At 44.7% G+C, this 128,708-nt stretch overlaps 5 protein-coding genes across 6 annotated transcripts; 3 read left to right on the top strand and 2 right to left on the bottom strand.

The window, feature by feature from the left end:
• Positions 1-33,313: 33,313 nt before the first annotated feature.
• On the top strand, positions 33,314-42,653 carry LOC118517325. The gene has a single exon (XM_036063305.1). It carries the CDS (start codon positions 35,565-35,567, stop codon positions 38,214-38,216), a length of 2,652 nt encoding a protein of 883 aa, XP_035919198.1. The 5' UTR covers positions 33,314-35,564; the 3' UTR covers positions 38,217-42,653.
• A 15,459-nt stretch (positions 42,654-58,112) lies between these two features.
• LOC118517321 (ventral anterior homeobox 1-like) lies at positions 58,113-62,056 on the top strand. Its single transcript, XM_036063301.1, has 2 exons — positions 58,113-58,759; positions 61,095-62,056. Exons 1-2 carry the CDS (start codon positions 58,276-58,278, stop codon positions 62,054-62,056), a joined length of 1,446 nt encoding a protein of 481 aa, XP_035919194.1. The 5' UTR covers positions 58,113-58,275.
• A 1,997-nt stretch (positions 62,057-64,053) lies between these two features.
• LOC118517333 (alpha-1,3-mannosyl-glycoprotein 2-beta-N-acetylglucosaminyltransferase-like) lies at positions 64,054-68,137 on the bottom strand. The gene is made up of 5 exons (XM_036063316.1): positions 66,506-68,137; positions 66,331-66,435; positions 66,169-66,259; positions 65,919-66,089; positions 64,054-65,844 (listed from the first exon to the last, which is right to left on the bottom strand). Exons 1-5 carry the CDS (start codon positions 67,525-67,527, stop codon positions 65,731-65,733), a joined length of 1,503 nt encoding a protein of 500 aa, XP_035919209.1. The 5' UTR covers positions 67,528-68,137; the 3' UTR covers positions 64,054-65,730.
• A 289-nt stretch (positions 68,138-68,426) lies between these two features.
• LOC118517334 (PR domain zinc finger protein 5-like) lies at positions 68,427-69,920 on the bottom strand. Its single transcript, XM_036063317.1, has 4 exons — positions 69,247-69,920; positions 69,007-69,180; positions 68,746-68,944; positions 68,427-68,685 (listed from the first exon to the last, which is right to left on the bottom strand). The coding sequence occupies exons 1-4, from the start codon at positions 69,876-69,878 to the stop codon at positions 68,524-68,526; spliced, it is 1,167 nt and encodes a 388-aa protein (XP_035919210.1). The 5' UTR covers positions 69,879-69,920; the 3' UTR covers positions 68,427-68,523.
• A 4,848-nt stretch (positions 69,921-74,768) lies between these two features.
• Positions 74,769-127,780, top strand: LOC118517332. Of its 2 annotated transcripts, none has more exons than XM_036063315.1 (7): positions 74,769-74,889; positions 76,012-76,536; positions 123,945-124,159; positions 124,242-124,399; positions 125,571-125,801; positions 125,909-126,195; positions 126,268-127,780. In XM_036063315.1, the coding sequence occupies exons 2-7, from the start codon at positions 76,464-76,466 to the stop codon at positions 126,591-126,593; spliced, it is 1,290 nt and encodes a 429-aa protein (XP_035919208.1). In that variant the 5' UTR covers positions 74,769-74,889; positions 76,012-76,463; the 3' UTR covers positions 126,594-127,780. The 2 variants fall into 2 exon arrangements, with proteins under 2 accessions (XP_035919208.1, XP_035919207.1); XM_036063314.1 differs by having other exon boundaries at positions 74,820-74,974.
• Positions 127,781-128,708: the final 928 nt, after the last annotated feature.

Below are 128,708 nucleotides of genomic sequence, written 5' to 3'. Positions count from 1 at the left end.
CTCTAAAACATAAAGAGGTCTAGTAATAACATAACATAAAGAGGTCTAGTAAGAAGTAATTAGTAAATCATTATTAATCAAAGACGATAAGTCAAAATTTTCTAGCCCTTTCCACGGGTCAAAATATGTTGCAAAACTGTCAATTATTTTATTCCAATCTACTAGCTAAAAGATAGTAAAAGCATGTGAAGATGATACTACACTTAAAAGAGCTTCACTACAAACCATTGCGCTGGGATGAGGCTGTAAAAGAGAAACCTGCCAATAAAAGGGTGTCATTGCGAATAAAAAAACACAAGGGTCTGTAAATATGAGTTGCACACCCTACGAATGCATGCTATTTGCCAAATAAAATAATGGCATCCCTATCTACTTTATGATCCCGTATGCTACCTTTCGTTCGACGGGTGCATCATGCAATGCACAAACTTTCCTTCGCTGCAACATCACTGCAATTGCGCAAGTACTAGTGTTCACAACACACACACACACACACACACACAACACCATTACCGTTCCACGGGCCATCATCATCAGCAGCATAGGGGATTGTTTACGTGCGTCAGCAACAGCCAAACGGTGTGATAAATGTAGGATAAATCCATCATCCGTTTGATGCCGATGATCATTCACGGCGTCACTTGGTTGCTTGGGCGCTTGGTTCTTGGCGCAGGTTGGCGCACGTTGCATAACACAGCAAGTAGCGAAAGTTAAACATAACACCGAACATTAGGGCGACCCGTCCTCCTCTCAAGCGCCACGTCCGCAAGCGACGAACCGTTTCCTGCGATTCGTCGTGTAGTTCGTTGTGGTTTTTTTTTCCTGCCTTCCATACATTCGGTGTGCTATTTTGTACACAACTTTCTTCCTTTCCTTAATTTTACCGCCAATTCCAGCCGGTCGAAGCAAAACACGCATCAATTCGGTCCATTCATTCACCGACAGCCCTGCACCCTTCCTTCTGATCACCGCGCACCGTACACTTTGCGATATTGCCGAGTGTTTTAACTAACAAATCACCGGAACAGAACGAGAAAATCCGAAACCGAAGCGAAGCGCGAAATGGTTCATTACTGGCCCCCTGGCCATTACTCTCATGCTTTGGTGCTGTAAAACGGGGTGTCGCTTTGCTTTTCCATCGTGAGCTGAAACAGTCGTTAGGTCTGTACGTGTAGTATGCGGGGGAAAAGAATGGCCAAACAGTTGATCCTCAGTGAAATTGGTCGTGAAAATGAGAGGAAAGAGCGGCATTAAGCTAGACTTAACGGCAAGCAGAGGGGGGTTGTAGTTCGGCTTAAGTTTTTTCCCGTATTACGTTGGGCTTAAGTCGAGCTACAATAGTCAAGCACCACTTTCTTCGCCGTCTGCACGGTTCGGAAGCTTTTGCATAAAGCCACTGCAACAAAGAGAGAACAGCGGGGGAAAAAAAGCAAAATGGTTCGCTCGTCCAACATCGCCCAAAAACCCCCAAAGCCACCGCTTCATGTGGGAATGCAAAATAATAAAACGTAGCACCATTTCAATAAAGGGCCGCCGAACTACGGACCGCAACCCGTCACTATGGGGGAGTGAAATGAAAACGAAACCGGTCCCGGTACGGACTTTTCACTTGTTACGCGTGGATGGGCTATGTTTTCGCGTGCTTCCGATTTTTTCGGTTTCAGGTGTGGTATGTTTGCAGTTTTCGGCGTCGACACAAAAGCATAGAAAGGGTGGCCAGCCTGGCCGCAAGAAAAACACATGTACATGCATGCTTTCGTTCGCTCGTTCGTGCAGACACCGGCACCAGCATGCGTCTTGAGTTCCCATGAAAATGCGATAGGGGTGGAGAAAAACACAATTAACGATCGCGGTAATTATTTGATCGGCGCTGCAATTTATTGGTGGTGAGTTTTGCCACGTTTTCTAATTATTGCAAACTTTAATACAGTTACACGTATGGCAAATAATTGCACCGTATTGTGTGGGCAAACATTGATAAGGAGAAATTTGTGGATAAAGAACAGTATGTGAAGTTAATTTTAATAATTGTTTACTACAACTTTCTACGTACAATGAAGTACGTACGTATGATGTGGAATCAAAAGTATAAAAGTATTCATAAATGCCTAAGCTTTGAAGCTAACAAATATTGTTAAGCATATTATAATCTTATCTTGAAGTCTCTTAACATTGATGCAAGAAGACGTTTTGTTTTGGTTTGGTTGATTTTTAACGCATTTTTAGCACAAGTACCAGGTGATAAACAAAAGAAGTTATGATAATTTTACACTATCATATTTATCATAGAATAAAGTTTTTTCGTGCAATCAAAACTACATTGATCAGTAGTGTGATAAATTTATTGATAAACTCGATTTATCTCAACATCGATTATATGGATGGAGTGAAGTGTTTTTATTTCGCTTCGGTTTTCTATTGTCGGAAGAATTTTGGTTCAATTGACTGTTTTTTTTTTTTAATTTTCTGTAATATTTTAGGGGGTGGTCCAATGACTGAGGCGACAGCGGCGCAGGACCGGGGTTCAAATCTCATCCGGACCGCCTCCCCGCACGCAGAGCTTGACTACCTTGCCAAGGATAAAATCAAATCATAGAAAGCCAGAAATGGCAGGTCGAGACCTTTCGAGGTTGTTGTGCCACCGAAGAAGATGTAATATTTTATGTTATTTTTCTTGTTGTTTTAGTTTTTTGCTTTAGAAGTTTTCATTCTCTCATGACTTAGAAATGGACTTTGTGGTTAGGTGTAGTAATTTTTTTCTATTATATTGCAAGTTTATAGAATGGTGCTCCGTTTTAAATTTTAAATTTATCAAGATGGAAGCTTTAATTTTACGTACAACTTTTATTTTTAACTTGGCATTGGCTTTTCTTCAGTCTATGATTTTGTCTGTTATTGTTTACTGTGTTTACTGATTTTTTTATATTTTATACCTTCCACTTTCATCTAATCACGATTTTTATGAAAATTTCGTGGGTTTGTGGATTTTTTTAAAGTTTTTGAAAAAGATTAAGTATACTAATATTTTTAAAATTCATTTAGGAAATGTTTTATTTTCGTGCTAAGTTTTCTTTTGTTCGAATTTTGTCCCCTAGGTTCGCAATTGACAATCGACTTATCTTCCTTCTATTTTTATCTCACCCGTACAAACTTCAATCGATCAAAAAACCAAATATCAATAATTGCGATCGTACAATTGTTACCGCCACCGGTAGCCCACCGACAAATGGGCATATTGCACGTGGCTCGGTCGGCTACCTCGGTTGTCTCGGTAACGGTAGATTTGACCATGAAGCTGGACAATCACACCAATCGACTCCTCGCCAGACACTGGCACAGTCTGTACGCCAATGCGTTCGAGTTCCGTCTGGCGCTGGAAGGTACCGGAGAGTACCCCAGATATGTATATCCCCACCAAGGGGTTGGCACCATGGATGACGCCGAAGAAAATGAGGTGGAAAAACGGCCCGTCAAGATTTGCATCTCGTGCGAGTGGCGACGCTTTCGGCTTCAAGTTCAGGTGGCTTGAAACGAAATTCAATGTCAGCGATCTCCGTGAGGCCACCGCTAACGCCAGCAGGCATGCCGCACACGCCACACACTCATGTGTGAGTTTCCAGACCCATCCACCGGCCGTGCACGTACCGTACCGTAGTTTCACAGTTAGTTTGCACGGGTTTCAGATTGCATTCCGTGTCGGTAGTGCCGTGAGATTTGTGCGGGCCACACACACACACACACGGCACGATCACTTCCTGATCGGAGCGCAAAAACAACGTACCGGGTCGTGCAATTGCAACGGTAATTATAATAAATCCACATGTGTGTAAACGTTCGTTGTCATGCTTCAAGATCGGTGGAACGTTGGTGGTTTCACCTGATCTAGTGGATCAAGATCAAGCACGAGTAGAGTAGAACAGTGACTAGTTTATTTATTTTTAAAAACATAAAGGAGCATGAGTATTTTATAAATATAAAATATATAATTAAAATATAAAAAAATGCTAACGATCTATAAAGAGATGTTAAGTAGCATTTTCAAATTCAAATCTAATCTCCCTTGAGCATCTCGCTGTATGCAGTAGCTGTTTGAAGTAACGCCACACAATCCACGCGATCCGTATCTGTTTACAAAACGGCACGCGACGCCCAGTTAGCGGAGGTGCATTGAACGGTCATGGTTGACTGGTGGTGGGCTGAATAAGGGATAAGGTTAGATCGCTAAGCAGGAAGTGATTAGAAGCCCTGCCTACCACGAAAGCGTCAGCGCGGCAACCAGGAAGAGTGTGGATTAAGATCAGCTTAGTACTATTATCCAGGCTTTTGTTTCTAGAACTTTGTACAGAGACATCAACAAACCAGGACGCTGCTGATATGTGGACGAATAAAAATTGGATGTCGAACAAAAATATTCGTAGAAATGCTCATACAAATTTTCAATGAAATTACCTTTTCCCCAACTTCATAAGGTCCCCGGGAGAAAAAAAAAAAACATCAAAAATTTGTCCAATTCGTTGTAAACCATTAAGCAGTGAGTGTATACAAAACCTTTCGATCAATAACAATCGGTCGAGGCTCTAAGTCTCTCCTACTCGAATCAAAACGGTGTAAGCCCGTTCGGTAAGGGTTTCGAGGCAATTAGTTTTCCTTGCCTGCCCAGTTCCGTAAACATCGTTTCATTCATTCGCCTTACTGGTGGTGGTGAAGCGTGCGGCACGCGTCTCCGAGTGACACCGGGTATGCAATCGTCATGAAATCTAGCCTTGTGCGCGATCGCGAGCCCTTGCCCTTTTTGCCGGACAGGTCAATCAACCGGATGGGTTGATGAAGGTTTTGTTTGGGGTTTGGGGCTTGCAAAGCGCGCTCGTCACCCGCGTCGCCAAAGCCATCGAACCTTCTGTCCTTCGACTAACGGATCAAAAAACTGTTTTGTTGACAATGTTTTGGAGTTTTAAAAGGGCTTGCTTGATGGTGATGATAATGATGATGATGATGGTGATGAGGAAACAATCAAGGGATATTAGTAGACGATTGGAAGCGATTTGAATACTAATTTTGCTGGGTGGATTTCGATACGGATTTTTGATATTTTGTTCGGGTTTTTCAGTTTCTAAATTCATAGGGTAGGTTTTTGAGGATAAATAAAATAAATTTCATATTGTAATACAAGCTTTTCCGGAATTTTGCTCTATATGCATTACATATTTAAACCGTGAGCAATATAGAACATCTTGAAGTATTTGTTTTGAGTTTAAATAAACATTTTTGGGAAAAGCTTCAACAAATTATAACAATTGCAGCATTTAATATATCAATATTCGATGGAAAAAATCGATTAAATGTTTATTAACCTTTAAAATAAACCTCGGAACCACAGTGCTAAAGTTTGATACAATTGTCTGCATGGGAAATCTAATTTATATTTCCACAACAACAAATAACAGTGAGGAAATGCCTTTTTTTGTTAATGTCAGTGCCTTCATGACGCTCAAATGAAACATAAAAATAAATAAGGAACTACTCTTCTAAAAAAGGTATTTAAAATGTTCCTCCTTGGTATGTTACATCCTCTTTCCATATAAAAAAATTCAAGGCAAGCCTTTAGCTCAATGCCAAATAAATTATTTTTTTATTTGAAGACAAAAGACGAAGTTAAAATTTTGTTATTGTAAAGAAATCATTTAAAAATTAATCCAAATCAAACACAGCATCAAGTAATGTATACTTATTATAGAAAGATTAAGTATTATTAGTTATTTTTAAGCATTCGTTAAGTACTAAATGTAAGCACAGCTAGATGAGATCGAGCTTTTGATGTGAACTTGTTGGTTTTAATTTGGTTTTTTTTCTCACACATATGTTACATATGGCCACCCAGGCAAAAGACCAAGAATCGTAGTGCAAAGCTCAGCTTAATAAATAGTCACGACAATTACTGTACTGCTTGCTCCAGTCCATCACACATTATTCATAACATACATCGCGCATTAGTACACTACAAGCACCACAGGTAAAAAAAATCCTCGTGCCTAATTCCCGACACATGTTTGAGCATAAAAATATAACCTTTCAGTGGTGAAAATATCCCTCCCGAGCCCTGCGAAAAGTGGCACGTAACACAACTGAAGGATTTGCTGTTAATGCGAAGGAGAAAAGAATAATTCAAAAGAATGTATTTTTATGTTCTGTTGCTCTGCAGCGTGTCAACCGCTGCACCGCGACTCATCGCGAAGAAAGCAAAAAGCATTGGAAAATGTTTACGGGTTCGTTTTCACGCAGCAAGCTTATCCAACGCCAGCAGGCAGTGTCCGGTCAATGTCCATTTATGGTCAACGCGAGCAAAACTGCAAGAAATCACCTGACCAAACGCAACACTGCTAACGACCGGGACGGGCCCTCTCGCGCCCGATGATGTGGTGCCGATCGATCACGGTTCGGAGTCCCTAATCCGCACCGTCGTGGCAGCTCTTGTGCAACAGCGCACCGGCCAAAGGAGCTCCCTAATAGGCATGAGCTGGCAGTTGGCGGCGTGTGCCATCGGTTGTTCCGATTGGTTCAGGCCCGCGGTCAGGCCACTCGGGATGGGAAGCCATAGTAGAAGGCGACTACGCCCGTACGGCTACGATTTTATTTGTTACACTTCGCCCTGAAACGGTTTATTTTTGCATAATGTCATCCAAGGGTGCCATAGGGATGTGGACGGAGAACAATACAGTGGAGAGGAGGGGAGAAGTATTTGGATGACCCACCAAACGTAGCCAAACAAGGTACTGTACCAATAATACTGGTGTGGGACGTAGAGAAGGAACAGGAGGAAGAAAGCAGCACAGCTTTGATCGTTACCGAAAACAGAACGACGAGTGCGTACTTACAGTGATTTATCGATCGGTTGCGTTGGACCGTTGGCTGATGCAATGGTTTTCCCTGGTTGTGCAAATATTGTCTTGTTTTCTGGCATTTTCAAATGGTAGCTTCATTTTTACCACTGGAACCCGAAAAGATTAACGAATGACTTGTTTATTTGAGTAAATATTGGGTTCAAGTAGCAAAGTACGTCTGTCTCACTCTATCACTAATAAAATTTTGATGCGTAAAGATTTAACTGTTTTGCTATTTTTACGCAACACATTTCAATTGTGGCTAGAACCAGAAGCCAAGAGATTGTAGCACTTCGAAATAACTTGAGACCTAAACTATCTGAAAAATGGACGGGGATAAACCAGCCTAGTCAGTTATTAAGCTTCATTTGTCTCTTTCGTATCGAGAGAGAAGTTAATTAGAAATAGAACTAATCTGTAATGTTGGTACACCACTCAGACACTTAATTGATCTAATTAATCCTGAGGTGTGGATAATTATGTGATACAGGGAATCAAGGCAATCCTTGCTCCAGCTGCTCTGTATACAGGATGAGAGGCAAGCTAAAATGCAGTACGGCATCGATTTGTCTCATTGTAAGAAGAGATAGTTGGACGCTATTAGTGAGGACTACTGGAGGAAAAAATTTCTTCGAGGGGAACATAGACAACATTTTTATTCCTTCCATCTCTTTATTGACTTTAAGGTCGCATTGGAAAGCGAAGGTTAAAACCATGCAATTTAGTTAGCTCTTTTGGAATCCTGAAGCAGGACTGTTAGAATAGTATTGACGAAAATTACCTGTCAATTGAAGGAGGATTGAAAACTCTCAGGATCCTACACTATGCCATAAGGGTCCTACGCCAGGTGCTTCAAAGAGCCATCCAAAACTCCAAGAAGAATTTCAAAATTTAGGATTTTTTTCTTTAAGTCAATCCAGATCCTATGCATAAGCTGCATCATTGATGACATAGAGATCAGTGATTAATAGCTCTCTTACGTAGCAGATGCTTAATAAGGAGTGTTCAGTAACGTTGCTAACCAGTAGATAGTCAAACATGCGACAGCTTCAGGAAATTTCGCCACTTTCACAACAGACTCTGTTAGGACTGTAGAGAACATTTAGAGTCCCAGTTCTCTTAAACGTCTTTGAGTTAAATCGAAAACTAACGAAAACATCTTATCGCCAGCCGACACCAGACGACTTCTACAATTGGCATTGAATCCGTCTGTCTGAAAGGTCCATAGATCCGTAGGGGACGGTCTAGGTGAGAAGATTTCTGCAGCAGTAAAAAATTGCACAATAAGTAATGATAAGTAATTGCCAGGTGCAGTACAATCAGTTAATTTGGTTAATAAAAAAAACTTTAGTAAAACAAATATCACAAAAAAGACAAGCCCGAACCCGAACGCAATTTAATCACACAATTCCTAAACACGATCCCAAAGATAGCTCCTCACTCATCAGCTTGTCCAAGTTAAACGCGTACCGCTGATAAAAACAACCGCTTGTTGTGCTCGCACCGAGCATAACCTCGAACCATATCAGCTTTACTGTCAACAACCGCCAGCCATCCTTCCAACCCTGCCTGCCCCACAAATCTGGCCACACAAACAAAAATCAAGAGCATGTTTTGAAAACGGCGTGCATCGAAGCTCATGAAACTCCCATTAGTAATGCAGATGACAGTTGCACCGAAAATGAAGCGTTAAATTAAACCCCTTATCGGCGAAGGAAAGAAACCTCGATTAAATCGATAACCACCACCACCACCACCACCAGGCTTTTAGCTCGTTGGAAACTGAATTTAACAGCAATCGAAAAGAATGAATAATATCAAAAGAAAAATCGAGCTTATTGAAAGAAAAGTAGAAAAGCGCAGTGATTGCGATCGTAAAGTGGACGGTGAAACCAAAAAAAAAAAATAAAATGAAATAACAAAAACACCATCCCGTTTCCCGAGAAAGAGGCCACCCGAACGCAGTCAGTCAGTCAGTCAGCGGTTTGCTGGCTGGTGGTTGCTTACGGTGTGCAACCATCCGGAAGAAGCGAACCTTTCCCCAGGTTCAGTCAGCTGAGAGAAAATAAGTCAAACTTTCCTAACACACTCGTGACCGATCACTCGAGAAGCTTTGGGAGCTTCACCAAACCTACGGCAGATGGAAACCCCGGCCCGTTGGGTGTGTGAGTGCCGTGCGACTTAGCCCGAAATCGCGTGGCTAGATCGTGAAAAGTCAGCTGAGCGAAAAACAACGCTCGCACCACGCCATCCCATCACCCCCGTCGGCCAACGGTTGTCAAAGTTCCAGCAAACGGTGAGGTCAATGGCACCAACGATGGTGGTACCACCGGCAGTAGCTATAAAAATCCCCACCGTGGAAATACCGTGGTTTGGCAGTGGAAAATTGTATCTCGCCTAGCTCAAAGCGCTAGGTTGTTTTATTTCTTACACTCTACCTTTGAGTTGATCTTGCTTTGCGATGCTCAGTTTTACGTTAGTTACTTCATTGTTTTCATTTAACGCTCGCCAGTGCCTTACGATGCGATTCGCGTTAATATCAATTAGGCCAATTTTCTGTGCGGAATTTCCCGGGTTTGTTTTTTGGGCATGAACGGAAAAAATCTCTCGGCTGCAACGTTGCATCAACGTTCAACTGTGTGCGACATACATTGGAGCAGTGCAGATCGCCAAAAAGTAAAGCATTTACCCAGATCAACGCTGGCAATTTGGTTGGTGTAAGCATCGGGCACTCACTGCAACTTGAGCAATATGGCCCGTTCGACGTTAAAAGTTGGCCCACACGGGCACGATCGCGTGGAAGATGCGGTGGTGCAGCTACGGAAAGAAGAAATTGTTTGCCGTAATTGGAAGAAAAGGCGGAAAATGGGATACTGAGCACGGCGCAATGATCACAGGGAAAGAGCAATATTAATAAGACTTGTACTACCGGTAGAGCACCGTAAACCTGTGGTACGATGAACGATAACATTCATCAGCCAGAAATGAGTGCGCTTGGAATGGAAAATCACGTGAACAAGCAGGAATGAGCTGTAATGAACAGGAAATGGTTGAGGGGTCTCTCAGTTTTCATTGTTGTAGGCGACATAATTTATAACAGCAAATATAAAATGAAACTTTAGCTAAAGTTTGATCTGTTATCCAGAAATTGCTCATTAAAAATAATTACAGGGCTATTTTACCAAAGTCACTTGAATTCTCGGGCACTTAAATCCACACAGCAGGACCGGGTTTCAAATCCCATTCAGACCGCCTCCCCGTACGCAGGACTTGACGATCCAGCTGCGGATAAAACCAAAGTCACAATAAGCCAGAAATAGCAGTCCTCTCAAGGTTGTAGAGCAAAAGAAGAAGTAAATCAACAACTTATACTTGATTTCAAAAATATAATTTGTTGAAGAAATGCAAAATACTGTTAATAATATGAGGCTTGTCACGTGTTCACGAAATTGTCTGGTAGAGACTCGATAATCAATTCTGAAGTGTGCCCACTAAATAAGTTGAACATGCCCGACAAATCACTGGCACTACTAATTTTTACTTACACAAAGAGGGGTTGTTTATTGTAACGATTATTTGAAGACCTGATATTCCTGGTCTCCTGGACATCAATATCCAATTACTTTAACGGACGCAGGAAATCATTTTATGGATAGGAATATCTGATGACTCTCATGACGAGTTCATCTCATTGTATTCCTTACCAGCTATATTTATAGCTATACATCCCAATCGTTCAAACTTAAATTAAAGAAGATTTTATTATTCTCCAAGCTACAGATATATTGGAATTAGCCATATGTCCACAGATATCCTCTTAAGTAGCTGCACTATATCTTGGTTCTCAATTTTGCTCTTATGAGTTCCAATCTTCATATGTGTTCTCCTGTGCTCTTCTTAGCTTACCTGTCAAATTTATTCCGACACGTCATCGGACTATAATGGTTCTCATATATCCTCTGCTTTAGAGTTTTAAAACGAACAATCAATTCTTTATTACATGAGTTGCAATTTAATATCTCTTTCCCTTTTTTTTATTTCGTCTAGCTTCCTTATCCTAACCTTATCAATCCATCCAGATTCCTTATCCTGATCCTAAACCTTTTGTTCAGATTTTCTCGCCTTAATTGCTCTTGATACTTACTTACTTATCATGCGAAACAACCGCTCTAAGGCCATCATTCAATCTCAATTAGGGCCACCACGCCTTCTCTGTCTATGTGGACGGTCTTAACCACACTTGAAACCATAGCACACCAGTCTAATCCGCTACACATTGGTCAGATTACTATGCAACTCGTAGGCTCATCATTGTAACGGCAACTCCTTTATCCATCCACTCATACGGGGCCAAAAATCCTTCTGAGCATCTTCCACTTGAACGCGACTCAGAGGGTTTCTGAGGCGTTTGTGGGTATTAGAATTTTCCTCAGTATGATCGGTTGGCGATCAGCACCCTTTTGCGTAACTTACCACCAATGTTGGTGCAGCTTTTTAATAGCTTAAGTTAGGCAAGGATATTTTTTGTAACTTAGGATATGAGATCCCTGGTTAAGCTGAGGCCACGCACAGGTAAATTACATGACAGGAAATGGAATAAAGAAACAATATCGGCAGGAGTTGAAGTTTTTTTGATAGAAATGCACAATCCATTGCTAATACATCTCTGTGCTGTTTACATAGATCAGAATAACTATAGACTCTACGATCAGTTTCCAGGGACAATCCACGAATAGTTCTTCCTGAGGTCTAGTTAAAAATTGTATACTGACAGTCCAAATAATCAGCAATTAAACACCTGTAGAACAAGCGTTTTCCCAATCCCAAAACATCCCTCTGCATCAATTTTCCTTTCGAAACAATATCCTAAACTAATCGCTAGAATCCGTTCCAAATTCCCATCTAGCATCGATTCGACGTCCGTAAACAACTCGTCTCAAAAAAGGTTGAAACTTTCCTTCCCTCCCCGCGGTAAACAACTCCATCACACGCTTCACATACTACCACGCAAAACCAGCAAGAAAACAGCTTCATCCGTTTCTTTTTTTGTTGTGTTTTTGGCATGAAAACTTGTTTACCCGATCGGGGCAAGGAACCTGACAAGAGTCTTTCCCTTTTAACAAAGGATGCAGCAAATCACCAAACCATCCGGCAAGGTGAGTCACGTTTTGCCGAAACTTCACCTGGAGTACCAAAAAATAATGAAACGCTTCATAACATAAAAAAATCTTAGCGCCATGGTCAAACGCTTCAACGCATCGATGTACTACAAACCGGCTGAAGATGTACTTCCTGCTGCGACGCAGAACTTCGATGGGGGAGATGATTCGCCCTCGGGCGAAGCGAAAACAAAAAACCGTTTCAATCGCACAACCAAAAACACTCTACAAAAAACCAAACGCTCCCCAAGTTCGAATGTATTTTGGCATCAGTTCGGGGGATACCTTTTCCGTAAACAGCTGATTACGCGTGTACCGGACCATGGGACCCGGCCACGTGGAGATTCCGTGGGGGCGCATAACATTGTAAACAAAAACAACCCCCCCGGCTCTTCGCCAACCGGGCGGTTTGTTTCGATCCGCCCGGCTAGATCCGGTGCCGGATGGAACCGGTTTCATTGTTGAGGTTTGTGCGTGTGAAAACTGACTGAGCAGGGTTCTAATGTGTGTCAGTCTATTTTTACGTTCCCGTACAGGCTGATACGATTACACCTCAGGGGGAGATAAGATTTGATGCGACAAACGATTATTGGGCGAGTTGTTCACGCAAACATATAGACAACAGTACAGCAAAATGAGTGTAGGACTTCATCAGGGTTTTATATTAAAGATGCACATATCCTAAGAAGAGTCATTTAAGTCACTAATGGGCAATGTCTCAAAGTTAAAGTTCCATTAAACAAGTTTTCTGTGCTATTTCTATGCAAAACTGTGTCCACAATCGTCAAGGTCGAATCCCCACTTCCAAAACCTACCACATGTGCTATATTTGTAAGTCCCAAATCGGATGTTTACTTTGGTCGATCCCCTCGTTGATCTCACCGATGGTTTGAAGGTGCTAAGTTCCTCTCCGATCCATTCGCGTGCATCTTAGCCGAAGATTGTCGCTTGGGATTTTCTTTAACAAAAAAAAAACAATCTTCCAAGAGGACTTGAGGACCGTTTTGGAACACAAACCGTGCTTGTTGTTTCGTCACGATCCATCACCATGCACGGTCGTGAATGTCGAGGACATCGGATGGAGGGACAGTCACTGGTCACTGGTTTGCGATTGATTGATTTGCATTCGGTCCGGTGTACGTTCTAATCATTCCAATTATGATGTATGTCATGTTTTGAAGACCTTGTAGAGATGGTATACATTACTGTGGTGCGTGATATAGTTTTTAGATTGTTCTATGCATATGGCCCTCTAGGGTAGGCATTAGGGAAGGTGTGAAATCTAATAATATTTTATCACGTGTGTCGTTCTTAACTACGCCTCGGCCAACCTTTGCGAGGAAGAATATCGGCCATAGACCTGCATTAAGCGCATGGCCATAAAAGGAAAGCAAAATAAACCAGTACAGTGCAGTACTCGAACGTCTGTGCTATATACCCCAAGCGTGGCACCTCGAACACACCCAAACGATTCCGTCCACTATCGGCTTAGTTGGTGGCACGATGCACACATGAACGCTTATGTCACCCCACGTCACCACGTGAGTGACCCTGGCCAAGGTTCCCCGTACCGTCTAATCGATCGCAGCGCAGGCGCTGTGTAGCAGCAGGGTTGCAACCTCCCGATCTGTCCATACACCCCGTATGCCCCCTAGCCTTGCCACATGCTTCTCCCATTCGGTGGCTTATCAAAACGGCTAAATGCTTGTATTTTTCCAGTTTTATCAACCAAATAATGGCCTCCATCAGGGAATCAAGCTTTACGGGGTTTTATCAACATGCTGGTGCTAAACGGCCTGTTCGACCTTCGAAAGTCGGAAGTGGATTTCTGTGTGAAGGGATCAGAACGGGTGTTTTCAATTTACATCATCCATCCATACTCACGCGTTTTTATGGCGTTACGATCGCCTAAAGATCGCAACATTGGAGCGCTCTAAAGCAGGACTCGCCCTTGTCCTCTTCGAGCGACACAAAGAAGATGTCGCCTTATTGTCCTTTCTCTTGGAAATACAACGTGGGACGCCTGGAGAATGGGAAATTTACAACCTTCCCCAGCAATTCACAATGGCATATAAACACACTCGATCGCACACACCTACTGGCGCCTCGCTGCTGGCGTTTGACACCTTAGAGAAAGACCTTAGCGCGAAAAGACCTGCTGTCGGCAAGTGTGTAGCGTTTGTGCGCCTTTTGATTTACGATGGGCAATAAAATGAGTCACCACTACCAGAACCAACCACAGCCTCTGTTACTCCCCAGTGCGCGAGAATGATAGTGAACGTTTAAAACACACACCGTTAAAGGGGTGGACCAGAGATGTACGACGAGCCGGTTGCCATTGGAGAACTATGTCAAGGGATGCATCGTGCAGGACGACATCCCTTTCTTTGCCGGCACGGGAGACACTAGGAGTAAATCATGGAAAAGTAGGGAAAGGACACGATCGTGTTGATCCGGCGTGATGAAGGATTATAACTACCATCGAAAGGTTACAGGCAACACGTGCTCAGGGATTGACCATGACATTGACCGAGTGCCGATTGGATCGGAAATGGAAATGCGGGAAAACCCACGCCGTTACACGCGACCCGCACGCTGGCCAACACCTGTCAGAAATAATTAGTGTCGGCTTTGTGCGCTGTCAGAATTGCATTAGAACTGCAATGGTGGGCTAGAACGCTTTTTGTGGTGAAAAGCCTGAAATGCAGTATTCTCTACGAAGGCCTATGAGACATCATCTACCAAAATCTAAGTCATCATTCAATCCTCATAAAGCCTATATTTCCTCAACTTCAACATCACTTGCCACCTGAGCCTAACGCGGCGTACCAAACCGTCCATCCATCTTCTGACACCCGGTTTGCCTACTTCCTGCTTCCATCGAGCGCTTGAAGACTCGCTCTCCGCCGCGGAAGTTCAAGGACAAACAATGCGAATGAACGATTTATGCTAAAAAATACCGCCGTCCCTCGTTTTTCCATCACCACCATTACGAATGGTCAGCTGGAGGACGACTTCCAGTTGGGGTACCCCCCAATCTCCCCAATTACCACGCAACACCGTTACCGTTGCGGACGTTAAACTCGTCACGCTGGAAACTTATCGGTTTGGCGTGTCTAGGCCCCAGTAGGGTGTGTTTAGAAGCGCTCGCCAGTCGCGGCCTGCTAGGGTATTGTCTCGCGCGAGTCACACGCGCTCGCTGGTCACTTCCGCACCGAACCGATTGCATGACAGAATCGCATCTTGCGCGATTCCAGCCGGTCGCTCTCGCTGTCTCTCTCTCGGTAACCTTCTCCTCCTCTGGACATCATCTATCGCTCCTATCGTGGTCGTGGTTGCAGTGCTACGGCTAACGTAGGAGTCGTCGATCGCCTATCTGACGCTGAAACTGACCAGTTTTGCTAAGCTCCCTTGCTCGCTTACCTTGAACTTCTAGACGGTGAGACGGTGAGCTTGCGGTGACGGGATGAGGTTATGCGCCGCTCTGTTTTGGATTTAGAATTTCTGGCAACTTCCACGTACTGTGCCGTTCACATCTGTTTGTTGGCGATTGATAAAGGGGACGATACATTCTGTAACATGTGTTCTTTAATTTTGATGATCGTTGATTTGAAGCTGAGCTTGAATGAGTGATTACTGAATCTTGAACGCGACTTAAACAGGGGATTCATGCTCAGTAAAAAAAATGTAATGTAATAGAGGAAACTAAGTCTCAAACTATCAAGTCACAGTGCTGAACACAAAGTCCCTTTCAAATCTGTCCTGCCAGAGATCGTTTTCAAATGAGCGCCGTGTACAGGAAGCCACTTCCCATCCTTATCGTGGCAAGGACACGCCGTACTCACATGCACATACATCAAATATGGCACAAGGTTGGACCACCCTAATTGAGCTCCGCAGGCCAAATCTTCACATCGTTTGCCATACTACAACAAAAAAAACCCTCACTTTGCGTAAGACCTCCCAGCTCGGGTGCCGCTCACTTGCGCATACAGTGTTGCGGAAAGCGAAGCTCAAGCTGAAGAGCAAGTGCAAGTGCAAGGTGCTTCAAAATTATTTATTTATGTCACTAATGCTGTCATCAAATGGCAATTACCGTCACCTACCTACCGCGTGCCCGGAATCGTCGCGCTCAGTGACTCCGCGTGGTGGTGATGATCGACGATGCTGCATCTCATTTGTTTTGTGCAACCCGGAATGCATCGAAGTGGGCCAACGCCAAACAAAAAAACGCGACCGCACTACTACGAGCGGAACTAAACCGCCAAGGAATCAAGTTGGTAAATATTTACTTACGCGCTTTACTACCAGCAATCAGGCAAATGTAGCTAACCGCGTGCTAACCTCATATACGATCCGTTTTCCCACCGTCTTTCGTCGCCTAAATCTTGGCACGATATGTAAATAAATCATCATTCCCAGCTCGCGTTGGTCGGATCGGATGCAGCCGATGGTGGCGTTGGCGGTGACGACAGCGCGGCCACAATCGATTTGCAAACTAATTCGAGCGTGAACGATAAATGATGCTGCACCGAGCGAAGGTTTGCAGCGATCGATGAGGATCCGGTGCTTGATGACGAGACCACCCCCGGAGCAGAACTTAACATGGGACATTGCTCACTAGATGATCCCTCACATGTGCATCGTTTGACAGCTGTCACTTGAGCGTTTCGAGGGGATCGGTAGTAGTAGCAGTAGTAGTACATACAGAAGACGGTCGTGCAGCACAAAGAGAGGAGCCAACATGTGAGAGGTAGTGGTCTCGATCCACAGCTGCTTGTAATAGTACTACACGATCATTTGTTGCTCCCTTTTTGGTTGCCTGCACAAATCGCGATGACCTCGCGGATCTCATCCGCTCGCAGTCGTATGAGTGATACGCATTTGTGCACTTGGATTGTTCTCGTCAGCTATAAATAAACACTTTCAACGCGCTTTTCTTTGGCCGTCGCTTGTTGGAGAGTTCTCGTTCCTTTCTCTTTACACCTCACACTTCCTTGAAGGACTCGAATGCGGTCAAGTGTACCGGCATGTGGTTGTCGCCAACTCCCATCCCCACCCCCCCCCCCCCCCCCGCGTAGACGACATAATGAATACGTCAAATACGAGCGCCCTTACGCAGCCGCATGTTTCTTACCCATCGGAGATAAAGTAGAAAAAAACTGCACACGCAATTTGTGCGCCGGCCGCAAATTCCGGCTGTCCTCGAGCCGTGGCAATGGATGGATTAATTCACCATCGAATAGTCAGTCACAGCGAGCAGTCATCGGCGAGAATGTGAACCGCTTGAGCCTCCCTTGGCTTCTTTCCCGGGCTCACCACTACCGCTCAGCACCATTACCGATGACGTTTGACATTGGCCCACCTAAAGGTGCTTTTCCTGGAGGTGTCCCCACGCACGGTGGCGCAAGAACAACAACGACGTTCCTAGAATACCGAGCTTAGAATTCTTTCCCCCCCCCAGTGCCTGACAGATAGATACCGGAAGTTTGTGGCCGTAGTCCTTCCTGGGGGCCGACTCCAAAATCGGGGTCAGCCGATTAGGAGGCAACACGCGGCCGGCGCACTCACTATCGGAAGTGATGGTTTGACAGCTGGTTGGGCCACCACCACGAAGTCGCACGTGACCGCCTGTTCACCGTACGCACGGTGGGTTCGAGTTTCGAGTTTGTACACCTCTCCTTTACCACCGCCTCCTGGCACCGGTCGGCCCCCTTGATTGATGAAACGTTTGCGCTTGAACTTGGCACATGCGTGCGTGACTGGCATGCGAGCCTAATGGTGGTTAGACGCGCAAACGCTCAAGCGTTAACCTTTATGCCGGTGGTAACAGGTTGCGCTGATTGGAGGAGAGCAAAACAAAACAAAACAAAAACAGTTCCCGCCGTTCTACCCCAGTCTAGCTCAAAATGACAACAAGTTGTAGGATGTAGTTTGAGTAGCAAACGCAAAAAGAGTGCTCACCGAATTTAAATGCTAATGCTGATGCTCCGTTAAACGAATGTTTGGTGAGGAAGGAGTTGGCGACCGGTATGGGAGATTTTATCGCTCCATAAAAAGTGTGCCAACTACAGGCTGAGCTAATCCTGAAGGCTTTTCCGTGTGTGTTTCTTTTTCCGTATGTGTAGTACGTCTGACATAACGTTGCAGTCAGCAGACGGATGTATCTCATCGATGGATCGATTAGGTTGCAATTAAGTGTATCAGACATCACAGTACCAGGGATGACAGTTCGGAGGTTGTGGCTTTGACTTTCCTTCTATCCGTCGGTAGATTACGCCATCGGGCTTAGGGCCCTTAGGGCTTAGCACTTGGGTGTTGGGTAAACAAGATTGATATATAATCTTTCGCACCCTTGGAGGAGTTACTTCCTGACGATTGAGGACAGATGTGTCACACAGCAAGCGATGGTGCTGTCAAGGTGATCTGTATAATATTGATTTTGTTTATACATTTTTACATAAATCGTTGTATTTTTAATCTTAATTGCATTTGATTTTAGAACGTAATTCTTCTCGCCTTAAACTCTAAATTCTTAGTAATGCGATCGCTCCCTTCCTATCGCCGTCAGCCAGAAGTTAGCAAGATCAAATGTCAAGGATAGTATCAGCGTAAAATACAATCTACAAAACATTACGCGCTGGAAAAGGTCGTCCGGTCAGGTGAAGCCGAATTTAAATGAACGACTTGCGGTAAGATACTACAGGCAAGCAAAAAGTGGTCTTCAAGTTCTGGAAGCTACATGGCTAGTCTAGTAGATTCCTTTCGCTTTTTTCCCCGGCGACATCTGATTCGAAGCTAACCAGCAAGTGCATTCCTGATGAGCATTTTTCCGTTTTTTTTACTCGATAAATTCCACCAACAAGACCTAAACATTGTCAGCCTCATTTCCCTTAATCACCGACAGTGTCGGTCATCATGAGACCGGGTTGGGTTCATGATCATCAACGGCTTCGGTGTTTGCAAACGTGTGCGTACTATTAATTTCGTTCACGTTACCTTCCCTGCCAGCTTCGTGACCAGAAAACCTTTAATCGAACCGGACGGATGGGTCCGTAGGAAAGGCGTGTACCTGAGCAGAGCTTCGAGGATTGTGCCTCTAGAGGTTCGTACCGGCCCTTGGGGTTGCTTACGACCTGATCACTCTGGCATCCGGACGGTGGTGCTCCTAGACGTCCTCCCGTTGCTTACCACGGACGGATACTACAAAACGGGGCGCTCTATAAGGAGTTATCGAAGGTCAGTGTGTCAATTCACTTGACTGGTATCCGTGTCCGTTGTGGTCACAGTTTCGTTCGCCGCGCTGTTCCAACTCGTTTTATTCTATGCTTCACCGTCGGTGGTGGTGCAACACGTACAGGTCGTCTGATCCTGAAACTCCCGCGGGAAATGTACGACAAAGTACAAATTGGAAGCGATCGTTTCGAGGACGATCAGCATCAATACCTGTTTTGTTGGTTGCAAAGTCTGTCTTGTATTTCTTCCAGTACAACAGAACAAGAGAACAAGTTTGAAGAACTATGTCTGAAGATCCACTAATGTTCCACCTCTGTGGCAAACCACCAAGTAACAGCAACGCACTCCAAAGATCGGATCGTATATTCACTCTTGCTGCGTGTTGTTCCCCATGACACACGCACGGCCCTATAGTCCGTACGATCCTCCCTTCCAGTTTCAGACTAACCGACTACGCCGCTGTGACACTGAAAGCAATCACTTCACCCAGTTGACCCTGGAAAGTTCAGTGAGCCTTTTCGGTAGGAACTGTAGCCGACGGACGGCTGCGAGTTGGGCTGTTTTATTGGGCACTGGGTTTTGCAAGGAAAACAATGTTTTTGCTGCGGCAAACTATGACCTTCTACCGCTGTGAGCGCTTTGGATTTTGGGTCTATAGATCACTTTTCAGGAAGGAAGAGATTGAGATGAAGATGAACAAAGTGCCACTAAGGTAAATGATGTGCATACGCTTACAGAATCGCCGTTAAAACACCTGTTTTTCGAGGTGCGTACGGGTCAGGTTAAGAGGATCGTTTTCATGAAACCACTCATTAGGCCTCATACGCTAACCGGCAATTCTGCCACCAAACCGATCAATTGCTTCCGTTCAGCTGCTGGTCCGTATGTGGCAATTTGCGATTTGTAGGTGCAAATTTCCGCATCTAACAACAGTATGAGCAGTGTGAATCGGTTAGGAGCTCACGAGTCACACGTGCTGTTGACTTTAAGAGATTTGGGAAACGTGTGCGATGTTTGTCACTGCCCGAAAATCGAGAAAAACAATCATATGATTGAGATGTATTGATCTCTTTTCGATTTGTAGGCAAGAAATAAAGCTTAAAAGTGTAGTAAAATAGTTGTTTGGTATTAATTTGTTCACTTGACCAGACTTGATATTCAAGAACTGGGGGTAAGAAGAAGTACTGTAAACATACTATTAAACTTACAATAATCTTTATTGTCCTCCTATTGTTTTCAGGATTTAAATCCTCAAGTTAAATGAGTGGTTTTTAAGATAAATTTTAGGACCCCAAGTATGTTAGGTCCTTAAGGTCTTCCAGGTCCTCCAAACTACTATCCGAACATATGATGTAATATATCCTCGAACTGTCAGATTGTCATCGTCCGGTATGCAATACCACCAACCGAGCAGTTCGATATTTGTCTCTAAACTACCAGATTACGTGTGAAAAGTCTCAACAAATAGAGCACCCGTTCTACGCATTCGCCCACCGTTTCATCCCCCCACACCCCGACCACTAACGGGGGTGTTGATGAAGCATGGAATCGAACATGCTCCCTAACCGTATTGGCGGCAGGGCATGGTATTAAGGGACGACAGCTACGCGCAACAACGGATAAATTATGGACAAAACGAAACAATATCAGGTCGGTGTCGTACACCGAAAGCCGGTACACCCAACACTGGGCCAAGTTACCATGGTCCGGTTGACTTTGACCTTATGTTTGGCAGAAAGTGAATGGTTTCGATTGGGACTGATTTGTTATTGTGCGCTTGTATGTCTCTCTCTCTCTCTCTCTCTCTCTCTCTCTCTCTCTCTGTTTGTCGTGCGAACGTTTTTGCGGTACATTATGCCGTGAAATGGGGCACGTGATTATTGGGCTGCTGTTTGTTGTATAGGACATGTCAAATCAATTTCTAGGCCACACGGGTGAATTGTTGTTGAGTTATTTTTATTATTCAGAAAGGATTAAATTAAATACAGGAAGAATAACAAAAATTGTTAATTTCCTATAGCTGTCCAATGTTCTAAAAATACGTTAATTACACCTAATTTTTGCATAAGCCACAGCCACTCACCGTTAAACATTGCGTCATCCGCGTGTTTGAATTGTCAATGCTAAACGGTGACAACTGCCGTTAAATTGGATGAAAATCTATACCTTCGTGTCGACTAAGGTTGTCAGGAAACAGAATTCGATACCATTTCATTCCGCTTTTCGAACTAACCCCCGGTATCACTTACATTTACTGCCACCCCTACTGGGGGGGACCTTACATTACTTCCTTCGACATAGGTATTACTCGCTATCATCCGAAGGACACTGAACAAAAAACAGCAAAACACTTACAAGCGGCTCACATTAGCGCTGGACGAAAAATAATGTACTGCGTGTGCGTCATCGTTTTGCGTGGTATCTTGGTCTGCGCTGGCGCTGTTGCATCATCGGTTGAGCATTACTTTACCTTCATTAGCTAATTTAGTTATGGGAAAAAACAAGAATGCAGAGCCCTTCGATAGCCCGTTTTGCTCCCGTTGAATGACCTACCGTTTTGCCACATGACGGAACTGAGGAAAAGTTTTGTTGCATAAACAGTCATAATTGGGAAGGGGAAACCCCGTTTGGCGAACTATTTATTCGCAATGTTTTGTTTTTGAAGGGATCACGCAGTTCAAAATAAAATATTTCAGAACGAAGGTTTCAACACGTTCATGGCCCTTTTGAGTGCCTTATTTTATTTTTATTCATCAAGAAGTGTTTGACCTTATTTCCAATTATTTATTTACTGGGTTAAATCCCGTGGTGATAAGATAAAACCATTCGCAGCTCTGCTGTCAATCGATGCAGATATTGCGCTAAATCCAAAAGTGGCAGGAATACGGTAAACTTAGCAGATCACTTTTCCAAGTTTTTTAGAGTACTATCAATCTTTTTAAATATTTTATTTTAAGTTTTTTTATTTGGTTGCTTTAAGAACAAGGTTGCTTTAAGGAACAGACTAAGTATCATAACAATAAAAACAATTTTAAAGAGGTGAATGAGATCTTAGATAGACCCAAAGGCTCTATAGATAAACGGTGAAAACCTTAAATTGTTAAAATAGTAGTAAAAGAAATCCAAAAAATAAATTCGAAAACCAAGAACATATAAATTATAATAAACACGTTTCAGGCACATGAAAAGAGCTGATAAAAAAAATATAGAAATAAAACTAAAGTAACTTGAATCAGAAACATTATCCTATGACTAGTCAAAAGTGATAGTAAAGACTCTCTACATTAGAATCTGCTACAGTAGAATGTACTCTCTTTTTATATTTTTTTATAAAACCTGCTTCTTAAATAAAATCATACCCAGCATCTAATTCGGCTATTCAATCGTATAGTCATTTTAACTATCATCCTAACAACTACAATAACAGGAAAGATCCTGACTACTAATTAGAGTGCCAAACAGCGGCGAGTCGAGATATTTGGAGGCCCCGAGCGGAATGGCAGTTGAAGCCCCTCAAATTTGGATATTGGAGGGAAACAACAGGAATCCCGTCGCCGACAAGGCCCCTCTTACCGACGAGGCACCGCGCAGACGCTCCTTGCGCTCCTGGGTTGATCCGCCACTGATGTCAGATCCTGAGAGAAACAGAAAGAACTATCTAATGTGATACATAAAAATTAATATTAATATTCAAAAGGAATATCCTTTACCAACGAAAACTTCTTTTAAATTGTATGAAAAACAACAATTAAAAACTACAAAAAATCAAGAATCATTTGAAGTAAAAAATCAATATTATGGATTATCAATTGAGTTTTATAATATATTCTCTGCTAAACAATACGGTGCAAGCCGTCATACTTAAATTATAAATAAATATCTTCTTCTACATCTTGCTTGGCCTTAGGATGACTCTTAGGGTCATGCCTGCCATTTTTGGCTTAATAGATTTATTGATATCACACAGTTGAATAGGCAGACCTTACTACAGGGAAGCGGTCCTGATGGGATTTGAAGCTCAGTCCTGCCGTGTGAAGACAGGTACCGCTGTCACATTTATTACCGGGCCGCCCTACATATCTTTCATGTCAATTTATGTAATTATAAATAATATAACTATAATTTATAGAATTATTTAATAACATGAGTTTATATTCATTTTATTCAATTACAATCAAATTTAATAAAAAGGTCAGTCATGCTGTTCCCATAACTCCACCAATTCCTTCCTATTTTTCTCACACGATCGTTTCAAGATTTCATTGAATCACCAATTGCAAATCCGTCATCAATCGGCAAACCCACATACCCACAGACCTACTGTCGAGCCCGGACCCAGACAGCCCCTCGTGACCAATGTCACCGGCACGACTACTAAACCCTGCTTCTACCGTTTAAGGAAGTACATCGCGCGAGTCGTTTAGCATGCGTTAGATCCTCTCGCCGCAACGTATGATTTAAGGCGCTCCGTCCGGTTGGTACGAGACGTACGGCGAGCTGACAAGCTGAGGCGCACAAAATGATGCGCCTGAGTGAGGGTTGCGCACTTTGTTGTTAACTTCACACTGCTCTCGGTGATCGATCGCTGTACTAGTAGCGTGAAGCTGCCCGGAGCGGAGCAGACCTGGACGAGGCGCCATACTGGGAGAAACCCCTTGCAGGGGCACGAATGTTGTTAATTTATGTAATCGACGTCGCGACCTTTTCCTTCACTTCCTTAGAGCTCCACAAAAGGTGGCCGTACCGCTTAACTTCCGGTAGTTCGGGTTTTTGGATACAAAACGTTTGGCCGTTACCAAACACTGATCCGGATCCCTTCTGGCTGCTGATGAACAGGGAAATATTTAAATTAACTGCGGTTAGGAGGTTTTTTTCTTTGTTGTTGGAGCTTGATTTGTAGGTCACATGAGTCATTTTTCTTGTCCCAAAACACCTGCTGTTAATTAGCTTCGGCGAGCATATGCGTTTTTTTGAACGTGTTGTTGGCGTTTGCTTTTCTGTTCTTTACTAAAGATTGTTTTTCATTTCATCGTGAGCAAAACGGACACTTGCTGGCAGCATAATTTCATGGCTGCCAATACCGATCCGATCGATCCGATTGCTCTGCCCATTCACTATCGCACGCCTCGGATCTGGGCTGCTGGGTGCCAAAAGGAACTTCAAAGTATCTCGAGTGAAGCTTGCTTCGCAAAAAAAAGCCAGCCAGCTTAGACGCAAAAGCCAGCGAGCGCAGAAGGGAACGGAATATTCGAATGTTGCCTTTCGGAACCCCTTCGGGCAAGGTTAACGACCAGCGGTCGAAACGGTTTACCCCGGGAAGGTCTATCAACACTGAGAAGCCCATTTTCGGAAGCCAGAAACCTTTCGCTACCAGCCCACAGCACGCACACCGAACTCGTTGGCCCTCGAAAGATCGGACGAGCTTGAAGGGGTGCAAAAATTGAACGGAAATGATCGCTCTCTTCCTTCGGGTGATAACAATACGCGCCGAGGATGAAGCTTCCTCTAGCCCAATACCATCACAATCACTTTGTTCATCTGCTAGAAAACGCGACGACTGTCCCCGCGGGCAAAATTGCGCGGCGTCTGGCCTTTTCGGACGCGCGTTGGAACGGGCGGGTTCGCGTCGGGTGCAATAAAACGGAATCTCGGCTCGTATGCAAATCTCATTGCCACCGTACTGACGGTGCAAAATGTCTTGGTCATGGTCGTCTGTTTTATTGTGGGAAATGCACCACGGACACGGGCGACATTATTACAATAATACTACATCCGCTTAATTGGCGGCGCACTGCTACTTCATCCAGCTAATGGAGGTTTAGCGGCAATAAAATGCTTTTGTGCAGGCAAAGTCATATAAGCAACAATATGTATCAGGCCTTTCTTTAGGGAAATAAGGAAAATAAGGCCTTGATTACGAGTTGGACAAAGTGGAGCAAATTTTACGCTATAAAATGAGTCACGATCGAGTTTAAAGCAACGAAAGCGAGGAATTTCCCTCGTTTCAATAAGTCGCTTTTGGAAGAGACGCTTGACAGTCATGTGACAACACTAGCACTTCAAGCGAGTGGCCAAAATTTAGATGCAATAATAGTTTAGACGTCTGAAAAACTGAGAATACTTCTAGAATTCGTCCTCGAAATTGAATGGAAAGATGAAAAAATCTATGAGACCAAAAATCTTTCGGTTCAATGAACATTGTACTAGAGAAACAAGAGTTACTTCTCAATTAAATACTACAAACAACTGCCAACAAATGGTCTGCCCATCTTCCATCCATCAACAGTTCAACAGCGCATACCCCCGGCATTCAATTATCCACCGTCGAATCATCCCAAAAATGGTGACCGGAGCGACGAAACGTTGCGGCTCGTCTTATCGTGGGCAAGAAATCAAACACTGCACAACTCAATTACCCAAGCGAGCGGGCGAGGTCTCGTGAATAGCACGCTTCTGACATCCCGTGTCTCGAGTGGGTGCCTCACACCCGTCCAGCACCGTGAGATCACATATCACTTTCCTTATTTGCATGTGAGCCGGGACCAACCTCCGCTTGGGCGGAGGTGACTTGGCCCACCGTAACCCCGTGTCAGACCTACTGACTCGCTTTTGTTGACTCGCTTGTCTAGAAGTGTTGTTGTAACACCCGCTCAAGATCATGACAGTTTAAGATCTGCTTTGAACTTGGAACTCAAAATTCGAAGGTCTGCCTGCACAACACGTCAGACGCCAAGTCATCGTATCCAAGTGAATCCAGACGCGAACTTCTCCCCTGCCGAAGGGATCAAGTATCAACCCTCATGAAGTTATGATCAGAAGCAGCGCCGGTTGACATCATTGGCGGGTAAAATAATCACCTCCGAGTTGGCAGTAGTAGCAGCCAGCGATACACGTCGTGTGGGGTAATGTGAGAACAGTGACCAACGGGTTCGCCGGGATAGCCGGGCATCGGTTCAAGGCTTTGCCCGGCAGAGTGGATGACGATGACGGACGGAGAATGAACCCGAACCCGCTCGTCCGTGGACAAAACGCGCTGAACAGGCTGGCTGCACGGTGCGGCAAAGTCCAATTTCTTCTTCCATCGCACAGTCGAACGATCGCCGTTGCACCACCGGTCGGTGGCTCTGCGCCTGAGAGCACCCGGGAGCACCAAAGAAAAGCAATTAAGCCACGTTTTGCGAGCCAGCGAGAAACCGGCAAATTCACGCCAACCACATGGTTTTGCCGATACCGGGCTGGTATCGCCGGCTCGAAGGTTTGGCCTATCCCTATATACTTTGTGGTCATGCATCGCCGACCAAGTGGGCGATCAACTGCACCGGGTGGTGGGTTTTTTGTTTTCTTTTCCACCCGCCAGCGTTTCACGTTAGACGAGCGCGAGGTGAGTTTTGGACAGCGTTCAATGTAGTGCAGGCGAACGTTTGATTCGTAGAGGAAAGAAGCAGCTATGATGATGATGATGATGATCATGATGCGAGAAAAGCTGGGGAAGAGTTTTCGTTTCGGAGATTCCGATGTGCAATTTATCGTTGGGTTTAATTACATTTCGTTTTGGGTTTCTGATTTCTTGAGGCTTGCTTTACCTGTCCGCTTGTTTTCTTTTCTAATTAGCTGAGGTTTGTTCTGATTCGTGAGCTGGTCTTCTAATAGTTTTGATACAGTTTTAGGCAAGGCAATTAGTATTTTTGGAATTCATTCTTTTAATGTTTCGCTGAAGTTAGTAGGGTCGAAGAAGAAGAATTCCACGAGAAACTCCAATCTGGACATATGTCAGTTTCATACCGATATCCCATGAACTCCTTTTCACCCTTGAAACATATATTTACTCGCCAAAATTCGCGACTCATTTTGGATGATGCTTTCCGTTGGAAAATCCCAACAAAAAGTACAGATCACCAAAACTCCCCATCAAAACCAGCATCCACCTCCCAAACCGGCAATCGTATTAAATCCGCAATCGCGCAACACAGATCGCACGGCTGTTCAATGACACGCCAAAAATCATTGACCTTCTAACACTCGACAATATCATGCGCTAAGCGCGAAGTTGAAAAAAAAAACCTTCCGAGGGCAGCTCTACCAGTTTAAGCCAAACACACCTTTCTAAATCGCAAATCTCTTCAACTATTCCTAGCACCAGCTACCGCTACTCAAACCACAACTTCAATCGGTTCGTTTAAAAGAACCCGCGATTCGTCATAAATCTTATGCTGACAATTCGGTGTGCCTTCTGTGTGGAGCTGGCTCAAGCATTATATGCGGCCCTTTCAAAACCTCATTGTACTCGCTTTCTGGGTGATCTGCGGCGGGATTCTTCACGTGCAAACACTGTAAGCCGGGGTCGTCCGGATTGTCACTTCAAGGCCCCTTTTTTCCGGAGATGATTCCTTTCGAACGGATTTCCATGTACCGATGCACTAAGCTACGGATTACTAGCGTCCAGATGTCACACGACGAGCGAAATAAATGTAAAAGACACCAAGCGTTCAAACGTTACTGGCGATCGCGTGTTTAATCTCCTAACACAGGCCCGTTTGAATTGCCTTGACCTCGGCTGTGGATTTACGTCCGAATTTGAGGATCCCCCAAAAAAAGCCAGAGTACTACTGACCCCCATTCGCCATTTGGCAAAACGGCAAAAACCACCCTTCCCTTCGGGACGGTTTGACGGATCGAGACCGAATGGGAGGCCCTCCACATAACGCTCGAACGCTGTTGCTGATGAAGACACTCATCTTTCGGAAATAATCAAACACACACACACGGAGAAAAAAAAATCCCCAACACAGTTCCATGTTGCCATGATGGGTCATACTATTGGCCTTTCTTTCACTCCGAGCGTTATCTCTCTCCCCCTCTCTATGCTCCGTTGGGGTGGTTGGGGCAGCTCGCACTGGGTGATCGTGCGCACGCTTGATGTTCTGTGCGTTTGGTTGTTGCTTTTATTTTATTTGGCCACCACCGCTGACCATGAGGATCAATGACATCGGGTTTGAGAGCCGCCCGGCTCGGACGCGCTGGGCGAATGTTTACATTTTTTGAACGATGTTTTATTTATATTACTTTTTTTGTTGTTGTTGCTGCTCCTTCCTGTCCTATCAGCAAGATCATTTGCATAACCCGGTGGAGGAGGAAAAGCGAGGCAAGATGCGTGCGCTGAGCCGCCAAGTACACATGTTTTGGCAAATGTGAGTTATTAAGCTTATTTGGTTAAGGTTTTGTGAGACAATATTTTACTTCTTAACTTTTTCTTTTTTGTTAATCAGTATTAGTTATATAAGTTATAGATTAACAATTTTACTTCTATTTTTTTAGTTGTTACGTTTTTCTTTACAAGCTTTTTCAGATTATATTAAAATTTTAAAATACTTTTTACTTCTTTATTTTACTAAACTTTATGAAACTATTATTATTATTATTATTTTACTAATATTAAACTTTCATTTGTGTATTCATTTTATTTTTCTAGATTGTTTTATTTGCTTTTATATTTTGTTTTATTTTTCCTTTACTCATGTTTACTCTAATATTAAACAGTTTTTGTTGTTTCATGTTTACTGCTTTTTTATATTTTCAAATCTTTTAAACCCAATCAAATGAACATCTTTTTAAATTTTTTTTTAACTTCTATTACAAATTTCAAATACTTATTATTTTTTTTTTTTACTTTACTTGGCTTACTTTACTTATTTCTATAAATGCTGTTTTCAATCAACTTTTATCAATCTTTTCATATTTATTTGAATTCTATTTTATTTTTATTTCACTTTAACTATTTTAATTTTAATCAGTAACTATTAAGTAAAGATATTAATCATCAGTTTTCAAAATCACTTTATATATTTTTAGTATTTTCATTTTCGTGAAATCAATACAATCTTTTTTCTTTAATTTTGCAGTAGTTAATTAATTTAATTATTTTCTTAACGTGTCTATTGCACTTTTACTGTCTTTTTTTTCTTTAAAATGTCATACTTTAAATTGCGCTCGTTACGTTACAACCACATATACACCCCTACGCTATTAACACATAATTTATTCTCCACATGGCCAACGTGTGCCTTTCTTTTTTAAGACCTCTGGGCTGCGTTGGGCTGATGATAAGAAATCACGACAGCTGTATTAATGTATCCCATTAATGTCAGCTTCCTTTCTGTCCGTGGCCGTGTCTTCCTGCAACATCCGCACATCCCTTCTCTATCTCTCTTCCGTCGTGAAGGTCGGCGCAGGCAGTTAACCTTGAAATTTTCAACCGTTTCACCCTCTCGGAAGAAGCAATTATGCTGCGGGTACACCCTCCAACACTTTCGTTGGTGAATGTGAGCTTGCGATCTGGTAAATAGCACAGAAAGGAGTTTATGTTTTCTTTTCCTCTTTTAATCAAGAACGGAAAGTTGTAGCCGATGCGAATCTGACCCTGAATCACAACCCTTGAAATCGACCATTGTACCCATAACAAGAGGTTTGGAATGGGAGTTCGACTAGAAGATGGCAGTGTAAGAACGCAACGAAGCAGTTGCGGAAGAGTTTTTCCTTCGTCGGCAGGTCTTACAAAACCATAACGACGGTAGAACAGCAAACTGGAGCTTTCGTTTCCGTGCCAGCACCTTGCACCACGTTCTCGCCCGCGGTTACGCTATGCTCGATGCTCACCCGGCTTATGCTGTCGTATGTAACGTCGTGTTGCGCCGGGGAACGGTGCACCGGTTGCCATAAAAGGGAACTGGTGCGGAAATAGCATTGCATCATGGCTTCGATTTTGAAGGCGAAACTGATTACCACCCAACGCAGCCTGCACTGGTGTGCCCTATGTATTCCCGAACCGGTCCCGACTTCCCTTTACTAAGAGCTTCGCATTTACTTACGCCGTCTTTCTTTCTGGTCGGCTTTTGTCTGTTTCTGTGGTGATCTCGCCGCTTAATGCTTCCCTAGCGAAGGAGTGAAACAGTGTGCAGGGCGCCTTACTTCAACAACACAGCTCCAGAGCTCCTATCAGCTTTTCGCTGGGGAACAAAACAAAAGATCATATCCCTTGCAGGGCGGGGAATGGGTCCGGCGGAATGGGGGGGGGGGAACCGGGAATCATATGTACATAATCTCTTCCACGCCTAGCTGATCACCTTGACTGGACCCTCTCTCGCGCGCCGTACTCTTGAACTCTCGTGCTATGGGGCGATCTCCGGGTTCCAGTAGCATTCAAAGTCGATGCGAAGCCCTTGTGCCCGGCAAGGTTCGTGCTGTGTGACTTACTGGCCAACCGCGTAGGATGCATGTTAGGATTGAAAACAACTAAATTATCCATCCCAAAAACGAGAAGGTGGGCTAAAAGTGTGCTTCAATCAGCGAAACAGCTTAATCCGAAGCAGAGGTATAAACACTAAAACACGAGAAGCCCCAAATTGGGCCCAAGCTGTAAAGGATAGCTCTAAATCATAGCAGAGCACAATTCACAACGAGGTGTTAATATGCCATAAACTACAAATACGGTGCATATATGAGTTAGCAGCTTTGGAAAGAGTTGCTGCAGTCCGGATTTAATGATTTTGAATTTTAGGTAATGCGCCCAGTGAGGTTTCTATTTGACAAGTGTTTTCAAACAAAACATTTCTCCATATCTCCCATATTTTTATGATAAACATTCTTAAGAAGTGGCTGGCTTATGATGTTCTTATGTAGTCTTCTGATTTCAACTGCCATATCCGTGTGTTCTAATAGACTTCAGGGTCTTCACATGTTCACATGAGATGTTCTGCAGCTTTGTGCTTCAAGATACGCCCAACGGGATGTTTTTTGGACAGCTAGCGGAATTCATTTTTCACTCAAGTCTTCTTCTTCTTTCTTGGTCTTACGATCTCTTCGCTCATGTCTGCCATTTCTAGCATCCTAGACTTATTGTTACCGCATAGCTGGATAGTTAGTCCACACGATGGGGAAACGGTCCAGTAGAGATTTGAGCCCCGGTCCTGCCGTGTGAAGACCGGCGCCGCTGTCGCATCTACCACCGGGCCGCCCCGAGTACCTACTCTAGGACCTACTCAAATAGATCCACTGAAATATCAGGTGAAGGTCTGCCTTTATTAGAAATATCATCGCAACTAGACAGTTTTACTTTTCTCTTGGTTCTTCAAAAAAAGCTATTCTATTCTGCTAATAATAGCTATTCTGTAATTAAATTACTTTTTAATTCCACTCTACAAGTTTTCTAACGACTCTCTGTCTTCATTTTTTTGACATTGATGATTTCTTTATTTTTTTCCTAGTAGAGTTTCCCAGGTTGCGAGCAATTAGTTGTTGCTTAAAATAATGCCATAGAGATATTAGATACAAAACATTATCCATACAACATCAGATTTCTCATAAGATGACTTGACGATCCTGGTTAATCCTTGAGGAATATTGGAGGAACAGAAATCTGGAAATAAATTCTTCCATGGATATTTTTACGTGACATCGAATCAGCCATTTTCCACAAGGGTCAATCTAATTGAATAATTAAACCTTTTATATGTTTTTAGTTTCTTGAGTGTTTATTCCTGTAGTAAGAAGAATAGCGTCTGAAAGTAACATGTTGCTTACAAAATTCTTTTCATGAATTCATCAGCTTGTAATGCTTTTACATCGCGTGTTATATGGGACCTGGGTCATTTGTTGTTCAACGACTCTCATCACATAACCGTACCATATCCGCTAGTGAGCTAGTGTGCTAGTGTGCATAAAGGACACATGCTGGTTAGCACAGAGCCGCTACAGTTTGACCTGCAAACAAGTGAGCCTTGTTCTCCACTTATTGGATTAAGCCTTCGGTTTCGGGCTGGGTGCCGTGGTTCGGTTCGTTAACAGGAACATGGAAGCGTCTGGATGTAACGATTTCGGTTGCGTGAACAAAAATCGGCCCAACCAACGGTTTGGCAACAAACGGTCCGGTAAGTATCGCCAGAACCAGGTATGTGATTATTTCGTAAGTAATGCTTACGACAGGCTATTTATTTTACAAGGAATCATTCAACCCGTGACATTGTTGCGTTATGTACTTTTGTCGATTCTTATGTTACGTTCATGTATTTAAATTATTCTTTTGTACTTTGGAATTTAATAATATTTTTTTCGATTAAAACTCGTCGCAAAACAAATTTACAAAAGTTATTCACCTTTCAAAAATGTATGTAAAATATTTAAAAGAATTTTTACAATTTTTAGCTTTTCTTAGTAACAAAATTGGACTCTCTTTTACATAAATTATAAGTGCTCAAGTAATGCTGGTAAATTACCATACTTATAAATAGCCATAAATCCCCTAAAAGCTTATACACTTAATCTATAAATATAGAACAAAAAGAACCAGAGCACTGGTAATTGAAGGTGAGCGAGCACTTGCTCTTACTCAACGATGCAATATCGGCAGGCCTTATCCCAGCCGTGATATGTGCTTTAGTTTTTTTTTTGCAAAGCCGGTGCCAGAACGGAAATCACCGCTTAATGACAGCCCACCGCAAGCAACCCCCCAACCCAGGCCAACCCCAGTTGGAGGTAAGCAACAATCGGCCGGACTTCTTCCGACCCGCGCGGTGCGTAATGCGTTTATGTAGTTCGCTCGTGAGACAGAGATAGCAGAAGAAAAACGATAAATAAAACCAAATCACAAATCAATCCCTTTCGTCCGCGGAATGGCATGGGGAAGCCAGTAAGAGTATGTGGAGGTTTTTGCTACCACCCCACGTCGAAAAACCAACCCCCTTACACCGCGCGGGGGTGAAATGCATCGCAGCAGTAAAAGAAACGCAACTTGATCAGCGCGAATCGATCAACAGACACACACACACCGACGAATGCGGGAGCAGTCGGTGCATCGGTTCCTGTGGGGCCAAACCACGGTCAGACTCTCCGACCGAGAGAGGAACAGTGAACGGAACCGAAGCCGAACCGGGCACGAATTCAAGTTCCGAGCGCCGACATCGGAACGGAAGTGCGGCCCGAACCGAGCGGGCCGAACCGCGAGCGCACGCATTAAAATGGCTTTACCCCTTGCGGAGCATCGCCGGGGCGTAGGGCGCGGTGCAGGGGAGGCAGCGAGCAGGAGAGACGATATAAAACCGGCGTCAAGTCGTAGCTGTATTTCAGTCTTTCAACAACACTTGTCGTAGCAACACCTATTTCCGAAGACGACGAACGGCAAACAACAGGGACAACCACCCTTCTCCGTGCAACTCAAATCCGGCCTCTGCAACGACCTACCCCCGTGAACCGTGCCGCTTTAGTGGGTGTCTGTATGTGCGTGTGTGTATGTTGTGTGCACGTGGGAGACAGTAGTGCCGTATCTCGAAACCGAAACCCGCCAACCAGCTAGGGTGCATTTGGGAAGGAAAAAGTGGAACCCGAGCCTATCTCTTTCTCGCTCTCTATCCCTCCCCAACGATCCCCGACGAATGTGCGTGCGTGTGTTTGTGTTCGGTGTGCGTAAAGTTGGAACACACTGTGGCCCTTAGAGCCCCACGTGTAGCAGCTGCGGACGGTGTGACATTGCGCTAGCAGCCCAAATTGATGGAGCAACGAATCGGTGGCATTCAGTGGAGTTTGTGTGCGAAAGCAGCAGCAGCAGCAGCAGCAACAGCTGAGGCGACCGAGTGTCCAGTCACGAGTTTGCGTGTGTCACGGAGTTGTGTGCACTAGCAGTGTAGAGTGTGCAGTATACGGACGAACCGGACTACCGAGTGCTTGTGCCGCGATCAGGTGTTGATTGTTGGAGCCAGTAGAGAAGACAGGAGAGAAAAAAACACGCGATTCGGACATACCGTAAGCCACCGTGAATGAACATTTGGAACACAACCAGCGTGCTTTGTGCGGAAGCCAGACTAGAGGAGTAGCCCTCGAAACACGGTGTGGTACGGAGAAAGCTAGGTCCTTCAGGAAACACTGCCAACAAAACGGTGGCACTGAAGGTGGCAGTAGCTGAGCATCCAAGTGGAAACGATTGCTTATCCTCGACCCTTGAACTCGCGATCCTCAGTGATATCAGAACATTCGGAATCAGGTCTAAAATTCTTTGAAGCAAACACACCAGTCGTCCAAAAGAAGTTGACTAGCACGTTTCTAGCAGGTGGAAGCGTGCCTAAAGTTTCCCACAAACCCGGTCTGAAGGAAGACAACCATCCGTTTTCCATCGAGATTTCGCGCAACCACGAACCGTAGCGACCGTAGATTTTCTTTCTGCAGTGCGGAGGAAAAAGATACAGTACGCTAATCGCCCTTGCCCTTTGCTTTATGCTCACCGCCCTTCACCGAGGCAACTACCACCGTGTGAGCACCCTAAACCGTGGACTTGTCGTGTCGATCGTGTCGAACGTGCATGCACTCAGGGCAAGCCAGTGAGTGTGTTGCGGCAATTGTGAAAGTACTTGAATTCCGGTGGAAACGAACCGTTCAGTGAAAGAGGTGCCTCGGCAGAAAGCTCTAACGCCGCTGTAGCTCACGCCACGAAATCTTGGCGCAGCAGTGAAAGGGAACGAAACCGTAGCGTAGCCGGGGTTTGCAGTGAGTACGAGTGTGTGTCTGAGACTGAGCTGAAGAGAAATTTACGCCACATACACATTAGCCGAGCGAGTGTTGCGGCAGGAAGGACACGACGACACAGCAGCCTACAACAACCATTTGCGTACGAAAATTTGCAAACACAGAAGCTCAGAAATCGGTGCGATCGTGTGTACGATCTACGGGGACTTGCTAGTGGGATTAGCTGAGCTACTATTGGTGTGGTTGCACATCACGGTCCATTCGGTTGCAGGGAAACAAGTCCCCACGAAGCGCACCTTCAGTAAACAATAAGAGTATACAACTTTGCTAGAGGAGATCTGCTGGATTCGGAATTCCTCTGTCGAAGCAATCAACAGACTGAGGAGGTGATAGCTGTAAAGCAGGCTGTGTTACAAACAAACAAATTGTACAATCTATGTCGCGGTGTGCGCGTTTGTAAATTTACTGTAATTAGTAGGTGAGTCACCGTCGAACGGAACTGAACTAACTCCCAACCTTCATCGGACCTTTTCCCCCCACAAAAAGACTGGATTAGCAGCGATCGGAACAGGTGACCGCACCAAGTGCGCCAACATCGATCGACGAACGAGCTAAAGCAACAGCAGCAAACAGTGCCTTCCGTCGAACCTTTTTGCTAAAACCCTTACGAAAGTAAAGTTACGGTGACAAAACTCGCCTCTGGAAAACGTACAAGAGGAAGCCATATTAGCCATATTAGTGGACAAGAAAGAAAGCAGTACCGGGCGCCGAAACTCTAACCAGTATGGCCGACACAAAGACGACGACGACGACGCCGACGACGGCAACGTCCAGTGAAGCAACGAATCTAGTGCCACCAAGCACAGCCACGGCAACGGAAATGGCAACGCAAACTGTCGTCGCCAAGAGTGACGACCACGGGCCCACCAGCGAACAGACGACTCCGGCGGAGACCACACCGGCGGTGAGAACGATGATCGAAACAGCGACGATGACTGACGCCACTGAGCAGCAGGAAAGTGAAAGTTCCGTACCGGAGTCACTGCCAGCGACGGAAACGGTTGCCCCGGTAGAAGCGAAACCGAGCTTGCCGAGTGAGCAGCCAGTCGAGCTGGAAGGTGCCGCCAAGGAGGCGGTCGAAGCGGAAGAAGAACCCGACACACTGTCACCGCTGATGACGGACAATCATACGTTCTTGCAGCATCAGGAGCTGATGCGCGAGGAACCGCTGGTCGATGAACAGCTGGCGTCGGACGAGCCGGGAAGCAGCAGTCCTCAGCAACATTTCCACCGTCACCATCATCACCACGGTGGCGAGGAGGTGCACGATTACGGTATCTACGATGACGATGAGCAGGAAGACGAGGACGAGGACGATGAGGATGAAGATATCGATGATGAGGATGAAATGTTTATGCGCGATCAGGATGATCAGGAGCGCAATATGAAGCACTCCGACACGAAGGAATCAATCAGCTCGATCGATAGCGATGTTTCGCTGTCGTACGATCGGCGGAGTTCCAGCGAGCTGCCACAACATCAGCAGCAGCTCCGGCAGAACTCTGAGGATGCCGGTGCCGGTTCGTCGGATGATGCGGCGAAGGATTCTGGGTGCGAAATCATGAAGAAGTCCTCGGGTGAAGGTGCGAATGAAGCTGGCACACAGGAAGACCCGGAGGATGGTGGTGCGTTCGAGATCCCCGACGATGAGATGTGCGAGCGGATCATTGAGCAGGTGGAGTTCTACTTCTCCAACGATAACATCCTGAAGGATGCGTTCCTGCTGAAGCACGTGCGTCGCAACAAGGAAGGCTTCGTTAGTTTGAAGCTCGTGTCTAGCTTCAAGCGTGTCCGGCAGCTGACGAAGGATTGGCGCGTGGTTGGGTACGCGATCAAGCGCAAGAGTGTAAAGATCGAGGTGAACGACCTGGGCACAAAGATCCGTCGTTTGGATCCGCTGCCCGAGCACGATGAAACGACGCCTTCGCGCACCGTTGTCGCTACCGGACTGCCATACGACAAGTACACCGTGGAGAAGGTGTCCGAGCTGTTCTCGAAGTGTGGTGAAATTTCGCTGATCCGTGTGCTCCGACCCGGTGGCCCAATCCCGGCCGATGTGCGCCAGTTCATCAACAAGCATCCCGAGCTGCAGCAGAACGAATGTGCGCTGGTGGAGTTCACCGAGTCGGCATCGGCCCGCCGTGCCCAGGCCATGACGGAGTTCGTTGTGCTGGAGCTGGTGGCACCGAAGAAGAAGACGGGCAAGAAGGCCACCAACGTGACGAAGTTCGTCGAGAGCTACAAGGTCGCCGCTGGACATGACATTGAGCGAAGCCGCGGTGGCGAAGGGTTCGATCGCTTCCGGATGCGCCGCGGATCGGGCTTCTATCCCAAGTCGGACATGATGGTCGGTACGATCTACCAGCAGGCGCAAGTTCCGCCGCACCACCACCATCACCATCACCATCAGATGCTGCCGATGATGAGCCAACCGATGCAGGCTCCACACCAGCAGGACCCACTGCACCAGCAGCAATCGCCCCCGATGCCGTACATGGTGCCTCACTCGCCCCAGCCACGCAAGTACTCGTTCGGCAACGAGACGTACGAGTGCTATCAGCCACAGTCGGCTCAGCAGCAGCAACGCCGGTCCAGCGCTTACTCCCTCGGATCGGACGCATCGCGCAAGTTCTCCAGCTGCTCGGAAGGTTACTCGAGCTGCGGTGAAATGTCGCGCCGTACGTCCGCTTGCTCGTCGGTGCCGGCGGAAGGCATGTCGCGGCGGACGTCCGCCTGCTCGGAAGTGCCATCGTCCCGACGCTCGTCGAACTGTTCGGACTTTTGCTCGTGCAATGCGCGTCGCATCTCGCAGTGCTCTACCGATCTGATGTATCGCCGTATGTCCCAGTGCTCGGCGGACCACACCGGTACGCCGGTACACTCGGCTCCTCGCAAGTATTCGGTCGGTTCGAACTACGATCGTAAGTACGCCAACTCGCCGGAACTTATGCAGCAACAGCAGCAGCCCCATCTTCTGCAGCGTCGCATCTCGATGGACTCGACCGGCGGGTACGATCGCAAGTTTTCGTCTGGTTCGATCACGGGCTACCACACGGACGGAAGCCCCAACATCTCGCCCCGTAAGTACTCGTCCGGTGGATTCGATCCACTGCGCAAGCTATCGAACGGTTCGGATCAGTACTACAATGGCCGCAAGATCTCGACCGATTCCGGGTACGATCGACGCATCTCGATCGGATCGGAATGTTCTGGACCACGATCGCGTGCTGGCAGCATCCTTTGCAATCATGCGGGCAACACGCCCCTACCGACGTCCGCCAGTGAAGCGGTCGTTCGCACTCCGATCGGACCGGATGGCAGCAAGGGTTTCGGTACGCGTACTCGCCGCATCGGACAGATTGTGCCACCGGCTTAAGGTGGGGTGTTGGCGTGATCGCAAGCCGCCTTCCTTGCAGTGCAGTATTCTGATTCATCTTCCACGAATATCGTCAATCTTCACACACATTGGTTCATCGTTTCGGTTAGGTATCTCTGGCGGGAGTACTGTGTGATCAGCATCACTTGTTAGGATTAGAGAGTTTCAGTGTGACATTTCGACGGCAGCTTTGCATCCCAGCCCATCCATTCTAAGCGTCAGCAGGCGAGGTGCGTAGGGTCCAGAACAACAACCCCCATCAGTGTGCGAGGGCTTCGTTCGAATCACTTTCACTTACAACCAGCTGGTGGCCTAGATTAGCACCAGCATCGGTAGGATTGCATTCGCACGCCAGCTCTCGTTCGCTCGCTCCCGCTCTCTCGTTCACTGCGCACAGCTCACAGTTGGCAGCAAGTTCAGCGCCACGACGCGAAACATGCGCGGTGGTATTGCGCAAGCTCCCAGCGAGCGAGCAGGGAACGAGAGTCAACGAGCGCTGAGCGAGAGAGCTGGGGCGCGTACACAAATGCGTACGTGGAGCTGTCAGACGGCTCGTGAGCTGTATCGACCGAGCGTCGGGCAGAAACGTGCGCAGACAATCTGACGACCGAAACACACAGAGTGTATCACTGTGTTTGTACAGCCGCAGTGCGCTCCTTTTTTTATTTGCAAAAAATCCCACAACCCCAGACGCTCTTGACGGGGGGGCGGGTGGGCATTTTTCATCTCACGATTCGACGACGGGCCACAGCTTCGCACGATCGCTCGGTACAGCGTACGCCACCAGTAGTGTTGGTGGTCGATCGTTTACCCCTCAAATTGCTCACATTGCGATCGCGTTTCACGCCCGACCAAGCCCTCGCGCGCGCGAAAGATTTCATTGAACTTATTTTAAGGATCGCGTGTGCTCCTGCGGCTTAAGCTAACCCTCACTTATTTAAGCTATGCGTCATCAGCACCTTCACTTTGCTGTTGCTGCTTAGCCCGAGACTCGCCTAATGATCTCGCCCGATCCCGCATCTCTAAGCCGCACGAGACATTTTGTTTACTCGGTGCGCGCACCGAGCGACGATCAGTAGCGAGACGAGAACGTCAAATGTCTACGCGACCTTGCTGCTCACGTCACCGCGCTGCCCAGAAGGGTAGTAGCAGGTTCGGAATGCTTGTCGAAAGGTTTTATTTATTCGCCGTATTTTGTGTTCGCGTTAGTAAGTTATCGTTCTTTGATTAGTTTTGTTTTCGGTTCGGCTCCATGTTGTTGTTTTGTAAGCGCTGTAGAACTTAAGGTTTCGTTTTAGTGGTGCGATCGAGCAGCGAATGTTTTACATGTCCCGATCGAATGCGATCAAATGTGAATTAATAGTCCGTCGGATAAGAGACTTAGCAGCTTAGGATAAGAATAGAATCGCTTAGGGATCGCTCCTAAGAGGTAGTATATAGTAAGAGATAGTAGTTTTAGCAGTTTTGCCCCGATTTTCGCATTGAAGAGAGAAGAAACAAAGTTTGGAAAAGGAAAACCCGCGACCAGTTAAACCGAACGAACGAACGTAAGCGAAATCTGCCCCGAAACGGGTTACGAACGGATGCCGAACGGGCAAATCCGGTCCCTGTCCATCTGGTTGGATAGGTCAAGTTCTGCTCCAGTGACTATACCACCTGGTTGAATTCTCACGCTCTCGGCCGCGTTGCCGTGCTGGACGTTTTTGGTTATCGAATGCCGTTTTTTTCGTGTTGTCAATCAGCAAAAAAGAACTACAAAATGGTAGTTCGTGGACCTTGACCTACTTGAGGTTTGTTTTTTGGTAGGGCAAGCAGGTAAACCGCGCATGGTGTGGATAAAGTTTTAGTTTCACGATTTTTTAAACCTCATCGCAAACTCACACTTGGGTTATCGTGGCGTGCTTTCACACACGATCGTTGTGGAGTGCTCTCGTGGATACCGCAACCACCACCACCACCATATTGGATTGAGTGACACTTGCCACTGCCAACCACGCACTCACCTGTGTCAAATTAAGCGTACAATTATCCACCAGCGTATCCCGAACTAGGTGTCGATGCAGGGAAATAGATGGTATTAACCGAAATGAAAGCATGACCTGATGGCGGACATTAGCTGCGCCACGATCACCGGGGGAGGAAAAAAACGCGCCACCTGCAGACACAATTACTTCCCAATTCCTAAATGGATTCGGTTTTCTCTCCGCAAGTTTGATAAATTGCACATACCCCGAGATGTGGTAACCGAGTAATGTGATACAAATGCTTGGGGGGTTTTTGTCGGTGCCGTTGTACTAGTCTTGTTTTTTTCTTCTACACTTCTCCCAATTTTGTGCACCACCTCGGTCTCGGTAGACTTAATTTCCGGTCCACGAGCGCATTAGCTTCCCGCTAGACTCGTCCGAACAACAGTATGACAACGGTTCGTTAGCTTTTCGAATTTTCATTGCTCCGCATTCGATGGTGTGGAAAATGTACCTCAACAGACGTACAGCAATTGGTGAGCCCAAACCTCCCCAAACCTAGCTAGCTCGCCTCAGCGGCCGTAGACTGAGGAAGTGAAATTATCAACTCGCTGTGCGGATGGTTTCGGCCGATGGGTTTTTTCGTTAGGGTACCCCTCCCCCCATTGTAAAGCACACTAAGCCATCGTTGTTAGTAGCAGGTGAACATAAAGATTAACGACCGCATTTCACCACCGAGCGATCGACGTGGATTGGCACGGAAGAAAAATGGCCGGATAGAGCCGGGTCTTCGATATTCCACTGTCTAGTGGTGGTGTTGCTACTGCTGCTTAAGCATTTGGAACAATGGATCTTGTTTGATGTTCCGCCGATGTTTTGGAAGGGCCAGGCTAAGCTACGGATTATTTCGAGCGGTTTAGGTCTTATTGCGGACGACTACCGTATGCACAATTTGCATGCTTTCATACTAGCTCCACAACACTGCGGCTATGACAGGTAGAGCCCTCATTTTGATGGATGATCGTGGCAGTTCGCCCGGTAAAAGGAAGCAATGAGGTTTGATGAGGTTTCGTTACTATCAACTGCTGCTCATTAGCGGGTGGAAGGGCAACTACACTACACCCGAGCGATTTCATGCTGGGGAAACAACCTGCCAATAATAATTACTACCAGTCGGCGTGCCGGGTTACTTTCCGTGTACGAAGTTACACTGCACGATAGGACGGGTAGGCGAAGATCTTTGTTGCGAAAACGAAACCAGCTGGCATACAGTTAGTTCCACCCGTTACAACACTGAACAAGGATGTCTATTCCGTGCTGGTTTCCGGTACGGGAAGTGAGCTAATTCGATGATGGCGGTTATCATCGTTCGTCGCATCGTTCGTGGATCACGTTCGTTCACGGTTTAGGGTCGCGCGGAGAAAAACCAAACACTTTTCGTGCTGCTTGCAGTGTAAAGGCATTAACGTTTAAAAGTGGCTGCTATGACAGTTAGTTTAGTATGGTCTCGAGTAACGAGTATATTAGTAATCAGTGGTGTTTTCGTTCGTTCTGCTTAATTACTGTTTCTTGATTCTTTCACCACCCTACGAAAACCTTTTTAAAGCCGCTGCTTATCGCAATCTTGCATACATAGAGATAGACAGATACAGATACATACAACAGGCGCTGGGAAGAATGCAACATACAACTGGACGTGCCCGGCAGGCGGTACCTCCAAAATGCTGATGCTAGTCACATTTTTGGGGGAGGATCACATGCTCGAAGGGACGGCCCAGAATATTCATAGTACTCGATCTGCTGCGTGTGGATCAGAGTTTTATTTTTTCACTCGTAAAACGAAATAGCCAGACAGTAGGAAAACGGATTTATACTTGTAAGTACTTTAATAATTATATTAATTATGGAGACATGTCAAGCCCGTGTGTCCCTCCCCCCCCCCCTCCATCCCTCTTCCTATTACCTTTACCTTCCCAACATCCTTTACCCCGCCCTACGATGAAGTTCGTTCTGTTATTATAATTTGTAATCATCAGCTATTATTTTGGTTAAAATATTCCCCCACCGGGGTTTATAAATAACGTTAAGCAGGCAACAGACAGGCAGCAAACAGAAGTAAGAAAGAAAACAATACGAGTGCTAAGCGTAATCAATGCAATAACTACGCGATACCCAGTGATCCAACTCCAGCCACGAAAGCCACGCATGGCAAGCGCCGATAGGAATGCCCGTGCGCAGTTTTCTGCCGTGTGGTGCCTTCGCTTGAGCTAGACATTTAATGTGTACGTGTAGTTTCGAGGAGCGTAACGTGTATTATTTGTCTAATTTTAAGAACGGTTTTATGTCGCGAAATAGCGAGCGTCACGCATGGTGGCGCTTAGTTGATAATACTGGTGTACTGGTTGGAGAGCGAGAGTGAGTGAGTGAGAGAAAATGAATAGAAATACAGGAAAGAAAGTATTTTATACATGTACTTGGCGAGGGTGTGTATTTCAATCATATCGACGAGGGGTACGCTAGTAAATTTAAAATGAAAGAAATTTTCTCCTTTTTGGTGTTTTCCACTTTGGGGGTTTTCTGCTTTGATGAAGAGAGAGGTAAGTTTGATTTGCTATCCGAAAGAAAATACTGTCTCCAAGATCAGTGGAGGATCAAGTCGCTTGGAGGACTCTAGCACGTCAAATCTGTTGACGTTGACGAGCCAGAGTCAGAGGCCAAGTGGAGATATTATACAAGGCTTCGCATGGAGTTTGAGGTTCCCAGAACCTCATAGCCAGCGTACAGGAAGATACCTCTTGGGGCCCTTGGAGTTCGGAAGCCCTCTAAAAAGATCAAGGCTCCCAGGATCTCCCAATCAGGAAGATACCTTCTGGGGAAGCTCCCTAACAGCTGCTTACTATGCTCATACTACGATCCACCGCTGTCCAAGATTGATGATTATTGTTGTCCAGAAATGTCAACTTTTGAGAAGAAAAATCGCTCTTGTATATGCAAAGAGCTTGAGGAGATCTAAAATTGTACTACTAAAATGCTTAATCCCCTGGACGGGGTCAAACAGAAGGCCAGTGTGCGAGACAGTGCTTCTAAAAATACTTCTTTTTATACACACACAGACTTGAAAGAGGAAATAAATGAAAGCTATTCGAAGTCCTTGACCCACATCGGAAGCAGGAAGGCAACTGTTCTTAGCAAGGTCGCAATCTATTCACGTAGTTGATGTGTACTATACAAAAAGATGTGGCTGACTTATACAAAATTGAGCCATTTTTGCCTACTTTTCCTGCAGAACTAGACATCGATTTACACCCTCCCTTCCAGTTATGACCGGCCAGTTACGCAACGAAGGCCCACCTATTACATCGTATCCCAGAATGTTGGAGCAATCCACCACGCACAGACACCGTGTCTTGGCTCTTGCCACTAATCCGGGCACTAATTCAATAAATTTTCCTAAATCCCATTTAAAGAAAACGATTTACCAAGTGTGTGACCGTCACCTGCACCGGAGGAAATGGAACCCCATAATCCGCTGCGCCTCTAGTTTGATGCCCTGAACAACCTTTAAAATACCCGTAAATCACAAAGTACAGTCAGCCAGATAGAGTAGTAAAACCCCATAAACTGTTCCACAGCCCCATTGACCTACATTCTCGTAGAGCTCTGCCCAGATGATGAAGGATCGTTCTAGTCGTTCTTGTGGAGGACCGGACGTGGATTAACGGGCGGGATTTGCGTACCCGTACGTGTCCTTCATCCAAAAATTTAAGCCAGAAGGTGCGTCCGCATAATCTCAAAATAGTTACACCCATCTCCGCGAGCGCGAGAACACAAACTACTGAATGTCACTAACAGAGAAAATGTCAACCACACAACATGACGGGCCCTGGTTGTCTGCGAGGAGCACGGTTCTCTCGCTTGAAAGAAAAAAACTGGAAAGAACACGGAAAGAAAAGTAAAAGTAAGGCGACAAGTTTTCCTTGATGATTGGACGACCGTTCTTCAAACCGTGATCGATCGACCGGCTTTATGGAATCTTGCGAGTTCTTTGCTTACGCAAAAACTGCCAATGAATCTTGGTCGGTCGACCGAGCCAAAGAACGTCCCTGGAGCTGTCAGCCGCGGTCAAAGGCGGTGCCTGCCATAAGGGTACATCCCCAGCATCGTGACTTCAAATTTATGACTGATGATGACCTTCGCGCGTCAAGCGGACGCGCACCGCCACACTGACCCAATCTTCGCCAGTTTGATCTAACGGGAGCGGAAGATTCTCCCCGATGGAGAGGCCCCTCGGCACGGGTAGGGAAGTACGTATAAATCATATAAATAGTACCGTCGGATGGATCGCTCTTGAAAAAGCGACCAGCAAAACACACGTAAGGTCCCGTGGCCTTACGGTGGAAAATATACAACGCCAAGTGTTTTTCGACGATCGTCGGGGTGGTCCTGCCTTTATGACGGTGACAAGCGGGATGACTTCGTCCCTCAAGTCTGGCGATGGGAAAGTTCATTGCTACGGCTTCGAAGTGATGAAGATGTGTTAATTTATTATTTACTAATCACACGCACGATCGCGCATGGAGCTGCCGACCATTTTGTTGGCATTCTAGTTGGAGGCCTATAAATAATATCATGCTTTCCCAAGCTGACGTTACGTCGATATGGTAATACGCAGGTACGGTATTATTGTTTTCCTTCTGCAACGAGCAACACAATGCATTGATGTGTGTCTGAGATGACTTTTTTAAGAAATCCGCGCATCATACCGAATAATAACGAGCGTCGCCCAAGGCCTTGGACGAGACAAAACAGCGCCCTCACTATGTAGTAAACAGATACATGACTATATTTGGCAATAAGGTGCTGTCAGTAAATACAAAAAAGCACACACACACACCGACGAATGGTAGGGATGCCGGCACGCAAAGGTCAACCGGATTGGCGGCGTGATGATGATTGTGTGCTGCTTTGTGTGTGCTGCCATTCGGGTTCGCGCTTCCTTCCGCTGTCGACCATGTCCGGTTTCCGAAAAGAGCACACTTCACCTTCGCCTCAGCGACACTTATGATACGTTTCTCACGCAGCTCCTGAGGTCCTGCACGAGCTGGGGAGGGGGGGGGGGCCTTTGAAGGGTGCTTCAAGGATCGCCGATCGTAGAACGAATTATGGCAAGTGTTCTCTAGAACACTCCACAAGGAAGAGGGTTGCTACTTCCTTCTAGCTGGTCAAAAAACTCTACACTCTAACAACAAAACAAAATCGCGTCATGATACAATCGCTATGCATAATAATGGCAACTCGCTTCAAAGCCTGTGTATATCGCCACCTAGAACACGCCGTTGCCGGCTCACGTGCGACATCAAGTATCGAACCACGCGTCGGTACTGTTCGGCTGCGGGACTGTGGTAAATATTATTCCAGCAAACATGCGTACACCTACCAACACACCATTTCGCTCTAGTTAGACGATAAATCCTTGGTTCGCCTTGATTGTGGCCGTCAAACATTGTACGCAGCGCGATAAAGTGGCTGGGGTGCGCGCGCGCACGCTCAGCACTCTAGGGAAAAAAGGGGCACAGATTTGAAGGAACAAGGTAAACGGTGATTACGCATCGCGCCGGGAGTGTTTTTGGGGGTGCAATCAAAACTGTGGAGTGGAGTGAGTGTATGTGTCGGTTGTGCCGTACGGATTGGGATTAACCTTCCCCGGAGAAGATGATTTATGGTTTGTGTATGCGATTGTAACAAATAGATAGTACATACATAACAGATGGCATAGTTTTTTGCTTTGTTTTTGTAAATTTTGCTGACCTTGCCTTAAATAAAAACGTTTTGTTGTAATAGCTCCGTGTTGATAAACTGTGGTTTATTGTTGATGAACTAACGATCGACAGCAACGAAACATAGCTGCTGGGTGTGGAAATACAGTTTTGTTGCTGGAGATTGTATTGATACACTTCCGATTTCTATTCAGTTCAGGTTACAAACAAAGTCTTAGTTACTACCAACATAACCAATAAAATAAATCGTTCATGGAGTTCACCTTCAGCTTGCGTCATCCGCGGAGTATCATATTACTAGCAATTGTTTAAAATTTTTAAATAAAACCCTCAGCGTCCAAAATATTTTTAATAAATTTTTTTATTCTTGGCTCTATGACCTGCTAAGCAATGTCAGTCATATAATGGCAAACTAGACTTCTTTTTGCTTCGAATCCGGATAGCTACGACTACAAGAGAACGGTTGGGATTTAATACTCGTTTCTGCTGAATGAAAGAAAGGAGCATTTTTTAGTTTTCTCCTTTTAAAGGACAGCCCAGCCGTTTTGCTGATCAAATCGGCCTTTAATACAAAAAATAGAGTAAAATAAAAAAAAGTAATAACAATTTTTAACGTATAACAATAACAAATAACGTATTTTGTCGATTGTTAGGACTATTGCATACAAAAAATATTGTAAAATAGGAAACGAAGAAATAACACGAAAAATGACATATAAATCGTACCGCTGTGTCAAAAGTACCGCTGTACAAACGCTAAATATGCTTCTCGCTACACAACGCCTGAGAGTGCTGCAATGTGTATTGCAGATTGCATACCTTCGTTCAAATTGAATCAGGGAAGATTAATCTTCGTTGAGCTAGGACTTCTAGGCAAGAATTTAATTTTATTATGAAATGTTTCTTTACAAAAAAAATTATTCAATAATAAAGCAGACCCAAAGAAAATCTTCCTAATCTGATACATTCAAATGTTCAACTAAAATATTCTAAAATGTTATAAAAAAAGGATATGTTTTTCATTATTCTTAAGCGACGTTTAATGCAAATTTTGTTAGAGAAAGATCTTATGATATAATGGAAACAAACTAAATTGGGATCATTATATTTAGCTTCGTAGCCGAGCATCAGCACATACGGCGTTGACAACGCAACGTCAAGCCGTAATACTTGAAATATAAAATAAAATAAATTTACCTTCGAATTTCTCCTATCGTTTGCTGACGAAGCCATATTTACACATCAAAACAAAGCATAATGTGAAAATCTTACTAGAAAATAATAAAGAAAATGAATGATAAACGCCCCAAGAACCTTCGCCACACTGTTCCTGCAAGGCATAATTAATAAAGACAATATTTCTGGTGTCAATCAACGGAACGGTTGCCAAAAATCATCGTTGCCTTCCTCATCACTAACGGTGGCCCACAAACGACCGAATGAACCAATCATCATTTCACGCTCCAACATGTTCTCATTTGGACTCTGACCAATAAATACGCCTCCACAAAGATTTAGAGCGGATTGAGCAGATTCAGCCGGCCAAGGCGCCACGATTATGGATGCTGCTAATTTTCTCAAATTACAAGACCTGTCAGTTTTCCCGTTTTATTGCAAGGTTGTCCTTATTTTAATGTAGACTAAAACATTGTTTTCCTAGCGATCTTGTTGCTTTAACCTTGAAGATTTAGTGTATAATATGAATATAATTTATGGCTTAAGTTTGCTACCCATCAAACGTCTAAATTAAATTTTGAACAGTAGCGAAATACAGCTGAAATAGCCTGAGCTCTAGCGTCAAAATCCATTCCACGTCACCAACTAAACAACTGCCCCGTAAAACCCCACGCTGACCATCGGGCACGACAGAGGCACGATTTAATTAGCGATAATTTATGCATCCGCCTCGTGATGTATTAGCACGTTTTGGACGTTTAATTAGGATATTAGGTGCGTCTAATGAAGATATCACTGCCAGTGGAGGCGATCGCACCAACCGACACTGCCTGTGGATGCAGTTTCGTCGATCAGTCGCCCAACAATGCAATGGCTCGGGGTGTCATTAAGTGTGCGCGTAATTGCTTCATTTCTGCGAATTTCTACTTCACTTCAGGCAGCGATCCTCGCGGTGTGGTGTACTGTGCCGGCAAAGAGATTCGTGGCTGTTTCGCTCTCTAAAGACTTGATGATTTATGCGAATGATATAAATTGTCAAACATCCTGTCCCATTACGCTGTAACCGTACCGCAGCATAGGCAACGTTTTGCACCGTGCACCGTCGAGCTACTAATGCACCAGCTCAACATAAATTGTCACCCAGTTTATCAAATGATACTCCTTCTCGTGTGTGCCCACCTTGAGGTTGTGTTGGAAAAAGGGGACAAAGCACGGTGAAGGGCGAGAACGGTTTCGTTAAAATATTTTCATAATTGCTTTAATGTGCGCCACATTGGTGTACGATAATTGTTGTCCCAGCGGTTCAAGATTGCCACCGTTTTATTTGACGACAGGATTGTTGGATGATGACATCTACTAAGAGCTCTGGTTAGATGATTAGCTCCAAAGCAGAATTAGAGAAAAATATGAGTGTGTAAGAACAAAATCAATTTAAATAGGTCTTTTTAAACAGTTGTTAAAAAATATATATACTTTTTTTTATAAATTCTTGAATAAAATGATTAATAGATTACAAATGTTTATTTAATATTTTCAGAATAGATAATTTAGATTTTATTTTTAAATATTTTACATAATTGAATAAAATATAGGCTTTTCCTTTTAATTAAATTTTAAAACCTAAGAAAGTATTAAAACATTGCTATTTATTTCATAACAATATTAAAACAGCAATACAGACTGACCGTTCGTGTTCAATAACAAAAGTATTCTAACGATAACTATCACACTGACAGAAACATACAATCTCCCATTTTTTAAATAAAAACTATAAACAAGAATAAAAACACATTTTGACGTTATTTTAATTTGAAAAAAAAAACATATTGCTTTATTTTACCCTAAGTTTTCTATTTTCTACACCCACGTAAAGCAAAGTATGTCCAATATTTGAAATGCTTGTGAATGCTTCTTCTTTTTCCTTGGCACTAAAACCTCGAGAGGTCTCGGCATGCCGTTTCTGGCTTTCTGTGACTTGATTTTACCCGTAGCAAAGTAGTACGGGAGGAGGTCTGAATGGGATTTGAACCCAGGTCCTATCATGTGAAGACCAGCGTCGCTGTGATCTGTTAAGGCCACCTATGAATGCTGCTTTATTAATATTTAAAAAAATGTTTTGAAAGGCATAGTAAAAATCAATATAGTAAAATAAATCCTATCTTTTGCATAAAAACTGTGTGGCAAGAAGCACCAAAAAAAGTATTGTAAAATAATGTAAAAATATTGCTACTAAAAAAAATTAAGCATCTTGTTTCTTTTTACGATTTTTAAAATCATTATATGGACATTAACGGCGTCGATCTTCATACGGAAGCACCGGGGTTCGTAGTGAGGATTGACCATCCAACTACATGGTATCACAAGGTAAACCAAGTAAGTCAGATATGGCAGGCATGCCTTAAGAGGTCTTTAGGCCAAGAAGAGAGAGAGAGAGAGAGAGAGAGAGAGAGAGAAAGAGAGAAACAGTCATTACACCAGCGAAAAAACATAGTTTTCCGCAAGGTTTCGTATGGCTATGTTATATGAAATTTGCATGTGTTTAAAAAACTGAAAAAACCTTTGTAAAGTTGTTTATGTGTATTTTATTATTCTTAAAACCTTACTAAAACCTCAAGCTATCTCCTATTGGTCTTATGCTGTTGAAGAATGTTTCAAGAAAATTTTATAACAAAAACGATAGAATATTTTGACATGATGTAATGTTGTAATTCATTAAGCACGTTTAATAAATATTCGTCACAAAATCATAAATTCTGCATTCTATTCCAATACTTTTCTCCCAGCAGAAGATCTTACAAAAAGGATAATCCAGCTCTCTTTAAAAATATTTTAATTAATGACTCCCTTCCTCACTTTCTCAGTGCAGTCTAATTATGCTTGTAGAACTGGAGCTCGCTGTATCGCCTTTCTTAACCCTCTCCCAAAGGCGCTTAGTAAATTGCTAAAGAGTCCGCGATCCGCGATGTGAAATCATCTCTACAAATGTAGCGATCTCACTCTTTCTCTCCCTCCGTTCCAGTGCGATCGTATGCACGTTTTGGTCAATTTATATCACCTTTTTATGTTGGCCCTAATAAAAAACACACACACACACACACGTCAAGATCATGCCACATGTTGACAATCATCGCGATCGTGCGCTTCCAAGGAATCGAACTACGGAAACCATACACCATCGGGCAGCAGAGGGAACGTGCACCACGAGAGCATGAGATAAATTATTTAAACAAAATGAAATCAACCAAATCCGGTCGTAAGGGTCGTAGATGGGGTAAGCGAGAAAAAAAAACCTCGCTGAAAAAAGTGTAAATATACCTATTAGAAAGAGGACACTCACCCACCGCCAAAGCATGCGTGTGCGCCCGTTCCAGAATGCTCCAGTTACAGCATCGTCAACCCGAACAGCTTAAGCAACATAAATTATGCACACGATCTGCGAGAAGAATGTGCCCGATGGTGCTTCCAGTTGTACGCATTGCAGTTGTGTTTTTCATAATTACACATCCAGAACAGGGAGGGGGGGCGTCAGTTTTTCGAAGAATTGTGTCCTAATTAGAGCGGGTGGTAGGTGTTGAGCGCGTTGATCATAATTATATAATTGGCTCCACGGAGCGCAACGTGACATAACATTGTCGTTCTCTAGTTCCAGGCACTGGAGAGCACTATTTTTAAATAATTTCTAATTTAGTCTGATTATTTTAATCTTCATTACGATCTGCAAAAACGTCTAATAGCAATGTGATTTGAAGTTGGCCTATGCAAAGGAAACCTATTAATTGATTTTTCTCTTTATTTTATTTATGAAGGACAACCTGACCGTATTTTCTTTTATCATTTCAAATTTTTAAATTCAACCGCAATCTCTGCTTCTGATTTAATTTAAATGGACGGTTTTTTTAACACTATTTATACATTCTTTATCATCAATTTTGGTATGCCGTAAACATGTAAAGAACTTTTTTTTCTAGCTTAATCCGGCGCCAAGGCGACTACTTTCTTCAACCAGCTGTAAAGAATTAAGAACAAAGCGAAATCGGAAAACATGTCCCGGCTGGTCCTTATTTACCATCACACACTTTAAAACACCGCTCTCGAAGGGTTGCTATGTTTGTCCTAGCCCAATGTCCCACAAAAACCACAAACAACGATCTCTTATGTTTGTAATTGAACACCACTAATGAAACGATGACATACGAGCTACCCAAGGCAAAACTCTGCTGCCGAAATCACTGAAAGCCACTGAACGACCGAGGCGCACGACCTAATTATGCAGGACCGCAGGATCAACATAAATGGAGGCGTAGCTTACACAGCCGTACCTTAACATGGCGATGGATTGGTGCAGATCACTTTCACGCCTTTTTCGGCCGGAAAACCCTTGGTTTTCTCCGAACGCCCGCCAATAAATCAGATCGATTAGTGTCGTGCGTGGCAGGCGGAACAGGTTGCTTTGCTGCGGAGTCTATCATGCAATCCCTTCCGTAACGCTTCATTTGCTTTGAAGAGTACATGATTTTTTAAACATGTTTGCTCTTCTCTGTAAATTACAACGAATACGAACATATGAAGAGCCTAGAATAATGGAATACTCCATTTAATAAGGAGTTTATATTATTTGGTTTCTTTTAAAATGAATTGAAATCGATTGATCAGTATTTATCCGGGTGTATTTTGTAGAAGAAAGTAACATTTAACAGTCTCGCTTTACTTTACTCTAATAAGCTTCATCGTTCAAGCAGTCAACAGGTTCGTGAAAAGAAAATTATCCACCCGATCGACCCATTCTCTCCATCTCTCAAAGGCACTACGTTCAACTACAACGATTTATGATAATAATAAATCAATTAGCAGTGATGCTCACCAACGTTGGGAGGAAAGCTACAGTGAGTGCCATTTAAGTGTCACTTGTTACGCATTATTGGAATATTTACGGGATTGTTGGGTTTTAAATTATTAATCACCGTGCTTGTATTTTTTTGGATTTTTAATAAATTATTTTGTACATTTATGTTTTCTAGCAAATTTATCTAGTAGGTTGTCTAATTGGTTGTCTAATTGGTTGTAATTTAAAACATACGAATTATAAAGCAATAATTATTTTATTCGATGATAATAACTCTGAGAAAGGAATAATTTTAGACAATTAATGTAAATGTTTGATCTTCTTTACAGACTCACTCTATATCAATTATTATCAATTATTATTAGATCTAGCATAAGTTGAGTAGCCGCGCTTCGGTTCGACTACATTTGTTCAGGTTTTACCAACATGGAATGTGTTACACTTAGTCCTTATAAACCATCAAGAGTCATAATCATGTGCTGTTTACGGCAATTTTTTAAAAAGATGATTATGTTGATTTTATCGAAAGTACATTTCAAATGTTAGAAAAATACTTCTCCTAGTTTATGGGTTAACTTTGAATTCTTTATGAACTGGTTTAGGCATGTTCAATCGAATACATAGTTAGGAATTTAATAAAAAATAGGTGCATGTTTGAAGTAATAATTCGTTTCTTTTTCAACCTATTTTTGATGTTGCCACGAAATAAGGCCTCGGGGCACAGGAGATTTAAAAATGAAAATTTCAAGCTCTCCTGAGTGTTTGTATATTTTATACGCTTTGAGATTATTTTTTGAGAACCAGGAGGACTCGCCAACTATCTACACGGAGCAACGGAGACAAAGCAAATATCGCAATTTTGAGATTTGCTGACATCGATTCGAGAGTTCGACATCGATTTCAACTGCTTGAAATGTCTCGTGGCCCACAGCCTTGAAGTTAGACCGCTTCCATAATGATAACCTGACTTATTTTTATCGCTCAACCGTATAGTACGGCATTGCTTCAGAACAGCCGTTTAGATGGATTTTCAAATCGGTTCTGATGCGTGAAAATCCGATATTCATCGACCACAATAAATAAATCCACCCGCCAAACGTATTCGATTTATTTATTTTCTTTTTTATATGCAACTTTTGTGTGAATAAATAAAATTTAAGTTTTAAGCATTTTTTGCCTGAATTATTGGCACTTTCAAATTCAACAACCTAAAATTGATGGATCGCCTTCTTTCAAATTTGATTACTGTTATGATTGTATAGCTTTCATGTTGTAGCTTTATTTACGTACTATAAATCTCCGATCCCGATTTAAACATTTAATGCACTAATTTTAAATGGAAAAAATAAAAGACATCCTCAAAACATTTAAATTTTCCTACCACAGTTTCCCAGCAAATCGGCACCAACCATACAGCATCTACTGTTGAGCTCATTACACATGGAAAACAGTTTGAGAAGAAAGCCAAAAACCCATCCGAACGAGAGCGGCACACAACATTACCGAGCGGCGCTACAACACGGCAACAGACAGCGGCGGCAGAACATGCTTTCCGTTGTAACCGCTCATGTTCTCCAATTACACACACACAGTGCGGCGGCCTAAGCGGGACGGGTCGAGCATGCGTTTGTGGATTTGAAAAATGACTAAGGAACCGACAATGCACCCGTACGTACCCTCCGGTGTGCGGCAGCCAGTGTGAGCCGTGGTGCTGGTGCGACAGCAAACATTACGAACGAACATTACCGCGCCGATGGCGGCAAGTTTGTTATATTTGGACAGTTATTTGACATGAATGATCGGTCGATGGAGATGCGTTAAATGTGTGTTTTGTAGGGAAATTTAGTGTCCCCCCGGTTTGAGGGGCGAATTAATTATCGATTCCGGGGGAACGAGAGATTGCAGGAAGTTAAACGATTTCTATCCGGTTCGTGTTGACGTATGTTTAATTGCCATAATATGTTAGGTGGGTATGAATATTTTTAACAATATTGAGACTGGAATATAACAACTATGAGGAAAATATTTAAGCTTGAAAGAGCCATATTAAGCATATGGCACTAATCCAACCCCATTAACGATTATTACTCGTCAGAAAGATTTCTCACCAGCGCTCTCATTAAAATAGCTTCGTCAAAGCTAACATCTCCTCGTGAAATATAAAAACCCAACAATTTCAGCGATCACTCACTTGCCACATGATACCGAAAAAAACCCCGCAACGTCCCTTGGCTGCTCGCATGCTCTTGATGGCCCGAAAAGTCTCACAGGCGCCCATCATAAGCCACAAATGGCGCCAGATTGTTTTCGAAAATTTCAATGATCCGTACATTTCACACATTCCACGCCGGCGACTCCTTGTGATTTTTGGGGCGAGAATCGTGGATGGGAACCCAGGCAGCCCTATGGGAATGAATGGCTCCCATGCCTGTATTCGTAGGATTCGTTAATTACTTAATCAACAAATCATTGAATGTCAAACAGTACTTTCCTCTGGGCTCGTTTGCGATGAAGCGTGCAGTTTTTGAATATTTGGCGAAACACAAACGCACGCGAAGCAGGGATGTAAACGGTTCTATTATTCGGTTAAAAAAAGAGCATCTAAATACGGAGGGACACCCGAAAAGCGCCCTGATGAGCTACAAATATTTCCATTAGTCCCACATACGCGACCGAACACATTTGTCATCGGTCGTAACGGCATCGGAAGTAATGCTTCATTTGTGGGCCGTGCGATGACATCAGCATCAGTTGGTGAGGTTAACGTCTTAAGATTCTTAGTTCATCGTGTGGTGAGCCTTCTGCTCTCTAATGATGATTTAAATGAGATTTAATGCTTCACGTCCTTTCCAGTTCGAAGAAATCTCAGAATCATTAAAATTGAGGATCAAACTTGTGCTTCAATAAGAAAATTGTGTCCAAGTTTTTCCCAGTTGATAAGTTCCTCCACAGAAAGGACTGTCTAATAGGATAATGCGGCAATCGATACACAAATAAGATCGACACTTATAGATACATTAACGCACGCTATGGATTAGACCGAACGGCATTGACGACACAGCACATGTGAAGAGACGGATCAGAAGCGCCGAATTGAGGGCCTAGCATTGTTCGGAAACGAATTGATCTGGCTGGGATGTAGAGGAGCTTTAGGGAGTCAATACGATCGTCAAGAATTGAGGATCGATTCACCCTTCGTAGAAAGGCAGACCGAGCAACATGCAGTTGGTCCGGTATTCCAGCCTACGATTCCAAGATTGATGGTCTATAGACGCGTCTGAGGGCGAGTTGCGTTAGGGCCTTGTATGTCTTGGAGCTCGCGGATCATATTGATAACCAGTCCAAGCTTTCTACTGCTGCTGGCCACGACGTGATCGAGTTGATATTTAAAGGAAAGCCTGGATGTTAAGCAAGATGCCTAGATCCTTGATTGGACGGCCCGGTAGTATAAGTGTAGCAAGCCAAAAATAGCAGACATGACCTAAGAGGTCGTTGAAGAAGATCCTTGACCCACTGTTTCCCATCTAGCACATCTAGTGATCGTTATTTGTACTGAGTGTTAAGGCATAGCGTAGGCACCAGAACTGGAAGTCGCAAAAATACACCGGCAGTTGAGGACGCAACGTTAATATAAAGCAGGAACAGTAAATAATCTAGGTTGGTGCCTTGAGAGACACCTTGAATTGTGCATATAGGACCAGTTTTACAGTGTACAGTCAATCCGGGCTGTATGATCTCATCCACAACATCATGGATCCAGGAAGTGCGAATATGTTCAGAATCAGTTTCGCGAGTAGGATAGAGTAAAATACACTATCGAATGCCAACTTCAGTATAAATAGCGTCTACCAGTAGACCGACACCAACAGAGATATGACTGCATAATGCTAATAAGTCTAGCAAGCCGGTATATGACTAGCATGACTTAGCGGATCGTTAAGCCAAGGAGAAGTTTCAAACAACCAATTTGAAAATCTAAATTTTATTGGAGAGTTATCAACAAGCAATAAGCGAACTCGGTGAACCATTGCTTCCACAACAAAATTGTAAATTAAAGCCCCAAATCCATCTTCCCAAAAAATACCATATTATGAAAGCAGCAGTCATAACATTCATTCCCAAACCCAACATGCCTGTTCGACACAGCCCGTTGGTACGCGTAATTGATTCGTTTGTTGACAACAGCGGTGTCAAGTGTGTCAAACAACCACTACCATTTACTTAAAATTAAACACATCCGTAACACTATCAGTGTCACCCTACCCGTAACCCATTCATGCAGCAAAAGGTTCATTGACAAAGACCGACTCGCTGCTTCACCACCAAATTCTCCACCACTTACGATTCTGGCCCCACTGTTTCACCAGAAAATACGCCACTTAGCCAAAAGTCGACGAATGCAATCAATTATGCTCCAATTACCGAACAATTAACGCCTCTCGCCGACGTGATGCTTTCCGGCGTTGATTAATGTGTGTGAGCGTCTCTTTCCTTGTGCGGTGGGTTTTTTTTTTCGGGGGGTGCATTCGGGGCATCCATTTCGAGCGATGGAAAAACGAGAAAATGGGGGAGCAATTCCGACACCACCGATGCGACATCCTCGGTCGGTCGGTCGGAACCGCCTTCGAAACGATCGTCAGAACTTTGTTTGAAATTAAAAATAAATCTTGCGGTTAATTTATCTTCTCGCGAGTCGCCAGTCTCCGGCAAGTCTTGCGTGAAGATGTTGGAAGTCGTTCGGGTGCAAACGGTGACAGGAAATGTTGTGGCGTATAAAACAAACACCGAAAAATGCACACATAAGGCGCGTTCGCCACTTCACCCCTTTGCTTCCAGCGGCGAATGGTGGAAAATTGTTCGAATAATTTGTCTTCCTTCGGTTTCCTAGCTTCGCCGGTTGCATAGTGCCCGAACACCGGGCTCAACAATGACATTCGATCGTACGTCAGGTGACTTATTTATGGTGCGATGCGTGAACCTGTCTATGATCGTTTGCTAATTTGAAGGAATGCCTGAACAAGACTCCTTTGCTGAGAGGACTTCGTTGCTATAAATGCGGTCTTGAACTCCTATAACATATGCTATAAAAGCATCCTTTTTCCGATATAAATTTATTCTCATTCTACCTATAAATAAACTCCGAACGTACCTTTGTCGCCTATCCTGTCGTCAGGTACCCACATGACCGAATCCTCCTCCGTACGTACTGATCGCTTAATTAGACACCCGACTAAGAGTGCCATTAAATTGCAACTTGTACGTTGTCTCAATCATCCCTGCCCCTACCTAATCCGGGTGTTAAAATTCCGATCTCTTCCTGATGAGTCAATAAACAGATTTTACCAATTTATTTTCTCTCCTCCTTTTGGTGGGACCCTGTCACAGGATCGCCGATCACCCAATTGCGCCGCGTAACGTAGCGAGGTAAATATCGCCGCTATAAACCCGAACAGATGAGATACTAACGATGAAATGAGCCGTTGATAATGTTCGTGTGTTCCTACGCCAAGCACTCTACCTCAATACTGCCGATTCATTTTCCCCCCCCCCATTGAACCATCGACCGGATCGGTTCTCGACGCGCGCGCGCTATATTACTCGTCGGAAAAATTCCTCACGCGGGATAATTAGGCAAATGATTTATTGAAGCGTGCTTGTTCACCAGAAACCCGGCGCAGCTCGAAGGAAATGATCTTTTACGCACGATTCGAAGGGCACGCCCCTTTTTTGGCCGTCCGATCGCAGGATGATGGCTAAAGGCAGGGTTTGGCAATTTGAGCTGTGATACTTATCTATTATTTTAAATTAAGTCACCATATTTTGTTCGTTTCTTACAACTTAATTGTTTACTTGAATTTATAAACTTAAAATTTTAAATGTCATCACTTATAGAAGAATATTAACAGGTTCAATTTGCTTGACCAGCCCTGATCTGTAGCAAAAGGGCGGTTTCATCGAGTGCTGTCTCTGCAGCTTTTCTTCAGGACCTTTTTAACCACACGAGCATCCTCGACCGTCGCGTGATCACGCGTGGAAAAGTTCTGCCGGCAACGTTCTGCTTTTCCATCGCCCAGTTGATCGTGGAAAACTCATCGAGACGGACGTCGGAAAGTGTTCGCGTCGTGTCGTAGTTTTGTGTGACGAATCTTTAAGTGAAACCAACAACAGATGTTTATTCGTTAACTCACACTCATGGTGAAAAGTGGAAAATCTTTAAGTGATTGTCCGGTGGAAAGCTGGATATGGTTTTTGCCGCATAAAAGCAGCTCGTGCTAGTGACGCAAAATTACTACCGTACTATGAACAATCCTTCCCTCGGTAAACCGCTAGTGACATCGACCATTACGTCAGCGATGGCATCCACGTTTGCAACCGCAACACCGACCACCATTCACCCGGTCGATCCGGCCGCAAACAATCGTGCGAAAAATAGTTTCTCAATCGAACATTTGCTCGCGAAACCGGACCATCGAGCCAGTGCTGCTGCGCCATCCTCATCGGCTTCCGGTGGAACGTATCGTGGATTGGATCATCGGCTGGTGGGATCCTTTTCGAACGCTATTCCCGCAGTACCAAGCGGAATTGTTTATCAGACCATGATGACACACAGTTCGTCTGCGGCTGAGTTTATGGATGTTAGTAAGAGTGAGCCGAACGTGAGTTCGTTTGACGAGCGATCACCGTCGGAAGAACGGGCGGGATCCTCATCGCCCGAGTCTAGCTGCAACGAGGATACGATGGATAACTGTTCGGAGATTGCTTCCGAAGGTAGCGCTGGAGGTAATTGAAATGATTTTAATGACTTCAAACAAAAAATTAAATAATTTAACTGCTATTGAGATCACTTTGCCAAACTAACTGACAAACTGATTATCAGATGCCAAATAATACTTATTTTAAGACAAAAATCAACGTTTCGTCTATTTTATGAGTTAATATAATTAAAAGAATTGCATTATTTGAATCTCTTATAAATTGTTGGTGAAATTGGTATACAATTACGAGTATTAGGTTGAAAGGTCGTTGTAATTATTAATACTTGCCGTATTATTATAATAGCCTGGAAGTGTTGTAGAGTAGATGAAAGTTTACTCTTCGATACTTAAATTTAGATACCATTGCCTATGGTAACTAACTTTAAAAATTGTTGCTCTATAAATGAAATAACGGACAGTTGTTAATCAATTAGACGAATTTGGCTCGGTCTCTCCAGTATAGTTTAGGGACAACATAACGAGAACATTTGTTTTGAGATCCTTCCGTCCTGTTTATCCATGCCTCGGCATGAGAACACCAAACGAACAAATTGCATTCTCGAACGGGCTTGCCTACACAGCAGCAAAGAGCTTTTATGCGAAAATTACCCTCAAATTCTTTTGACATCTTAAATACTAGTCCTAATGCTCTGCTTCCGCTTCTTCCGATTTTTAGTCTAATAATACCCCTAGGTCTCACATTTAATCGGCCATCGAGGCTCGTCAAAATGTTTCCATTAATAGCATAATTGTACTCAGGTCGTCTAGAAGAACGCGTTAAGGACACCACATAACGCAAAGCGATTAGAGTTCAATAGACACCAATTATTGTACCACAACGCAGCATTCGCTTACGTTTTCAGTCGGCGATTTTGCACAACAATTGGCCCAGAAGTTCCAAATGTTTCCAATAATTGACCGTTTCAGCTTTAAATTAAAAAAAACCTTTAAAAAGTTAATCATAGTTAAACAAGTTAATTTTTGAGAGCAATTGTTTCATTAGCGTTAGAATGTATGCTGAATTATTATTTTAAACAGGTTCAAAAACATGTCCCAGGTTAATTACTGTACGTTCCGACAGCATGACAGCCACAGGCATGACTCCTCTCACTGTTATAAACTTAAGCAAAGTGATATCTTGAGAAATTAAATGGAGATTATATAAAAACTTGTTTAAAATATTTTCAATGCCTTTTTTAATTTTAAAGTTTAATTGAGGAATGGACAAGCCCTCGCACCTGGTGGTAGAGGTGATAACGGCGCTGGTCTTTATACGGTGGGACCTGGGGTTCAAATCCCATCCGTACCGTTCCCGAGTAGCAAGGACTGATTATCCAACTACGTGGTATCATTAAGTCTAGTAAGACAGAAATTGCAGGCATGTCCTTAAGGGGTCGTTAAGAGAGAGAGAGAGAGAGAGAGAGAGAGAGAGAGAGAGAGAGAGAGAAGTCGGCAAGGCCTGCAGTTGTATAGGTGATTGGAAAATTCATGAATTATAACTAGAATGGAAACTAGAAAAGAGTTTCAAATAAAGTAGGTTGTAAAACATATAAAAAGCACAATAATCTACTAACTTATTATGAGGAATGAAAAATTTAAGATGGCAATGACTTATCTCAATTACTTTGCTTCGATGATCGATTATATCGGCCAATGCCATGAACGCTACTTTAAATATTTTATATCAACCACAGAAAAATAACCAAAACAACAAGCTTGGAATGCCGAAGCATCACTAAAGAATCGCTAATTAGTTTTCACTGCGCAGTGCTACTGATTGATGCTTGGAAATTGCTACAACAAAGTGTCACTCGACGCGACACGCCGGCTCAAAATGCTTGAATATTTTTAGGCAACAAGCTTTAAATACTTCTCTCAATAACTTATCGCCTACGATCGTCTATTTTCCTGCCGTCGAAAAATCTATCCGACCCGTAGGAAATCCGTTCAGTGTTTAAAATGTAAGCCCGGGAAAAAAAAAACTAACAAACCTGTCGTACCGCTCATCAATCATCACCAAAGAGCCATTTAATCGTTTTCTAATTGCTTCCAAATACGCCACTTAATTGTCACCGACTGTCGATCAACGGCTCCGGAGGAGAGGATGTGAGAAAGATCGTCTTCGTGGTAGAGTAGATGTTGAAGGCGGTGTACTTTCCCTCGCCCAAAGTGACGCAAGTAGGTGCGAGGAAGCTATTTGCGTCTTTTTGGTGTAATAAGTTTCTATTTAGTTTAATATTTTTCTAGTAGCTCAATTTTTAAAGTTTATGACTCCATACCTGTCAGCAGTAAATGATTTTCTCTTATTACTAAATATTTCGTTCTTTTTATTTACTTTTCTCTACTCTTAGGTGGACTCACACCGCACGACGATCGAAAGAAACGACCCCGGACAGCATTCTCCGCGGCTCAGATCAAAGCCCTCGAAACGGAATTTGAACGCGGCAAATATCTATCCGTCGCCAAACGAACCGCACTGGCCAAGCAGCTACACCTAACCGAAACGCAGATAAAGATCTGGTTCCAAAACCGACGCACCAAGTGGAAACGCAAGTATACGGCCGACGTAGAGTCGCTGGCCTCACACTACTACTCCCAGCTCGGCATTGGAAGCTTCGCCCGACCGATGGTCGTTGGAGATCGGTTGTGGCTGTTCAGCCAAACACCAAACGGACCAACACCCGTCCAATCGCTTCTGCTGAACGGTCCTCAGCCCGGTTCGGCTGGTGCAGCGTCGCCCCACCATCATCCACCGCTCGGTATGCAACATCCGGCCGCCATTAGACCATACCCAGGACTGGCGGGATCAATCCCTATGAACGCGGGTCCCAATTTTGCCACACGTCCCGGAATGCCATCTGGAGCGTACATACCCACAATAAATGCGCCAGGATCGGGTGCATTTCCATACAAAATTCCTTCACCATCGCCACAAAACCGACTAGTACAACCACTTGGTCTGAGGCCACTCGCTACGGGTGATCTCATCGACGGTGCGTACTACTCTGCCGCCGGTATGCCTGGTCCAAAGTTTAACCCAAACGATCTCGTGAACGGTGGACTGCTGGCCACAGATAGCAACAGCTCGGGGATAGCCGATCTCGAGCGAGCATTTGGCAATCCGAGCAATATGATCGAAAGTTTAACCACATCCAGCGCGGCAGAATCGCCGATCGTGGCCGGTGTGCGTGCCGGCAGCAAAAAGGGCACGGATTCGATCAACAACAACGAGTGTACTAGCAGGGATGGTTTGGTAGCTGGCAGTGAGCAGGATTCGTCCAGTGAAATTGATTGTGAAGAAATAGAGGATGAAGTGATGCTATGATCGCAACCTCTTTAGAACCTTTAGAAACGGTGATGAAAATTCCAATGTTTGAATCATTTTTTTTGTAAAAATAAATGTTGCATGAATTTAAAATGGTTTAAAGTTTACAAACAAATTTGATAAAATTATGCATAACTGATAAAATTATATCAACAGCTGTGAGTTTGAAAAATTTTACTGCAGACTTCGACGAAAATAAATTTTTAATTTTGTTGTTAATACTAAGGATAGTAACTAGAATTGTTTGAGCCACTTCAGTTCAAATATTCGTTTTCCAACAAGAATATCCGTGAAACTAAAATCTCTCAAGACAAACTGCTGCCGGACACTGCTTTTAGCCATCATCTTGTGCATCGGGAAAAAGAGGGCGTGTCTAACGATTGTAAGGAAAAGATCATTTTTTTCGCATGGATGCTACGCTCTTATGGTAAATAAATAGCATACATTAATTATCGGCTAATGATGCAGACAACTTCGTTAGCTTGTAGCCAAATTTTGAGAGAAGAAGTATTTGATCATGATGTGACAGTAAATCCCACTGACTGGCTAGGACAGACGACTAAGACGAAGATTCCTACCAATCGGTAGAAGTAATCGTTTGAGGTTCGTTGGACTGCAGCTTTTTAAAATTTGCGTTTACTTTAAATTATTATTCATAAATACGATGATACGCGTTCTCTAGCATCAACCGAAAATGTCTCGCCATCTTTGTATTCTGGGAGTGTTTAAAATTCAAAGGACCAAGCAGTACGATCAACTTTGCTACTGCCGAACTATCTTTAGGCGCAAAAACCGACTGTGTAACTTAAGTTTTGTACATTTTCTCAGCTTCGACCACGTATGAGAGATCTTTGAATTCGAGGAATGTTAAAATTGCGTTGTTTAAGGTGCCCTGGTTCTCTCTTACAGTAACCTCTTTGATCTTTGAATATTCGAGGTTAAAATAGGCTTTGAGGGTTCGTCCAAGGGAGATCTTCTGTAAACAGAACCTCCTCGAAATGGGACTTTTCCGAGGAGCTTCGTTCTAAAGCTGCCTGTTCTAAAGGACCAATTTCCACAGCCTTTTTCTAGAAGGCTTGTCCAAGGAGCTTTTTCCCAACAGCCTCTTCCAAGGGGCCTCGTTTGTGGGACTCATTCAAGGAGCTTCGTCCAAGGGGCCTAGTCCAAAGGACCTCGCCCAAATGGCCTTGTCCAAGGAGCCTCGTCCAAGGGGCCTCGTCCAAGGGCCTCATCCAAGGGGCCTCGTGCAAGGAGCCTCTTCCAAGGGGTCTCGTTTTTGGGACTCGTTCAAGGAGCCTCGTCCAAGGGGCCTCGTCTAAGGAGCATGGTCAAAAGGACATGGTCAAAGAGGCCTCGTCCAAGGGGCCTCGTCCAAGGGGCCTCGTCCAAGGGGCCTCGTCCAAGGGGCCTCGTCCAAGGGGCCTCATCCAAGGGGCCTTATCCAAGGGGCCTCATCCAAAGAACCTCGTCCAAGGGGCCTTGTCCAAGGAGCCTCGTCCAAGGAACTTCATACAAGGGACCTCCAAGGGTCCAAGGGGCCACGTTGAATGAGCATCGTCCAAGGGGTATCGACCAAGGAGCCTCGTTAAAGGATCGTCATCCTGTAGGCCATTTAAACGGGGCCTCGTTCAAGGGTTCTCTTCTAAGATGCTTCATTTTTTAGTAGCCGAGGAAGAGACCTTCAAAATGTTATACTAACTGAGTCAATTATAGATCTCAAATACGGTCACGAGGAGGGTCTAGACCTAAAATTCTTACTTGTTCCTCCACTGCACTAAGGAAATTGGTCACGATTCAGTGAGCGATGATCAATATGGCTCATTGTCATCCATTCTGACATTTTTGTCTGAATGTAGGTGTAACTATTCAGCACAGCATTCACATTAACTTGGACAGAGTAACGCTGTAATAGCGTCTTACGCAGCCATACATTCCATTAAATCTTCCAACAAATTAACTAACAAGCCGTTTGTGCTACAGCAATGAACCACCCGAAATACAGTAACACGAGAGCTACACAGAGCTTTGATTTATTTACAACGTTGCACACAATTTCGTGTGTTGTTCACCAGTGTGTAGGCATGAAACAAGATGGTGACACCACAGTTATATCCAGATGACACAAACACCATTCCCTTTCGTTTTTTGGTTAGTTTCTTTTGCATGCCCTTCGTTTGCACTAATATGATTGTTGCTAATTACTGATTTTAGTCCTTCGAATCGAATCGACTGCTATTTGACACGTACAGTTTCGGTGTGTTTGAGTTTGCCTCTTTATCTAAATAGTTAAAAATGCTACCCCTTTTCAGTGTTTGCCGCTATTTACAACAGACACCACGCACGGACGCGTACAATGCGTGTAGGTTGAGCGGTGTGTAGCGCCATGTGTTGCGATCGAGATTTGTTGCACTCTTAGCATTTATAATGATCATTTATCCTTCTACCTTCTGACTTACGCCTCTAGCAACAACACTTGCCGCCAAATGACTAACGATTGTTCCTACCGTCGGTGTTTTACGTCATGCAATTTTGCTACGATTTAGTTTAAAACCCCTCACAACACACGCACACGTTCTAAAAGAGCGAGCCGAAAGCTATTGCTTGCTTGTTCGTTTGTTGACGCAATTTGTTTGTGTTCGGCTTAGTGTTTAGCTCTGACGATCTTTTTTTATTGAGCTGCACTGTGGCGACCCTCTGGTTTGGTCGTCCCCTTTTTGTCGTACCCCCCATAATCACATACTCTCTCTCATCTGACTAGCTGCTGCAGCGCTTATGCGCTGTATGTGTTCTTTTTCTTTATGCACCTGCTGCTTACAATCTATTGGTTGCACCTCGCAAGACTGCATCACAAACCCATGCTTAGCGAGTCCAATCCGGGCGTAGGGAAAAAGATTTGGTGTTACAGATATTGCAAGATGTTGCACGGAAAAAGGAACGTAAGGCAGAAGTGATAGCGAGGAACTGTGTTTGATAGTGAGTTGTTTAACAGAGGAAAAAAAAGCCGTTGAATTGCAGCCAGCAAAGATTAGCTGGATACTATTGATATGAGAAAATGGTTTAAAATAATGATCTTTATACTCTTGGCTTCCTGTAGTAGTTTTTTTCTGTAGTGTCGTTTCATTGAAACAAAACATTAAAATAGCATTTTAAATAACCTAACTCAATAAACTTAATCCTGTAAGCTGATTGTTTCAATCACTTCGAGCTCCTGTTAGCTTCACCGATTTGTTTACTAGGAGTATGAACCTTTTTTTCCGTTTTCAAAAACCTTAACCTATATTTGCAAGTACCTCAAGAGCATAGGAATGATTCACACGTGTTGTTCGATTTCAACGAAAAAATTTAACTAAAACCTGTCAACGCTACAGGGGAACCGAATCGCACGTTTCCGGATGCAATCGTTTTAAAATTTTGCCATCCCACCTACCGCTGGTGATGAGCATTGAAATCTGTGAGACCCAAATTAAACATACTTCAACGATTACCGCTAAAACAAATGCCACTTAAATGTGTCTGCTGAGTGTCTGTGTGTGTGTGTGTGTTTCGCTGGCCCCGCGCGAGTGTGGTAAGAAAAGTCAGTTCTTCACGGAAGCGAATGCACCTCGAAACAGGTTGCGCAGCAAAACGATAACAATGCTACGCCGCTAGATCAGGCTGGGCAGTGGAGCGCTCTGTTAACTCCAGGTGAGATCGTACCCCTTCCAGTTAGCGCTGGGTGCCAGATAAACGCGCTGTCCGTTGTAGAAGAACGAAACTATGCCCCGGTAAGCCGTCCGTGGTACACCGCTCTGCAAAACGTTACAACAGACACGCCATTTTAATCGCACGCCTTTACGCTGTGGAATGGCTTGCCCGTCCTTACCTTAAAATCGTCCATCAGGCCGAGATTCTTGGTGGCCCGTTTGTATTGTTCTTTGGTGTGGTACGTTATGCGAATCGGTTCCCGGGTCATTACCATGCCACGCTTCAGCTCATCCAACGTTACCACCGTGCTTTGGTAGACGGCTTTCAGGAAAGCGTCGTCGTAGGCAGGCTGGAGTAGAGGCGTGTTGAAAGAAGGGAAATGTTAGATTTGATCTTGTAAGATTAACAAATAGGCAATCTTCGTTTACCTTTACTAGATAGGACAGGTTGTTTTTGGTGAAGCTCACAAACTCTTCGCTTAGCTTGATGTACTTCAGATGCTTGTCGAAGAAGAGACCACTATAATGATAGAAAAACATATTAAATTAACCTTCAGCACGTAAAAGCTTATGCTTCCTCGCTCTACTCACTTGGATACACCTATCTTGCCGAACGTTCGCGTCCGCGGCAGTTCGGGCCGTATACAGGCGCGTTCCTTACGCTGTTCTGGCTGCCGTATCCAATCATCCCAGAACCTAAAATCATAAGAAAGTTAAAACGACTGATCAGTACAACGAGGTCTCCAGCGAGATCCTTTCAACTCACGCTTTCGGCCACTTCGGTTCCAGCTCGTCCCACAGATCCTTCGTCATCATCCAGCCCAGCCCGGGGAAGAAATCGGACCGGTAGAGCAGATCATGCGCCGTACTATCGATTAATCCATCCTTCCCGTTATCGTTCCACGCCGACACACACCACAGTGATTTGTCACGCTTCAAAATCGGATACGTGCCGAGGAAGTACTCGTAAAAGTCCGGTGCCACGCTCAGATCGTCCTCGACCAGTATTACCGAATCGAACCCTTGGCCAAACACGGCCCGCAACGCCCACCCATAGTGGCGCGCAATTTTGTAATAACCCTTGTACTTCTTCTCCTTCGGCGGTACGGGAATGTCCGATTGGTCCGGTTGCTGTATGAGCGTCACCTCGTCCCGGTACGAAAGGATCGTGTTCCGGGTCGCCTCATCATCACAGTCTTGTGACACAATTATCGGGAACTGGTCCGGGCTTGGCCGATAGCGTATCAGATCGTCCAGACACTTGTTGACAGAGATGCGATTACAAGCGAACACAACGACCGGGATCACGGGAAAGGCTGGATCATTGTTGAGATAACGTTGCTGAAATTTGCTCAAGATGCGCTCGACTTCGGGTCGTCCATCTTCAGCTTCCGGGATCGGTGCCAGTGGTGCGGGTACACCGAGAACACCTTTCGTTTCGTCTTCAACATCCGCACTTCGTTCCTTCGCCGTTTCTCCTTCCTCATTAGCGAGCCCGGGAGATTCTTGTGATGGTATGGCGGGAATGACCTGCGCCGGAACACTCGGTACCTTGTCCTCGCGGCGCAAAATATTTATGATGTCTCGGTACAGATTCTGCCGGTTCTCGGAAAAGCTCTTTAGATTCTGCTCAAAGTGTTGCACCTTTTCCAGCATCAGTTTGCTGGGAAAGGCGGGCCGTGGGCGCGAACCATCCGTTACCCGGACGGAGCGCATAAACGCTAGATAAGTCATCAGCACCCAGATGACCAGCACGCCGATGAGCAAAATTGTCTTACGTGGCCGCATGACGCCGTTATCGCACGCTTGCGAAATTTGAAATACTCCCCACAACTAATGCACCGTCGATCGCCACACGTACGTGTGCGGCGCTACGCACTAAGAACAAAACCCTGCTTTCAAGCCACCTTTCGACTGATGTGTGTACAGGCGAGTGAGTGGTGCCGCCTGCACGTTTTGGCTTTTGCCACACAAAACACCGCGCGTAAATTGAGTTGCTTGCGACTACTGCTACCCGCTAAATACAATTGCAACCTTACTATGCTGCTACTCCGTGCACCGATAGCACCACACGCCGAATGTATGATGATTACCACCGCAACTAGCCACTATCATCGCTACATGTCCGTAACCTGCCATCGGAATTGAGCATTGGAATAGTTTAGAACGAAGCGCGCTCACACGCAGGGCGCAAACAAGGGGTTCACACGGCGCGATATACTGCACTCGTTTCCATCGCACTTAATTCGTTGATAAGATCGCATTTGCAAACTGTTGAACAAGGGGGCTGGCGTATTTTTCTCACGGATTATTTTCCCATTCCGGACCGATACGTGGATGTATGTCGTTTTGTTTACGTGCTGTCAGATCGGGATGACGTTTAGCGCAATCGGCTCTGGTGTAGAAGATACATATGGACGCATATGCATTTACTTTTTGAATTGCGATTTTTGCGGGATTGTTTCACCGAAATAAAAATGAAAAATATTCAATAATTATTTCATATAATGCATAAGCTGTGATTTGAGTAGATAAACTTACCAATAACATCCAGTATGAATGAAGATAACTCGCGAATGCTTGGCCCTCAAGGGTTGACGTCTGCTGTCATTCGCTATCCGTTTGAAAATGCGTTTGTTTATCAACAGTTCTTCCACCGAAAAAGAAATGCAAACGGTGCAGGAAACTTTTCTGCTCTTCAATATATATTTTAAATATGCTAATATTTACTGAATTAATAACCAATCAATTACAACCAATGAATAATTTCGTTGGGATCACTTATTATTCCCCTCGAAACCGTTTTTCATACTCATTGCGGCTTATCTCCCACTCTTTCCGATGCACTTTCTTCCTATGCGCATGCAGATTGGCGGATGAATTGAACGTTCTCGTACAGTGCGGACAATTGTACAGCGAGCTGCCCGTGTGCGTCGTCATGTGTTCCTGTAAGTAAAGTTGAGCTATAATCATCTAATTGCATTACACCGGCTCCAACAAGCTTACCTCCAAAGTAAAGGCCCGTTTGAACGCCTTTTTGCAAACCAGACAGCGGAAAGTCCGTTGCTTTATGTGAACAAACAGCTTGTGACTTTTGAGAGCCGCATAGTTTGGGGCCACCTTGCCACAGATCTCGCATATGTTCGGCTTATCGCTCGTCCGGTGGCGGATCAAATGCTTTTGAAGGCTTCCATTGTTTTTCATCCTGTGGAGGGAAGATTAATTATGGTAAATGGTAAACGGTCATGCTACGCGCACGCTACTTACCATTTGTTGCATATGGAACACTCTACGCGCTCGGTGGTTTGCGGGAAGTGACTGTTTTGCTGGTGTTTTCGCAAACCCTCCTTAGTTTTAACCCACTTAGAACAGATGTCGCACATCAACCCGGGCTTATGATCTCTTTTGAGATGTTGCTGGAGTTGTTGTTCGGTTGGGAATCTACAAAGATAAGCCAAATGCATTATTATTTGTTCTAGCATGTAAGCCAACCAATACTAAACATACGATTTTGCGCAATCAGTACAAGTAAGGTCGTCCTGCTGATGTGTGGTGGGTAATGCATCGCATCCACTTTCTTCCGTTGTATTTTCAAATGTGTTACACCCGGGACGAGCCAAAGTGGATGATATTCGCCTAGTGTTTGGTGAATCCTGTTCTCGAAAGCTTTTTTCAGAATAGCTATCGTATCCAACATTTATTTCCCCTGTCTCCTCTTTAATCACATCCACAATATCAATTGATTCAATGGCAATTGTTTCGGTTTTTACTTGGCTGATCAAAGGATCGGCATCGCGGTATTCATCTACCACTGGCGTTTCTGCAATCAACGATGATTCTTCTTCCAACAAAACTGCTGTCTCCTTTCTATCAAAATCATCGAAATGCATGGAATTCTCTTGCAGTGCGAGTTGTTGCTGCTCTTCTGCATGGTGTATCATTTTAATTTGTTCGTAAAACTGATTGAACTCATCCACATACGTCCAGCATATACTGCACACACATTTTTGCTCTATTTCCTCCGGAGAAAACCAAAACTGACGACACAGAATGGTAACTATTTGCGGCTCACAGCTAATTGCATTGGCAGGATTTTCACTTTTAAAGCATAAAAAGCAATAGACTGGATTGTTGTCCATTTTTACTACACTGCATCCGATTCGTAGTTTTGTTTGTTTTGATTTGGTAGCGTCACACACATTCACGCGTCAAGCGGTTTAAAAAATACAACAGCTGTTTCGATTATACCGTGCGGTTGAAGAGTTCAGTTTGAAATCGTTTCCGTTGCTGTGCAACGTAGGACTTATACGGTAGCGTGGATGACGATTGTATGCCATTTTTTTAAATTTCTTCGCTGACTATACATTTTCACTTTTAATGAGTACTTATCGTGAAAACTGTAAATTATATCTTCATCTTTATCAAAATTAAGAAAACATTTAAAAACCGTTTCCTTCTGCAACCTACGTCACCAGGTATCAACATAACCAGTCACCCGAAATGCAACAACCCGCGGTGATTTCAAACACCCACTGACCAATCCTTCGCAAACAGTTCAATGGCCTTGCCAAAAGTGTGTCCACGGCAACTCCAAAACGTACGCAAGAACCCCAAAGTCAAAGAACTTTGATCATGTCCCATCCACATCCCACACGTGTCGTTAACTTGGGGCGGCTCCAAGTATTGTAGTTCGCAATACCATTCCAGTTTGATTACCATTCCGCCTCCGTCGTGTGCTGGGCCCGTTCGTCAACCAATGAATTTCTTTCACATTTTCGTTTGCGAATTTCTCCCAGAAGTTCGGCTTTATTTATAAGGAAGCGTGCACAATTCGGAAGACGCGAAAAGAAAGCAAGAAAAGCAATACAGACACACACGCATACCTGTTCACATACGCAACAGATAAAATAAAACAACAACAAAATGAAGAAAAGAGTAAATAAAACAGGAATCGGATGGAGGAACAAAGCAAAAAAAAAAAGAAAGGAAATGAAAAATAAATTCTACCACACGCCGCTGTGGTCACCCAAAACGATCACCGACCGGAACGCCAATGCACAACCGGGCTGGCAAATTGGGAATGGTCGCTCAAGAATGCTCGGCCTTTGTTGGACTTGAGCGCGCTGAGGATGATAATTTATGCAACGTGTTAGGTAAAAGGGATTTTTTTCGCAACAACGTCACATCAACGTTACTCAAAGCAAACGTTAGACAATTAAGATGACACACCACACGAGATCGCCCGATTAAAGCAAATACTTCATTTCAATTCGTTCTATAAAAGCCTTCCAGGAGGAAGATTCTTGGGGTCAAGCTTTAGTTGAAAACGGTAGATGACACAATTTTAATTCTTGTCCACACGAAGGCCCAAAAAAAAAGGCGAGATACAATGACATCATCAGCTTGGTTAACTTCATCTATATCTCACAAATGTATCTTCACTGATGTACTGGAATATGGTGTGGGGAGCTCAGAATAAATCATTAATCGTATTCTTGCTAACAATACCTCGCATAGAAAGGGAGGTGCGCAACCACAAACCGCAATAACTAGAAACCTAAGAGGGACCAGAGAGCAGGGGCTTCTGTTTGCTTTTGGCAGTGCTCTAGACCCTTGGTTTGATTTTTTGCTGATAAGTAAATAAGATTTTTCACCACTGCAATGGAAAGCACAGGCGAAAGGATCGGATTAAGATACAGTTAAACCTAAAATTCGTTCACGAAGATTTGGCTCGTTCAATGAGGAACTCGGAGATCCAGATCGAGTGAGATTGATTCCATTAACGCTCAGAACAATGAGTGCGTTTTTTCCTCAATGAAAATTTGAAAGAAAACACTTGATTCTAAACGTTTCTTTCCACTACCGTTAGTGAGAGGTTAAATTTTCACTGACCTACACTCACACACGTTAATTACTGTATTCCACTGAGCCTGGTACCAGGCACCAAGTTCAAGGCGAAGAACGCAAGAACGCAAGCAGAGCATAATAATACACATACTTTTATCGTGCACAATTACGCCTAAATGAACTTGCTCTTAAGATCAATCCCAAAGGTTCTTGGACGCACGGCTGGGCCTGGTTGGGCAGGGCCGGAACACATGTGATGCGCATGATCATCCAGTAACTGTGTTAATAGTGTACTTGCTTGTACGCTACCCCCGTATGTAGGTCTTTTCCGGTTGCTTTTCGGCTGCCAGGCGTCCACGCGTGCCTGGCCGACGGAAAGGCCCGGTTCTCGGCGACGTGCACTGTGCATGTGAATATGTTAACCGTTTTGTGTTCTAGCGGATCATCCGGATCCGTTCGGAGCGTCGGCAAGATTCAAGCCGCCAGATTAAACCGCCGACATCCCCGTTCGGTGGTCCATGAGAAAAACCCCCTTGGTTTCGATGCCTGAACCTTGTTTAACCTACTGTTTTTGCCCGGGCCATGTGTGCAATGTGTTGGTAACTCGTCTGCAGAACGGTACAGGTGATTGCTGGGATGACACAGCGCTGTGTTTTAACTAAAGTCATGCACGGCACCCGGGTGGACCTGTTCTGTTCGCTGATTTTATCTCGGCTTTAAAGCAGAATGATATCTACCCCGTACTGCTTAAGTCTTAGTCCGGAGTTTTTAACGACTCATGCTATCGTATGTTTGTCGAGCTTTATTTGTTTTCGGTTCGTGTCTCTGCATCGGTTCTTGGTTGGGTTCTTCCGTCTGGTTCTAGCAGTCGAGGTAACTAAGCATGAGAGTACCTGAAAGCTAACTCCCTCATTACTCATTGCCGTATGGAGCTAGGCGGATGGTAGAATTATACCACGGTAATAGCAATTCGTAGCTAATCGCATCGTAATCAAATGAGATAAGCGCTTCAGTGGTTACGAGTGAAGTTATTATGCTTCTGCTTCCTTTCAGCTTCATCTGGAGATATTTTTTTTCATTTTACTATGCTTCCAAAAAGCACTTCCAGCAAGCAATAATCTGTCTCTTCCGTTCTGCAGGACGGGTTCCAGCGTCGTAGTGTCGTTGTCCTTGATCGTAACAAAAAATTAACAACTTTTATAATCCCCACACACACCACCGACGGTTTGAAACAGGTTTTCATCGACCGTGGTACCCAAGGGGGTTGGCGTTCTGTTGCGATCCGCAGTAAAAGGAGACAGCTGGTTTCTGCTGGTATCCTTTGATGGCCCCATTCTGTTCGTTCGGCTCTCCGTCTCAATACCAAGCTCGATATATTGATGCTATTGAGATCGTTCGCGAATTTCAACGTAAAACGAAGCATTCAATTCAATTTATTTGCTCAACTCTTGTTGAGTTCAACTTTTAACCGGCTCCTTGAAGAAGCAAAAAAAAATGAGAAAAAGTTGGTGGAAGCCATTTGGAGAGGCACTCCGTCCAGTGGGGTTCATTAAACCGTTAAGGTTTGACGATGTGAAGGTGGGACCTGCATCCAGATAATCCTGTTTAATATAGTTTTTACTTTTATGATTTAAATTTTTCCAACTACTTGATAGTATTGTAACGGGGTTATCATGACTCTTTTTTGATTAGTCTAGTATTTTTGCTAAACTCCAATTAGACAACTAGACCGGATAAGGCATCTTCGCTCGATTTTAGTCTTATCTCTGACATGCTTGGTTATATTTTTTGTTATGGAGTTTTTTAATATTTTATTATAAAATTTTTTATATTACTTTATTTTAAAATTGATTCATCTTTTTGTCTTGGAAGAAAGAAATGCAAGACTTAATACCTTTCTACGGATAAAATCATCTCACAGGAAGCCAGAAATGGCAGACCGAGATCTTTCGAGGTTGTAGTGCTAATGAAGAGGTATGAGATACGAATCCCAAACCGACGAAAACAAAAATATACAAAAAAGGCACAACAAACCTCGGAATGAAACGGAACGATACCCTATATTACTGCACTTACAGTGATGGACATAACAATAAGATTGCCTAACAGTTCTATAAGGTTTCATATAAGGAAGTTGTTCAAAATATCAATAACACCTTACACCAACTATCTGGGGCGGCCCGATGGCGCCTTAGATGAGACTAAGACGGTCTTCACACGGCAGGACCAGTGGTGGGTCAAGATATTTAAAGGCCCCTCTAATTGTGATTTTAGAGGGAACAACAGGATTTCCCTCACCCGTGACCAAAGAGGCCCCGAGCGGCCGCTTCTTCTGCTCTCAGGATCGGGGTTCAAATCCCATCTAGGCCGTTCCTCCATAGGGAGGACTGACTATCTAACTGTGCGGTAACAATAAGTCTAGTAAGCCAGCAATAATGGCAGGCATAACCTAGGAGATCTTTAGGCCAACAAAGAAGAAAAAACCTTAACTATCTACTATAATTTTATTTTAATTCAGAAGTTTCCGAATCTTTGGATGAAAATAAAAACACTTGATCATATACTAAATTTGCGATGTGTAAAAAATATTTTTTCAATAACCGTGCTAGCTATATTAAGTCAAAGGAAGCCAGTAAAGGCCAGACCAGGACCTCGCGAGGTTGTAGAGCCTATACGAAGGAGAGATTTATTGCCGAACATATATTGGCTACCTTTCCATCAGAATAGACAAAAAGTGAAGCAGAATAGATTTCTTGATCGATCCAACGATATCCTCGTTTTCTCAAGATCTTCCACGTTATCTTTAGTCTCGTATTATGAAATCTAAAGTAAATAATATTTTAGCAATTCTATCAATTTTCCACTTGATTGCTTAAGAGTTACACCGTCCAAAAAAGGAGGAAAACAGAAATAGCATAAAAAAGATCACTAGAAGATCGAACAGGAATAAAAACAAAACTGCCCGTGGCAGATCCTTTCTTATCCCGTGACCGAAACTGGACACCGGATCAAAAGGTCCTCTTGGAGCGCCTTGTACATCGCTCCTTCTCTCCCTCTCTTTTTATGCTGATCTTTGCTCTTTTGTTTCTTCTGTTATGCTCCCACAGCTCAACACTTTCCAAAGCAGCAGCACTGCAACACACAGTGCGTCCGATCGTCCGATCTTCGTTCTCCGTGTGTCTCGCGATCGCGCGATCGCTAAAGGCGCGAGCACCGTCTTCCACTCCGAATCAGTACAGCTTGAGTCGTTACACCGAGAGGCCGCGTTGCGCGTTTGCTGTGCTTGTTCCTGTGCTGTGAGGTGTAAGCCACCCCCGGGGGTCTGTCTGTGGTTTCGTGCTGCATTATTGATGCTAAGCGAGAGTTGAACAAGAAGAAAAACGCAAAGGTAGTAGGCATTGGAGGTTTTCATGCCCGTTCGTTGTGAAGGCGTTGGGTGTTGATTGTGTTTCCACGGTTTGCTATCATACTGTGCTCCACACCGCCAGGTGGGGGAACTCTTTAGCTCGCTGTGGTTGTAGTGGTGTTATCACTATGTGCAAAAAACAGGCGGTTGAAAGAACATCTTGAAGTGAGCAGCAAAGCTATACGGAGAAGGTCGGGGAGCTGGTTCCGGGGCCGCTTGAATTTATCAGTACACGATCCCGCGATCGCGATCTGGAAGGCGCCCCCCCACCCAACAAATGTATGGAAGTGGTTGTTGCAGTTGTTGCTCGTGGTGGATAGTGTTTCTCGGGGACGATTGTTTGATGTTTGCGTGGCTCTATGGGAAGCTGTTCGCACCGCAAACACAAATTATCGTAAAGATCGCTGTGGTTGAGTGTGTGGCAGTGTGTGAGCGCTAGTGTTTACTGCACCCGGTCGGCGCGTGATATAGGATTTTATCACTTTTCGCAACCCAGAACAGCAACAGAAACGGTTGCCTCGGGTAGCTGTGGCTTAGTGTGTTGGTGCAGACTAGAGTTTTAATGGTCATAGCTTACTATTTTGTGTAGTGAACACTTGTCTGCTCAGTCCTATCCGCAGTATTCCGTTTCGAATGTTAGGAGCCGGGAAAATTGCATGGTCTTACCAACACAACAGTGCAAAAACGTCAGTGATCTTCCCGGCTTTCGATCGTGCTGCGCGGCGTAAAGAGTTATTAGAAAGTTTTCCCTCGGGAATCGCGCCACGATATCTACGGCTGGCGTTGATTTCTCTTGCCATAGGTCTTTTAAATAGAAGCCTCAAGCTCTACCACTATCTTTTGCCATTTTTTTGCATTTTGCTTTCAATTCTTTTACATAATTAAACAGTTGTCGAGCTGCAAAATCAGTCAAAAGGAAGCTCCCGCAAGACCGCTACAAATCGATTCATAACACCGATCACATAACCCGCCCCGTTTTATAGCTTCAGCCCGTCTCACAAATTTCCTCTATTTTCCAGCCCCAAAGTGTAGTAAGTGTAGTAAGTGAACGTGAAATAGGCAGCACGCAAAAAAAAGGCCACCCGTAGGCCCTTTCTAACTTGGCCCCGTCGCACCCGTTCGAGGTGTGCCCTTAAGTCGGTCGGCGGTTGTTTGGTGCATTTACGTTAACGGCCGTTTAAAGACGGCCGCAGTGATCGCGAAACCGTTGCATAACTCAAACGCCCAGCAGTGCCTAGTAGTACGAAAGGGTTCGTCGCTTAGCCCGGGCATCGAAATCGTTCGATCGAGCATTGTGGAGGTGTGTGTGGCCAGTTGCCTCAGGGGAAGTGTAGGTGGCCTGTATTCGTGTGTCAGTGTGCCGTGCATTCAATTGTGCCCAAATCCCAAATTTTGCCGAAACGAAGCTCCCGAGACTGGTGATCTACGCTCCAAGTGGCGCAGTGGTAGTAAAGTTCAAATACCGCCCGTGATGATGATGAAGCTGAAGTTGCTGTACGCGCTGGCCAGCATAGCGCTGACCGTGGCCAGCTGTGAAGCGAAAGGTAAGCTGCCTTTTTTGCACAAAATAAATTCTGTCTCTTCTGGGCACGAGTAATCGTCAACCTTCGTGATCTGTTGCGTAGGAGTAGCGCAAGTATAGGCCGCGGATTTTTTGTCGAGTGAATGGCTACAATTTTTTGGCGCTCGTAAAGGTCGAGGACAACACCATTGTTGTGCACTTCAACGCAGATTTTCTCTCACGAACGTGTCTCGACATAAAGCAGCTTTAAGCTGCTTCACTCAAGTTGCGCCATGAGCGTTCACGTTTTATCGACCGTTTGTCCTACTCCGCCTGCCCTTACGGACGGCTTCAGAGTTTAACAATTTGTCACCAGCTGGTAGAATAGTAGCTAGCTCTTTGCTTTCCACTCGGCACACCGATTGTCTCATTACCATAATCTAGCCAAAAAAGGAAACTGGCTCATTCACCAGTTCACCATACTCACACCAACAAACCCAGACGGTTCTTATTCCACTAGGCAAACTAAAACTCTGCATCGGAACCCCTCTGTGTGTATGTGTGTTTGGGGCATAAATATTGACTCATTGCGCCACGCAAGACACACCAACCATAAACAACGGTCGCAAACGTCACGTCCATGTACGGCGTGTCGTTTGTCCGTGAATGAAATTCGGTGTCCCCCCACCGATTTATCCCGGGCCGGAGCAACCTTTTCGAAGCCTTGCTGGTACTGTAACACCCGTTTCAGCAGTACGCCAACCGGTTCGCAAGCGCCGGACAAACATTCGCCACCGCCACCTTTTTCGTTCGAGTTTTGTGTCTCGGCGGAGATTAAATAAAACCCGCGCGGAGATGGCGTCATCGGCGGGTCGCTCGTGCCGCTGGAGGTCGAAAACATCGATAAAGCTGCACACCAACACCAACGCCTCGGCTGGGCGAGTTCTTGTGCGTGTACACTAGCTAGCTGGTGAGTGTCAATCGTGCACAGACATGGTCATCAGCACCGTACTGATGACTGGGACGAACGTCGTTGACATTGCCTGTGACATCATCGGGCGGAAATGCATGCGGCCACTCCCGGAACCGAAAACTGCTATTCAACATCTACAGCCGGATGGTTTCTTATCGGTTTCTATTGCTGATTTCTCTTCGCCAGGATTGCCTCATCGGTGAGGTTGGTCGGCATGAGATATTGCGACGAATACCGGTTCAATACCGGTTGGAGTGCAAAGTTTCTCATTTTGGACGTTGAATGTCTTCCCTGTGTTTTGCCCGATGGTATCGATCTTCAATTCGATGATCAACTGACGAATTGCATATTTTAACTTGTAATGTTTATGTCAATTTTCGATCTCAAGACTAAGTGGACATTTTTTAAGAAGATCTGAAATCTATTACAAATTCTGGTCTCTGTTCTATACGAAGTCAAGAGATTTCATCTAGACACCGGAAGCGTTTCGGATAACCGGATGACTAATATTCAAGAAAGTCCAGTGAAACCTTGTGATAAAATTGAAACTTATTCTTCAACTTACCTACTCCACTTAATACCAAACCAGCCATGAAATTCTTCAAACTCTCCTGTTGTTTTGTTCCCATTTCCAACTCCTCATTACATGCTTGGGAAAAATGCGCTCACAGCCGCAGTTTGGAAAGTGTTTCTTTACCTGCATTTGTCACACATTCCATACCAATCCGTACGCATCCGTACGGTAAGACCACCGGCATTCCAGCGAACTATGCACATTCACCGGCCCGAGGTCCAACTTCTGCACGGTTCGTCAGCAGCCGGTGCTTTGATTTATCGCTTCTAGCCATCCATGCCCCATCCGTACGCAGGGTGACTATCTACTGGCGGCCATGCGTCGAACCATCATCACCCGGACAGAGTTGGTCGGTCATCGCCGGATGCATAACCATCGTCACGTATCGCAACGTACCGTACCGGGGTTGAAAATATGGCAGGCATGATTTATACCGGCTCGGGACGCATTATCGCTTCCTTTTCGGTACCGCATTCGGTCCGTTTGGGGAACTGCAGACGGTTTTTTCTTCTCTTCCCTTTGCTCCTCGCTGTTTCATTTTGCACGGCTCGAAGAGCCCATTCCCTAGACGCTTGCATCCGCCGGTCCATTAGCCGGTGAAGAACATTCTTGCCCCTTTTCTTGGAAGCAAAATTGCAGTTGGGAGTGGTTCCCCATGTGTGTGCCATCGTTGCGATATGTGTGCATTGGACATGGACACACGTATTCGCGACGATCGTGTGTTCGGTAAAGTAAAAGCGAAATTCTCAGTCGCTTCTGTGCCGACGTTCAACGGCGTGCCGATGACTGGGAAAAAAGTGTTTGTGTGTGTGTGTTTTTTTGTCCTTTGCTAAAATGCATCGAACGTACTCATCACGAGCCGGGACGGTGTGCGTAATTATGGTTCCGAGAGCTCGCAAACGTCCCTGTCGATTGTGACGCTGTCATCAGCGACAATGACACGATTGTGTAGTATGTTTTGTTAATTATAATCCTTCCGTTACGGGTAGATCATCTGCAGGAAAGTTCTCTTCTCTAAGGGACTTCTATATTGCAGTGAGACAAACACCTTGTATTTAACGGCGTTGTTTTCTGTCATCTCCGCGGTACTTCCTGCCAATGGACAGTTGTTTCTGGATGAAGCCGATTATCCCCTTTTGCTAGATGATAGCTTAGTGATAGCATTGAGTGGAGTGTGAAAATCGTGTAACAAACTGTCGCTCAACATTAATTAATAACAATCCAGCTTCAAGTGTCATTTTCACGCAGTTTTTTAACCGTAATCTCTACCAAGAAAAAGACGGAAACAGAACTGGTCGTTACAAACTGACCTATGGTAGGAGAAACACTGCTTCAACTCAAAGAATCTTCCCATCAATTTACGTCATGCAAAAACAAACGGAACTCAGTTCTAAAAAACGTAATTAATACACGTTATGCTATAGCTATGTAGCTCTTTTGAAGTCTAAAAACTCATCGAGATGTTTGAAAAACATCAACAAGAAACTGCTTATTTGCAAAAAAAATTTAAAAAAGGGTTCCTCGCCTGTTCGGCTGTTGAAGTCTTTTAATTTCTCCCAAGCAATTCCTACGGGTATTTCTGCTTTTTAATCACATAAAGATGGTTTTTATAGTAAAAATGAAGTTAATTTGGAAAATGCACACTAACAATGGGAAGTTTGTTCGTTATATTACCACAGCCCGGACACCCGGTCAATGAAAGTTTTCTCTCCCCGCTATGCCAAAACCCAACCCGGGTACGAATCCCCTAACCCCTGCCGGTAGTGTTTCCTATGGCTTCTGTCATTTCTATCTCGACCGGACACGGAAAAACACAGCACGGATGCTTATAACTCACTTTCGCTGAACGGCTTTCCCTCCGCGGTACATCCCCGTTCGGGCTTGCTCCCTCGCTTCCAGGCACTACTTTCACTGAAGCTCGTGGCAGCATCCATGTGCATGTGTACGGAAAGACTCTTTCTTTCACAACCCGCCTAAGGCTCTTCCTTTTCATAGGTGTGTCTTAATGCCGAGGAGGTTTTTTTTTTTGTTGTTCAACCCCAACATACCTCCAAGATGTGATCTGTGTTGCTCTCTTCCATCTCGCCGGCAAACAATTCTCCCTTAAAGCTACCGCGCTAATGAGCAATTTGAATGGCTTTGGCTGACTCACCTCTCTGGTGTGACTCGGCGGCACCAATTATTCTGTACTGGTAGAGTTGCTTTTTATTGTTTGTGCTTGGTATCGAATGACACCAGAAGAAAAAAAAAACACCCAGGCCACATTCAAAGGGTGTCGTTGGCGAGTGTTGAAATGTCTTTTCTGCAGGCATATGGTTCTTGTCGGCGTTGCGAGTCTCATGCAAAACTTTCTCCACCGGCACACGAAGATGGTGCGGCGCGACAGCACAGCCCGAGGTGCCTAATGTTAGAGGTAAAAGAGAACATCATCATGACGGTTCGGGGCTGTCGCTTAATTTCTGCCTCTAATGCTGTACCTTTGTGTGTCAGTGTGGGGAAACGATCGAGGTGATGACAGCCTCCAGCTCCGGGATTAGTTTGTCATCTAATGCGGAGTTGATCACGGTCGGTGTTGTCACGGTGGTACACGTTTTATGGTCAGCGCGACCTAAAGCCACCGGGACACAGCATGCACCCTTCAAGAATGCAGCATAAAGGGTCAACGGTGTTAACATGAAAGCCCCAAGTAGAGAGAGAGAGAGAGCGAGAGAGCCGGAGCGCGACGAGAAACGTGATCTTGGAAAATGGATAGAGAACCATTTGGCGCCTAACTTAATAACCATTTCAATTTGTCAACTCGACATGGAATGGATTGTCTTCCCGGTGGCTAGCTTTCCGTAGCTCGGCACAAACCAACCAGTAAGAAAAATGCAACCCACCACATGCAACAACCCGTGGGCGCCATTTGTAACTGCATTCCTGGACAGCGATTCCAAATAAGTGGAAGTCTTACTGTGACCTTCGATCAACCAGCGTGTGCTAAAAAAAAAAACAAGGGGGGAAGTTATAAATTCTCCAGCTAGCCTATTCCGATTCCGGTTCGATGTCTCGCCACAACAGCAAAAAATCCCAACTCTTTCTCACCACTTTCTTTGCCTGTCCGGATCGGCTAAAGATGGTTCGACACCTAACAAGAACTGCTCTTCCGCAGATGAGCAAACAATACTGACAGCTTGCCCTTCTTGGGTGCAACTCTTTCGCAACAAATCCCAGCTAAAGCTTCTCCCTATTAACCGGATAAGGTTGGTGCCGGTTGCGATTAATGCATCGATCTCGGGTGTCTACGTCCGGACCTACTGGAGCGTTACGACGTGGGCTTGTCAGAAGCAATTCATTTTCAACCGCCCTTTCAACTTTTGTGACGGATACGGTGATGAGCTCCTACACAACGGCTAGAACCTCGCCTTCCCAGACCGAGGTTCCCAGGGAGTGAAGAACTCCTTGAGGGGGGGGGGGGGGGGGTAGAGTAGGATGTTGCGCGACTGTCATTACGTTCCGATGTGTTTCAACCAACCAAGACAAGGTAAGTGGCCTTGTCGGTGGCCACGCCTGCTACAGAGTATCCGAGAAACCCCGTACCCGGTTGGATGCTTTATTGCGCGTAGGAACAGGGTTGAACCGAACCCTGGCAAAAGGTGTCAATGGCAAGCTTCCTTATACGTTTCGCTTGTTCGGGTTTCAAGATGACTTCGAATGCATTTCATGAAAGAGTTCGAATTCAAGGCGAGAGTTCCTTTGTGTCATTTAAATGTATTCACTATTACAAACATTATTTTTAACGAGCTTTTAAAGATTTGCTTAAATGCTGCTTGCAGCACTTTTGCACCCAAACCCCGAAGCGAAAGATTTATAAACAATCCTTTATTCGCAGCGTCATCTTTTACCCCATTCAATTCAATCTATGTGAATTGTGTATGCAACAGCGATGCACATAAATCCGACCGATTGCGCGACGATTACAAAACCGTGGCTTAGCTAGCACCAGGAAGGTACTACATCGGACCCATAGCGTCCCCCGATCGGCAAACCATAGTCCGCGGAGGAAATCGCACTGCGGCAAGCTCACCCACAAACTGGGCCTGGGAGCCGGCGCTAGCAATGGTCTGCAATTATCGCGCATAACAATTCAATGCGATGGTGTTGGTGTTGGTTTGGTTTCATAATGCAATACACTCGCTTCCCATGCTTGACGATGGCCCTGGTGGATGGTAAATTTGCCATCTCACGGGAATCTACGGAGCCACCCATAGGCGGTGGCTTCGACGGATGGCCATGATTAGCGTAGTACCTTATGGAAGGCCTAGTGGTCCGAACGGAATCTGATAAGCATAGTGCCCGGGAGGCGATCTTCAACGGAGATGTCTGGCAAGGCGTTGCTGATGATGTCGATGTAAGACACATTAGCGTATCCTGTCTGACTGGTGATCCGAGTCTCGAGACGTTCGAGAGACTATTTTATAGACGAGAAACATCCTCCACTTTTTGTTGGGTAAATAAAAGTAAATTAAATAAATTTATAAACCTTTTGAGTCCGCGCACTAAACTCAATGCTCTATTATGTTGTTTTCCCCACGCGCAAGACGATAAATAAAACAGTACACTGTAACAAACGGTTGTAGCAACTACCGCGGGAAGCAATACCGGTCCCGGTGTCGATACCACGCCGTGCCTTCTGGTAACTGATGCACCGTACCGCAAACTGCACGTTGAATAATGATCGACATCAGCATCGCCTCATGATCATTACGATTTATCGCCTTCAGACGGACGGTTGCGATGCAACAGCGCGCTCAGAAAGAAACGCGTAGAACGCTCGCATAAAGCCAAGTGTAAGTAATGTACTTACGGCGGCCACTGAAGCATTTCCGTCTGCCAGCAGCAGCGTTGGCCGCCAGACTGGCCGGTGATCGAGCGCTTGTTTGAGATGTGAAGATGTGTAAATTATCGCCGCGGAAAGGTTCTGCGCCGCGTTTGGATCGATTTTGCGATTAAAAATGTTCTACATCGGTCGATCGATTCGATCGCTGGCGGGCGCAGGGATGAGTACCGTCCAGGGAACCAGGAAGCTAAGCTAGAGCTAGATACTTTGCACTTTATACGCTGTCATGAACGATCGTGAAGCGTTTGGTCTGCAAATTGAGCCTTCTAATATCGCACCCGATCAAGCGTGATCGTGGCTTTAAATTGACGACTGTTTGAGATTATCGTCTCCATCGGATAATGTTGCTGACATTCAGCATTTGATCATCGGCAGCCTTCTGCACTGTCGGCACAATCAAAATCAATGTTTAGAAAGTTCATCGGCTTCTCAGATACGGACGAAGGTTCACCAAAACCTGAACTCATGTTTCATGCGAATTCCGCAAGAGAATAAACCATCTCACTTCAGCAATAAACCATTCGTCTGGTCAATAACTCTTACCCTATCGCTTGCAAGACAACAAATCCATTACGACATTCTCGCTCGGACGCTGAGTCCAGGTCCAAACCGGAACTGTACAATAATGCTGTTATCGCCTACTACTAAAACTTTGCCAGCCAGTTTTTAAGGAAAACAAGTTCCTGCCCGGCATACAACGTGATATAAATAAAACACGCGCACCTTCGTACGACACAACGTGCGCAGGAATAAATCAACGTGCTCAACGTCCCACCACTGGGACGAGAGTGTTAAGAGGCCACATGTTGGCTACACACATATTAGCGAGACATTTTGATTTTCTCACTCTACAGCACGCTGCATCCATCCATGCTGTGCGCAACGATTACGATGCGAATAAATTAATGCCAATGTTGGCACGTTTGCTTCTTCTGCAATTGCCTTGGGCCGGGTCATTCGGTGGCACGTCGTACGCGCTACAAAGTTTTTCCACCGGAGTAGGTTCGTCCAACGGGAATGGAAAGAATGCGTATTCCCTTCGGTAGTTCGATCAATGCCCATTCGATTCGACCGATGGTGTATCTGAGCCCTAACTGGCGAAGTCAAACCGATGTCACAGGGCACTGCGGTGGCTGTAGATTGTAACTGGTTTCGCGTCCACTTCGCCCGGTGGAAGATTCTGACGTTCTGGGGTTTTAAGTCTATTGATCGCTTAAGCTTGTGCTGGCGAGATTGCTCATGGCTGAACAAGCGGAGTAGCCGTTTTTCTTTCACTTATTTCCTAATTAGGAATCGAAACTGGATCCTCCGGGGAGGATTATCGTGATCTTGTGTGGCAGGTGTACTACTGAAACATGCTTAATTGAAGTCGCCTTTATCGGTGGGCAGCAATCGCCTGCAACCGGTACCATCCTTAATTTACATTGATTTGCAGATTGGTTCATTTTAATGTAATTAATATCCGAGGATTTATACGCTGGTGTACTGCTGGGTTGCTTGTAATTATAATGATTGGAATATCATTATGATTGCGACTACATAATGTCCCATCTTTCGTATCAGATCAACTGGGCTTAAATTAATTTATTCTAAAAGCTGTATCGATCGCCCGATCAAAATCGGGTTAAGTGTATCCAATATCTGATTTCAATCGCTTGAGTACTTCCACCGAGGAAAACCGCCTTCTAATTAATCTCTGCCCGGCTTTACGGGCCTAATAGAATACCGTTTAGTTACGCAAAACATCTGCCAAAAAAAAATGAGGACAAAAATTTCAACGAGCAGCAAAATATTTGAAATTGTACAGTTTTTCCGAACTACCGCCGGCATAAAAAAGACGCGCGCCCTGTTTGCGAAAATTGATCGCCCACACTTCCGGCCGGCCGTTGCTGATTGGAATCCGGAAGGCAAAACAAAAAAAAAACAAAATTCCTGCTGGAATAATACACACATCCTGCCATGTGTGTGTGTGTGCACCGCACTTCATGTTCCAATTAATGTGATCTGTTTGGCGTTTTGGTTTTTGCGATCGGGAAAGGGAAAATCAATTAGTTCTGCTAGCGCTGTAACGAGCGGCAAGTGGGTGTGTGCGTTGCTTTTTCTTTCTGTCTATCTGTGCAATGGTTTGTGGCCTAGTTTTTACTTTGTATTGCGTTAGATTGATGGAAATGCAGCGGGAAAGAAAATTCAAACTGCATTATTTATTTATTTATTATTTATTTATTTATAATTCCAGTATTACGGCATGACGCCGTATTGTCAACACCGCATGTGTTGACGATTACATATTCACAAATATTAACAAGGCATTTCCTCCCTGTTATTCTGCCTTATCCCGGGCATGCTCGGTTGTCGGTGTGTGGAGAAATCAAACTGCATTATACGTTATAAAAAATAGTTTCATGTCTCATATAGGTATGTTTTATATGCAAAATAGGCTATAAAAAAAGTGTTATAAGTTGTAGATGTATAAATACTATAAAAATAAAAATAAATATAAAATTTTACAGGAGTAACGTCACAGATAAACAAATAAATTACAAGAGATAAAATAACGAACATGGAAAAAAGAAAGAAAATTCTGTTTGCAAGAGTCATTTAAATAACTCATGAACAGGAAATAAAACAGGAAAAGTAAAAAATGGTACGAGAACTGCATCACACTATTCAAACCATCATAAATATGATATAAAAATTAAATTTCATATGTTCTAAAATAACTTCATGAGTGTTCATTTTCTTATAAAAAGAAAAACAGCACAAAAAACCGCATACAGTAAAAGCTATAACGTAAAACAGTCATGTAAAACATAAATATTTAAAGTAATAACGTAACAACCAAAGACAAAAAAATTAAAAGAGTCAAAACAAGGTGACAAACAAAGAAAAAAACAAAGGCGTCGGTTTTCACACGGCAAATCCCAATCAGAGATCGCCTCCCCGTACGCAAGGCTTGACTACCATGCTATGGGTAAAACCGAGTTATTGAAAGCCAATTACTATTAGCATTAAATATTTGAAGAATTTTATGATCAATATGTATTACAATAAAAGCATTTAGAAACATTTAAAAAATGAACATTGAAATTACATATTTTGTGAAAAAGAAAACAATAATAAATATGTTTTAATAAAAAAAACTAGAAAAAATATAATAACAACAGTGTGATGCGAACAAGTGTGACTATACAATTCGACAAGTAAAGAGCGAATAAGCAAATTGAGACAATTACGATTACGCTGAACAGAAAGTCAGAGCATAAACTAAAATATAATTTTTGAAAGAAGTAAAAACATAATTTTCAAAGTTGAAAAAGAGGAATACAACATACAACATAAACTACATAAAACCATCATGAAGAAGTTAACATCTGATGTGCTATTCAATTGATAATTTTGAGAAAACATATGCATTGCACACATAAAAAGCAAACTAAAATTGAAACATTTACCCCCCAAAAAAAAAATCAAACAAAACACCCGAAACTAGTGTAATTAGGTACCGACCATGACAATTGCAATGGCTTACTGTCACCGTTCGCGTTTCGACGCAGCGACACCGAAAGAAAGCAAGCAACACAAAGACCTTCCGTAAACAGCTCGCATAACCTTGGCCAATAAAGCGCAAAGTGAGAGAGGTACACAAGAAAAACACACACCGATAGGGTGGAAAAAACCCCGCCCGCCGATCGCCTCCATTCAGTCAACGAACGTTTCGGTGTCGAAGTTTTTGGCGGGCGGTTTTGTTTTTCTTTTTTGTTCTACTGCTCTTTTTCGGGGGAGAAAAAGTGTGGTAACCGGCACAATATGCTCCCAAAACAAATCCCGGCACACCCAAAGCAAGGGGAGACGCACGGCTGGTGGTGTGAAAATTCATTCCGTGAAAACCCGTAAAACCGTAAAGTGCTCCAAATAGTCAGCGTACACGCGTGTGCCCGTCAGAGGCTCGCCGTGCTGGTGGTAAAGTGGGTGCGCTCTATAATTTTGATTCAATTAAAGCGCCAACGCGCGGGCCGTTTTTGCTAGATTTTCGGCACTTTTTAGGCCGTTTTAGCTGGTGACTGACTGATGGCGGGTAGGGCGGAACTGTGAGGAGGGAATTTTCTTCTCAAATTGAAACCAGTTCGCTTTCCTTTGATTGTGGGTGAATGGTTTTTTTTGTTGTTGCCTTCCCCAATTTTAGCTACTAGAAGAAAGGTTTGTTGAGGAAGCAATTTTTGGTGATCGTGGTCTTGGGGCAGCATCTCCCATACCGGCAGCAGACCATAGATTGGCAGGTGGTGGTGGAGCGGATGAAGGTTAGAAATTTTCCGCCCAGCTCGGTGCGACTGTAATAGCTGCTGTGGTGGTAGCTTTCGGTGTCAGCGTCTCCCGAAATCTAGCACAAATTTTGGCACACTCCAGCCAGCGCCAAATTCTCCTGACACTTAGCACAGACTACAGAGAGATAAAGAGAGAGAGAGAGCGAGAAGAAAAGCTGGAGCTAGAAGGCGAGATTTATAATGCAATTGGCCGCCAGGGACCATTCCATTGTCGTTTGAATTGAGGCATCTGCGATTCAATCCACCCGGGTGTGGGAATGCGTTCTACATTGGTCGGTCGGTCCTTCGTGGTAATGGTATGCAAATGTTTCCCAGCTCAGCTCTCTTGCTGCTGACGATGACGAACGTCGTCGTGTGATTTATAGAGTTTCTGTCTTTCGCCCCCAAAAAACACTAACCCATCAGCTACCAGTTTCACTGGATCGTACGTCACGAGTGAATTACCTCAAAGTCACCCTTTTTAATGATGGCCCCAACCCGAAACGAGCCCTACAGTTAAAAAGCGATCACCCTTGCATGGCACAATTAAGACCAAAACCGCCGAATGCAACCAACCTTTTCCACGCCAAAACTGCCCCATTTGCTTCTAGGTAAGCGTATGCCTCTTATCGTGTGATCGTTATCGTCAATTAAATGGTAAAAAGGCTCGAAAATGGGAGCACACACACACACACACAAATTAAGCCATCCGCTCGACAAACGTCACCCAGGGCGCATCATGTGCTAGCAGTAGAAAATTGAGCCCAATTCCATAACAACGTTATTGCATTATGGAGCCGATCGTAGCGAACATCCACCTATCCACTGAGCCGGTGCAATCTTCATTAGATACCGCGGCTCCTAAATGGAATCCACTGCCATGGCCATTCTTATCGCCCCACTATTCTTGTCAAACCACTTAATACGCGGACCACTTTTGAACAGTTGTTCTTCCCCTTCGGGAATGTACGACCCGGCCGATGTCCATACTCCCAAGACTGGGTTGATTATGCCGATTGAAAGCAGAAGAAGAGCCTTTAGCAAATGTCCACACACACACACACACACACGGGACCGGTTTGCCTGCCTTGAGATGTCCCGACGCATCTTCGGCGGCTGTCAATCCGAGCTTCTGCGGGGTTTTTGGCTTCTCGTTTTGTTCCGCCAGTAACCAGTGCTGCCCGTTCAATAGGCTTCAACATCACCACAGAAGCTTAACGCGGTGAGTGGAAGTGGTTTGTCCTGCCGGGGTTATTGAGTTTCTTTCTAGGGGCAATTCCCAGTACCGTTTGCGTTCATAGGCGCGCGTGTGGTATGGACCGTTCAGAAATAGAACGAATGTGGTTGGGCAAAGCAATCTTAATATCTGTACCACAAAACGAGTGCAAAGCTTTGAGCATCGGTTAAACAGATGGTTTGGTGCAGATTATTGGCAATAGCAATTAAAACGATTTTATGCTCTGGTGGATGCCCCCAGTGGTCAGTCTGACACCACAGAGTTTCAAGCGAGTTTGTTAGGTTTTAAGCTTAATCTAACGAGCTGGGGAGATGGATGGTTTGAAATCCTATTCGGGGGAAACCTAATAGAAGTTTTTGATGAATGACTTTATAGAAATCGAATCAGCAAAACAATTCGCTAATCATCGTGATCTTTTTTGGGTGCACTGCAGGGTTTTCGGTTCATTTTTAAATATCAATATTGTTCTGTTCTAAGGTGATCTAAATCCCCTCCAAACAGAGTCCCTGTACGCAGAACTGGTAAAACGGGGTAAAGTAAAGCCACATTTTTCCATCCATTTTTGCCCAAATCAAATCCCTCATCCCAAACCAAATGCCTCGAATCAAATCAAAAGGCAAGTAAGAGATGTCAACGTGTGGTTTTTGGACTCTTTTTGGTACGTATTTTGACGCTTGGAGGAAAAAATGTCATTAATTCTCCGCAAAAACTGACAAGCAAAAATGGTTCCCATGGAGTCATCATAAACCTCCACAGATAATAACGATTGGTTACATTAAACCATGTTTATGAAATGCTTTAAAAAATTTAACTCAATGTAGATATAATTTAAAAATTTCGCGAGTTCACGAGGAGAATGATCTCGGCTTGATAAATTTGTTGAAATAGAATGCTACGGTGTTGAAGTCACATACCATTAAAATTAAATTAAAATCATACGACTCGAAATGTCCCTCAGATGTTAAAATATTCAAATGAAAATTCAGAGATAAATTTGATAATGAGCTGTAAACCCCAACATAGAAGAATGAGAGAACATTTTCACTTGCTACAGTTTACTAAATTAAATGATTAACAGCGGATACGAAACATAAATCGGATGTTCAAACCGTCCTTTACAGAACCGAAAACTGATTTTGAAATTTGTAAATATTCGAAAACCCCTGCAATGAACAAATACTAAAACCCAATCGATTCAACAAAAACAAAAAAATACGCAAGTCAGGTGAAAAAACTGTGATAAACGCGAATGCGATAGGGGGTGCAATGGATGAATCTTCCCCAAAAAAAATTAAGCAATCTGCCCACGGGATGCCAGCATGCCCGTATAACTGTACAACGTTTGGTATCTCCAGAACCACTGCGCATCCGCCAGAAGCATCATAAAAGATACGAATTGCCACAAGGTGTGCCACCTTCTGCGCCGGTGAAGCATTCACGCTTCGGGAACGAAGCACGCCCTCCCCTTTTACGCACATGCGATCGATTATGTATTTTTATTGTTGGTAGTAATTTAATCAAATCATATCAACATGACGGAGCAATTCTTCTGCTGCACCGTTACAATCACCACACCTTTTCATGCTCCAGCAATAATCTCAGAGCAAAACATTCTGGCCTCTCGGTTCCAAAATCCGGGGTGCTAATGAGCGCCATTACTAATCGATCGCTATTACGTGCGTGTTGGTGTGTGTTTCTGTGCTGCTTTTAATTTAAACTGAAACAATCATAATCCATCACGGTACGACTGGAACCGTCCAGGGCGTGTGTGATTAAACCAAATCAAGACAAGATTTATTTCCAGCCAAAGCACCTTTGTTGCACCTGTTTCGTTCTACGATTCTACGGCATCGAAGAATAGCCCCGGCGTAACACTCGAGCTGCCCCGATCGTTGCGCTAATGAGCCTTATCCGGCTTACAGCCCGAGTAGCTGCGCACGCCAGTCGCCACGGTAGAACTGTTAAATTGATTCTTAATATTTTACTGTCTTTCGCTTCACACAGCCTGTCAGAAGCACCCAGAAAAAGCAACACCAAACACCAACCGAAAGCGGAACGAAATGGGTGTTGTTTTTTTTTTGTTGATCTCTTTTCGATCACGCTGAAGGCTCGTCTAGCTGTCCGAAAGGTGCAATAATTACTTCAGAACGCTCCCGTGTTTCGGGTGCTACCTATTGTTCTGAGCTGCTTCTTCGAGGAAGCCAAGTTTCTATTTATTGATTAGAAACGGACATCAGCAATAAGACCAGATTCCTGTGCCCTTCTTATCCCCGGGGACCTGTGCAGGGAAGAAGAATTTCCCTTCAAGAGCAATTGAATCCACATCCCGTAGAATTCAAGCAGTTGAACTTTTACAGTACCTCCGGCCAACGTTTTATTGATCCTCAATCGCAGACAAAGCATCATTAACGTGTGGCATATCAACACAACATGTCCGCTTAAAGTCTGGACGAACAATTAAATGCTTCCCTCGCTCTCTCCACATCCGACGCATCAGTCTCACATCTGTCAGAAACGCCGAACGCCTGTCAATGCCTACTCGATTGCAGGCTGAAGTAAACAATGAACCTTCTAATTGCGCCAACCGTACCGAAGCTAATCTTCAAATTCGTATCGTCCAGTTTGTTTTGAGAGCCTGATTAGACCGGCACGCACTATGATGGGAGCTCAACAGTGATGGAGCAATTTGTCCAACTTTCCATTAGCATCACCGTTCATTTAGTTATCTTTTGAGCATGAAAGCCATTTCTCCGAAACAACAGCTCGATCGAGCATTAGGGCTGTAAAGCATCTCGCTCCCTAAGTTTACTGTAAAGTAAAGACGCAAACAAGCAGTGACAATCGGGCGACCCTTCGAGATAGGCATTCATAAAACATTGAACGGTACCGAAGGCCGGTCAGCTACAGATGGGTGCGGCATTAACATCATCCGACATTCCTTTACCTAGATCACACACCGCCAAGACAAGAAGCGCACGACATCGCAGATGGTTCTGCTTCAATCATCCTACTCAATTACACGGACACCACTGACACTAATGTATGTGCCCTGAGAAAGTGAGAAAAGGGGTTGGCTGTACGGAGCTTCCGGAACATTTACAATACCGAAAGGTTGTCGCGATCGGTCACAAAACGTCACAAACCGTCTGTTGGATAGGAGCGAGAGAGGAAAAAAAACGAGCGTCTCCAAATCTGTAGTAATGAGCAGCAGCATACAACATCGGTGGAAAGTTCGTCCAGCTTCCCAGCATCCCAGATAGAGACGAGTATTCCCCTCACTCACCCCAACAACTCCCATCAGTGGTCAGTGGTTTTGTCTCTTACTAAATGTTGGATGCGTCCACGGATGTCTGAATACCTCACGGATATTGCGGTGGGATACCAGAAATTCAATACCCGTACAAGGCAAAGGTACAAGACATCGCCAAGACGCATTTAATCATCGGGACCCAAACGGGGCTGGACGGTGTGTGTGTGTGTGCCGAGAAGCGCCAATCGTTGTCAGGGAAAAGGGTGGCAAGTGCCACGACAAACTCCACCGCGCGATGCTCCATGGTGTCTATTGTTTCCAATTAGACGACCGACCGGTTGCGCCTAAATATACACATCTTCTACCGGTGGCGTCTTCAATTGCGGCCGTTTTTTTTCGCTTCTTCTTGGTGCTTTGTCCCCGTTTACCAAGCGACAGTAGCTTCGATGTTGACCAACTTCTTCCGGGTGGTTTGTTTTATGGGAAAAGAATGAATTAATTACAAGACACAGCCGTTTTCCCTCAACGCTCTCACACTCCCCCTTTTGGGTCCTACCGATGACTGTAACATGTAACCCTCGCCCCGTTCGCCTAATGGGTTGGTATTGCTTCTTTCGGTTCGAATTTCTGGGTGGTATTTAGGTCACCGGGATACACCGGTACGATCGATACCGGTCCTTGCAGCAGGTTTCATGTTTCGCGCACAATGTTCGGTGTGATGTAACGGCCACATGGGAAGGGTCTCTCTCCCTAGCAACACCCCGTTGGAACAATGGAACAATATCGACCGAAAGGCGTACTGATCCTTTCACCTAGTTGTTGCACAAATCGTACGATCATTTAATGAACTCCGGCATCCAGATTTCCAGGCACGACTTTCGTGATTCTGATGATCGATTCCCTTTAGCTTACATTGTATAGTTGCTTATTACCCTGCTTACCGGTGATCAACGACTAGGGAGAGTGCATTTTACATACCCCCATCACACAGCTAATAAACATTACTTTCAAAACGATCGATCCATAAGAGATCGAGGGCTGTAGAGTTAATTAAAATAAAATTCCACCCTCTTGAAAACAAAAACCGGGAATATTATTTAATCAGCAAGCCGGCCATTACTATCTCAACCACCTATTCATAGTTCACCCCGACAATAACTCATTCTGCTATCGCCATTGCGCAACATCTTAATCACTTTTTGGTGTGCGAAATAAAATAGGAAATTACAAACGAAACAACAAAAAAACCAGCCCGGCATCAAAACACCGGTAAGTTGCAGTTGATTTATGACATTATCTTTCGCTCAGCTACCAGCAACCTGTACTCCGGAAAGTCTGCGTTTCGTAACGTTTCATTTTCAAGCCCCCAATCAGCAGTGCGGATATGATGGTGGCAACGATCTTGTCCGGTATCCGATCGTGGGCGATGCGTTGATTTCCAGCCAGATTGCTACGTTTCCCAGCCTAACAGCAAATGGCTACCGCTTATTCCCACGGGTTACAATTCCATGGCCAGTAGTGTCACTGTCGGTGGTAGAAGCCTCTTTGCCTTTTCCATGTCGCATCCATCATCGTGAAGCGCAACGCAACTCACGCTGCGTTATCTGATTTTGTACTACAACTTTGAAGGTCTTCGCGACGTGAAATGAATTTATGCAACAGAGGGATCGAGCAAGAGAGCAAAGTGAGTAGTACTGCGAAGGCTGTTATTATAATTTGCCTAGAAATGTTATTCTTCCCCCCCACTCGGTTTTGATGTTATCTCCTTGAAGAATTCTCCATTTTGAGCACAGCAGAAGTGTGTTTTAAAAATGTGTTTAACCTAACAGCTGACATCACTGTCTCCATTTATAGTGCCATAAAATCGTACAGACACGGTTCGATAACGTTATATGGAGGGCTAGATCACTTTACAGGTAACAGTTTTATGATGCTCGGTTCCGTATCCTTCCAATTCGCAACACGTGGTCCACTTTGTGTAACACAATATGGCGCACCATAAGCAGCCGCGAACTAGGAATGTGATAAAATTAAGTAATTCCAACAGGCGAGCTTCTCGTCATTAGGCTGACAGCATCAAGAAGCACTTCGAGTTTTTTTTGCTTCTCGTTCGTATTCGCTCGCCACCGTGTGTCACCGGGATCGGGATTGAAACACAATTAAATTGACCGATTTCGTTTAACAGCAGCATGTCGCATGTATAATTCATAACATCCCCTATTTCCGTGTATGTGTGCGTGTGTTTTTTGTTGTTGCTGCTGTTATTGAACCAGGTGCTGATGGTACAAACAATGTGCTGCTCTCCTTTCCGTTCTACTACAAAACAAGCGTTCGATGCTACCGGCCCGAGCGACAGCAGGATGGTGTTTCATTTCTCGTGAGATACCTTTCCTTTCGATCGATTCTTCCTCGGCCAACTTTCATCGTGCATTCAGCGTGCAGCCAAACCAAACATATGATCCCATTTACGACAACACGACAAACCATTGGCCAATGCTCAGTACCGCTTCGGCGAGGCATTCAATTTGTGGAGCAATTGAATGCTAATGAATTCGTGATCAGTTTACCGTACTGGATGGGAAAGAGAGTTTTTTGCTTTTGCTTATTTACCGAGCGGAGTGCGATCAGCTTCATCGAGTGGGCGCATGGAAAGGACCTTGTTTCGGGAATGGGAATTTAAGAGCCGTACTGGATTTCGTAGAACATAAATTATGTCGAAAGAGGAATATGCGTATGCGAATGGACGGAATTATATGGGACCATTAAGTTGTTAATTTCAAATATAAATTAAAAAAATGAAACTTTTTCTTAATGCCGACTTTATGCAGACTGCAAGATCTAAGGGTGTCTATAATATAATGTATTCTAGTATAGAACTACATTCCCTGAGGCTCAGATTATGCCAACATTAAATTTGAAAAATTTAGCAAAACGTACAGGCCGTTCATTCCTCTTCTTGGCTTAACGACCTGCTAGGTCACGCCAAGCACCATCAAATGGACTTCTTAGTAACATGCAGCTGGATAGTTAGTCCTACGACCTGCAATCGGGAACGGTCTGGATGAAATTCGAACTCGCATTATAAAGCGGAGAAGATTTTATTTTTATTTAGGTTTTTAAATACATTATTGCAATACGGCCAGGCCGTCCTTGATGGTAAAAAAAAATCATTATAAAACGCTCATAGAAATGTTTCCTCCTCCTAGAAATGCCCTCGAAGTTTCCTCCTCCAGAAAGAAGTTTTTAGTGCCAGGACTTCAAAGACAAACAATATACTTCTTTTGGCCACTTCATTGCAGTCCATCAACTACCAAGAGTTTCTGGATGATTTTTCCAATAGTCTCTGATAAGCTTTTAGGTTCAGATAAATTATGATTCATAGATCACTTTAATTAAGTGGATGGATTTAGTTAAAATCCATTTGATTTTGGAGTTTTGAGCAGATGTTACCGAGACGGTTGCTGTGCCGGTCTCTCACACGACTGGATAACAGGTATGGTCCAGGCTATCTACTCGTACGCAAAGCTGACTATCCAGCTATTGATATAAACAAGTCATGGAAGTCAGAAACGAATGGCCAGGAACTTCGAATAGATGAAGCTGTTAACAAATATTTCTCACATTTCGCCACGAACAGATTTTCAAGTTTGTGAGAATAGTATTCTTTATTATAAATAGCCCCAGAACTGATTAACTTAGAAAGTAGTTATTCATCGTCCAACCATCAAATCTTATAGCCTTAAACAATAGATAAAAATATTATGAAACAGCGCTGTCCAGAAATTCCTTGAGTTCACATAATTTCTTGAAGCTGTTATCAGGCGATGTTTGTTATAGATGTTTGTCGAGAACATCTATGATCAAATACAGATATACGGCCAGGCCGTTCTTTTTGTGCATAAAAAATCCAATATGATATTAATTAACATGAGTTATGAGGGCAATGTAGACCACATTAGAGAGCTTCGCAGCCCTGCCTGAGACATCCAAATGCGTTAGCGAATTTATCTGCTTCATTAGCAAAATATCCTACTAATTGTTGAAATATTACATACATTTCGCTAATTTAAGTTGAGATATTAGCATCATTAATCCGCATCCCTTTTGTGCCCGTTCTATCCTTTTATTCCAAACCTGTCTTATTAGCAAAACCAATTCCATAAGCTTATCAATTCCAAACATTGATTCCTGTCCATTTTATGCGTTATGGTTTTTGTTTTTCTCCTACCATTTTTAACCTGGTGCAAACCAGAACCAACGCTTCTCTCCCGCCCGGTCGGCGATTGAGGCCAACGCGAAAAAGGACGGGCAATAAATATGTATTTGCGTTTTATGATTTATGTTTATTACATCGCGCCCCAAACCCGATTGTCTATGCTGCGGGTGGGCACGACCCCGTGTGCGATTGTGATTCCCTTGCGGACATCGGCGGACTGTGTGCGGCAATACAGTCCAACACTGCTTCACCGTGCTTGCGTGCTGTCTACTTCTACGCTGAAGAGATGTGCAGAAATTGTAGTTTTATTACAATGTTGCTTAAACCGTTCGCTTGAGCGCTTCTGAAGAAGTGTTCCTGACGAAGCATCCCAAAATAAGAATGTTGCTTCAGTGCTATCGCTTTTTGGCGATCTTGTCCGCAGTTTGAGACATGTTGCTAGAGGCCATAAATTGGGAAGTGTTGTCTTCTACACACTGCTCTACAAAGTCCTCTGGTGACCCAGTGTGCTTCGTTCATCTTGTTTCGCTGATCGCTTGGACTCGGCAAAAACACGCGTGTCTCATATTAGGAATCAATAAAAGAAGACTGTTTTACAATGTTTTGCATACGTTTAGGAATGGAGTGGATCAATAAATTACAACCAAAAGCTAACTGTGCACATTGTATGCTAAAAGTGCTCGGTGTAAGAGTTTTAGGTTCTATGTTCACCAGTTTATGGATATGTTGGAATGTTGTCCCATCGCCACGACACACACGATCCACCGCATGTGATGATGCGTTCTGATAGCTGACCAGGTGTTAGTCACGGACCTTAGCGATGGCGAAAGGTACCCTTAGCTTTATGACCACCTTGCCAAGCGAGTACACGGATTAGCACGTGCAGCAAAACATTGTACCAGTGTCGAATCGGTCAAAGGCATGCAGACTTTCTAATCTACTCGCCTGTACGGCGAAAGGTCCTCAAATTCCCAGGCTGCAGCATTGCATAACGGGATGATCGGCTCACGCGGTAACAGTTGATTCGTCACCTGCATTAGCGCAACAGTTCATCCTTAAATCCCAACACCATATCGACCTTTTTCGCCCTCTTTCTGTGTGAAGAGAAATCCCGGTAGAACCCTGTCAGTGACCTCTTCATCACGTTCATCAGAAAGGAACAGCCAGGCCAAATCTGGGAGTTGATCTTCCTGCTCAGCACAGTAATGAGACGAATGTGGTGGAATAACTTAATTGCTGAATCGTGCATAAAAACTCCTCTTATTGCATAATTGCTTACCTGCCGAGTCCTCCAGTGCGCGATCACCTCACCCCGATCACAAATCCACATGTGCGCTTGGCAGGATGATCTATCATCTGCCGCGCTGACTAATGTCTTCATTTTCTGCACCCAACCGTCATCGTCGTCGCCAGTTCTAGGAATGATGGTGTGTTTCCGGACGAGAAATTAATGTGTCTCTCTGGAGGTCTCCTCGCGATGGGAAGATTAACCCCCGGCGTTGGTGGTGTTTCGCTACCATTGCACTTCCCACGAACCGGCGTATCTTGATGATATGATTGTGGACCGTTTCCTAAAACAAACACTAATCGATGGAGTGAAAATGTGAGAAAAAGTGCATAATAATAGCGAGCGAGAAGTTCTTGGTCCTGGCCAACATCCAAACGGGAGTTGAATGCCATCCAGCGTGCCGAGAATCACCGCGGTCAGTTTCAGGCAGCTCTCGTTTAATGCGTGTGTGTGTGTGACTGCACTCGTTTGTCCATTCGTTACGCTATTGCTCAGTGCGTGGAGGTATGCAGTTTCTGCTCTGAGGCACGATGCGTGAACCCATCACGATATGGCGTCCTGTGCAGTGCGAGTGGTAAGTTAACACCCACCGTCCGGGACACATCCACTGCGTCCTCACGTACGAAGTGTGCGAATTTATGAGCCGAACGAGACTTACACCGCATGACGCGACCTCCAATGGACGATAAGATAGGTTACGGAACGCGTACCTCTGCGCCGGTATGCCGACGATCGTCCATGGACCTTCCAGTGATCGCTTCTCGCCCACAGCATTGGAGCTCCGTTTCGCTACAATATAGTTGCCGGACAAATCTGTACATGAGTGGTACAGTGGCCCTGGTCAGCCACCTTCGGCCGAGTGTGAACTTACCACCAGACGAATGCCAGAACCCCGAGCGTTCTACCTTCGGTTCCTTAACCAGACCGACGCATGTCGTCACGCCACGATGCGTTTTGCTGGAAGTTCTTCCGACTCTGGACGATTTCCCCGACCAGCCCGGTTCCGCCGGTTCCCTTTTCGTTTTCATTATTTACAGACGATAAAATCTTGTAATTAGAACCGCAAGCTACGTTCGGTATGGTTGGGCATGGATGAATTCTTTTCCCTGTTGGAATAAAATCACCCGCAGGCTCCCCTGCCGGAGAAGACGAATGATTCCGTTTTGAGCAAAACAGCGCTGGGCTGATGGGTGCGAATGAAGACGATTCTCTAGAGGTTTTGCGGGTTGCGTTTCCATGGAGCGATCATCAAAGTAAGCAATGAAGCTATACGCAGAACGTTTGTAGTGGGGTGTGTGAAGAAAGAAAAATCGCTCTCCTTAACCCTTATGTGCTTGCCATTAGTCGGTACGTACCTTTATTGTTTCACTCTTTGTCCCTCGGTCCCTGCTGGCTAGGTTCTTGCTTATCACAATTGTGTATCGATTGTAGCCATATGTCTTGTGCACCTTCTACCTTCATCTGCAGAGTAAGCGCATATTGCAATCAATTAAAAACGTATGAATTCTTGCACTGCTCAGTACGATAATTGCAAGGCGAGTGCGTTCATTAGCGTGTTAAGGGCAAGCTATTTCCGTAGCGTTTTCCTAATTGGTATCGTTTTCTTCTTTTACTTTTTTTCACAGGTGAGCGATAATTTGGTTTGTTGGAATTTATATCCCCCCCAGCTCCATCGCCAGACGCATGTCTGGTAAGGATTGCACTACACAAAGAATCATCGCAGTAAGCTTTGGAAGCATCTTAGTTTGTTTACACATTCAGCTTGTTTCCTTGTTGCAAACGATAATGAATTTGTACAGCGGAAACATCTGCACAAAGTTCCAACAAAACTTCCCCACACCGTACAAACTACTGGTGGGCGAAAAGCGCGGCGATCTTCTGCTCCCGCGTGTACTTCTGCTGGCGCTGTACGGACTTCTTGTGGGTGCTGCGTTTTATCGCTTTGTTCTAGTCAACCTTGACCTGCCCGACACAGTGCTCTTCTACTTCGGTCTCTCGGTAGCGATCGCTCTTGGTAAGCCTTGTCCGATTTGCATACAATTTGCAATAAAATTCTACCGGCCCTTCCTTTTAAACCCCATTCCTCCCGTTTGCCAACAGCTATAGGCTGTAGCTTCTCTACACAGGTTCGTTGTGTTTGTGCGTTGTGCTGGATGGGATTTTTTGGCAAAGCAGGACGCAATCTGCTGAAAACCATCACCATAACGCTCATACTAACCGGGCCCATCGAAAATATGGCCCTGAATGGGAAGGAAGTGATCCGGGTGCTTGCATGCTCGGCTGAGCTGGGCTTCAATCTGACTCTCACGAGAGTGGATCTTATGACGAAACCATTCCAAAATGCACTCCTTCAAGGGCGAGAACGGTTGCCAGAGTTGAAGCAAGAGTTTTCGGAAATTGTTTCCATCGTGAAGCCGATCGTACGGGAGGTTGAGCATTCGAGTGGTGATGAAGATAGCGAAGAGGATAGTTCTTCTGGGAGTGGGCAAATCAAGGAAGAAACACAAAACATTAAATCCGCAGAAGACTATCAACAGATGTATGTGGCAAGGCTTAACGAGCGTTGCCTAGCTCAGCTACAGACGGGAGTCGATCGGTGTAAGGCAGCGTTTGAGCGTACGTACGATGAGTGTAGCGAAAGTTTGCCCCCGCTGGTCAACACACTACTCTGCTGGCCGATGAAAATAGATTTTGCCTGCAGTTCTGCCGAACTGTTCGGAGTTGGTGCCGTCTGTCAAATGGAGGACGTGTTGGATGAAGATTTTGGTGAAAACTATCGGTTGCTTAAGGTCACCGAGCGACAGCTGACCGGTGGAATGGGTGGCATCAAGATCGACTATGAAGTGCCCGATCTTCGCAATCATTCAGGATACGTGTAAGTGATCTGGTTTTGCATTGTTATCAGGACACAATTTGATCTTCTCCCTTTGTATCCAGAACGATCAAGAATGCGTCCAAAAAAATGGGCAAAGAATTCAGCAAAAAGAAACACTTTCTCCGCGTAGTGATGTACCTGGTGCGGAAAGTGTTTGCATTCATCTTTCTCCGAGTGATCTTCAGCTCGGTACGGTACCACAATGCATATCTGTGGGTGATAAAGTACAACAACTTCTACATCACGGATCACTTCCGTGAAATCGATGCTCAGCGCGCTCGGGAAAATCACTCTCCAATATTACCATTGCGGGCGATTCAGGGCTCGGAACTAATCGACACAAGGGCCGGGATATGGAACAGGCTTGAACTTCGCCATGTTGTTGGATCCTTTGCCACAGTACTTCTGCACTGTCTGTCCACCACGGTGCTAATGCTAATGGATGCACTGCTGTACGAAACGATGGACATAGTACGGCGCCATTCGAAGATCGAGTATCATCAGCAAGGATTCCATGGCGTGAATGTTACGGTACGTTTGTTGTGTTGAAAGTGTTGAACGATTTTTTTAAGCGCAACTTAAGCGTACTTACAGGTTATTGGTAAAGGAGCACTGGCTGAATTGATTCGTAACACTGCTGAAGGATTCCGCACAAACGAGAGGTTAGATTTTCGTGCTTCGAACGAACAGTGTCTACCACGTCCGGTGAGCCTTTCCGGTTGGACCATCGCTAGTATTTACGGACTTTTTGGTCTTCTAATGCTACTGATAACGACGGAAGCGTACGTCCAACGGTCACGTCGGCTTATCTGTTCCTTTTTCTATCCTGGACGTGAGCAAATGCGAACCGTGTTCCTATACAATCGTGTCCTTCGGCAGTCGCAAACCTTGAAAAAGACACTCTCCCAACGAACCGTGCCATTGACGCGGAAATCTTCCGCCCAAGTGCTTCCATTTCGGGACCGTCTTGCCTTACATCATCCAAACTGGTTCGGATGGGCACGCACGAGCCGGTGTGCAGTTTGTCGGGGTGATGGAGCGCCCCATGAGTGTCATCGGTGCGATTGCTTCCTTCGCTACTGTGACGGGTGTTGGCAGGATATTGGCCGCCGATGTGTGGTCTGCACGAAGCAGAGACGCGAAATCAAAGCCTCCAACTGTTGCAATCCAACTGTTGACAATCTGTCGACGGCCTAGAGCGCTGGATCGGTTCATCCTCCTGCTGGGAGGCAGTCTGTGCGTGACATCCGCTGGCAACGATTTGACAGCACCGTTACGCACGTCGTCCACTTGCTCCAGAAGCTGGTGTAACCCGGTGACTGGTGCGTGGTCCCGTTTGGCCGTTTTCGGATCCGGAAGCTATTCGACCACAGAGACCCGTACTTGCGTCCGATGCGTGGCGATGTGATGGAAACTCGGCGCAGCGTAACGGGGGCTACACTACAAACGGGCTTGTCTCGGGGCGGATCATGCCTCTACTCACACAAGCGCAGTCCACGGTCACTGACGATGGTCTGGAGCAGCAGCATAATGAAACGCTATTAAAATAATCATCCCGAACGAACGAAGCAAGCGCAACATTATGATCGCGGGGCTGACCGAGTGAGCACCGGCACCGAGCCGATCGGGAGCAGCATACAATTCGGCCATTTGCCGGTCGCGCGTGAGGGTACGTGTGTACGTTTGTTCCTCTTTTTTGTTGTGATATGATCACAGCATTGCTTCTGTGTGTCTTGATGCTACACAGTTGCTTACACAGATCGTCCATGATAAGGCTAGTAATAGCGTACCAAATCGGCTTCATTATTTAACATCTTAACATGTTTGTTTGGAGAAAGCATCTAGTGGTAGTTGTATTGTGTGAAGTGTAGTTGGGCACGCGTGAAATATATGACTAAAAACTATTGTTCAATTTGTTGCGCCCTAGTTAAGAAAATAATTGGGTTCCTGAGTAGTCAAGGCATTATTTTGATCCATAGATATATCCTCAAAATTTCGACCTTGTGAGCTTTATAAAATGTTTTGAACAATTGTTAAGCTCAACTTTTCGTAAGCTTACAAGTACAACGCCTGATGCTCTTATAAAAAAAATCATTAAGCTTGCAAGATCGTGTTGACGATTTCTTCGCTTTTAAGTACAACACAAACAGCTTCATAAGTACACTAAGAGCACATAAATTCCAACAATTTATATATCACCGTTTCCCACACTGTGTTTTTTTAAACAACGCGCAACCTCACCGGATCATGAATCAACCCGAAGCTCGAGCTGCGGAAAAGTCGAGCTTTTCCGGGCACTAATTTTAATCCAGTTCGCTCCATCTCTCCTCGACTCATCGCCACAATTTATGATGCCTTCGCGTCTGCCACAACAAAACATAAGCCGGCAGGCTAAGGTCACCATCGTAACGCGCCCGTAACGCTCGCCCGATGAAAGAACTTTCACGCTAAATTAAATTTCACTCGTGAAACTTGCGGCTGCAAGTCGGTCGACGCAATGAAAATTATGTTGGAAAAATGTAAAATTATGTTAAAAGTGCAATCGCCGGCTGCATAACCCCCGTCTAACGGACTCTGAACAGGGGTGAGTAGAACAGGGTGTTCGCTTCCTAAATCAAGCCACCGAAGTGCGTCATCGCAGTAGGCCATTGCTCGGTGCGTGTTCCCCATTTGGTGTGCATGTGGACGTACGATCGATCATTCCACTGATGATGATGATGATGATGATTGCATCGCAAAATGGGAAGAGAAGGCAGGCAGTGAGCAGGCCACATTAACATTGCCCGACTTTTGTTTTACCACGAGGTCTTGCAGCCATCGGCTGTTACGTTCGCGGTTAGATTCGTGGCGCTGGGATTATGGCAAGAGTAAACCACCACCATCTTACCCAAGGGCACTAGGCACCTAAGGGGGGGTGAGTGAGTGTTTTAAAAATAAAACCCTCAATTGCTGCGTTCCGTTACGCCGACGGGGTAAGAACTTCCCAGCAGAAGGTTCCGCGGTTCGGTAAAACTGGGCAAGACCCGACCGGAAGTTGCCAGACTTTGGAACCCACGCAAGAACTGGGTTAGTGTGCAAGGAAATGGTGAACGCTTTGCCGACGCAATTGAGGAAATCAATCAAAATACTCAACCTAACGATCGAACGCCACTAGATCACCCAGCGAGAGAGATCGAGAATGCTGCATCATATGGAGTACCACGCGACCACACTTACGGCAAAATTTGCATACCGGTGGTGTGCGAGGGTGTTCCGATGCTCAGCACTGCACTCGAAACGAAATTTCCATTTAATAAATATTTCAAAACCCACCACCCAAACCGAATGCACTTCACCGATGCTAGTAGATACCGGTCCACCGACCCTGAGGCGTAGATCAAAGCTTCGATCAAATCACGATCGCTTCTTCGGATCGAGCTTTCCCTTCTACCCCTCTTTGTGGCTGGTACGGTGACCACAAACGTTGATCGAATCGGACAAATCTGCATGCCCGGATCATGCTCCCCAGGTTGACGTGCACCGGCATTATGCAAGCGTGTGGCGACGTAATTGCATCGCGCTCGGGTCGGGTTTTGCGGTCCCCAGCTCAGGCACCATTCCTTCCCACCGGCAGAAAGGACTTGGCTCGACAAAGTGTGCCGCCGGCATGTGGCATTGTGGCCCTAGATTGGTTTGCATATAGGCAATTTAAATCGTTGCCGGTTGATGCCGTACAGTTTTCCGGATGGGTTGGTATTTCCATGATCATGCGCTGCGTAGATGGGTAAGCGAAGAGCGAGGACTGAGAATGAGCGAGAACTTTGAATGCGTTTCAGGGAAATATTTTCTATTAAATAGGAATTTACGGTACGGGGTCTTTTAAAATTTGTCGTCTCTTCGATGGGACTTTAGCTCCGGGACAGTCCCATAAACATTTCATAAGTGCAGTGTTTATGGTCCGATTTGACCAGTTTATCCCTGTTGGGTTGTGTTGGACAGTTCTTAAAGATATCCCGTGAAGCAATGATAAAGCGGATTCAATCATAATTCTGTATACATTATATGCAATAACTTTGTGTCACTATTAATCAGGTTTTGATCATAAATTTTAAAATCTATTAACGATTTTTAAAGGAAATTTATTGCTGATTTAAGTTTTAATTTCTTACTTCTTTATGAAACTAGTTTCAAACTTACGGCCATGTTCCAGAACTGAAATTAGCCCCTCCACTACAGCAAACGAACATCCTCGCTACTAAAGCAATCCAATAAAAGTCTAAATTACGCTCAACTATTTGCACGTACCCGGCTGATTGCAGCATTTCCGCTGCTGTTTGTAATGATGAATGTTGCCGGATAATGATAACGATTACCGACGCGATAATAGTGCGCTGGAAATAGTTTTACCAAGAGCAAGGTGGACAACAAAAAAACAGGCTTAATAAGATACTCTCGTGAATGAAATGAATAAGCCAAGTCAACATTGTCCCAGTGCTATGCAATAAGTATCGTAATGGTGCCCTGCCAAAGCACAAGATGCGTTCACCTTCGTTTACCAGTGAAAGCACGCCACCCTGCTAGAGGATTTCTGGTGCGGACAACAGAGAAAGAAGCGTACGAAGTTCTAGCAGCACAAGGCTGTGACCGTGAACTAAATAAATGAATGAGAAAACGATTATTCTTCCGAAAGGATACATCCATTTGGGAACGGTGGCTGTGGGGCCTCGCGACGCAACGAGAAGCGTGCAGAAATGAATTGCCCTCCCATTAGTAGCTCTTTAAATTGCATTTACGCAATTGCGTCCTGAGATCGTGACATCTGCTGCTGCTGCTGCTGGAAAGTGAGTCGGGGCGGTGGCTAAATTACTTTCGACGCGTCCAGCCACGGCCGTAACCTTGACGTGCGTCTGGGGTCAGACATGTGAGATTTACGTGACGTGGAGGTCTTGCGAAAGGAGGGAACACGCACCAGCAAAGCTGTGTCTGCGTCTTCCAGCTAATGACGTAATTGCACAAATACTTATTGGTTTCACTTAACAAACGTAGCAAAGGACGGGGGGGGGGGAGTAAAGCGTAGTTCAAGAACCGCACTGGCTAGTTGGCTAGCATCGAACCGTAACAAACAATAATCGTTGCCACTTTTCATTTCGCTCTGCGCGCTGTTGTGCTTTTCGCAGATGTTAGTTCATTTTTAAGTATTAATATATTCACTGTCAACAATGGTAAGACGTGAATGTTCCGAGCATGGAAACATCACACAGGATGTTTGCTGACATTGAATTATTGTTTTCCGTAAACTGGCTAGCGACGGTTTTAAGCTCTTTTTTGAGGTGGACAAACGAATATCACGACAATGCTTAGACGTTGGACAGATGGTACACTTCCTGATCGTTATCGTCTTGTAGTGTCATGATTTTTAACTAGAAAAACGTGCTATGTTTTACAATTATAGATGAAGGTCGTTCATCTGAGGTCATTTAATGATGTAAACCCTTCAGGTCGAATCTAGTAAGAACCGATCGCAAGCATCCTGGAAACACAGGTTGGCGACCTATCCATGTTGTAACGATGTGTTCAATAGAGCGGGCCAACAAGAAGTATTGACAGGAGTTCCAACGTATCAAAAATGAGTATTCTATGCAAAGTCTGTATCTAGACTAAGACTAAGTGTGACCTAGAATTCCTATAAAACCTTGAGAAATTCTGCAAAAAATGTAGCCATTTTTCTCCTCGCTCTCCTTCTTCTTCTTCCTTGGCACTACAACCTTGAAAGGTCTCGGGCATGCCATTTCTGGCTTTCTGTGACTTTATTTATCCATAGCAAAGTAGTCGGCCCTGCGTACAGGGAGGCAGCCCAGATGGGATTAGAATCACGGTCCTGCCGTGTCAAACCTGGCGCCGCTGCCGCAGCGACCACCGGACCACCCCTTCTCCCCTGTTTGACATTCCGATGCTTAACTATCATTAATGTTCGGATGAGCTCTAATAATGGTAAGTCTTCAACTTCAGCCACAATTCAACAGATCCGTGGATCACATCAAGTCCGGACATTCCCCCGAAAAGAAAACTGACTAACCTGAGTTGGCATTATTAGGCCTTGTGAGTCATTATATGGTCGGAATGACTACACACATCGTTAATTCAAAAAGAAGCAGAAGAAGTCTTCAGCTCCTTTAAATCCTTGCCAGTTGGCAGCTACTCCTCCTAGACTGCAAAAAGGTTAGAAATCTGTCCTTAAATTGAGGTCACATTAAAAAAGTTCTTTTGTTCCTTGTTGGGGAGAATTGTGAGTTGCGTCTGTCAACGGCGCAATCACCGTTGGGATAATATGTTTCACCAGTACTATTCAAAGGAGGTATAGTGATTGAGCCAGTAAGGAAGGGAGCTGGTCTCACCCGCCTAGGCCCGATTTGGAACCCCGTATCGTCCGTCAGTCCGTCTTATCTCGTTGATCGTCTTTTCCAGCTCCTGATAAAATAAGTCAAAGTAGTCAGAAATTTTAGACCTTTCGAGGTTTTAGTATCAAACAAAAAGAAGAAAACTCTCAAAGACCATTGAGACTGTAAGGGAAAGAGCCGACTCCACACACCTAGACCTGATGTAAAATCCCGTCCAAACTACCTCCGGAAGGACTTACAAATCCAGCTCCTAGTAAATTAAATCAAGGAAGCTAAAATGGCAAACCATGACCTCTTGAGGCTCTAGAGCCAGAGAAAAAGAAGACCAACTTTATCCTCAAATGATGCTCTAATGATATCAAACAGCTATCTCATACTAAGTTGCAACTAACTCCCATACCCCATACTGCAGCACAACAACATCCAGCTCCATAACGCACCTAAGGAACCAACCAGCAAAAACTATCCCCATTCGTTCGACCCCTTTTAAGCACAGCATAAATCTAGCACAAATCGATCAAACACTCAACCAGCGCAAACACAAAGCATTACAAAGAGCAGTATTGCAAACAAAAAACCAACACATTACACACATTTGCGCCATTTTAGCACTCCCTATGATGAGCCTGTGTATGCTCGCACAAGCAAGCAAGTGTGTGTGTCTGCACAGCGCCCGTAAATCAAGTTCCGCTGTTTGCGTATCTGCCACGTTCGAGCCCTTTTAGCGGGGACGATTCTATAATATAACCGGGCGTCCACCGTCTGTCCACACCCAGAAACGAGGACATCTTCCTCACTGCTTTCTCCACACACTTCTAGCAGCAGCAGCAAAATACAAACTGGACCCACCTCCGGGGACAAGCTAAACGCAATCGCCCATTTGCGCTTTATCGTCGTCCGTTCTGGCGTTAGGAACAGTTATCCCTTGGCCGGCTCGCTAAACCGGCTCGCCACGACCCGCGGGGAGAAATGGGGCTGGCTGGTGTTTTGTTTTACCCTTGGCGGCTGGCCCAACAGCCATCGTCGCCCGTTTGGTGCGGTTTGTCTATTCTCTGCGGCAGGCGCGAAGGCCCCGTTCGTTCTACCTGTTACGCAAGTCGGCAGCGACACAAGTGCGCTCATTACGCGAACACGACTGAGTGACCTAGTGATGCGTGTGCCTTCTTGCTTGCTTGCTTGCTTGCACGCACGGAAGCTCGTATGAAAAGGGCTCGTTAGTCTGATCGGGAGGTGATAAAATTCCTTTTGCAAAAACCGTTCAATGGACGGATACATTATCGTTCGGGACAAATAGCACGTGGAGATTGTGCTTTTGTGGGAGGGAAGAGGCAAGTATTACTGCAAATTACGATGTGGTTGAGTGATTTTTGCTGTGAGGTACGCCCATTAACAAAATAGATCGTGCGCGATAGAATTCCAACACACTTTCAAAAACCAGTATCGATGAGGTGTTAGAAGACATTCACTTCACGCATCACTGCTTCGTATAATTAGAAAATTTATCGTGGTTCTTTGCCGATCATCAGCCCCTTCAGCTTTTGGTGAGGTGAGACATCGTTTTTGAGATATGTATCGCCTTAATTCAGATAAATTTGACCAAAATGAAGAATTTTCACCTTCTTTCCTCATGAAACGTATTTTTTAAATAAATATTCTAACCCGTTACCCACTATCTCAAGCAACCTAATTCCCAAACGGCTACTAGTAAGAACAGCATTGATCACCTCAAGAGTCCCTACTCCTATCCACCAGACTCAACAGTCTTGTTCCTCCTTTTCGCAGGCGCCCATCTAACAGGGCTCAAATTCTCAAACGCTTAACCCCTTGGCCGGGCAATCATTCTTGAGCTCAAGGGCTTCTTGCTTCACGGCAAGTGCTGTACACATCAACCACAAGTCCTCTCATCGGTTCTTCCCACTGGCACCGGCGCTTCAACAACCTAGTGGCAATAAGCCACTCACCGGACCGTCCGCGCTCTAGGATGGTACTAATAAAATACTTTCAACACCATTAACTTGCACCGTACGGGACACTTAATCTTGTTCGTGCGCTTCCTTTCCCTAACCCGTCTGCCGCCAATTCCTATTAGCATTAGCAGGCGTTGTGTGCAGCTGCAGAACAGATCATCGGGTCTGATCGCCCCATGGCCGGATGCTATATAAACATCATCCAAATGACAAATGAAGAACAGGACTCGGTGGCGAACGGCAAACACACATGTTCCAGTCTGGGGGGAACGGATTTCATACAAAAGTAAACTAAAATAGATTAACAGCATCCCGTCCCTGGGCGAGCATCCCGTAGCGATGTAGATGTCCCAGCCACGCGCAAAACCGTTCTTGTGAGCTTTGCGACCGGGATGGGCAAGAACAGCAAATGGTCAAATCGAAATAAATAGAGAGATAAAAAGTAGCTTGTTTAATGAAGTTGTTACTGCACATCCTGAAGGTAGCCCCATTCGAACGGTAAATGTTAAGCGAATAAGTGGATTGTGGATTGAAAGAGCAGGCCCCGAAGGCTCGCGCTCCTTGAACAAGACGGCGAGCGTAATAGTGGTACATTTTGTTTTGCTAAGCGAATAAATGTTATCATGTTGGAGGAAGAATTGCAGATTTTTGTCTTATTGTTTTCCTCTTTCTAAGCTCTGCCACACAAACAATCCTTAGAGCGATAATGCGAGAGCATCAACCAAAGCATCAGGAATGCCTGAATCAACATATTTCGCACCCGATTAAATCGCCATGGTGGCTGCAATTAACGCTCCCAGTTAAAACGGCGAGTAACGTAAATGCTATTCTACTAATGAGTCTGCGGTGAGCTTATTAACACTCACGCCGGTCTGGTCTGGGTCACCCGTACGCAGCCGGTTTGCAATTTAAACGGAATGTCTTTCGCAAAACGCGGGCAACCTGTCGTCGAAATTGTGCCACTGGTAAAACCATTATCTCGCATAATACTCTACAACCCCATAGGCAGAGTAGACCATGCAGAGTAGACCAGTTTTGGCTACGGGGAAAATAGCCAAACTGAAGCCGCCCTTAATCTGCCATCGGGGCCAATCGATGCTAACGCAACGCACCGTGATATGATTTGCTTCCCGTTTTTATGACGGCATGTTGAACAAGATGCGCCGCAGCAAAAAGAGATAACGTTTCAAGTGGTTTCCCGTTTAATGTTGTCTCGATTTCCGCTTAGCTTTATGTGCATGCCTGGTGTCTGGGGCATCCGTTTACACAAACAACCGACGCGCCGCGCGTTTGGCTGCGGCCAGTACACGCGTCACGCGTAATAAAGTGGACGTAATTAAGCGACAATTTCAAATGGTCCGTGTTGAACATTTCGCGGGGCGCAAGACGCCACGGAAACGGAACAGTGGTTGGGTTGCCGCTTAAATACTCGATTAAACGGGGTGCTTTTTCTGTGATTGAACCGAGGTTACCGGGTCTAAAGCAAAATCCAATCCGCATGTTTTCAAACGACACGAAGAGCTTTTGCTCTCGAAACAAGCAAAAAAAAAAGGCAAGCAAAACATACTGGAATCGTAAGCGAGAACCTTGTAGCTCGTTAAAACGGTTCGCCCCACGAGACAGGGCGAATCGGGAAGAACGAAAGACTTCAATGCGCGTGTGTAGCGTAAGGCGGCACCGGCAAGCGACGAACCCCGAATCGGGTAATTCTATTGGCAGCGCCACTCAGACGTAACCTTTTGCTCGCGTTTTTTTTTAGGAGAATCTGATAGAATAAAGAAACTTTTTTTTTGTTGCTTTGCCCTGTTGTAATGGGTTCCCCTTTGCAGCACCACTGGTCCCTTTTTCTATGGGGACGGTGTTAAGGTAGACACACAAACCGGGGCAAATCGTTGTCACGAGTTTGACTTTCGCTTTCGTTCGCTTGTTCGCATCTCCGGTCGATCGGGCGGGGGCTAGCGTGTGCGCGTGATACAATTGGCCAGGGGCTGGTCAAGTTCGTTAAGGCAGGTTAAGAGGTTCTGGCTACCGTTGCTTCTGTACCGTTTATTGGGAAAATGGAAGGAAAAGGTTTTTCTAGCTTGTACTTTTTTTTGAAGTGGAAGTAACCGAATCGAAGATAAAGCTTCCTAAAAGAGAATGAACTGATATGCTTATAACTTTGCATTAAGCAAGTTATATTTAATATTACAGCCTTCGGATCAATAAGAATAAAGGAGTATTTTTGGAAAATCGTCAGAGAAGAATTACACATCTTACATTAGGAAACAAAATCTATTCTATCTTATTGCTTCTTCCTCAATCTAAAAAAAAACTTACTTAAACTATTTCAAGCAGAAATAAACCACTAGAAAAACATTGCAAATGCCTCTACCATACCACTGTTCGATCGACCGCACCGCACTCACTACCGTTCATAACCGATTGCCTCGGCTAATTTGGTCACTTATTGTTAGTGGCAATGATGGTACAAATTTTTTACACAATTTTGCCGCATAATTCATGCGGGCCGTGTGGATTAAAGCTTTCCGATCGCTAGCAGAAGCTCGATCAAAGGAACGTCTGGGAGCGGGGCCACCACGATCGTTACACTCGAAGCACATTACCGGGTGCTTCGAGCCGAATGTTCCTCTTCCCTTTAGCCTAGTTCCCATTCATTCAGCACCAGATGACTAATTTCAGCAAACCATCGATCGATGGTTTATTGCTTACGCTATAATTTTCCTACCGATCGTCGTCGGCAGCGCTGCCGGTGTAATTGTCATCGTCATCGCGGGTTCGTGGTCACGGGTAATTAATTCCGATACAGCACACTGTGGGCATACCGACCGCACGCACGCACGGTTCGCAATGTGGCTCGGGAAAGGAAATGGAAAATTAAGCGCCACTCACCGTGCCAATTGATGTTTCGCGGTCGTCGTGGTGCGTGCTTGAGCTAATTTTTTCTTGGGTTGGTGAGAAGAAAAAAGGCTTACAGAAAAGATTCATCAAGGGTGTTAATCGGCTCAATGAAGATGATCATTAGTAGAGTGTCATGAAGATATCATGATCAGTGTCACACTCCTTAGTTTTTAATGGAAGGAAATACTGCCTATTGATATTCTAGCGATTGCATCTTGAGCTGCAGTTGCATTCAGAACGCTTCCCAAGGCTTATCCACCTATTCCACGCTCGTGATGGGCTGCATGAATTACATCGCTTGTCACAGATTTAAACGTGCTCAAAAACCGGGCTCCATTTGACAAACGACAGCAGCGACGAAACGACGAACCCACGAGCAGAAACAATGCATTAGCGCAACGGATGATAATCTCTCGCCTCTACGGGCCGGCATCGAACAATGGGGCACGCCGGTCACGAAGCAAAATGCATACATTCGATTGCATAAATATTGCCTGTTACATTGCCGGTTGTTTTTCCCGCTCACACTATCAATAATCATCCCTTTTGGGAAAGGAAATTGATTGATTATTCTATGGCCGGCGTAGCTTTCAACCGGCCGCACGATGCCGTCGGTCTGATGTGAATTTTAGATCTGGTTTGTTCTTTTGTTTCCCATTCCATTCTAGGCGTTTTGTTTTTTTCCGATGCACAAATCGTGACGCAGATCGTTTAATGTGATCTTTATCCTAGCTCGAGCCCGGTAGGTCGTTCTGTAGATCGTTTACTGATCTGTTTTTAAATTCCAAAGCAAGACGATCACGTATTGTTGATCGAGTTTTCACATGAGAGTGCATGCCAATAGTGGTGACTTATATTTTTTATTGAAATTACATTTAAATAGGTCGGTTCAGATCATCCAGCTTCAAAGTCATGTGATGCGTATTGCATATGCAAAGGCGCAGCTATTGAGTTTTATTCAGAATATTCCACCATAAGAAAGGGAATAAGTTTTATTTTTTTATTAATAAAAGAAATATATTTCCACTCCAAAAAACACAACGCCGTGACTCTCATTCTCGCTAAAAAAAACAGAACGCCAAAGGTAGAATTATTCATAATTCACCCAACCCAACCAATCATCATCTGCAAATGATATTGCGAAAGAAAAAGGCACACTAGGCAAAAGGAGGCATCTCTCTCCTGCTTCTAGCTCATTTTTGTTCTAGTTTGAACCTTATTCCGCGAACTGATGACTCCAGCTGCGCTGCTCAACTCAGAATAACAATTCAATAATGAAGGGGTTTCAGTTTCGACCAGACTCGACCACTGATCCCTACTCCCGATCATGATTTGCAGTTATTAAGGAGCGAAAAAAAAAACATATTCCACACAAACGTGACGTACCGACGTTTGGAGTTAAAGGGCCTGAACCACAAAGCGCAAGAAAAAACCCTCCCACAGGCCCACACCAAACAGTAGTGGCGAAGAAATGGAAACACGTACAAATCACGTACGATCGCGAATGCAAGCAAGGTGCAATAACCTTTGCCACTAGCGGTTGGTTCTTTTGTAGCAGACAAAAAAAAACACACACACACACACACACACACACCAAAGAACAAACAGTCTAAACGGTAACATCGGAGAGCAAAGATCACGCAATGCAAACGGAGAACAAAATGTGCAGTGGCATCTGCAGTGCAGCATATTCTCTTCGCTTGCTTCATCGCTGATGGGAAAAATCAAGCTATTACGTGTGTGATAAAAAAAAACGAGATCGTTCTTTTGAATTTTTTATACTCTCCGGGCCGCGGGATGTGTTAGGTGCTTTGTAGCTGTAGCCAAACGTGTAATAATCTTCAGCGCCTTACATTGTGTTGTGCTGAGCTAATTGTTTTAATAATTGCAGTGACCCCGCTAAGCTTTGTTTTATGATTCGGAATTTGAATATAAATCTATTGGAAGCTTACGTCCGGTTCGTAATGGTAAGAAAATAGTAATTCGAGATCATAAAACTTGAAATTAATTTCCCTTTTTCTTTGGGGTTTTCCAACACCTAAAATTCCTCTCGGGGCTATACATTAAGTTTTATTCGCCTAAATTATAGTTTAAACTGGCTTTCAAAGGATAGTTTAACTGGCGACGCGGATGGGACACAGTAAAACATCACCTATGAAATTGACACATCGACAACGCCATGGGTGGTGCGTCATCGGTGTGCGCACCGAACGCACCCAGCCGGCCGGCTAGCCGGGGTGTGTGCGGTCAACGGACGTTAAAGAACCGTTAAAACGACACACGGAAACAGTTCGCGCGGAATCATGTTGTTCAATTTGTTCTGAACACCTTTCGCACCGTTTTTTCCCCAAACCGGGGAACCGGCCAAACTTCCACAAACCGATTGGGTCGTGTCATTTGCAAACAAATCGTCTCCTCGCCCTCTCCTCCCCCACAATTCCCAATCGATTCTATTTCCCTCGAGCGAGCGGCAGAACAATCCCCCATAACCGTAAAGGTGGAGAATCTCGCATCATCATCATCATCTTCGTGAACGTCACACGGCGTCTGGTTTCTACCTGTACGACCACCTATCGGGACCCGGGCGGTGCAGGTTCGTTCTTTAGCGGGAATCCAACCCATCCCTCCGGATTGGGAGAGCAGAATGACGTGCCGTTTCCGTGCTATGCAAAAAAAAACATCCGTGCCTCACGAATATCACGTCGATTGCGCACTGTTGAAATTGCCCGCGTGCGATTTCTTCCGTTCGCAATCGAACCAACCGATCGATCGAGCTCGAAGCTAATCACTTTCGACTTGAACGGTTTTATGGGCGATTGTTTTTCGGTTGTTCCCCGGGGTAGGTTTGCTGCACCGATGTGGCTGGCGGTGGTGTTTTATGTCTTTGGAATGCTTTGTGTACTGGTGAGGTACATAATTTTGCCGACTTCCCCGGATGCTTACGACAGCTGCGCTGCAATCAATTGCGCGAATCGATGAATATTAATAGGAGCCAAGCCGTGGAATGGGGAATGGAATTGTTTGGAAGGCTTGTTGCATAAATGCATACATTTTTCTAGAATAAGAAGTGTGTTTAAAAAGTATATTATTCAAAGCAATACGGCCAAGCCTTCGCGAATAAATAAAAAATGGTGTACTAAACAAGTTATAAAGGTAAAAAATACGCATCTTGCTTATGAGTACAACTTCAATTATAGCAACTTGAAGAAAACCTGACATCTTATGGGCATTTGATACATAAGGCAGATAAGGTGCTTTAGGATGAACACGAGAATGAGCATAAGCATCGATTGCGAAACGAACTTTTTTTATAGAAGCTTGTATAAAACTTTGTATAAAATAAGAGAATATTACTTCTTCGCTTGATAGCAGTAACAATAGGGATAGCTCCTTTAGAATATGCCACTAATTCGATCAAATGCGCTTCTAATTATGGCCGATAACGGCCCGTGCTACAATTAGTTCCGACTAGTTGCGTACAGCTTCCTTCTCCAATGCAAACGATTATGGACCCCTCGCTCCCCTCGGGCCGGCCAGTCCAGCGAAAGCTTTCATAATCGCTTCAACACACACGCACGCGCATTCTAACTTCTTTCGCATTCCTGTACAAAAACTCCAACTCGCTTCACACTTAGTTCTAACCTGTTTCCGACTTCCGAAGAGAAAGTTTTGCGCTTTTTTTGCTGTGCTGTTTACTCCACACCAAACAACAAAATCGCACAAACATATAAATAGCTTCTAAGCAAAATACCAAACGCAGCCCCAAGGGGATGGGCATGGGAAAATTCTCAGCAATTTCCATAGGGATTGGGAAAGAATCCCGAACCGGGATGAGCCAATGAAAACAAAACCATTAACAACCGTTTCTTCACTCTCTTTCGCTCGCTCGATTCTTTTGTTTTACGACACCATGTGCCATTGTGTTTGTGTGTGTCTGAGCTTATTTATGTTAAGGGGAAGCAGTTTTTTTTTCGCGTTGGTCTTAACTTCTTAAGAATCGTACGCGGCTAACTAGAAGATCGTATCGGCGCGTTGTAAGAGTTGTGGTAAAATCTTTAACGTTTTCACCCCTGTTTTAAGAAAGAAAACTGAACCTGAGTATGCTGAAGCCTAGAGCCCAACAAATCCCTTGCCATCTTGCGGGAGCAAAGCTGTTGTTTCCCTTGGGGTTCGACAGAGAAAACACACACACACGCGCGTGGGGAATGACTAATAAAATGAAAATATATTCCCTCTTTCTTCTCAGCGGCAGGTGTTGAAACCGTCGAAAGAATGGCTTTCCCTCGACAGTTCGATCCTGGAGTTTGAAGGCCAAGCACACAATGCTTGTCGGAAAAATTCTACCGACTCCGCCAACACCGCCGCCATCATCATATGCCTGGTCATTGACCAGCGGCTCCCCTACGTTTGTCTCAGCGATCGCATCGCAAGGGATTCGAAGCGTTCTGTGATCCGTTCCGTTTCCTTTCCGGGGAAACGCTACAGTCAGCATCATGATGATCGGGGCTGACTGGGCCCCGATCGGTTTCGCAACCCGGCTCGCCCATTTTATTTCGCTCGATGCGCAGCTGTTCCGTCTTCGTTTGCATATGCTGTTCTTGAAGCCGAAGGCAAACCCCCCCGGGGCGAGAATTTGGTTCGGAGAAAAAAGGCTAATCTTCTCCGGCCAAAACCGAACCGATTGGATTGATTATCCCGATCGACCGATTCCGTTGGCCGAGGCTGCATTGCTCGGGGTGCCTCCGGTGGGTTAATTTTCAATTATAGACAAGCTAATAAAAATCACCTAGCTGTAGATGGAATTATACTCAACCGGTACGATGGTTTACCATACCATGCAACGAGCGAGCCGTCATGTGCCTTTCATTTGCCAACGATATCGGGCCGAGTTGTGAGGTGCTAATGGCGAAGGAAGCGAAATACTGGTAAAAAGGCATATGCGAAACAAGAATGATCGCCCGGTGGTGGATGAGATATGTTGAGAAGGGTGGAAGGCAGGAATATCTTCAACTTTCTGCAAGTTCTGAAAATATTCAGCCACCTTTGAACCGAGCAAGAGCGAGTCCGATCGAACCAGTTCCAACCCGATCGATCCCACTTAACATCCCATCCCACTTGCAGACACCCATTTAAAAAAGGCAAACAATAGATTATCATCTCAAACAAAGCCACAGAACGGGCATGAAAAGAACGCTCATTAAATTATCTGCAATTAATATTCTAATCACGAGCATTAAGCAAAAGCTGCTTCCACCCGATTAAAATCACTTCATTTGCCTGCTTCGTTGAATCGTTGATCGCCAGCGAACGAGAAGCGAGATCGTACCGTGGGCAAAGCAGTATCGCTGGTTAATGAATGTTTTGCGCTGGTTTGGTCCACTGAAGGCGCCTTGCCATAAGCCAGGTGCTTTACGCATCGCATAAATTAGCATCGTTTTGCGCCACCGTGGAGCATCGAGCGCCACGAGGATGTGTTAACCGAACGGCACCACTCATCTTATCAGCTGGTGTAAAGCGGTGTAATTGATAAATTTTGCACCCTGCAACACATCACTCGTCCGCCCCGAGGGCTGCAAGGTCGACACGTTTCTTGTCGATCATGGGTGCAGCAGATCAAGGATCTGTATCACGGTTGCTGGTAAGATGCGATGCATCGCAATCGCTCATTACTAGTCATGAAACGTTGCGTACCGTGTAATGACCGGTGTCGTTAATGGTGTGTCGATGCCGTGGCACACCTTCGCCTGCACGATCATTAATTCCCCTCCGCCAAAGAGCGCCTATCGGTTGCCGGTCGGGGTCGAGGGGTTAATTTTGCATAATCATGGGAATAAAAAAGAACCGAAGCCGATGCAAAAATCGTATCCAAAAAATGGAAATTGCACACCGTAGAAGATGTATTCTTTTTTCTCCACTGTTGCAATTGTATCTCGTTTGGTAGCATACACTTATGATTGAGTACAATATGTTTCATGGATCGTAATGCAAAAAAAGGAATGCCTATCAAGTGTAAAGCTCCATGCTTCGGATAGCTTGTAGGTGAAAAACAAAATCAGCATTAGCATCTAAATGAGTTCGCCAGCATCGTTTTCGTTTTTGCTCTAACTCTCTCACACACACACGCGCGAATTCCATCGCCAATATAGTGCTGCGCCCGAACGGGAAGAAATGATCGGGTCGGGGTCAGTGGCGCACCCTCGTTTGCTAGTGTATGACCTTTTTTGCCACCACCCCCCCTCCTCCCTCCCCTTGATCGTCTAATCGGTTCTCCCACCTTCTAACCCCCCCTTTCTCGCTATTGCACCGACCCCGACGGATGACCCAAAAGGTAGCGCTGAAGAGGTGAAATTGGACGCTCTGTCGAAAGATCGATCGATCAGGCACGCTCACACGAACACCTTCCTGTTGAAGATTGCAGTCAATCGTGTTTTTGTGTTAACTCTTGTTTTTAAAAAAACTAATAATTTTAAAATTTGTTACAAGTTTTAAAAGCAGGTTCTGAACTTGCATGAGAAATGCATCAAAAGACTTCAACAGCAAGCGACGAACCCGAAATACAAATAAACCTTTTCAAATTGGGGTTTCTTTTGCCACACTGCTCAAATAGAAACCTAAATAAAAGTGAAATATGTTCATAATATATTACTTTTGATATTTAATGTTTAAAAAGTAAAAAAAAAACAAATCCACGAACAAAAACCATCAATCACGGTTATTCGATAATGCTGTTTTCATTCATTTTCACAGTTTCGCTTTTCTGTTTTCATTTTTCACGGTCTCCCGGCCCACTAACTATATAGGCCATCCCACCGATCAGCACCTATCGACCTGGCTAACAAAAAAAAATGCTTTGTAAATCGTCTCCAAATTACCTAGAGAGATGGCTTACGCCAATCAGGAGGAAGAGTCACCTGCCTTATGTTAAGCATCTTAATGTGATGCTCATTCGCTGACTTGCGTGCTGCCTAATGCAGTTAGCGTTAATCGCCAGCGAATGGTAGGAAACGATTACATCCGGACCTGTTGTCCCAATGCATCCCAAATTTCACTTCCGACTGTTGAAACTACCTGAATGACAAGCCCGAACGACGAGGGCGCCGGTACGTGCTGACTCTGACCTCAAACATAATCGATCGTAATTGGGGACTCGCGCCCACCAAAGAGGTGGCCATTTAGTGCCACCCTGGTTGCAGCAACAGCAAGACAGCGGGAAGCGTAAAATACTAAAACGAAGCCCCATACGAAAGAATTTGCCCTTTTTCGCCTAGCCCGGCTTAAAGTGGCACGCGAAGGTCGGAAACTGCACATTACATCGCGAGCCGGGCTGGCTGACCAGCTCGTGATCGAACCCGTGGTTTGAATTGATCTCAACCGACATGTGTTCGATATCACCACCACCGTAGACCGGTGAAGGAAACACCTTCGCCTCCAACACAAAGCCCAAACAGTGCGAACGTGTAAGAAGGAAAACTCATTAGTCAGGGTTTGCGGCCAGGTTCATCCGTTCGGCGATTTGATTAACGAGATCTTTCCTCCCTTACCGGGTGTGGGTGAGACAGACAAACAGGCGAGTAAGAGAAGAAAGCTATAGAGCTAGAGCCGGGCCGGCTGCCCAGTCGAACCCCTGTATGCGGGTGGATTCTGATTATGAATCGCAACGGGAAGTTAACTATTGTATTTGTTTGAAAGTGTTTTACGGAAACACCGGGGAGAGTCTATTAACGAATCCCGCAGCCCAAAGTTCACTTTCCCATGAAGCGGCCCAAGTGTACCGCAAGCTGTGCATTAGGCAGAAGGGAAGAAAAACGAGATTAGATAGCACCAGGGATGGTTGACCGATTTTTTTTTTGGATTTTGGAGGGATATGTTCATGAGATGGTTGAAGGTGAAGATTATTTGAAGATAAAGCATTTTTGGATTTATTTTTACTTATTTACTTATGCACTTAATATTTGCATTATTTCACATCTTCCTATGCCTTAAAGAACCATGGCTTAATTCCATTTTGGCTACCGAATGATTGTACGAGGTGCTCTGATGTAGGTTTGATTACTTTGATCGCTACTTTGGTCGATTGATCGACGACGCGCCCACCTTCAGAAACCGATCCTTCTGTATGACCTTTCTCTTACGGCGGCATCGTCTTAGACACAGACAACAAGCTTTGCTCCACAATACTTTTCACCGTTTAGACGGATGATCTCACACCTGGAGCCAAGATTTACAGCGATAAAGCCAGCAGGAGGTAAATTGCCGCAGCTGCTATTTAACAGCCACATAACACTGTTGGGTTGCCGGAATCCGTCTCAAGAGACTAATGATGTTTAATTTATCATAATTTCTATAAAATAACCAACCAGAACCTATCTCCTATAAGATTTTTGATTCTTTGTGTGGAAGTGAAAAGATGTTGGAAAATCCGAAGCAGTTATAACCGATCGTCGTGATGTGCCTTCCGATCTTCAACGTCTTAGCTTAGGGATGCAACGCATAATACGAACAAACACTGGATTGGCCACAGGGGCTCTAAATATCGTTGTCCTATTTTGCTTGTATTCTAAAAAAACCAGTACGATCACTAGGATATAGTAATTTTACTAATTGAATACTGTTAGAGCCGCTCTTCTTCTTCTTTCTTGGCACTACAACCTCGAGAGGTCTCGCGGCCTGCCATTTCTGGTTTTCTGTGACTTAATCTAACCCGCTGTAAAGTAGTCAGCAGCCTTACGAACGGAATGAATGGCGATCTGGATGGGAATTGAACTCCAGCCCTGCCGTTTGAAGACCGGCGCCGCTGTCGCCTCGGCCACCGGACCAACCCTACTCTACCCTACCCTACATTGGAGCCGCTCTAGGGCTACTTTAAATCGCTGTGATAGGGTCACGAAGATCCAAACTACCTCTCACCTTAAAAGGTATCAGTAAGGAAAGTTAGGAAAGCGACAAAAATGTTTTATTTTATAAATATCCAGTGATCGTGAAAGATTAGGAAAAAGCCAAACAGACGAAAGAGGTCAACTATCGTCTTGAGGCTACAACTTTTATTTGAGTTGAGAAATATCCTGATCCAATTATTCGTATAATCATCGCTACAGAAAGCTATCTCCTCGTAGTCTAACACCTCGAAACACTGTAATAGTGTTAAGAAAATAAAAAAGTAGAAAATTCGTCTTCAAAACACTCCTAAAAATTTGATATTGAGTTCCGAAATGAAACGTTCGGCTTCCTAAACGAAACACAAAGAATTCTTCCATGTGCGATCGCTTCAAAAGCAACCCAAGCTTGCTCGCATTATTAAATTCCACACCGATAGCACATCATTAATTCATCGCGTCTACCGGGGATGCAAGTCCGTCGAGCCGGGTAAGCCGACGCCGGTAGAAATGTTTTGATCTCAGGCGGCCCCCCCCCCAAAACGCTGCCCTTTCTTACGATGACCATGATTGGTGGTGTATCCAAATTGGAGCCTGCTGGATAACCGAACGAAACCGTACCTGTGCATTAGCCCACCGCCGGTACCTGGAAGCCCCGAGAAACCAAGTTCGTGGAAAATCGAAGAATGAAAACGAGATGAATGCGCTAAGGATCGAGATCTGCATGGATTGGTTGGAAAATTAGTTTGATCTAATTGCCGCATTTCCCTTTCCCTTTTTTTGTTCACTTTGTTGGGGTAGTTATCGAGAGACGGTGCGAGACGGCCACCGACGCTCACACACGTATTTCTAACCTAATTTCCTAGTTTTTCGTTAGTGCGCGGTTGAGGCGTTTGATTCCCTTTTTTCTGTTTTGTTTGTTTGTGATGCTCAATTGCCTGGACTAAATCTAGATTCATGCGATATGCGTATCAGGTACATGATGGGCCAAACAACAACAAAAAACCCACCCCCCGACAATGTTGGCTGTTGCACTTTAGTGTGCGTGAAGAAAAAGCTCCCCATTTTTAGTATGTTTTATACGATTAATGAACGATTACACTCCCGAAAGCTTGTGGCGTGTCCGATCGCCCCGATCGAAATGGGTTTGTGATAGATCCAACAACATCTAACACTTCCTCCCAGTGAAGGCGTTACGTACCGCATTATCGGACTCTGCTCTGTTTTTTGTTCTACTTTCACTGCATGGACAACAACAACAACCATGCGCCGAAAGCAACTGCATCTCGAAAGCCAAAGCCGTCGATCGGTAAAAGCGAAGCCACCCCGAACAAATTGATCTAATTTTATTCTACCTTTTTTTCGGGAGCAATTATCGGCGAGATCGATCGTACGAAACAGTGGACTAGAAAATAAAATTAAGAGAAAAGGCACATTTAGCTCGCGAGTGCGGGCGTCGTTGCGTAAGTGTTTGTGGTGCAGCGGTCGTTTCGCGCCTAATCATTGGAGCCCTCATTTCCAGTCGGGAATCGGTGGCGCACATAGCGCACCGTTGCTTTCTGGGACAGCAATTGATTGAAGCGTACCGGAGATTACCGGTTTACAGCAGCAGGTTGGATCAATTTTCCCCCATCTGGGGCATGTAATTGTTGTCCAGCAGTTGTCGAAGAGCAAAAAGCAAGGAAAACGCACGATGGAACTCGATCCATTTTTGGAGAACCGATCTGGGGACAGGAATGCAGCAGTTGCAGAAGGCACCATTTAATAGCTCGTACTGCTTTATGGGGCACATTATTGGTCGGTCCAAAGATAACATAACTCGTCCGCAAGATTAACGATTGTCTAGATCTTCCAGCCGCAAGTGATCATCCGAAAATGTCTGATTCAATCGTCTCTCGCTACAGCTACAAAATGGTTTCGGTGACGATCGCATAACACCAACCGGGGCCGGGCTCCAGAACATCAAGATCGCCCTCATTCGCAAACCATGATCGATTGATTCTGTTTGGTGTGTGTGTGTCCCTGAGCAATGTTGGAATGAATGTTGGACCGGTTGTGAAAGGAAAATCAGGCGAGGCGAACGCATGTTGACCGATCGGGCGATAAGCAACTTTCCTAAAATAGCCCGCATGCGTCATTTAGACGATGTGATGCAAAATAATTTACGAATCGGACGAACAGAGCTCCTTTTTGTAGCAGATTATAAATAGCTTTTGAGTAATTAATTTTAATTTTTTTTTCGAGAAAGTATTTTAAAATAGGTTAGCTCTTTTCACTATGGAACTACGCAAAGTCATCAATCTTTTTTGCCTCGTTTCGCTGCTAGAAGCCGTACAGCCCAGTTGTTCGGGCATAGCTTTGCTCTCATGTCGGTCTATCTTAGATCTACCGTGCTGGGGTTCTGCGTGTCTGTTGCATATCGATTTCCACAACTCCTACACCGAAGATTGAAAATATGTTTGATACAAAGTATGCATCAAAGCCTTTTTCCCGCCCAATTCCCAACAGCCCCAACATTCAAACAATAAATCTAGATCACAGCATCTCACACAGCGTGACAGCCGGGAAGCCATTTTTGGAACCGTATTGCTCCGGCTTTCGGTTCGGATTTCCAGCGCCACAATCGAGCATAAATCTTAACCAAACCGGACAGATACGTCTGTTAACGGCGGTTCACGTGCGATTCACACCCACTTGGGCAAGGGATAAATACGTGCTCATCGAATCGAAATATCATACAATCGCATCCATAAACAAGCGCAAAGTGACCCACAATCTGGTCGATACACGATAATAGGCGCCTCTAGATGAGCGTTCCTATTAGCACCTGAAGCTCATCGAAGATAAATATGGTGTGCTTAGCGTGAAGAAGGATGACGCTGGTTGACGGAAGCAAAAAACATCAAACGGACGTCATAATTACAAATCTTCACTGATTGTTGGTGTGGTGCGTTCGAAAGCTTACCAATCAGCGCCCCGTGTAGTGCATCGCCTTGCAAATGAAGCTTATAACGGATGACATCGTGACAACTCGATAAGTAACAAAGCAGACGAAGAATAAATTAACGAAGCCATGCTTCTGCCGGTTCTGAATCAGACAAAGCTTTCTGACGGTAGTACGATAAGTGGAAGTTCAAATAAAATTGCTACCGAATGTTACCGTAACTGTTTCAGTAGGGTTCAAACTAATTTTCACTTGAAGTCGTAATAATACTAGCATGTTGTCCACCTCATATCGGTTCTTAAGACATCAACATTCCTCTACCTACAGTAATCTACATTTCTTTGAATAAAAAGAGGGACAAACCACCACCGACACGAGGCAAGAACACGGGCGAGCAATTATTGTACTGCAACGTTTTGTAACCGGTTTGGTAGCGCGCAGAAGAATCGTGACATTCGCGTTTGGAAGCTGCACGGATGTCCCCAGTAATTGGCCCCCGGGACGATCGATATCAGCAGTAGCTGTTTAGATTGATTGGTTGACTGGTTGATAAAATGATGATGTGCATGTGATGAGGAAGCCATCGCATCATCATGTTTTGTTGACTAGCATCAGCTGCGGTGCAGTGCGCCGGGGAACCTCATGGGAACAAAATATTACCTCAGCTTCCACAGTTATTGCACCTGTGTGTTTTTTAAAAACGTTCACACTTGACACTCACTTTAGAATCTTCCTTTAATTATGAACCTGTTTTAATGCAACTGTTTTCCTTTTTTCTCCTTCTTCCTCTCGTCAGCCACCCACAAGGTAACGTGTGCCGATGAAACGATGCACGTGGATGTGGCCCTACCGTCGAACAACTTCTCCGACGAGTCCGTCTATCTCGACGGTATGAAGGGATATCCGGATCCGAAATGTAAGCCAACGATACGGGAAAACCAGGCCGTGTTTGAGCTGTCCCTTACCAACATCTACGATTGTGGTGTTACGCGTGTGATCAATCAAATTACGGTAAGGAACCACCACCACCACCACCACCAGATATCGAGTGGACATCTACGATCTGCCACTTACGATTGTTTTGATGTTACAGGGAAAGAAAGTGTTTTACCATCGGATCATCGTGGAAGCAGGTCCGGAGAGTGGAAAGGAGATTGTGAGCGTGAAATGCATCACCACCGGGCCTAGCTACAATGTGACGCATGGCATCGTAAAGCGGGATGTGCTGCCAGCAGGCTTCCAGGAACCGGAGTAAGTTGAATAATGCTCTACTCTTGATGATTAGATATTTTAGGTATCTTGTACAATATGAAAGAATTTGTTTAATTTGCAATACGAGTTTTATGGTAGGATGAGTTTCGTCTGTACTGAGAGTCTTTGCAGTTTTCTTTCCCTAAATTTATCCAAGCCCCTGCATGAATAATAAACTGTAGACGAAGTTTTTGAACAAAAGTATCGGCTTTTGTAAGATATTAATTCTTATTCTTCTTCTTCCTTGGCACTACAACCTCGAGAGGTCTCAGCCTGCCATTTCTGGATTTCTGTGACTTCATTTTACCCGTAGAAAAGAAGCCAACCTTACGTACGGGCAGGCGGTCTGGATGGGATTTGAACCCCAGCCCTGCCGTGTGAAGACCGGCGCCGCTGTCGCCTCGGCCACCGGACCGTTTCAAGATATCAATTAGCAAGTCCTAAGAAAGAGGACAGAGTTTGTTAAGGCCTCAGAGCTCTCTCTCTCTCTCTCTATCTCTCTCTTCTTGCACTAACGACCTCTTAGGCCATGCCTGCCATTTCTAGCTTACTAGACTTAATGATACTACGTAGTTGGATAGTCACTCCTTATTACGGGGGGACGGGTCCGGATGGTATTTGAACCTGCCGCCTGAAGACTTTTCGCCTCTACCAATGGGCCACCCCAAGGCTTCAGTTATCCACCGTAAATTCTTCTGAATCCTTGTAGATTGTTTAACTTTGATGACTTCAACTTCAGCGTTTAGTTTATAAAAATACAATCCATTTAGTTCTCCATCCATCCAATCCATCTTCTACAGGAGATCTATGTTCTTCTATATTTTCTTTCAAATTAGTAAAATAATCATATATCTTAATAATAGCTTTGGTATCTGAAAACTCTTATTTCCTAAAAATAATCCCTCGATAGCTTAAGATACCCTTTTAGTGTCAGGTAATTGTTCAACAAAAAGGCCCTGTTTTTATGGTCGTTTATCTACCTAAATGTGTACTCAAACAATATTCATTGTCTTATAAAAATATTTCAAAAATTTACTAAAAAATATTCCATAGTACTCCAAACAAAAAATCGTGGGATAACTCCCAAAAGTACTGGAAAAAATCCAGGCCACATCACTTAAATTCTCGTAAACAACCAGCACTAACCATCTGATTTCTTTCTCTCCCACAGGGATCTCGAAATAACGACCTCCATCACGGAAAATGCCCCGGAACCGTCCCTCGGCATTGCCATCCGCCAGGGAGACAAGCTGGTGTCGGGCGACCTTAACGTGAGCCCCGGGGCCCATCTGCAGATGGAAATTTTCCTCGACAACCGTTCCGCACCGATTTACGGGCTGGGCGTAAACTATATGCTCGTCACCGACACCAAATACCAGGAGGAAACGATCATTTTCAACGGGTAAGTTGTGCCGGTGACCCTCACCTTTTGAAACGATCCAAGCCAACCATCATAACTACATGCAAAAACAAAAGCTTACATACCGTGTCGTCTTTCCCCTTTTGCAGCTGTTCGGTCGATCCTTATCTGTTCGAAAACTTCAACACCGTCGACGGTGATCTGCTGGAGGCAAAGTTCCGGGCCTTCAAGTTTCCCGAATCGACGTACGTACAGTTCCGCGGCACGGTTAACGTGTGCGTCGATCGGTGCAAGGGTGTGATCTGCAGCAACGGACAGACCGCTTTCGGGCGTCGCAGGCGCGAGATCAGCGCGACACCGGCCGACCCGAACAAGGTGTACGAAGTCACCATGACCACCTTCATCAAGGTGAACTACGACGAGAATGCAGATCAAAGTGAGTATTCTTTATGAAGCTTCACTCATTAGCCATTACTTACCTCCGATTTTTCATCCCCTCCCGTTTCAGACACCGTGTCGGAGATTGATCAGAAAATCCGTCAGCTGAAGCTCACCAACCAGAAGCTCGCCCGTAACAGCCGGGCCGGGAATGTTTTCGAAAGCATCCACAATGTGCCAGCGCGGACGGCGGATGTAGAGCAACCGGTGGAATCCACCGTACCACCGCTCGACAACGACAGCGCCAAGGTCGAGGAAACGATCGTGTTCCGGGAGGTGATCACCCGACAGGAGGAGGACTCCTTCATGGCCGGCAACAGTGGGTCCCGGCGGAAGGGTTGGCCGTCCGCCCTATTCGTACTCTGCTCGATCGTTCTGGGGATCGTTCGCCATTGAAAGTTCACGATTTCTCTCACGCGCTGAGCAGGATCTCTCACGCACAAACGCACAAACAAAATAAACAAACCGGAACACCATACTGCAACCGGGGACTCGGGCCGTGCTCGGCGGACTGAAGTGGAAGTGGGGCCGCGCATTTCCTCACTCTGCCATTTACTTCCACTTTGGCCATCGTCGACCGTGGCCTGTCCCGCTGCACTTGGTCACGCGAGATATCAAGCGGAAAAGCTTTTAGGTGATGTCCCGGGGGACTTGTTTTATGGGGGAATCTGCGTACAAGTTGTAAATATTTGATTCAGCGAGAAGGACAAAAACGAAACGAATCATCTCGAAATTGGGTAGAAACTGTAGCCGAGAAGCAAGTGGGAGTAGGTCCGAACGGTTTCAAGATTTTAGATGCGGCTTTACCCCCTTTCTTTTTGTAATTTTAAACAAGCTCGCTTTTGCCTAACAAAGAAAGCAAGATGATGAAACGATGAACAAATTAGTTACTAATAAGCACTGCTTGATACTACTAATTGCTGCATTGAGAGAGAGAGAGTTTCAAATGTTTAAGAGCTACATTAAGCGAACTAATTCTTTTACTTGAATATTAGGCGACAGAAAGTCAAAAAAAACAGATGAGTAGATTAGGATCAACAAACACGGAGATGAACATTAGTCTGCGACTCTCGAAATGGTGGCCGAACGAAGTGGGATCGAGAATTCAGAATTCAGGATAACAAAAATGGTCTACAGTCCTGTCCAAGGATCGTCGGCAAGATGGCGCGCTAGCGCAGGCGCAGCTCTAGCCGCAGTAAGATAAGATTATGCTAGTCTAATTACTGTTTAATTGAGCGAAAAGTACTGACGGCAAGAGGACAACGCTAGCGAGTAGTAGCGAGTAGTAACTTCAAAGGTTCAGGCCAGGGCAATGTCGGATGTTCGATAGAAGCCTGCTTCCGCATTGGCTAATGCTTTCACTGGCACACTAACGGCAGAGAGAAAGAAAGTGCTGATAGTAAAATTAAACGAAGCAGAAAATTTTTAGGCTAGGAACGGCTCAGCGAGAACAAAACAAAAAAATGGCGGTAAATTGAAACAACATTAATAGCATTAACGACGAACAGCCAGCAGCAATAATTGTGTGACACAATGTGCGAAATTAAGTAACGCTAGGAAATAAATCTAACCATAAAACTAAAGCGTTCTGTAGATTCCAGATGTCTCAGCACACTCACATACGCCTCTGAGACGATACGGCTCTGTCCAAAAATTGACCAAACCCTATTAGCTGTGTTTGAGATTTCTAACGAGATGCGCCGAAGGATTTTGGCCCCGACGAGCTATAGAAGCTGTACGATGATTTCACCATCCGGTGGGCTGGTCACGTCATGAGCATCACACCGAACGACCCAGCCCTTAAAATCCTTTTAGGCCGTCCACACGGACAGAGTAGGCCGGATAATCGATGTAGCAGACGAAGGCTCTGGATCGTTGTTGCGCCGGTTAAGTAAGTAAGTGTAAAGCTCCCCGTGTCCGTGTTCTTTGCAATTGTCTTGAGAAACTTCCGTCCCGTTTGCACTGTTACGTTTACAAGTTTGTTTTTTTTTTTTATTCAATATTGAAACTTTTGTTAGACAAAAATCGTACATACAAACACACTCCACCGTCGAAAAAATGCAATCTCTTTTGTACGCGCTTCTTCTTCTGTGTGTACTTTTTTGTTGCGTAGCAGTGGGTAAACCAAACTAAACTAAGCATTGATTAAGTGATGAAGTAGTCTCCAGTTTTAGATGGAGACTAAATAGAAAAAAAAACTGTAAGTAACTGATGTTTTTGCTACACTAATAACAATAATCCTAACCGAATTGAGTTCAGGGTTGTTTCTAATGCAGGCAGAGACAATGTTTGAAAAAGAAAGCAATTCGAGTATGTTTTACACTGACTTCGTTTGTATAATATACATAATTAAGAATAGAATGGGGTGGAGAGAGAGAGTGAGAGAGAGAAGCTGAGAGTTACAGACATCTGATATATCTTTTATATCCTTTTGTTCAAACACACACACACACACACAGACATCCAACGCACGCCTGCCTAATGGCCCGATGAGACTGACGGCTTGATCTG

This window comes from Anopheles stephensi, unplaced genomic scaffold (genome assembly GCF_013141755.1).
Source record: "Anopheles stephensi strain Indian unplaced genomic scaffold, UCI_ANSTEP_V1.0 ucontig94, whole genome shotgun sequence".
In the NCBI taxonomy this organism is placed as follows: Eukaryota; Metazoa; Arthropoda; class Insecta; order Diptera; family Culicidae; genus Anopheles; species Anopheles stephensi.
This window is presented reverse-complemented; position numbering and strand designations above follow the sequence as displayed.

What these genes read in the sequence shown, in the direction of transcription:
- LOC118517325 (XM_036063305.1), top strand. Translation starts at nt 35,565, where the DNA reads ATGGCCGACACAAAGACGACGACGACGACGCCGACGACGGCAACGTCC.
- LOC118517321 (XM_036063301.1), top strand. Translation starts at nt 58,276, where the DNA reads ATGAACAATCCTTCCCTCGGTAAACCGCTAGTGACATCGACCATTACG. An exon ending in CGAAGGTAGCGCTGGAGGTA is followed by an intron (nt 58,760 to 61,094) that starts ATTGAAATGATT and finishes GTGGACTCACAC; the next exon opens with CGCACGACGATCGAAAGAAA.
- LOC118517333 (XM_036063316.1), bottom strand. Translation starts at nt 67,527, where the DNA reads ATGCGGCCACGTAAGACAATTTTGCTCATCGGCGTGCTGGTCATCTGG. An exon ending in GAACCGAAGTGGCCGAAAGC is followed by an intron (nt 66,436 to 66,505) that starts GTGAGTTGAAAG and finishes TTATGATTTTAG; the next exon opens with GTTCTGGGATGATTGGATAC. An exon ending in GGCAAGATAGGTGTATCCAA is followed by an intron (nt 66,260 to 66,330) that starts GTGAGTAGAGCG and finishes CTATCATTATAG; the next exon opens with TGGTCTCTTCTTCGACAAGC.
- LOC118517334 (XM_036063317.1), bottom strand. Translation starts at nt 69,878, where the DNA reads ATGGACAACAATCCAGTCTATTGCTTTTTATGCTTTAAAAGTGAAAAT. An exon ending in TGTACTGATTGCGCAAAATC is followed by an intron (nt 69,181 to 69,246) that starts GTATGTTTAGTA and finishes TTATCTTTGTAG; the next exon opens with ATTCCCAACCGAACAACAAC. An exon ending in TGTTCCATATGCAACAAATG is followed by an intron (nt 68,945 to 69,006) that starts GTAAGTAGCGTG and finishes TTCCCTCCACAG; the next exon opens with GATGAAAAACAATGGAAGCC.
- LOC118517332 (XM_036063315.1), top strand. Translation starts at nt 76,464, where the DNA reads ATGATGATGAAGCTGAAGTTGCTGTACGCGCTGGCCAGCATAGCGCTG. An exon ending in GTGTGATCAATCAAATTACG is followed by an intron (nt 124,160 to 124,241) that starts GTAAGGAACCAC and finishes TTGATGTTACAG; the next exon opens with GGAAAGAAAGTGTTTTACCA. An exon ending in CGACGAGAATGCAGATCAAA is followed by an intron (nt 126,196 to 126,267) that starts GTGAGTATTCTT and finishes CTCCCGTTTCAG; the next exon opens with ACACCGTGTCGGAGATTGAT.